The sequence below is a fragment of the Crocodylus siamensis genome, chromosome 3 (genome assembly GCF_052110815.1).
Source record: "Crocodylus siamensis isolate JL-2025a chromosome 3, ASM5211081v1, whole genome shotgun sequence".
NCBI lineage: Eukaryota > Metazoa > Chordata > Crocodylia > Crocodylidae > Crocodylus > Crocodylus siamensis.
Genome location: NC_143397.1, coordinates 160,625,989 through 160,770,167, shown reverse-complemented (window position 1 = coordinate 160,770,167; position 144,179 = coordinate 160,625,989).

The following is a 144,179-nucleotide window of genomic DNA, read 5'->3' as shown; positions in this document are numbered from 1 at the left end:
ATAATGTTTGTGAAAAAGCCTTCTAATGCCTGGAATGTAGTTTGCAATAAAGACAAAGCTAGAAAGAAAGGGGAAGAAAACAGATATCTCATTATGATAAAGGTGTGAGTACAATGGAGATGCAAAACTCTAGAACTCTTGGTTCAGTGATATCGTTTAGTAGACCAACTAAGAAATCAAAAATATATATATCTTTTTCTGCAAGCTTTCAGGCTTACACAACCTTCTCAGACTCAGGGAAAGTTAAATATGGTCAAAAGTCCACATAGGTAGAAAATGTAAACTTCATTTTTGTACAGAGGGAGCTGAAGGTGAAAGTCTGTTCCCCTGGGTCCATGAGAGGGTCCATGAGCTTCCGCTGTGCAAAAATGAAGTTTCTTTTCTATGTATGGGGACTTTTTACGTCTTTAATTTTCCCTGAGCCTGAGGAAGGGTGTGTAGGAAGGGTGTGTGAACCCGAAAGCTTGCAGAAAAGATTTTTTTTTTTTTGGCAATTTCTTATTTGGTCTAATAAAAAGTATAATCTCTGAACCAAGAGTTCTGGAGTTTTGCATTTCTTTTTGTCTCAGACCAACATGGCTACCAAATACATTACTGAGTAAAATGCAAGCACTCAAAAGAAACTCCAATGTTAGCATGTCTACACATTCAATTAGTGCATATGAATATACTCTGCAGCTTATTGCTCTGTTGCTTTTGCTTCTGGGCTCATTGTTTGAACATGTGCCTGGGAGCAAATAACTCCAGAACAATCAGCTCTGGAGTGTATTCATGTGCAACACATGGAGCCCAATTGGAACAGCCCCAGCTGGCCAGGGAGCCTGGGGGTCAGCCTTCCAGCCTGGGGTTACTCTGACTGGGCTCAGTGTGCTGCAGAGGGACTGCCTAGGACATGAGGGTACTTCAGAGCAAAGTTAGCCAGCAGACAGCCCCTGCACTGTAGCACCTTTGTGCCCAAGCAGCCGGGTCAGTATCTACTCATGTGCTGCTTACTGTGTATGAAAAAACTATGCAACAGGATAGTACTTGTATTTATAAGTACTACCATGTAGAAGATGTAGAATTTATTAGTTTTTTGCACCCTGATAGGGGTGCACGTATAGATGCTGAGATGTTTACTGGCGAGCTAATTAGTCATATGTGCCCTGTAATTACGTCTTTAAGAGAAGGCTAGATGTACACCTTGCTAGGGTCGTTTGACCCCAGTACTCTTTCCTGCCATGGCAGGGGGTCAGACTAGATGATTTACTCAGGTCCTTCTGACCCTAGAAACTATGAAACTATGATGGTAGAATGGTCATTGAGTCTGTCTACCCAAGATGCTTTACTACATGCTAGACTAACCTACTGCACAGTAAAGCATCACCATGTAATTGTGCACAGGAGCTACTGTACAACAGATTAGTGTACTGCATCATTTTCTACTACCTGTACATATAGGTCGTACATTTACCATGCAGTAGCTACTGTGCAGTAGCACACAGTTACATAGCTGACTGGAAGCAAATTACTCAACCTGGGCAGCAGGAAGTGGGAGTACTCTCCCCTCCCCCAGGAGCTTCCTGCTGTCAGGTCTGACTCTAATCATGGAGTCAGGCTGGGGACAATGTCCCCTTGCCCTTACAGCAGGCAAGTTCTGGCCCCTGATCTGAGATTGGAGCTCAGGGCTAGAACATTGCTCCCTTCCCTGTGTAACTACCTGCTGATGGGGCTAGCTCTGGTTATGGGCTCTGTGCCCAGGCTCCATGATCAGAGCTGACACCATGATTCGAGGTGGCCCCAGCAGCAGGCAGCTCCTGGGGAGGGGAAAATGTCACAGCCTTGGCTCTCATTTCAGATCTGGAGGCTGGGAGCAGCCTGTTGTGAGGGCAGTAGACAATGTCCTCTCCCTGGCTTTATGGTCCAAATTGGGGTTGGGCAGCAGGCACCTGCCAGGGGCAGGGGTGGGGCTTGGAAGCAGCTGACCGTGAGGCAGGACAAATTTGCTCCTGACAGGCACATGTAGATGTGCACTCAGGGAAAGCTTACTGTGCAGTATTTTACTGTGCAGCTTTCTACACATTAATTGCATGTGTAGATGCTCCCCAGTAAACAACCCAGGTTAAATGTAGCACAGAAAGAGAATGGGCTTGTATTAGGTAAAATTGTAGACATCAGAGTGCATCTCCTGGTTATGCAACATCTGATGATGATGTAAATATGACCCAGGATGCTAGAACAGCGAGGGAAAATATGCTAAAAACAATTGCAACAAGCTTTTAGAATACTTCCTGAACAGCCAGAAGAGACAACATCATTACAGCCAATACATGCACAAACACCATTAAATCTGATTGCATAGCCGCATGTAAAAGTAAAAGCAGCAATGTGCATTTCAGAATGGAAGAAGTTTTTCACTGAAGGATTGAAAAGATCATCATAGATTATATTTCTGTTATTAAACAGGAACATTTGCAATGGCATCAGCTAACTTACTATCTTCAAAAGGTTAGTGCATTGTGGCAAGGCTCAGGCATTTAGGGTGGTTAGGGGGAGGTTAGATCATATTAAAAATGGCCACACATTCTAACTTAGTTCACACAAGTATGGACTTTACACTTAGATCCCTATTTAGATTATAGAATCATAGAACCATAGAAGTAGGGTTGGAAGGCACCTTGTAGATCTTCAAGTCCGACCCCCTGCCTGGGCGGGAGAACAACTGGACTCAAATGAGTCCAGCCAGGTAGGCATCAAGCCTCTTCTTAAAGATCCCCAGGGTAGGAGCCAGCACCACTTCCCTTGGAAGTTGGTTCCAGCTCCTAGCCGCCCTAACCGTGAAGTAGTTCTTGCGGATGTCTAATCTAAACCTACTCTCCAATAATTTGTGTCCATTATTCCTTGTCATGCCACGGGGCGCTAGGGGAAACAGTGTCTCCCACAAACCCTTCTGGTTCCCCCTAGTGAGTTTATAGACGATCACCAGGTCCCCCCTCGGCCTTCTCTTGTGAAGGCTGAATAGGTTTAGGTCATGCAGTCTTTCATTGTCTGCCCTGTTGTCCCCGGATCATGCAGGTGGCCCTCCTCTGGACTCTTTCAATGTTGTCCACATCCCTCCTGAAATGTGGCGCACAGAACTGGATGCAGTACTCCAGCTGTGGCCTAACCAGTGTCGCATAGAGGGGGAGGATCACCTCCCTGGCTCTACTTGAGATGCACCTGTGGATGCACGAGAAGGTCCGGTTAGCACTGCCAACCGTGACCTCGCATTGTCGGCCCATGTTCATCTTGGAGTCAATAATGACTCCAAGATCCCTTTCTGCCTCTGTGCTCTCAAGAAGGGAGTTTCCCATCTTGTGAGTGTGCTGCTGGTTTCTACTGCCTAAGTGCAGCACCCTGCACTCGCCAGTATTGAAATGCATCCTGTTTATGTTAGCCTACTCCTGTAACCTATCTAGATCTTGCTGCAATCTTTCCCTCCCTACTAGCGTGCTCATCTCACCCCACATTTTGGTATCATCAGCAAATTTATACAGGTTGCTTTTCACCCCATCGTCCAAATCACTGATGAAGAAATTGAACAGTGCAGGCCGTAGGACCGAGCCCTGGGGGACTCCGCTGCCCACTTCCTCCCAGGTTGAATATGAGCCGTCCACCACCACCCTCTGAGTATGACCCATCAGCCAATCTGCCATCCATCTGACTGTGTAGGCATCAATGCCACAGTCGCCTAGTTTTTTAATGAGGATGGGGTGGAAGACGGTGTCAAAGGCCTTGCTGAAGTCCAGAAAGACTACGTCCACAGCGACACCTGCATCCATTGCCTTTGTGACCTGATCATAAAAGGCGATCAAGTTGGTCTGACATGACCTGCCCCTAATGAAACCGTGCTGGTTGCCCTTGAGCATCATACCTGAAGCCGGCCCATCACAGATGTTATCCTTGATGATCTTCTCAAAGAGTTTCCCTAGGATTGAGGTAAGACTGATGGGCCTATAGTTTCCTGGGTCCTCTCTCCTCCCTTTTTTGAAGATGGGGACCACGTTGACTGTCTTCCAATCATCTGGCATCTGGCCCGAGCACAATGAGCACTCGTAAAGCCATGCCAAGTGCCCTGCAATAACCCCAGCTAGCTCTCTCAACACCCTGGGGTGGAGAGCATCTGGACCCGCTGACTTGAACACGTCCAGCCCCTTCAGGAGCTCTCTAACCCAGTGCTCCCCAACCTGAGGTCTGGAGATGTTCTCATCGAGTCTGTCTGACATCACAGCGGGGAAGTCCCGGTTCCTGCACAAGGAAACGGAGGTGAAGAATTGGTTAAAGTGTTCTGTTTTCTCCTCTGGCACAACTACCAGATTGGCCAGCATACTTTGCAGGGGCCCCACATTACCCAGTGCCTTCTTCCTCCTCCCTATATATTTGAAAAAGGACTTTTTATTATCCTTGCTCTTGGATGCTAGTCCCAGCTCTATGTCTGCCTTAGCTTTCCTGACAGCCCCACTACAGGCCCAAGCAGAGGAGGTATACTCCTCTCTGGAGATAGCACCCCCATTCCACTGGGTGTACGCCACCTTTTTGGTAAGTAGGCATTCCCAGATTACTCTGAGTGTGAACTGAATCGAAGTTCAAGAAGGTTAGATTGGTCTAAAAATGAGTGACCTTATCTAAGTTAACTACCTCAGAGGTAGTCTAACTTAGATTGAGTCCAACAAGACCAATTGAACTGAACTTTTATATAGTTCCCAGAACAACCACATGGCTGGGAAAACCAACTGGCTGGTCCCAGCCATAAGGCTGTGTTTTGCCTCCCTCACCAGCACTAAGCCACCAGCCCTTTGCCACCCCACCCCCAGACGGATAATCTCTCCCCATGGACCAGCCAACCTCCCCCCGATCCTGGCAAACCCATATCCCACAATCTGTTTTACCAGCATTGGCTGGTACTGGAAGCCAAGGAAGTAAGTTGAGATGGGGAGGAAGGGGGGGTTGGTTTTTTGGGGTAGTTTTTCATCTGGGATTTGGGGGGTTGGTGGGCTAAAAACAACCCCTGGTCTCAAGGGGTGGGAACAGCCTCCCCATCTCACTAGCCCACCTCCCACAGACCACCCTGACTTACTTCAGTCAGGTTTCTGGGACTAATGCATGCTGTTTAAACTGTCCCTGAGAGTGGTTTGCAAGACTGGGGGCAGTCTGGCAGCACTGAGGGAAATCTGGAGGTTTGGCAGGACTAGAGGTTCTCTGATCCTGCCATCACCCCCCCCCCCCCCCGTTTCCCCAACCCCCACTGAACCTTCTCCCCCAACCAAATCCTCCAAACCCCCTGTCGGGGGAAGCAAAATGCAGCCTTATGGCCTGGACCAGCCAATTGGTTTTCCCAGCCACATGGTTGTTCTGGGAACTATATAAAAGTTCAATTAGATTGGTCTTGTTGGACTCAATCTAAGTTAGACTACCTCTAAGATAGTTAACTTAGATAAAGTCAGCCATTTTTAGACCACTCTAACCTTCTTGAACTTTGATTCAGTTCACACTCAGAGTAATCTAAATAGGGATCTATTTGCCCCTAAGATGTCTCTGCTAGTCTCCCATCCCAGCTTACCTTGTTTGGGGTGGCTATTTATAACTCAATCTAACTCCAGCTAACCTCCCTGAATGTCTACACATACTCTATATTTAAGAACTGAATAGCTGGTGTACTATCCCATTAAGAGAGGCACAGAAAATGATTTAAAGATTCTACTTGGCCCTTTTTCCCCTCTGCCTTTTTTGAGTTGAACTGTTAAGAGCAGAAGGCTTGGCTGATAAGCCTGCCAAATAAAAAGCTTGCTTAGTTTACCCTAGCCTGTGTGGATCTTCATTGCTATGAGCAAGCTGAAAAATAATACATTATCTATTTGCCTTTTTATTTTATGCCTGAAGTTTTGTGGGGAAAAAAACAAAACACAGAAGCTGAGTGACGTTAACCAAAATACTGCCTTTCATTGATACCATTTGTGGTAGGCAGCTAGGATCCTGGCAAGAATCATGCCCATTTCAGTTAGCATTTGCATGAAAAGACCTGGAAGAAACCAGGCTTTCTTTGTCAGAAACTTGCCAGGAGGGCTGTTGACAGTCAGGGTCCCTGGGGTCTCCAAGAACCCCATGAGAGCTACGCTTGAAAATTTTCATATAAAATCTCTTCTTGCAAAATGCCCCTGACACAGAAAATGTATTATTTTCATTCCACCCCACTTCCAATATAGAACAATCTTATCTGAAGTGCAGTTTCCCATGGTTCTAAGCAATTAAATTCAATAGAGGAAAGATACCAGACTCCCATTTGTGTTTTTGATGGTGTCCCTCTAATCTCTGACTTGAGCTAATGGGTGACGGTATTCCAAAGAAATATCATACAGAGTCCACAATTTCTCTATGTTCCAGTGCATGAGCAGCCTTGTAGTCAGAAAGTTCCTCCTAAACTCCATCAAGCAGCTTGAATCCACTGCTCCTTGTCCTATCCCCTGTAGCCACAGAGAAAAGCCTATCTTTATTCTCTCTGTAATTGCCCTTCAAATATTTGAAGGGTATTCTCAAATACCCCGTCAGTCTTCTCTTCTTCAGACTAAATAACCCTACCCTTCCAATATATCATAAATCATGCTGCCTGGGCCTCTAATTATTTTTGTTATTTTCCACTGGACTTTCAAATCTGTCCACATCTTTCTTGGAGTGTGTGGCCCAGAACTGGACACAGGATTCCAGGTAAGGCCTTACGAAAGCCTAATAAAAAGGAAATATCACTTCCCTTAATTTGGAAGTGACTGCTAATAATAAAAGGAGTGTGAGTGTTAATTAACAGGACTTGATTAGCTGGTCTCTGTTTACACTGGATTTAATGGGAAATTTACCATCAACCTGAATGGAAGTAGTGCTGGCCCAACACAGAGTACTTAAAAAAATTCATCTTTATGGTTTGTAAAACAGGTTGAAATCTTAGAGTGAAAACTTGTTTAGAAGTGCAAAATCAGTACATTATGATTATTTTAAAGTTGGTTTTGCTTTCTTTGTAAATTTGTTTCCAAGGAAAGTTCATATCCAATTAATAAAAAAGAGTCAGGATTTCTCTGGGAGAAACACACCAGTGATGTTTAATTTAGAAGTCAGAGGTTAATATTTATGGTTTCAATGAATTTCCTTATAGACATTATTCTCTTGCATCCAGAAAGGAAATCTTTTGAACACAAATAGTTTTTCACCTCCCACCACAATTCTTTTAACTTGCCAATAACAGTATATCTACTATGAAAGCCTCTTACTGATGGCACAATAAAAAAATAGAATAAATGTCATGCTGTAATTTCAGTAGTGATCAAAAAGTTAATATTAATGCATAATGTTGAAAACATTTTGATTTCTGAAAAACTGCCTGAAGAATAGGCCAGGAAATATTTATTTCATCTATAATGAGCCTGAGAGGAACCATTTCAAGAAATCTAGGAAGATAGGTGAAGTTCAAAAGAAATTAAATCTAAAGCCTTTGTGATAGTGTACATTAAAGTAAGTAAATAATAAAAATCAACTAAATTTTTGACAAATATGAAACCAATGTGTATTTTTTGAGCCTTTTTCAAGTTCTGGCCTATACCCTATTACCATGACATTCCTAGATACCTTAAAATTCACTTTTCAATTTGCTAACATGTTTTTCAATACAAGACTTTTCAGTTAAAAATAGCAGAGACCTACTGACAGTCTGTTACAGAAATTCGTAGAATCATCATAGAATCATAGAAGTAGGGTCGGAAGGGACCTTGTAGATCTTCAAGTCCAACCCCCTGCCTGGGCAAGAGAAAAACTGGGTTCAAGAGACTCCAGACAGGAAGGCATCAATCCTCTTCTTAAAGACCCCCAGGGTAGGAGCCAGCACCACTTCCCTTGGAAGGTGGTTCCAGATCCTAGCCGCCCTAACTGTGAACTAGTTCTTATGGATGTCTAATCTAAACCTACTCTCCAACTATTTGTGGCTGTTATTCCTTGTTATGCCAGGGGGTGCTAGGGGAAAAAAAAGCTCTCTCCCAAACCCTTCTGGTTCCCCCCTAGTGAGATTATAGACGGTCACCAGGTCCACCCTCAGCCTTCTCTCATGAAGGCTGAACAGGTTCAGGTCCCACAGTCTTTCATTGTAGGGTCTGCCCTGTTGTCCCCTGATTATGTGGGTGGCCCTCCTCTGGATCCTCTCAATGTTGTCCACATCCCTCCTGAAGTGGGGCATGCAGAACTGGACACGGTACTCCAGCAATGGCCTGACCAGTGTTGCATAGAGGGGGAGGATCACCTCCTTGGCCCTACTTGAGATGCACCTGTGGATGTATGACAAGGTCTGGTTAGCCCTGCCAACCATGACCTTGCATTGTTGACCCATGTTCATCTTGGAGTCAGTAATGACTCCAAGATCCCTTTCTGCCTCCGTGCTGCGAAGGGAGCTTCCCATCTGCTGGTTACTACTGCCCAAATGTAGCACCCTGCACTTGTCAGTATTGAAATGTATGCTGTTTTTGTTAGCCCACCCCTATAACCTATCCAGGTCTTCCTGCAGTCTTTCCCTCCCTACTAACATGCTCACCTCACCCCACATTTTGGTATCATCAGCAAATTTAAACAGGCTGCTTTTCACCCCATCGTCCAAATCGCTGATAAAGAAATTGAATAGCGCAGGCCCAAGGACTGAGCCCTGGGGGACTCTGCTGGCCACTTCTCCCCAGGTCAAATATGACCTGTCTACCACCACCCTCTGAGTATGACCCATCAGCCAATCTGCAATCCATCTGACTGTGTAGGCATCAATGCCATAGTCGTCTAGCTTTTTAATGAGGATGGGGTGGAAGACGGTGTCAAAGGCCTTGCTGAAGTCCAGAAAGACTACGTCCACAGTGACACCTGCATCCAATGCCTTTGTGACCTGATCATAAAAGGCAATTAGGTTGGTCTGACATGACCTGCTCCTAACCGTGCTGGTTGCCCTTAAGCATCATCCCTGAAGCCAGCCCATTGCAGATGTGCTCCTTGATAATCTTCTCAAAGATTTTCCCTAGGATTGAGGTAAGACTGATGGGCCTATAGTTGCCTGGATCCTTCCTCCTCCCTTTTTGAAAGATGGGGACCATGTTGACTATCTTCCAATCATCTGGCACCTGGTCCAAGCACCACGGGCATTCGTAAAGCTGTGTCAAGGGCCCTGCAATAACCCCAGCTACCTCCCTCAACACCCTCAGGTGGAGAGCATCTGGACCCACTGATTTGAACATGTCCAGCCCCTCCAGAAGCACTCTAACCCTGTCCTCCCCAACCTAAGGTCTGGAGGCATTCCCCTCAAGTCCATCTTGCATCACAGTGGGGAAGTCCTGGTCCCTGCACAAGAAAACAGAGTTGAAGAATTGGTTAAAGAGGTCTGCTTTCTCCTCTGGCACAACCACCAGATTGCCCAGGGAATCTTGCAGGGGCCCCATGTTTCCCGGTGCTTTCTTCATCTTCCCTATATATTTTATATATTAAAATATTACATCTTTTTTAGTAAATATCTGATTATTAATAATTTACTGGGACCAAACACTCTACTCTAAAAGTTGAATTAAGAGTAAATGAAAAAAAAGACAATGCTTGAATATGCAAATCAGAACATCTTGTTTGAAAACTACTCAACACAGAAGTATAAGAAGGGAGGCCAACAGTATTTACCTACTTTTCTCTCCCATACCCATGTGACAAGATATTTAGCAGAATTTGCAGATTGGTTGGAATCTGACAAGCTGTGCTATGAGCATTTCTGCTATGGTGTTAAACTTGTGACCTCTGGGCTGTCAACTATGCACCTTAGCACCTACATCACCCCAGCCCTGTTTTTTGTTTCTGAATACATATACAAGTTTCTGCAGTGCAGAATATATGCACTGCATGTTACTTATTGTCTGATTATACTTCTTTCAATGGCAATAACTAAGGGCAGACTGCAGGAAAATATCATTAAAATATTGAAAGTAGATTGAATAGTGGAATTACAAGCAAAGTTTCTTGGTAGTAAATACAAGTGCAGAATTAGGAGAAGAAAAATATTGCAGTATAAATCAGTCAGATACAAAAAGGTTTAAATAATTCAAGCAGTGGGACTCAGGTGGCAAATTCAGAGAGTTGGGCACTGTTCAGTTTAGGAGGAAGAACAACTAAACAGAGGAAATTGCTGCTAACTGGAAAGGTGCTGAAGCACACTATCCAGGAAAGAGATTTGGTTTTTTTTTTTTTCATATGAGCTTCTAAAGATTCATCGGAAATGCTATACTTAAATATTTGAACCTAGCCCTACCAAAATGACAACACCTGCATTATTTTGGGTTAATAATATCACTGATAATGCAAATAAAGAGTGTTTAATTCACAGGCTATTTGCAGTACTATTAGGGAGGGGTGAAACGTGGCAGCACCCTGAGCATTAGCTATGATAATGAGCCAGTATTGCCTTCCAAGAGTCTTTGCTATGTCAGGGGCAGTCCTGCACTGCCCCTGCCCAGCCATGGGGGCCAAGCAGGGCAGTGCCTCACTAAACAGTTTATCTGGAGGGCAGGGGAAAGTGGGGAAATCTGAATGATTGATGACACCCTTGGGCATAGGCAACTGGTGAGGAGGCATGGGGAGGCACATGCCCCCCCTGAGATTGGCTCCCAGAAGTGAAACAATTTTTTTGCCGCGTGGGGCCCTAAGCTGCGGCATAAAAGTATAGGAGTGAATATGGAGCTTTTGGCCCACCCCTGGGTCTGCCCCCAGCTATTTGTGGGCTAGGCCCACAAATTGAGCCCTCCCCCCAAACTCAGGAGGCACCAGTCACCCCTGTCCTTGGGAACAGGCATAGACCCTGTCTCCTTTACCTTTTCCCCAGACAGTAGACAATATAGCAATTATTAAATTTAGCTCTTCACCTAACTCATCCCATGGTTCTTCCTAGTCTTCATTATCATTCATTGAGCTGTGCTTCACTCTGTTTATTACATTTTGTGGCTTGGGACTGTGGAGCATTTTTAGATTTTAATGGGAAGTCAAAGCATGCTGATAAGATGGGTTTTCTTACTACTAGGATCTCCTGGGTCAGAATTCACATACAGTGGTAGGGGAATTGATATTTTGATCAGTGGAACAGTTAAAATAATTTATTTGCACCAGTTGTACCTGTTGACAACTGAAAAAGAATAATATATGAAAAAGGGTTTGAATAAATAGTGATCAGCTCTTATTTTTGTCATGTACAATATGGCCATTGTTATTATTATTCAAAATCTGATTAAAAAATCATCAGGCAGAGTCTAATTTGAGGTTGCTGCTCCTAATAGTTCTTCAGTACAGCTGCCATTCTGATGGCATCTTTTTCACTAGCATATAGGATCAAGCATACCATCTCACTATGGAAACCAAAGTATTCCTCAGAAGTCTCACTCAAATCCCATTGCGTCTGCATTTGTCACAATAAATGAGACATATCGGATAACATTAGTCAAATTCTCAGTACCCCAGTCTCCCAAATCACAACTGAAATGAATAAATAAGAATCATATCTCAGCCCAAATGATTCACTGAAGTAATCTGTAAATGTCAGCATTTAGCACATCTTGTTATTTAGACCTGACAGTCTTCCATATTTCACTGCAGAAATGCATATATTTTGTACCTTATAGGTCACACCTGGAATTAACTTTTTACATTTATTCTGGGATTAAATTGCCAAATTTAACTCTTAGCTAATAATAATATTCATATTATCAAGTAGGTTTTAACCAACAGCACTTGCTGACCCTTCTCTTTGAGTGAATAGCCAGATCTGTTTTACCTCATTTACTGAGTTCTATAGACAGGAGAAAGAATAGATTCTCTTTTTCAGTATTTGTTACAGTAGACAGGTACCCAGTCTCCCAATGCATCCTCCTAAGCAAACATCAGGGAGGCTGCTAAAGTAAATTCAGGTGTTGTTCCCTTCAAGATTTACTTTTGTGGAGTGTTTTTGTTGTTATTTTATTGATTGGGTTTTTTGTTGTTGTTGCTTTGGTTATTTATTTGTTTCTTTGTGTTTCCTAAAAATTTGTTTTGGCCTATTTTTGGTAGCTGGAGAGGTGATAGACATTGTCCTCATAGGGCCAGTTTATGTCTTCATCTTCCCAATACAGTTCTTCTTTTGGAGAGTACAGAAACTATGATCCAAATATTAGTATCTTTACCTAAAGCCTGGGATCCCTACTGGTTCTGTGTTCATATTTTACTTCCAATGCACTTTTTATCAGAGCAAAGGCTCTCCTTGCTAGGATTTCCCCTTCCTCATTTCATGCCACTTGATTCCTGTGCTTCATGGCAAAACTGTCTGTATTTCAGAGGAACTTCTTATATTTAGGGCTTGAGTCCTTTGAATTCTGTGCGCTTTAGTTTAGATTCATAGTTATCTGGTGCTTTCAGATCTTTCCAGATATAAAGGAAATTATCAATATATTTTAATTATTAATCACTCAAGTTTTAACTGTCTCAGTTACTTCAAAAATATAGTCTACATCCTAATCTCTCTCTCTTTCTCTCTCTCTCTCTCTCTCTTTGAACTTTAGACTATACTATTGGGAAAGAAATATTTTATTTTCCTAGTTAATATACACAGGCAAGATCATCCCAAAACACTGTAGTTACTTACATACCATGTACAACTCCCTCCCTCCCTCCCAAATTAGCCAATCAAAATTGGCATGTAAACTCTTCCTCTGCTCCATTTAGCCAGAATTCAGTCATACCTCTGGAAAAAAGAATCTTTTTTTTTCCCTCTTAATTTTGTCTTTCCCAACCAAGGCACATGTCTTATTTGGGACCATCTAGTAGGCAAGAAAATGTGGTAACAGTGCTATATTTTGTACAGACAGTAATTTTGAATATTAAAGGACATCTGTAATGCTTACTTTTTTGGTTTTATGTTACCTCTGTTAAAAAAAACAAACTATTGGAGTGTATTCTACCCTGCTCACTCCATGGAAATTCTGTACAAGATATTTATGGACAGAAAGCAGATCTCAAGTTTAATGAAGCCAATGGAAATCCTAACATTTAGTTCAACAAACAGACTTTAGATCTCATCCTAAACACATGTTCTTACAATTTAGAATGTCATGAATATTTTAGAATCGATTTCTTGGGATAAGTGCACTGCAACCTATTCCCATTTCTCTTTCATGATTTTATGGACAAATCGCACTTGTATGCTTTTACTCTAATGCATTTGAGCTTTGGGTTGAGGGAAAACAAAAGTAAAATCTCCACGGAATATCAGTGTGTGCATTCCCTGTAGTATGCTGCATCATCTATAATTCATAAATTAAGCAGACACCTGGACCTGCAAATTTTCCTACCCCTGCATTACCATTATTTAATAATCCCAATATTGAATGGGGTTCAACTCTTCGTTCCTCACCCAGTAGCTAATAAAGATCATTGCCTTCTGCAGTATCAGTATTCTTGACTCAGACTTCCATGCTATTTCTGCTACCTTAGTCTTTTCAGTAAAAGCTGCCAACATCCCTCATTTTCATCAGCCTCCTTGTAAATCCCCTAAGAATCAGCTACAATATTTATATTCTGACATCATTCCCTTCAGACATGGTCAGGAATTTGGCATGGTTCCACACTATGGTCACATCTTGTCTATGGATAGATATTACATGTAGAAAGAGAAAGTCATGCAGAACAAATCTGTTTTTCTTCTGTTGTGGGAATGGTATCTATTAAATGTATCAAGCGAATATATCTTTGTACATCTTGATATAAATACATCTTTGTATCACATACTTCTTCGTTTAAATATTACAGATAGATACATTAATAAATATTTGTATATTAGCTTACCCATTTGTAACATTTGTATAAAATTCCCTTTTTGTGAATGGGCGTAGAGCTATATTCATTAATATTAAAATGCCTTGAATGAAAGAAGAGAAAAAAATAAAATGTCTTATTAATATTTCTTCTACTATGATCTCTTGAAGATATTTTTTGCGTCTTAAAAAATTAAATAACTTAGGTAGAAACAAGGTCTCTACTTATGGAATATCCTTAATAGATCTACAGTCATCATTTTAGTCAATGGTTCACAAACTGTGGTCTACAAACCATTTTTGTCTCATCTTGCCGTTTTAAGTCATTGGCAGCTGGACTGCAGAACACACCTCCTCCACCTTCTTTCAATTAAAAGATCAATTCTTAGAGTAGTTGGTGGTCTACAAGAAATGGCCAGCTGTTAGGTGAAAAAAGTTCTGGGAATCACTGGTAATAATTATTGGGATTTTTTAAGTGGCATTGTGTGTCTAATAGGAATTACATCACACTTAAGTATGTTCCATTTTAAAATAGAATTATATCAGATAACACACATAAGTAGTGGGTTTTCTTCAGTGACTATTTAACACAAAATACTAGAGCAAGATGGGAAAATGTACACTTAATATTTCAGGAAAAATATTCCCTTAATTGTAAGGTATTTTACATGGTTTCTTCAAAAAGAATAAAAGAAAAGTTGCTGCAAAAAAACAGCTGCAGACTTAAAATAGCAAAAAATAGGTAAATGATGATTGAGAATTTCAGATTGCTTCCAAGCATTGCTCTATGTAACTGAACTCATTTGGTCAAGAAGAGAGGGTGGTCAATCAGGAGCAGAGTATTTGTGCATTGTCCTGCACTTCATTTGTGAAACATACCTTCTCTAGGGAAAGGATGTCCCCATCTCTCTCTCTCTCCCTCTTTTTAACAAAGTCCATGTTACTTAGTGGGCATGTCTACAAATAATGCTACACTGCCTTAGCAACACACTACAATGACATAGTGTTGGCAGGCACAAACCATGATGCCACAGCAATGTCACTGTAGCAATGCACTCCCTCATTATAGTGCATTGCTATGGTGATGTAGCGGCTAAAAATAACTGCATCCATGGCATGGTGCAGTATGCCCTGTTACTGCACCTTCATTAATACTTCAAATGGAAGTACTAAGTGATGTTGCCATAACAATGGCTCTGTAGGAACACACATAGATGGCCCAGTGAAATCCCCATTGCCATTGCATGGCAAATTTAATTATCAGGCTCTATGACCCATAGGTTTGTTCAAAGCCCTTTTCCCCTTCCTCAATGAATACACTTTCTTATCAACATGTGGTGATATTTCTTGTTATACAACTAGAGTATGGGTAGCTACTGGGAAACAATAAAGAAGAAAGAGGAAGAGGGAATTCATTAGTACTGAATAGTCTGTAGACCATTATGACACACGGGTTCAAGGAAACCTGTGATCAGCTTTGAAGCAGATAAAATAGTATGTCATCAGCCTAACATGGTGACTGATAAGGTTCTTGGCACTGCCAGTTGCATGTGAAAGCATGAAATAAAAAGACACTAAAATAATGCCATTTTACAGCTGAAATGTTTCAAATCTGAAAGAAGAGAGAGGAAGAGAAAGAGTTTGCGTTGGGTTTGATTCATTTTGAAAGGAGATTTAGGCCTGCTCTCATCTTAGTCAAACAAATTCATGTGTCTCTATTTAGTTAAGGCCACCAGGGAATGCTGACCCAGCATGCCTTGTACATCATTCAAAGAAAATACTAAAAAGTCTAAGTAGTAAATATGTATACATTATAGGACACTGAAATTAATGAGGTGAAGTTGAAACTTTCAGATCCAAGCATCTTAATGTTTATTCATACCTTTTATGCTATCATTAATGCACCATAGTACAATCAGACAGGCTCTAAGCTTCAAAGATAAAACTCATGAAGAAAGATAAGAAAGTTGGATTTATTCTCACTGGAAATGTAGAAACTTCACAGTGTCCTAATTAAAGCTTTTAAGATTTCAAAGATGATGAATAGCACACTGATCCAAGTAAAGTTTTATAGCTACACAGAACATTGTGATCTAAAAATGAAGTAATTGGAAGCACGGAGAGTTTTGAGCAAAACTTTTTCTCTGCTGAAATAGTCTTGTGGGCAGGAGTTGCTTACAAGACCTACTGAAGAAAATATTTGTTTTTAAAAAATTCTTCAACAAGTGTGCAAAAGAATTTTCAGATGACACACGGTGGTTACAAAATCAAAGCTTTCTGGATACTATTATGAAATGTTTAGGAAATGTCTAGGCTAAGGCTTGTACAAAAGTTTCAAGAGATTATAAATTCTTCGGGGTCCATATTAAAATGCCCGTGTATTCATATTCAATAATTAATAATAAATAGACATATTTTCCAGAAGCTGATAGTTGGCTAATGCCAATAGTTTTAACCCAGCGAACTGAACCAAGTACGACTTTGAACTGGGATGTACAAACATAGAATATTGTGTGGAGCCATGGAAATGATTTTGGTATCTCATAAAATAGCCTAATAGGTGTTCATTTTCTAGTAGAGAGAGTTCAACATTAATTTTAAATTGAAATTGCTTTTCCAGCAATAGGAATACTACAGAATCCTTCACCTATGTAACCTTGACAAATACTTCAATAGCAAAACTAGTGGATCAATTAAATGTAAGTGCTACACTGAAACTGTCCTTCGAGGGAGTAGAATCCCATTGAAGAGCCATTTCTCCAATACAATGAAAATGGAAAATTGATTTACAGTCTAAATGTGTCAGCTTTTATAAATAGAGTTATAACTAGACTCCATAGAATGTCAGATAAAGGAAGAGAGGGTTGAATGAGGGAACAGATAACACTCCGTTTTAAATGAAGCATAATTGTTCAATCAATAGCTTGCTTTAAAGATTTAGGTAAGATTTCATTATGCATCGATCAACCAGATATCACATTGTGCAGAGAGCAAGCAATGAATTGCAAGTATACGGTAAAAAAAACACAGGTTATACTGTTTGTACAAAGAAGAGTTAAAAGGATTAAAAGCCACTAAAGGATACTGCAGCAGATCAAGCTAATGAAGGCATTTACAAAATGCCTGAATAATCTCTCTCTCTCTCTTCTCCCTCCACCGCCTGCCTCCCCCACCCCCTGCCCAAACACACATTCCTCGCCTTTGCTTCCCTCCATTGATATTAGCAAAGATGATAGCAAAAACAAAACCATACTGAAGGTTCCTTCTGATTTCTGGTGGTATTGTAAGCCTGAACATTTCCAAACGTATACATGAAGGGCAGCTGTTAATATGGCACACAAAATAAGGAACAAATCAGTCTGCTTTAAAAGAGATTATATAAATAGAAATTTCCCTGAAGTTTCATGTCCCAAGTGTTGACATAGCCATTTTGTAACCCATTTAAGGATCTCTCCTCCTCCTTTTTAAAAGATTCAGTAATCTAATAAGAGAGCAGACACAAAGTTGACCTATGTATAGTGAACTAAGAAATGCAAATCTATAATAGGCATAGCAAATATTTGTTGAGCAATCCATAGGACAATGTAAAAAACAAAGACTTCTCACTAGGACTGTAGGAAAGATTGGACCAGATCCTATTTCACAAATCAGGCATAAATGGTGTGTCTAAGTGTGACCCTATTCTACCCTGCCCACGTCCCTTTAAAAAAAGCTAACGCAAAAAAGGGTTTGGTGCTTCTTGCCACTTTTGTCACAAAGATGGCCAAGTATAAAGATGTATTACAAAAACAGACATGTTAACAATTTTCAGGGACTCAAGCAAAGAAGAGTAGAATTAGACTTAAATGCCAAAGTGCCAATTAAATGCTGAGATAGAGTAGGATCTGCTTCTTTGTGGCCAAGGGAAAAAATCTAAATTCATTAAATTGCATTATTTCCACATATATCTTTCCCACTTCTAGTACAAAGTATTTGGGCATGGGCCTGCTACTGGTATAGTAGCCACGAGTATCAGTAAGAGATGTGCAAATGGGCTCAACACCCCTTACAGACTTGACAGAGCATTGAAAAACAAGGAAACACACCATGTTTTACAATTCTTGAGGAATTGAGCCTTAAAAGACACAATCATCACAGGGCATATCTAGATGTGCTACTTATCCAATTGAACAAACTCCAGTGTATCTTGCACTGGAGATTACTGGTCTTGGGCATGTAGCAAAACCCCCAGTTTCTTTTTTTAAATATATTTATTGCATTCCCTCCCCTTTCCCAACCATTTCTGACTTTTTCCCTCCCTCTCTATTCCCTGTAGATAAGTATGAGTGAGTTCAAACTTAGAATAAGCTTTAAACATTTTTATTTTGGTAGCAAGTTTTTGGTTTTTGATATCCAGTTTTATATTGTATAATTATTAGGTTTGTATTAATTTTTAATGTTGTATAATTTTTGTATTGATTTTTATTGTTTCATATGGATATTGTATGGTTTAGGCCTGTGTTTGTAAGTGAACCAAAGTCATGTCAAGTTTCCATTTTATATGTCAAGCCTCCATCTTCTGTCCTCTGCTTGGGCATCCCATGTTGCAACAATATGATTCACTGTACCCCTCCCATGTAAATTGGTTCCCAGATGAATGAGAGTGATTGGTTATGATTGACATACAATGGTAGCAGGCCTCTACTGAATGGCCTATAAGGACTGGGTCATCACCTCACATTGATTCATCCAGGAACCATGGACCTCACCCAGGAACAGAGACAAGACCAGCATTTGAAAAACAGAAGACCCTGCAGAGCCAGGAACACTCACCATTACAGACACCTGAAACTGCACATCCCTGCATGGAGCACACATGCTCAATATGCCAGGGGCTGACCCTTGCCTGGGCCTGCCTCCTGTCACTAGGGTCACACAAGGTCTGCCCCTATAAAAAGGGGCAGTGAAGACAGACCCAGTGGGACACCTTCTCCATCTGGACCAGCAGCAAGCCACACCACCTATCCACTCAGAGGCCCTGCTGGCGACCTCACCTCTGGACAACATCTACTGGACCTTTCCAGCCTGGATAGGTTGATATTACCTGCACACCTCCTCTTACAATTTGGACTCTCTCTCTCTCTCTCTCTCTCTCTCCTCCTGGACTTCAGCGGGCTTCAGTCCCATGCACCAAGCCGCTCTAATCCCTGTTGCCATTGTGTGTGTGTGTATGTTTGTGTGTGCGTGCGTGCGTGCGCGCACGCACGCAAGGGAACCAATAAGATATTGTGTCACCATCTCCCCTGTTCAGTAAAACCACTGTCATTTGCAACCACGAGTTGGGTCATGTCTTACTAAATCCCAGTCCCTTTCTTATCTTAAATTCCAGCCTCATTCTCTCTCTCTCTCTCAGCTCCAGCCCCCGCCCCCGCTAGTTTTCTGATCTCCTCCCAATTCCATCTTCTCTTTTCTGCCACCTCTCAGCCTCTCCTTGCTTTCCTGCTGTCCCTGCTACTTTTCCTGTGATTTTTCTGCTGCCTGTCTCTCTGTTTTCAGGCTCCCCACACCCTGCACCTTCTGTAATCTCCACCCCCCCCCCCCCCGCAGCTTCCCAGCTCCTATTAGCTGTCCTGCAGTTCTCTCCAGCTTCCAGCACCTACTGCCGCTCTCTGTCACTTCTCTAGCTGCCCCGGAGCCATCCGCTGGCTCCCCACACCCAGAGCCCCTCTTTAACACCCACACTTTGCCTTAGTCCCATTTTCCCTCCTCTCCCCATCTACCTTTTCAGCTCCCCCATAGCTCTGGTTCCAGTCTCAGACTCTGTGCCAGCATGCTTTCCTGTTCTGCAGGCTCTGGGTGTTGTCTTTTAATCAATTAAGATCAATTAACCTAAAGTTACCCCCAAGCCTCAGTTCTTCAGCCCAGGCCCCTGTGGTCTACTGGTTCTAATCCTGGTCCTGGTAACTTTAACCCACTACACTTCTACTTTCTTACCTTAACCTTTCCCCAGGTATCCCAAGTACACCAAGCACATACATACATACATACACATCACAACACCCAATGTAGGAAATCACCTGTGTGTATGTGTAGGTGGGTGGTATGTGTATAAATTAGTGAATACACACACACATATATATTTTTATATATATATATACATACACACACACACACACACATATAGATATCATTATGTGTGCGTGTGGTATATAAATTAGTAATCCACATCTGTGTATTGGATACACAGGTGTTGGTAACTGGTAACTGATTCTTTCTAAATTTGATGTGTGTAATGTGCGAACCTAGACTAATTCTTTTGAATGTGCGGTTATCTGAGGTGCTAGTGTGTGTGTGTGTATGTATATACATGCCCTCCTGTCTAGCAGTGCAATATTGAGATCCTGAGAGTTGGCCTGACCCCACAGGGCAACAGGCACACTATGTACTGCTCTTGGTGGGGCTGGAGGAGTCAGCATGCCAGCCCAAGGCTGCTCTGACCCACCTGAACATGCTGTGGAGAGGATGGCTGGGGCACGAGGATGCTCTAATGTGGGACAAACTGGCAGGTAGCCCCCACACTGAAGCCCCCTTGTGTCTAGTCAGCCCTGCCAGTGCCTACACATCCATTGCAGTGCATTAAATAACTCCATCGAAGGATAGTACTGGTGTTTATGAGTACTAAGCTACAGCAGCATGTATTAGTTTCCTGTGGCCTAATAGGGCTGCATGTGTAGCCTGTGAGACTTGACTGCAGAGCTAATTAGGCAGCTCCACAGTAAACATTTCATGTGGATGCATCCACAGTAACTGCTCCTCCTCATGGAGAGGATGACTCTGTGAAAGACAAGAAGAATTTATCCAGAGCACAGATGACTGGTAGGAGAGGCATGGGGGACACATCCCCCCTCCCAAAATTGACCCCCCACTGCTCAGGATGGGGCAGTTTTTTTGCTGTGTGGTCCAGCTGTACAATTGCTCAGGGATGCAGGGGGGGCAGTCAGGAAGGCCAAGGCGGAGATGGAACTGAGACTAGGTTCCCAGATCAAGGACAAAAATAAGTCCTTTTTTAAATACACAGGGGGCAAAAAGAAGCTTCCAGGTAATGTGGGGTCCCTGCAGGACATGCTAGGAAATTTGGTCATCACACCAGATGACAAAGCCAACATATTTAACGATTTCTTTGCCTCCGTTTTCCTGAGCAAGGACTGGAACAGCCACCCCCTCTCCTCCGGTCCCCCTTAAACCCCAGGGCAGTCCAAGGCTAAGTGAAGAACTAGTTAGGGAACTTCTGGAGGGACTGGATGTATTCAAATCAGCTGGTCTGGATGATCTCCACCCTAGAATACTGACAGAATTGGCTGAGGTCATTGGGGGACCCTTGGCACAGCTATACAAGCACTCGTGGTGCTCTGGTGTGGTGTCAGAGGACTGGTAGAGGGCCAATGTGGTTCCCATCTTTAAGAAGGGGAGGAAGAAGGACATGGGAAACTATAGGTCAGTTAGTCTTACCTCAATCCTGGGCATGCTTTCTAAAAAAATTATTCTGGCGCATGTCCATGAGGGATAAGCAGGGGAGATTATGCTTGGGGTCAATCAACATGGGTTCATTAGCGGGAAGTCCTGTCAGACCAAACTGGTGGCCTTCTATGATCAGATCACGAAATCCTTAGATGCACGGGTAGCGTTGGACATAGTCTTTCTGGACTTTTGGAAGGCCTTTGACACTGTCTCTCACCCCGTTCTCATTAAGAAACTGGGGTGTCTACACCCACACAGTCAAATGGGTCGCCAACTGGCTGGAGGGCTGGTGGTGGATGGGTCATTTTTGACTTGGAGGGATGTGGGCAGTGGGGTTCCACAGGGCTTGGTCCTCAGGCCCGCACTGTTCAACATCTTTATCAGTGAATTGAACAAGGGGGTAAATAGCACCCTGTTCAAATTTGCTGGTGACACTAAGATGTGGGGGGATGTGGGCATGCTAGAAGGGAGGAATAGGCTGCAATTGGACCTAGATAGGTTACAGGGGTGGACGGATGAGAATAGGATGGGATTCAACACTGACAAGTGCAAGGTGATGCACTTGGGGAGGAAGAAGTAGCACCATAGCTACAGGTTGGGGAACTCCCTTCTCATCAATGCAGAGGCAGAAAAGGATCTTGGAGTCATCATTGATGCCAAGATGAACATGGGTCGGCAGTGTGAGGATGCAGTCAGGGAGACCAACCGCACCTTGTCATGCATCCACAGATGCATCTCAAGCAGGTCCAAGGAGGTGATCCTCCCCCTCTATGCAGCACTGGCCAGGTCGCAGCTGGAGTACTACATCCAGTTCAGGGCGCCGCACTTCAAGAGGTATGTGGACAACATGGAGAGGGTCCAGACGAGGGCCACTCACATGATCATGAGGCAGCAGGGCAGACCCTATGAGGAGAGGCTATGGGAGAAGGCTGAGGGGAGATCTAGTGGCCTGTTACAAACTAGTCAGGGGGGACCAGCAGGCATTGGGGGGAGTCCCTGTTCCCCCTAGCACTGCCAGGAGTAATGAGGAATAATGGTCACAAGATGGCAGAGGGTAGATTTAAGCTAGATATCAGGAGGTGCTACTTCACGGTCAGGGTGGCTAGGATCTGGAACCAACTTCCAAGAGAAGTGGTGCTGGCTCCTACCCTGGGGGTTTTTAAGAGGAGGCTAGATGTACACCTTGCTGGGGTAGTTTGACCCCAGTACTCTTTCCTGCCATGGCACAGGGTGTGACTCGATCTGCTCAGGTCCCTTCCAACCCTAGAAACTATGTGTTGACTCATATGATTACTATGCCACTGTAGCATGCTGTACGGTGATGTTGTGCATTGCTACGTCAATGTAGACTGATATGTAGATGCACCCTATATGTTATTCAAGACTGGGATTAGAATAGTTGACTTGTGAGATTTTGGTCCAAGGCACTTGAAATCTCAGAATTGCTGATTTTACCATTTCCAGTAAAAATCTTGTCACATATCAACATCATTGACTGTGAACCAGGCAGCTATTCTGACTTGGCAGAAAACCCATGGCCCAAATTCAATTTGGCTTTATATCTAATCACCATTTTTCTGGTCCATCTGTGAATTAGTACTCATCTGATTTTACTTTCAACAAATCAATTGGCATAATGCTTCTTGAAGTCAATGATGCAGGATTAGAATGCTTTAGCCAAATCCTTCATTGTTTAATAATGTGTCCTACTTTATTTTTTAATTTTTTTTATTATTTAACAGATGTAGCTGTTGTATTTCAGATGTTTAAATTATTCTTGAAAGTAGATAGTTTTTCAAAAGCCAAATCATAAATAATATGTTGAGATTCTGCTATGACTTCTAACCAAGAATTTCTAACTAATTAAAGCTCCGCATACTCTTGTGAAAGAAAGTATCATCCATACTTCACAGATGGGGACTTCAGCAAGGAGAAGTTAAGCAACTTGCCCAAAATCATACAATTTGTCTCTAGCAGAACAAGGAGTAGAACCCAAGTGTGAAATCCAGACATCCCCCCTCAAGAAGTCACAATTCAAACCAACTTTAATAAAGCCAGGATTTCTCACTTAATCATTGGACTTCAAGTGCTATTATTAAGTGGCATTCAAATATTTTCTCACATCTTAGAAGTATGTATACATACAACACTTTCAGCATTAACTAATAGCATGTATGATGCACTTGTTTAAAAATGAGACTTTTTTTTTTGTCCGTTTATATTTATGGTAGACATGTTCAAATAAGAACTTCTGTAGCATGAAACTATCCACAGAAATGTGCAACAATATTGAAAAAAATAAATATAAGTGAAATTATAGAAATATTTACCATCTGTAACAATTGCATCTACTGGAATGTATACAAATAAGACCATCAAGATCTATTTATGACCATCCCCAGAAAAGAACATTAAAATGGAAAAGGGTTTCCTGGGGAAACTAAAAGTCTACTGATTAAATTATAGTGATAGGCTTACAGAATGCCAATCACAGATCTAACTGGAGTTTCATTTGCCAGTTAAAATGCACTGAAAAGCATTTCTCTTATTAATATATTGGCATTTTATTTTAAAAGTTGTCAAATATGCAATAAAATTCATTAAAAGTACAATATAACTTAAACTCTAGTGGAGTTGTGCTGTCACTAAAGACTGATAAATACAATTTTGTTACAAAATAAAAAAAATCATTATAATATAATAACATATTATAATGATGTGATTATTATCATAGTATTAATAGTAATAATAATAGTTTGTTTTACAGTAACCTACGGATCCCTTAAAAAACTTCAAAATTTCATTGTGCTAGGCACCATACGCAAGAGTTAAAGACAGTCTCTGTCAAACTTTGTAATCTAACTAAACAAGGTAAACTGGTTTTAGGGGTAAGAGACACAGAACATTTCCAACATTACACAGAAACTCACTAGCTCGATCAGAAATAGAACCAAAGTGTCTAGAAATAAAACAAGGTCTCTTGAGTCCCTATACTGTGCATTCACTTATTCATTTGGCAATACTTCTTCCAAAAAATTATACTATTATGTGTCCTTATTCACAGAGCTGAAATTGTTCCTAATTTTTCATGAAGCTAGTTCTAGTAGGTCAGATAAGATGATCTAAAGCTTTCCTCTGCCCTCAAAATCCACAAATGATATTTCATAGCTGGCAGAGCCTGACAGTTACACAAAGAGAATCTTTTCACCTAGCATGGATGAGCCCATTCAGGATGTGAAAATAAATCTGAATGGAGGCAGATTTCATAGAGTCCCAATAACGACGATGCCTCCCACATGATCTCAGAGAACTAGAAGTTCCAAATAAAGAGACTTAAATGGCTGGGAGAACTAGAGACCCCAAAGAAGATGAAGCCACCTTTTCAGAAAGGCATTTGAAGGGGGAAAAAACCCAGCACTGAGTTTAGGCAAGAGATGAGGAATTGCTATTGCCCTAGAGAAAGGGCTCAGATCCTCAGAGAGGACATAAGGAGAGTGAGAACCATCTGTTGCCAGTGGATTGAGCAGGGAGAAGAGGTAAAGCAAGAGAATGAGAGTTAACACTTCCTCTGTAAAAGAAGAGAGAGAAAGGATGAATAAATTAGGCCAAAATATAAATTCAGTGTCAAATGCAGGGGTTCTTGAAGCATACAGTAGACTGCAAGTATGCCTAAATAGCAAGTACTCATACAACATTATCTGACCTAGCAGTTTTTTAATTCTTTACTGCACAGGGGCACAGCTATAAACAGGGCCCTTCTTCCCAGTCTAGCTTATATTCAAGGTTAAAACACTCTTCTGGGTGACAGGAGATGTCATTTTGAAAACCCACAAGCCAAGGAAGGCCTAGAAACCAGGTGTTATGCTTTCTGGGCAAGTACTCTAACCAGGAAACCAGTATATAATAAGATAAGCACCACGAGCAGCTGTCTTTTAGCCAGCTGTATTTTGTTTGGAATCTGATCATGTCAGCATGTTAAGCATGTTTTGGAGCATGCTACCACATTAGGACCTTTTGAGTACTTAGAAAGAAATTCTTAGTTTCTGGATCTCTACCAGGTTAGGTTTATGCTGCTCAGACTGGAGCAGATTTGTAGGGGTCTAGACAGGGACAGAACTAGGGGGGTGCAGTGGCATAGTTATACTTCCCATCACTGCTGAGTGCTCCAATCTCAGCTACTGATGGCATGCACAGTGAGATCATCTCTCTGCTGCCACCACACTCTCCTTTTTAGCATCCTAGGTATACACCAGGTATTTAGAAGGCCAAAGAGAGAGCCTAGGGGAGTTTAGGAAACTCCAGGGTTCAAACCATTATAATACCTTACCCAACTCCGACGTTTAGCAGCAGTTGAGCAAGGTTTTTTGGAATGTTGGATTTAGGCATCACAGTTCCACCTAAGCCCTGCTTGACTGAAGCTAGTTGAAGCTGTTCCATTTTGTGTGCGGAAGTTCATATCCAGTGTGTGTGTGTGTGTGTGTGTGTGTGTGTGTGTGTGTGTGTGTGTGAGAGTGAGAGAGAGAGAGAGAGAGAGAGAGAGAGAGAGAGAGAGAGAGAGAGAGAAAGAACCTAGTTGTTCAGAAGTGATAAGGTATGAAGAGGGGTTTTGGTTGTAGCCGAGTTGGTCTAAGGATATAGGCAGACAAGGTTCTTTGGGTAAATCTGATATCTTTTATTTTATTACTTGGTCTGTTACTTTGTCTGCCAAGGTATGAACATGCTGAGGAATAGGTATTTAAGTACTCAGGGAATGCAATGTTTTGAATGTAGACACCTAGGGCATTTATACACTTGCTTTGGGAGGGGGCAGGGGGCATTTAATTAGTGTGGTTCCAAGAGCCATTCTAATTAAAGCACCCAGAGCATTACATATATCAGCATCCCTACACTGAAACATGCCAGTGGGGGCACTTTAATAAAAGCTCACAAATTAGTTTTAGCTAACGCACCCCTGTCACTATTTTTCAGCGTGGGGATGCTGACTGATACATGTGATGCTGGAGTAATTACCATAGTCCAGCAGACTCTATTAATTTAGTCTGCTCTGATGCACTGTAATTACAACACATCGGCGCAGCCTTTGTGCATGTGTATAGGCACCCCTAGGGACTCCCAAGTTTAGACAGCAGCTAATGTAGTTGGCATAATCAGTTAAAAAAGAGCTGTCTAACTTCATTATTAGTTGGAGGCATCACATACTACCAACTTGCAACCCACTCACCACACAGGCTACATGCAGCTTTAGAGATCCCCTAGAATTTCCCCTACCATGTGGGCTTGTTGACCTGTGGGGTCAGGCCAACTCTCAGGATCTCAATATAGTGCTGTTAGACAGGAGGGTGTGATACAATTGCACACATAGAAACACACAAATCAGTTAGGTGCATACACACGCACACACTACCAACTCAGGCACATGAACATCTAAACCAGCCTGGGCACATGCATACCTATCACCAATTCAAGCACATACACTATATACCCCCCAAAGTTAGACAAAAATCAGTTGTCCATACCTGCACACTCAGTACACATACATAGATCACTAATGCATATATCATGAACACAATAATATATATATGTATATACACACACACACACACATGCACACACTCACCAGTTCACACACACACAACCCACCTACACATATACACAGGTAAGGTCCTAACTTGGATGGTACAATGTGTATGTGTGTGCTTGGGGTACCTGGGATACTTGGGGGAAGGCTAAGGTGAGAGAGAGTTAAAGCATAGGGAATAAATTTGCCAGAACCAGGATTAGAACCAGTGGACTAGAGAGAAGCTAGCTGAAGAACTGAGGCTTGGGTTTACAGTAGTTTGGGACTGGAAACTAAGGGAGACAGCTGAGATATTGGGCGGGGGGGAAGATAAGAGGTGGCAAGGAGGAGACAGCCAAGAAAGAAAGAGAGGAAGAAACCTGGGAGCTTGGGGCTGGAAACTGAGGCTGGCAGCTCAGAGACTGGGGAGGGGGGCAGATAAGTGGTAGCAAGGAAGAAATAGTCAGGAAACAGACAAAAACCCAACTCAAGGTTTTAAAATAACAGGTTTATTAAACAGACAACACACTATACCACCCCATGAAGTTATTGATTCCCCCCCCCCACCTCAAGCACTCACAATGGCAGCACAAGAAAGAGACCCAGTGGAAAGGTTGGAGTCCAGGTAGGGAAATGAAGCACAGTCCAAGTCCTTGGTTGAAGAGGGGGTGGGGGTGATAGCTACCTATCCAGGCTGGAAAGGGGTCTTTGTCCAGCAGGTGTTGATCAGAGGGGGGTCACCAGCAGATAGGTGGTGTGGCATGGTGTTGGTCCAGATGGAGAGGGCATCCCAAGGAGTCAGTCTTCACTACCCCTTTTTATGGGGCAGACGACCTCTGATCTTCTAGGGGGGGGGCATTGTCCAGGCAAGGTCAGTTCTGTTCCAGAGGGCTCCAGGTGTTCTTCCTGAGCATATGCAGCTTGGCACAATGGTGGGTTGCCTCATCTTTTGTGTCTTGAATGCTGAGGGTGGCTCCAATGGCTGAGTCATTGTTCCAGGTATTGGTGTTGATGGTTTGGTCATTCAGAGGGAGCTATTTTTAAACCTACTGCCATTGTTTCTCAAGCATCCTCACTCATCCCCATTCATTCAGGAACCAAGTTACGTAGGAAGGGTAGGCATGAGTCTTAGGGTACAAAACTGGGCATAGGGATAAGATGGAGGCTTGACATTACAAGACGGAAACTTGACATGACTTTTGCAAATATAGGCCTAAAACTTTGCATGACTTTTACACATACAGGCCTAAAACAGTAATCATACAATATAAAAGCAGTAAAAAAGCAATACAAACATAATAATTATCACTTATAAAACAGTGGATATCTATATCAAAATAGCAGGGCACTTTTTTGCAGAAGGGAGAGACATAAAACTTACTACCTAAAATAAAATGTTAAAGCTTATCCTACATCTTAGCTTACTTATACTTATCTATAGGGAACAGAGAGGGTGAGAGAGTCAGAAATGGTTGGGGGAGGGGAGGGAATGCATTTTAAAAGAAAAAAAAAGAAGAAAAACTGGAGGGTTTTCTACAGGCTGAACCAGCAGCATGTGGACTCCTACCACTCAGGCTACGCAGGTAGTCTATGCAGTGAGAGACACAGGCAAAGGGGCCTGCAGGCCATATGTTAATAACTACTGGGATGTATGCAACCCTGCTGGGTGCCAGTTAGTCAGCTCTCAGATAAAGATTGAAATTTTGGATTTAGGCACGTATGTCCTGTTGTAGGTCAGGTCCCATGTCTGTGTTTGTTCCATGGTTAGGAATACTTCTTATTTAGGGAATTTTTGCATCCTTTCCCTGACTTGTGCTCTTAAAGTCGGAACCAAAGTCAACTGAAGACAATTGAAGCTTTTGCCTACTGAGGTCTCTGGCTCATGCCATGCAAAATAGAATGTAGCCATTGCTCAAGGAGTTGTATCTTACTCTTCATTTTTGTTGGGAGGATGCAATCACAAGAAAAATAATGTAAGATGTTCATTTGTCATGATGCCAGCTGTATATTCCACATGCAATAATATCATCTAGCTTACAAAGAACTTCTGAGAACTTGTTAACAAAAACAAAGATCCTTTCTTAATTAGGATATAGCAAGATTATGTGAAAATAAGTGACAGCATTTTAACAATGGAGAAAAAGGATGTTTTTGTTTTTGACGTTATATATTACTAGAATAAACATCTGGGTCTCTAATTTACTGTAATGAGTAATTAACAACTGAAACATAAAGCTTCTAATATATAAAAAAAATTGTTTGTGTATAAGAAGTACTTGTCTTCCAAATTAGATTAATCATCTTTTAATGGTGCTTCTCCCATAATTCTGATGATTATGATGAAATGCACTGTATTACTGCTGAGCAGAGATCAGTTTAACATTTGTGTGTTTAATAACACTTTGGGTGTTCATTTCAGTTTGTGATGATGTTCCAGAAACATTTGCATCTTAATTCCAAATGAACTGGGTTCTATTTGCATAGTTAATTTCTCAGCATTCCTTTTCAGTTTAAAAGATTAATGTATTTTTCAAACTTATCTAATTATGGCAAGGGGAAAAAAAGAAAAAAAAATAGCACTCATAAAAGAAGGTCTTTGCAGCAATAAATCTTTAATGAATGGCCTCATTCTGTAAAATTATATGGAAAAGTGGGCAACTTTTATATATATTACATACATACAAACACACATATTGCATTTTGTATGTATATAATTTCTTTTAAAACAAAATATTATTGTATTTTAATATTTTACCATATTCTGGAAAAAAGTGTTTACTTTTTAACCAAATATATCTAACTACATCTAGATTTATAGATATATTTGGTTACAGAATAAACATAATATAGACAGATAGATCTAGTTACAGATATATTTGATTTCAGAGTAAACATAATTTTTTCCCAGGATTTAGTAAAATACTAAAATACAATCATATTCTGTTTGAAAAGAAACAATATCCATATAGCAACTACAGTATCATAATTTTCTAAGCACTCTGCTTTACTATTTAAAGTGGTAAGGGCAGATTAGTTGAATTACTGTTATTTCAAAAAACAGTTGCCTGGACTAATGTTTTTATAGTAATTCTTTGTTGTTTAGAATAATAATCTAAAATCTCAACACATGAATGTGTGATGAAATAAAAGGTGAAATTTTGGTTAGCCCTAATACAGGGAGGGCAATTATTTTGGATGGGGGGCCAGTTACTGAGTTTTGCAAGCTGTTGAGGGCCTCATGGGTAGTCCCACTCCTTGACAGGTACCCCACCCCCTGGTTGCCATCTTGGGACCAGAAGTCCTGCCCCCTAACCCCTGATCTTTGCCACCAGAAGTCACTCCCCTTGCCCCCAGAAGTACTCCTTTCAGCAAGGGGTTTTGCCATCTCAGAACCAGAAAAATACCAAATTATATTCTAAAAATCAAACATCTATAAAATTTATTCATTTGATTTCAGAAAATCTTTTTGTCCTGATATACATGTGTTTATGTAGTGTACATAGAGGTGACCACACAATAGCTTAAAATGAAGTCTTATTCCTGTAAACTGTGGGGGTGTGGGAGGAATGAGGTGTTGGTATAGGTTGTGAGGGGCTATGGGTATGTAGAGGAGGGTGTGGGTGTGTGTTGGGGTTTGTGGGGGATACGTGTGGGGTGTGAGGTGAGAGAGCATGTGGGTGTGTATGGATTCATAGATTCATTCATAGATTGTTAGGGGCAGGAAGGGACCTCACAGATCATCTGGTTGAGCCCCCGCTCCCCTGCTCCACACACACACATCCCTCTCCTGGCCCCGGGGTACCAGCATACCCCTGCTCCCATGGTCCAGTGATGCAACTGGGGGCCACATGATGCTGGAGCAGTCAGCCATGTGCAGGGAAAGCTGACACAGGCAGACACTTCCAGGTGGGAGGAGTTTGGGGTGGGATTTTGCTGTCTCCTACTGGTTTCCCCTGGGTCCTACTGCCCCTGTCTCCTGTTATCTTTGACAGGGAGCCCAGAGCAGATAAATATTAATTTTCTAAATTTGTAGGTGCCCTGCAGACAGGATAGAATGGCCTGGTGGGCTGGATGCAGCCCGTGGGATGTATTTTGCCTGCCCCTGCCCTAATAAATCCCTCCTGAATAAATTTAAAAAACAAATATATACCAAAAACATTGGGAGCATCTACACATGTATTAAGGGACTTTTTCAAATGCACAGTAAATTTTGTACTTTCAATGTGATGTACTAATGAAATGTGCATTATACTGCTTTAATGTGCAGAAATAAATATGCAGAGTTTTTAAGTGATGCTTAATCTGCAGTAATTCATTTTATTGCACATTAGTGTAATTGCATGGTTCTTAATGTATTTTTATGCACAGCAGAATAGGCTACTGCACATTAAAGTACACATGTAGACACACCCAGTGTAGGCTTCCTTAAGAAACTACAAAATAAATGAAATTTATTTTCATCATTTGATGACTTCACTACTTCTTGTTATGACTTATTTACTTAATGATTAAGTAATTCTGAATATAATCAATCTCAGGAAACCATACAGAAAAACATGTAGATTTTATAAGAAATTGCAGCTTGTTACCAGCTGTTATATATTTTAGAGCAGTTTTCTAATCTAGAAGACAATTTTACTAGCATAGGGAAAACTGTTAATTTTCAAGATTTTTACTACAGAGAGATGCTATATTTTGTTATGGCCTTGAGAATAAGTTAATATTCTGTCTTCAGTGGGAGTGTTTCTTCAATATGAGCTCATTAAATGTAAGTGATTATGCCAGTACAAAATGAGGCCTGTACACTATTTACCCAACTATGGGTTGATAGCATAATTTGATGTCCATTGTTGCCCAAGACAGTTTTAAGAAAAAAAATGAATTGCTTAAAGAATATAAATTTTAGTAAAGCTAAGAATTTAAATTAAATTAGTCAGACTAGGTCTGAAATTAAGCAGTGGCATCTGAAGCAAAAATACCTGGTGAAAACTCATGAAAAAGTCCTAAAATACTGAGATTACATGAGATAACATAATTGAATTGGGAGTCTTTGAGAAACACATAATACCATTGACTATAAAAGGGCTTGAATTAAGGTATAATTGCAAGTTTTACTGACTGTAAAGATTTTTATTTATTATTCAAATTAATTTATACCATTAGTACAAATATTACAGGCCAAATACTAAAATAATGTGAATAAAATAGTATACAATTCTGAGATTGGGGTCTTCAGTTTGAAATGCATTGTAGTTGTCTGGTGGAGTCCACTCTTTTTCCTACCTACTTAACTGTGGTTTGTTAAGATAAGATACTGGGCTTTTATTATTTTGTCGTAATCAGATATAAAATTAACTTATCTCAAAAAGATTTTCTGAGAGGTCATTAAGCATCAGTATTGTTGTTCCTAACTCTATCAAGGCCTTGAACATAAAAAAATATATATGTCTTATATCAGGTGGACTAAAGCTCCTGTTTTGGATCTGGTATCAGAATCATGAGTGTAGGGGACAAGTAGGGCAAGTGCAGTAAGAGTTAAAATAGGAACTGTTACATCACAACACATCATTTTGTGTTAATCAGCCTTTTAGCTGACTCACTTTGGACTGCATAGGGAAAGTGAGGAAGTGGGGGGGAGACTTCAGAGATAAAAGTGTGAGCTACAGATTCAAGACACCATAGTTGGGACTCAAAAAACACATCCCTTCTACTACCAGTGGGTTACAGGATCAGTCTTTGTCTATTTCCGAGGCTGACAGTGGCCATTAACAGGGAAAGAGAGGTGAAAAATAAAATCATTATGGATATTATGGAACAAGATGTCAGTTGAGAAGTTTTCTTTTTTTCCTAGCCTCTAATAATGTAAGTAGCACATTGACAAGGGAAGAGGAAAGAGGAGGAACAAATAAATCAGAGAATTCTTGTGAATAAATCCCCATTATTTTAAAATGTGGTGCCTATGCCCTCCTCTCCAAATCTTCATGGTTTCTTCCCACTGAATGACTGCAACAAGGTTCTAATTCCTGTGCAGAGCCCTTAATCCCTCCTGATTCTGGCTACACAGCCCCCAGGCAGAATAAACCAGTCCAACCACAAACTCAAAAGTAGTTAATAGTAGATGAGCATGTGTCTGATGGGAAGGAAAGGAAGCAGGCAGGGAGTTATCACATTTTTCCTAGAGGAAAGGTTCTAAACCCTTCTGACTGTCCATCCTGCTCCTGCATTCAAGTCTCCACAATTTCCAGGGCCTACAGCATAGCCTGTATGCAACTACATGCATTTCTTTTTGTAAACTTTAGAGGTGTTGTATTGTATTGATGGATGATCACTTGTTCTTGTTTCAGGAGGAAGGGTAAAAAGGAAAATGTAATTCATATACTCTAACCCATTCATTATTATGGCACCTCTATTGCGTTCCTGCTTATGGCCCTTGTCTGCAAGTAAAAGAATACTCATCATGTAAGAGAATAAACACTCTCTCCTGGTATGCAAGTCATTATGAGAAGAAGTGTACCAGCACAGATCCACACCCAGGGCAGCCACATGCTGCCTGGGGTAACATACTGACCACAGCACCACAATCAGGTGTTGTGCTGTGAGTGGCTGTTTTTGTTCCCCCTCCTTCCCTTCCCCTGCATAAGGGTGTACCTGGGACTGCTGTCCTTGTTACCCTGCTTCACTTACACTACTTATTATGTGTCTCTGATCATCATCACTGACCTGCTCTAGATCCTTTTTGTTTCTACTGGGCATTTCTAATTTCCAATAAAGACACCCAATTGGTATTACCACTCCACACCGCTGTGAGCAGGAGTCAGTTCACATACTAAGGGTGCCTATACGTGAGCATGAATGCACCAATGCACTGTAATTCCAGCATGTCAGAGCAGGCTCAATTAATTGAGTCTGCTGAAGCAACCCCATGCTTGAAAATGCTAGGCACTTTATTTAAAGCTCATTCAACGAGCTTTAGATAAAATGCCCCCATCACCATTTTGAAGCATGGGGATGCTGATACATGAGATGTATCTCAGAGCTGCTCTAATTAAAGTGCCACCCCCCACACACTCCTGAAGTTCATGTATAAATGCCCTAAGATAGCTTGTACTCTATGTACTGCTAAGCAGTAGAGGCAGCCCACACAGCTTCCCCTTTAGAAACAAGTGGAGTGGCAGCTCTAGTCTTTTCCATACAATAATTGCAGCATCTGTTACTTTCTGCACTATTCCATCTTTACAGTTGGTTGTTTTTCACCTTTCAAGAAAAAGGTGAAGGTCAGTTGCCTAATGGGAGAAGAAGCAACAGGCTTGGAGGAAGAAGGAAAAGGCCTTAAAGGCCCTCATGAAGATTGCTCACATAATAACACGGAAAATATTAATAGAGGTTTTGGGTATTTGATAAAAGCTGGTGAAGAAGGATAACCACTCCTTTTTAACCCAAGCAATTTAGCCAAAATGCTGGTTCCTGCAGGTTGTCTCTGTGAATAAGAGAAATTGACACTAAAGTCAGGTATACTTGTTATAAACAGTTCTCCTTATTTACAAAGAAAGTATCAAAACCTGTTTTTCTGAATATGACAGGTCCTATCACCTGTATGGATAATGAAGTTATTTGGGAAAGGGAGCTCCAAGCCCTTTGATATTTAAGTTTTGGCTGAAAAATTTTCTATAGTACCATATTAGTTGTATTTCTGTGTCTGGCATTCCTTTCCTGATTTCTATGTTTGACTTGTTTATTAAACAAAAAAAAACAGTAACCAAAAAAACCCCCACTTCTGCTAACATATGTTCTTATTTTTAGCACATGGTTTTACTTCTCTGACTACCTAGTTCCATGGTTGAAACCCTTATGCTTTCTTCTAATGATTGTCAAAATTATTTCAAACCCATAATGATCTCATAGACTTCTTCAAGCATTCTTTAACTAGATCATCTTGTCAGTATTTGAAACCTCAAGTATTCCAACTCATGATGTAAGTCCACCATAACCCTAAAATAAAAATAAAAATGAATTACTCCATTCCTCTCCCCCTGTCCCCTCCTCCTCCTCCTTCCCCACACACAGGCACACATTTCCATTCCAACATTGTTGGGTACTTGGGCTCTACTTGTCCTAGTTTCTGTCTGCAAATAAGTGCTGGAAGGTGGGTTTTTTTTAATTAAAAATCATTTGAACTATGTCACTTATTCTTAAAGACAAAATACCACTAACTATCACAAAGTTTTCAATAAAAATCATAAGAATTAATTACAATGTCATGCCATGATCTATTATGGTCTATCAACTTTCACAACAGAAAACCTGCTAACTCCTGCGAACTTCATGACTATTCCATATTGTGTTCATCTCCTGTCATTGCCCAGTGTTTTGCTTGATAATTATTTACTTAAGCACTTTTGTTTGTACAATAAAGGTTTTTGCCTTGTCTGGCCTCACTGGGAATAGCTGAGGTCGAAAACCAGGTGAGTAGTGAACGAAGCTAAAATCGAAGCAGTAGGGATTATCCGGATCAGTGGTCGATGATCGGTGCCAAAGGTGAGTCGCAAGCCAACAGATCGGCATAGTAAAACAGCAACAGAGAACAATACAAAATGCCAAGCGGGGGAGGAGACCAACAGGTCTGAAAGACAGTCCCTGGAAGACCAGCCTCTGTCTCCAGCTAAACGGGTCTCTCCCCCCGAAGGAGGGACTCGCTAACCTTTTATGTGAATTTAGTGGTCAATCAGAACGCTTTTCTCAAAGAATTTTCTAGTCAGATTACCTCATGCTTTTAGCTGTCACTGAGCATGCGTCTGTGGGGAAAGTAGGTCAGCGATGACTGACAGGCCTGCAGGTCACCCGGGGGCAAGGGCTGGGTGAGCCTTGGAACTTCCCCCTCACAGAGTTTAAACCGCGCACGTCAGTTCCAGGTCTTCTGTGTTGGCAGCATACACTTAAGAGTTTTCCATGACACTAACATATTCTCCAAATGTAAAGAACTAGCTCTGGCAGGTTGTTAGAACCGACACACACTTACATTTCCTGCAGTAGTAGCTGCATGCCCCAGAACAAGAACCTGTTGCAGACAAGAGCTATGGTAGCCATGCATCATCCTGTATTGGAGGCAATTTCAAGCTCAAGGTCTTTGTGATCTTTGCCTTACAGCAAGAATGCAGATTATTGGCAGAATTAGAGATAAACAGGCTCAGGTTGAACTGTGAAACCATTCAGTTAAAAAAGTGCTAACTAAGGAGTGACTTTCATGTTAAAATTAGAGGAGATAATCCTGCTCAAGACAGATAAGGACCCAACTCCTTATCAGCTACATTACTGGGAGAGAGCTGTGTGGCTGAAAGGATTAAGTGAACAGCTTCATTTTAACAGCCTAAGCCTGCTAAGTATACCTTAACATAAGGGCTCTCTCTAGGGATCCTGCCCTGATAATTGAGGGCACAGCATCATTTAAGTGGTGAACTTTTGCAGGTTATGTCACATCTGTCAGGCATCAGCAGCTTAAAATCCAGGCAGAACAGCTATCACAGTACAGATACCCATGAAGACTGCATTTCATCACATTCTACTCTCAACCTTTAGGTGGCATTCTGGAAACAAATTATTTTAAAAAACAAAGGCTAAAAGCAGGGAAAGCCTATCATAAACCAAAGTAATTATTATGAATATTCTCATCCTCCAATGGTACAACTGGGTGTAAATTATGCAGAGCCTTGAAATACTGAAGAAAGCTCATGCTTGCTACAACCCAAACAATTAATGGTTTAGGATCCTCTTCCTGATAGATATCCAGATATCCCAGCAATATGTCAGTGGCAGAAAGTCAAACAAATCAAAGTGCATTTGACATAGGGGTTCAGACTAGTGGTCTTCCTTTGCCCTGGGAAGTAATAAGAGTAAATTATTCTTAATTTTTTAACAAGAAATTGTTTTTGTTGAAATGGAGAAAAATGTGGGATTCCATGATTCCTGCCTAAAAATCTCACCATGCACACATTCAAACTTGGGGTGCTTATAGACGTGCTCTGGGACACAGTGGGGAGGGTTGCTTTAATTAGATTAGCTCTGAGAGCCACTCTAATTAAAGCTCCTGGAGTGTCACATGTATGAGTGTCCCCATGCTGAAAAGTGGCAGTGGGGGTGCTTTAACAAAAGCTCATAAAATGAGCTTTAGTTAAAATGCCCTCACCACCATTTTTCAGCATGGGAACACTCATACATGTGATGTTGGAGTCTGCTGGAGCATGTTAATTACCACTCTCCAATGGACTAGATTGAGTCTGCTCCAACACATTGTAATTACAATGCATCAGACCAGCCTTTCTTCACATGTGTAGATGCCCTTGGGTTTTTAATATCAGCCAAAGGAAAACATTTTTGTGGGAGTCCCTTGTCAAAACGTTGGCTGCAGAATTACTACAGCAACCTCAAAATCTGCTTGCAGTAATCCAAATAAACCAGACTCTCTAATTATACGATATTTTATGGACAAGTGTGTGTGAAATATCAAGAATGATATTACCTGTTAATACTGAGGAAAATAAAAAATAGATTTAGCTTAGTATTTGGGGGTGTAGCAGGCTGCATGCCTTAGGGGCTGCAGACAGCTGCAAGCAGCAAAGGTGATTAGAGGCCTGCCTGGAAGAGCTATGCCAGCTAAGGAGTATAATTAGCTGGCACAAAAGCAGAAAGAGAGACAACAAAACAGAGGATGTGTCTACACAAGATGCTAAATATGCATTAGACTAATTCTACTGTGCATTAGCGCACAGTAGAATTAGTCTAATACACATTAAGTATCACAAAAAAGTGTTCATCTGTGCTAATGTGCAGTAGCACTGATTACAGCTCATTAAGTATGGTGCATTATAATGAATGTGTAGATTTGCTCCGAGTAAGTGGGAGAGGTACCAGGCTAGCAATGGCAACACTGGACCAGGGTACTCTCCCAAGGCCTGGAAAAAGGAGCCAGAAAACTGATACTAGAGAAAGAAAGGGAAGACTATGGCATTGAGAGAGTAACATGAAGCCAGTCACCCTCTTGAGGTCTGGGAAAAGGCCCCAGGCTGCTAGGACCTTGTGGACTATGCTTATGCTTATTTATCAGATTGGTGATTTATGTTTGTGGTATTTCTTATGTGGTCAGGAAAATAAAAAAAAGTATGTGGAGCTGACCCCAACCTGCTACAGGGGCATTTTAGTGTATAAGTCTAAAAAAGAAGAAATCAGGGCAGCTAAAGAGTATCTGGTTGTTGAAATGATTCTTGAAGGCACCGATGCAGAAATGTTTCTTACAGATTTATTCTTGGGCATGAATCCAGATGATTCCATATGCTTAGTATTTCCCATATGTATAGTCTCATTAAGCCACTAACGAGGTTATGGTAATGAGACCACTTTAACAAAGCCTTCCCTAGCCATTTTTTTCCCCTTCTCCAATCTTCTCCCCTCTCCATGCTTTTGGAATATTTGTGAATGACAAACATGATTGAATTGAAGAGCTATTGGGAATTAAAACAATTGCTTGCAATTTTAAAATATAGTTGGCTACCTCTAAAAAGCAAGCACAAAAGCATCAAAATAGCACTTTTATGCCATCTTATTTGGAGGTTTTTTGTTATAGTAGCAAAATTAAATTAACCTCTGCTTCCATCCTTGACTCTCCAACTATTTCTCTTCAGACTTTATACCTTCTGAAGGTGGAATTCCAAATGTTCTCCCACCTTCCTCCCATTACCTTGTCTACAGTGCCCTACGAATCCAAGTTTGGTATGTGATATTGTGAGGCAGCCCATCACTGGCAGTACATATAACAATTAGACAGAATTTTAAAACCAAGCTGTGTGCGTGCATTATTTGTACACTAAAATCAAGGAATTTAAGGGGGAGGAGCATTTTAATACAATACAGAGTCCATTCTTATGTCTATCTTACCTAAAGACTTATGATCTCCTGATAACCCTCAGGAGGTTAGTTCATTAGTCATTGTAGCAGGTGCCTACGACTCAAATTCCCATGAGCAACTTCTTCCTGTTTTGAATATTTTTGGGTTTTTTTAAATTATTGTATAGGTCTTTGATATGAAAACCAAAGACTAGAATGAGAAAGAATCATCAGAGCCAATGTCAGTGTCATTGTCATTTAATAACCCATATGATGACAGGTTTCATTTCTTGACCCACTCTCAGATTTATTGCTTATTTGGTTTCTCCTTACAGCTTTATATTAAATTAAAACAATACATTCAAACAATAAGAAGCTACAATAATCAGGTCAAGAAAACACAAAAAATATGTCAGTGGTTCCAGTTTTGCCGCATTGCTCATTTATCATAGATTCATAGATTCATAGATGCTAGGGTCGGAAGGGACCTCAATAGATCATCGAGTCCGACCCCCTGCATAAGCAGGAAAGAGTGCTGGGCCTACATTACCCCAGCTAGATACACATCCAACCTTCTCTTGAATACCCCCAGGGTAGGGGAGAGCACCACCTCCCTTGGGAGCCCGTTCCAGACCTTGGCCACTCGAACTGTGAAGAAGTTCCTCCTAATATCCAATCTAAATCTGCTCTCCTCTAGCTTGTGGCCATTATTTCTTGTAACCCCCGGGGGCGCCTTGGTGAATAAATACTCACCAATTCCCTTCTGTGCCCCCCTGACGAACTTATAGGCAGCCACCAGGTCGCCTCTCAACCTTCTCTTGCGGAGGCTGAAAAGGTCCAGTTTCTCTAATCTCTCCTCGTAGGGCTTGGCCTGCAGTTGAATAACTAAAATTTTCCAAGGTATAAACAGCTTGTTGAAAGGTTCTGTTGTAAATTTTATGGTACAAGAAAATACTGGGTTCAGTAAACATCCACTTAAGTTGCTTCCATTGTCAGATCTTGGGCAAAGATACAAAGGTTCAGACTACTGCAAAGGCAGCAGGAATCATGGGTATGCGTCTTCTTATCTCCAAACTGATAAATCTATAAAAAAAAATTAAATATGTCTAACTATCTCTGTTATGGTTCATATGCAACTAAAAATAATTGTATTGTTATTGTACTGAAGTACTGCATTTGAGAAATTGTATAATATTGTAACATTGTTAAGGGTAGAATTGATCTATGGTTGCCCAACCTCTTCTTTTAAGTACTATTATTTTTCTACAAAAAAAAAAGTGCTCTGATATTCTTTATAAGTATTGTATTTTGACCTGGTTATTGGACTTTGCTTATTGTATAAATACATATATTAGTTTAGTTCAACAGAGAGTTGTAGAGAAAAGCAGAAGCAGCAGCAGAAGATTAAGAGTTCTGTAATTTTGAGCCAATCTTGCAGAACTAGCAAAAGACTGAACAAAACATAATGGAGAAAACATAGAATAAGAACAAGCCTTTACACAATTAAGTAGTGGCTAGTGGTATATCTTGTAAAGTAAATGGAAAGACATTAATTTGAAATTGATTATCTTCTACCAAAATTAAATTTAGAATATTAAACAATTTTCAAAACATCTGTGCTTTATAAATAGCTCCTCCTCAAGTATTTGTGTGGCTATTTTTTTTACTGAATTTAATGGAAGAACAAATAAGTATGTGTTTTCCATCTATAGGCTTGAGTAAAAGCCCTGAGTCAATCTGTCCTTGATTTCATGCATTTTGGCCCAGTGAGGCCAATCTTGCAATTTTGTCATATCAATATTTCTTCATGTGATTTATACTGATAAATCATGGAAAGGTTTCAGTGGGATTATCTGCATCAATAAGACTTGCATGATCTGTTCTATCAAGGAGTCACTTTATGGGATACTAAATATAACCATATCTAACTGAAAGAACAGATTAATGTGACTTTTTATTTGACTAAGGGTGAGGACATAATTTATTTCCCACTGAAGTAAATACAAACCTACCACATAACATTAATGGCAAAGGCCACTGGATAGTAAATCATATACTGAATGCAAGGTTCTTTATAGTAAAAGTTGACAATTGCAAATCAGGCCTTTTATTTATTTACTAATATGTAACTTGGATGTGGGCAGAAATTGCAGTTAGATGTGTACATCACATTCACCTTCAAGAATAATTAGAGGCTACTTTAAAAACAAAAGTTATTCAAATAAAGATGTGTGCCCCCAAAAGTCATTAATTTCCATAGGAATTAGGTACATATGTAGTTTAAAGATCTAGCATTGAGGCTAAATGTAGACAGTCAAAAACCCTGAAGATGAATTGATTCAATCTTTGCAGGTTAGTCTAAGCTGTGTAGATCAAATTGATAAATAAGTGAACAGACATTCACTTTTAATTCCAGAAATGAAGCCATATGCCTGCAGTGGCTCATGCCAAAAGCTGGGGGATGCTAGAGCTTGCCTTCCTGTTTGGCTGAAGCAAACTGCTTGGGCCAAGACTGCCCACCCTGCTAGGCAGGGAGTTGTGAGGGTGGAGCAAAGCATCCTAAGATGCTGGGGAACTGTGAGTTAACTTGAATCTGGAGGGAATCTGGGACAGTTCAATAAACTGATTTAACCTAAATCACTTAGGTCTATTACTACATCCATCCAGCTTTATCTTAAACTGTTTTTGACCAATTTGAAAGCAGTTTATGTGAACCAAACTTCTGTTGTGTTACAGACTTGATCCAGATTCTGATCACTTATACCAGTTAATATGTAATTTCTTTCCTTAGCCTACGTTATTTAGGAGTACAAATTCAATTGAAATTTTATTAGGTGCCATAAAAAACCCCAGCCTACCTGTTTGAAGTTTGGGTCCTAAGAGGGTGGTTTGCAAAGGTGTATTTGGAAGATAGGTATCCGAGACCAAATTTTTAAGGGGTGGTTGGTGACTAGGGGCCTATGACAGTCCTACTTGGCAACTCTCTGCACCTTTAGTTGCCTTAATATTAAAGACAATTGAAGAATTAGAAGACCCCAACATTGTTTGGGAGTGTTTTTTTTATTTTTTTTAATTGGCACAGTTTCTGTTATGGAGATGAACTTTACTATTATACCCGCATTTTGTTTAACAGTGTGCTACTACATGATACAGGTACAGGCATACCTCGGAGATATTGTGGGTTCGGTTCCAGACCACCGCAATAAAGCGAATATCACAATAAAGCAAGTCACACAAATTTTTTGGTTTCCCAGTGCATATAAAAGTTATGTTTACACTATACTGTAGTCTATTAAGTGTGCAATAGCATTATGTCTAAAAAAACAATGTACATACCTTAATTAAAAAATACTTCATTGCTAAAAAAATGCTGTTGGAAAAATGGCGCCGATGGAAAAATGGCGTCGATAGACTTGCTTGACGCAGGGTTGCCACAAACCTTCAATTTGTAAAAAACGCAATATCTGCGAAGCGCAATAAAGCGAAGCGCAATAAAACGAGGTATGCCTGTATGTCATTTCCCCCCCTTTTATTCCTAAGATTTTTTTTTTTTAATATTAGTAGTCTCCACTTGAGACATTTATGACAAATTTAATTGAGCAAGTTACTACAGTTCATTATTGGAACTGGGTCATGAATGTGAGAGAACGCTTTCACTTATTTGTGAAGAAGATTATGTATTGATATATCTTTTACAGTATAATAAGAATGCAAGAAAGAGTGGATTAGACAGTCCTGATTAACTTCCCTCAGAACAGATTTAGTAATGTGAATCATTAACATAACTTGAAAAATCTCAGTTCTAGAAGTCCTTAAAATGCAAATACACAGCATCCACAATGTAACTATCACATTTTGTTTTAATAATTAAACTGACATTTGTATCAAGTACTGTATACTTCTTTTCTAGATTCTTCGCCATGTTACAGGACACATCTGAGTAATTTACATAGATATGGGCTGCTCTGCAAGGCATTCTATCTTGTGCAATTGTCTTAAAATTGTGCCTTTCCCTGGAAATAAATTCATTTCATTTTTCAGGGTCAGTGTTCTGGGGTGACTCTAATTTTCCTGTAAGCTTTCTATTTTTCCACCAGGTGGAGCTCTTTCACTGTGTTACAAATCATTGAACTACAGAAATATATTTCACTCTCAGGACTACTTTCCCATGTCAGTAAGTTTGAAGCCAGAACAATGGGTGGAATGCACAATGTCTCTATTAAAATGGAGAAAAATAAATGTTTCCTAAAAGACAGCTCAGATAAACCACACCGCAGCAACACCAACCACGAAGTTCTGAACTGTAGATTTAGGTCTTCTGCACAGATTATCCGAATAATATTAATCAGGACTCACAGTAGAGATGCTATCTTTTATTAGACCAGCAAGATTTTTGCTAAAAAAATTGCAAGCTTTTGGGCACAAGCACCCTTCATCAGGCATTGGAGAAAAGATTGTAAAAGTTTTCTTGGGTAGCTCCTCCTGGATCAGCTACAAAGTGAAGCTTGGTTCCCTCCCCCACGCCGCAACAGCAAATGTCTATTGAGTTGTGGGGGGAGAGAGGTCACTAACTCATGGTGCTTTCTGAGAAGTGCTATTGAGTTACAGTGGGGAGCTATATGTCTATCTGCACCTTAAAGTTTTGGAGAGTAAGTAGGGGCTGGGAACTGTGTATCCTGGGGTACTGAAGGAATGAAAATAAAGCATTTTATCTCCCCGGACCATTCAGACAATACCTTGGAATGTCTTGGATAAATCATTTCCAAGATAAAGCTGTTTTTGAGTGGTTTATCTGTAAAACATTTAGAGGGAACTTTTGGAGGTTTAATACCCCTTAACTAATGACTGTTCTTGTTTTAAATACCTTTATGGTGTTTTTAAGGTAACTTTTGCCAGTGCCTTTGGTGGTCAGATCCAGTCTTATAAGTCCTCCCACTTCTTGAAATGAACACATGTCATTAATCTAACTTACTTAAACTCGGAATTCAATAGCTAGATATTAGATCATTGTTACAATTTGCTATCCAATGTTATTTTCACATTGTATGTTTGCATGTTTACAGTATATTATCTGTTTTAGCAGAGTGAATTCATGTCGTTAACAGGCTCCAATGTCTTCACATCTACCCACTGCCTGCTTAGGCAGGGCAGGGTTGGAACACATCAAATTGCATCCTACACCCTGTACAAGAAGAATAAGTCTCTTTATATCAGGGTTAGGTTCAGGATCAGAATTAAACAATTATAAGATCACTTTCAACAAGAGGTTTCTTTAAGCTAACTATAAGCCTTGGGTACCAGTCTCACATAATTACCAGTAGAACACACATCAGTATGTGGAACAGACATCCTAATGAAGAGATGCTCCACTTCCAGTAGATGTTGATATTGGTATATTTACCACATATTGTCTGTTTGGGCAAAGTGAACTGCAACTACCAGGAAGAAACTCTTGCCACAATGTCTCCATGCCTACCCAGAGCCTGGCTACCTTCTTTCCCTTACATAGCAGTGTTGGACAACAATTTCAAGCTGCATACAAGTATGAGCGGAGCAGCTGAGGGGGCAGCAGCAGCTGATCCCCCTAAGGTAAGTGGGGCTGAGGGACTGAGGGGCCGGCGCAGCTGAGCCGGATCCGGAGGGGAAGCCCCCCGGGTCCCTCTTAGCCGAGCCGGTAGGGAGCCGCGCTCCTGAGCCGCGCAAACAGGCGCGGTCTGTAAGAGCGCGCCGGCGTTTGCGGCGGCGTTCGCACCGGCAGGTGAGCAGGCGGGGCCCAGAGGCTGACCCCTGCTCTGCTAGTAAGGGCAGTAACTCCTGCGATGGTGTCGACACGGAGTTCTGCCAGGGCCCCTGCCCGGGGGGCGCAGCCTTCCCAGGGCTTGTCCGAGGCCTCCACCCAGACGGAGCCCTCGGGGGGGCTGCCGTCCTCCAACCCCCTGGCCTGCGGGAACTGCCCGGCAAGGTCTGGGGGGGCAGGGACTGGGGACTCCTTCACCTGTCCTGTAGGTATCCGCCTTAGGACCCTGGAGGAACGGGTGTGGGGGCTCCTGGAGGAGGTTAGCAGGCTGAGGGGAATCCGTGAGGCAGAGGAGGAAATTGATAGGTATTTTCTTTCTCTGCAGGGTGGTACGACCGAGGAGAGGGCAGCCCTGGATGAGCCCTCCACTGCTGAGTGGCAGACGGTCTCCCGTGCCAGGGCTATTAACCATGTTGCAGCACCAGTTCCTCCTGTCCATCTGGAGAACAGGTATGAGGCCCTGGCAGCCATGGAGGAGGAGGGAGCAGTGGAAGATACCACGGAGGAGACTCTGCGCACACAATGTCCTGTGTGGGAGGCGGGAGTCAAGAGGCCTAAGAGGAGGAAGCGTCGCGTCATCGTGATTGGTGACTCCATCCTGAGAGGTACGGAGGGCCCCATCTGTCGCCAGGATCCCTCAGCACGTGAGGTCTACTGCCTGCCCGGAGCAAAGATTCAGGACGTGAAGGGGATGCTCCAGTCCATCATTCAGCCTACCGATTATTACCCCATGGTCCTTGTCCATGTGGGTACTAACGATGCGGCCAGGAGAGCCCCTGATCGCCTGATGGAGGACTACCATGCTCTGGGAGGCGTGCTGAGGGAGATGGGCGCACAGGCGGTCTTCTCTTCCATCCTGCCAGTGAGCGGTCGAGGCAGACGCCACGAGATGTGCATAGCGGAGACCAACTGGAGGCTACAGGATGGTGCTTCGAGGCGGGCTTTGCCTTCCTCAGCCATGACCGGCACATCGTGACGAGAGACATGCTGGGATGGGATGGGCTCCACCTTTCCCCTAAAGGTAAGCGTGTGTTCTCTTCCAGGTTGGTGAACCTCCTTCGGCTGGCTTTAAACTAGGCTCATCGGGGGAGGGGGAAGATGAGGGCGGAGGAGACGATGGACTACCAGGCCCAGCAACAGCCAGCGAGCCCAGACCAACGGTCAAAAGGGAGAAGCAGGTAAGTGATGGGGGACAGGGCATTGCTGAGACTAGGGGGTCAGTGGGCACAACTGTTGGAGGCCTCAAATGCCTCTACACGAATGCTCGAAGTATGGGGAAGAAGCAGGAGGAACTCGCCCTCCTCCTAGCTGTCACCAGCCCTGACATAGTGGGGATCACAGAAACGTGGTGGGACTCATCGCATGACTGGGCGGTGAGTGTCAAGGGCTATAGGCTATACAGGAGGGACAGGATAGGAAGGAAAGGTGGAGGAGTAGCACTCTACATCAAGGAGGAATATACTTCCTCGTCAATTAGCAAAAGGGTAGAGGGGGGGCACTCTGAGGTGCTCTGGGTTAGAGTAAAAGGCAGTCCAGGGGATAGAGACTTAACGGTGGGAGTCTACTATAGACCTCCCAACCAGGGAGAAGAGCTCGACCAGGAATTCTTAGGTCAGCTCACAGAGGTAGTGAGGGCTAAGGATGTGGTCATCATGGGGGACCTGAACTTCCCGGACATCTGCTGGGAAGAGCAGTCAGCTAAGTCTGATCGCTCACGTCGGTTCTTAGCCAGAGTGCAGGACCTCCATCTAACCCAGGAGGTGCACAGCTCCACCAGGGGAGACGCCTTGTTGGACCTGGTGCTATCCACGGGTGATGACCTGGTGAGGGGGCTGCGGGTGATAGGCCACCTGGGAGACAGTGATCATCGCTTGCTGGAATTCACCATCCAGCATAAGGTGGCAAAGGGCTGCAGCAAGGCAACAGCCCTAGACTTTAGGAGGGCTGACTTCAACAAGCTAAGGAGGATCGTTGGGGAAGCGCTGAGGACCCAGAGGGGAAAGGAGCCAGATGTCGAAGGTGAGTGGTTGCTCCTTAAGGAGACGATCCTCCATGCCCAAAGGGAGGTAATCCCAACAAGGCTCAAAGGGAGCAGGAGGGCACATAAACCCCCATGGCTTACTAGGAGGGATGGGGTCATCACCAAGAAGGACTATGTTACAGTCGCCCGAGGATGTAGGGGGGCAGTCAGGAAGGACAAGGCAGAGATGGAGATAGGACTAGCTTCCCGGATTAAGGACAATAAGAAGCCCTTCTTCAAATACATAGGGGGTAAAAAGAGGGTCCCGGGTAATGTGGGGCCCCTGCAGGACACGATGGGCAACTTAATCGTCATGCCAGATGACAAAGCTAACATATTTAACGATTTCTTTGCCTCTGTCTTCCTAAGTAGGGACCAGTTCAGCCACCTCCCTGCTGGGCCCCCCTTGGGCCCCGGGAGAGACACGCCTGGGCCAGGGGTTAGCGAGGAGTTAGTTAGGGTACTTCTGGAGAGGCTGGACGTGTTCAAGTCCGCTTTTCCGGACGATCTTCACCCTAGGGTTCTACAGGAACTGGCCGAGGTCATTGCGGGACCCCTGGCGCGGCTCTATGAGCACTCGTGGTGCTCTGGTGAGGTGCCGGAGGACTGGAAGAGGGCCAATGTAGTCCCTATCTTCAAAAAGGGAAAAAAAGAGGACCCGGCAAAATTACAGGCCAGTTAGTCTTACCTCAGTCCCAGGTAAGCTCTTTGAGAAAATCATCCTGGCACACATCCAGGAGGGCCTTGCGGGGGAATGCATGCTCAGGGGCAACCAACATGGGTTCATCAGTGGCAGGTCTTGTCAGACCAACCTGGTGGCCTTTTACGATCAGGTCACCAAATCATTAGACGCAGGGGTTGCTGTGGATGTAGTCTTTCTGGACTTCCGGAAGGCTTTCGACACCGTCTCTCACCCTGTCCTCATCAAAAAGCTGGGAGACTGTGGTGTCGATGCCCACACGGTCAAATGGGTCGCCAACTGGTTAGAGGGCCGCACCCAGAGGGTGGTAGTGGATGGGTTCTTCTTGACCTGGAAGGACGTGGGCAGTGGGGTTCCGCAGGGCTCGGTCCTCGGGCCCGCACTGTTCAACATCTTCATCAGTGACTTGGATGAGGGGGTAGAAAGCACCCTGTTCAAGTTTGCTGATGACACTAAGATGTGGGGGGATGTGGGTGCACTAGAAGGGTGCAATAGGCTAGAAGCTGACCTTGACAGGTTGCAACGGTGGGCGGATGAGAATAGGATGGGGTTTAACACTGATAAGTGCAAGGTGTTGCACATGGGGAGGAAGAACCGGCACCACACTTACAGGTTGGGGAACTCCCCTCTTGCCAGCACGGAGACGGAAAAGGATCTTGGAGTCGTCATTGACTCCACGATGAACATGGGCCGGCAGTGTGGGGAGGCAGTCAAGAAGGCCAACCGTACCCTGTCATGCATCCACAGATGCATCTCGAGCAAGTCCAGGGAGGTGATCCTCCCCCTCTATGCGGCACTGGTCAGGCCGCAGCTGGAGTACTGCGTCCAGTTCTGGGCGCCACACTTCAAGAGGGACGTGGACGATATGGAAAGAGTTCAGAGGAGGGCCACTCGTATGATCAGGGGTCAGCAGGGCAAGCCTTATGAGGAGAGGCTACGGGACCTGAACCTGTTTAGCCTCCACAAGAGAAGGTTAAGGGGGGACCTTGTGGCCTGCTACAAACTGGTCAGGGGGGATCAGCAGGGATTGGAGGAGTCCCTGTTCCCCCGTGCGCTGCCAGGAGTGACCAGGAATAACGGTCACAAGCTGGCGGAGGGTAGGTTTAGATTAGATATTAGGAGGCGCTACTTCACAGTCAGGGCTGCTAGGGCCTGGAACCGGCTTCCAGGGGAAGTGGTGCAGGCTCCTAGCCTGGGGATTTTTAAAAGGAAGTTAGATGAGCACCTTGCCGGGGTCATCTGAGCCCGGTGCTCTTTCCTGCCAAGGCAGGGGGTCGGACTAGATGATCTTCCTAGGTCCCTTCCGACTCTAGCTACTATGAAACTGTGAAACTATGAAACTATGATCTTCTACAAAAACTTGTAGTTTTTTTTCAAACTCTGCTTACCCCATCTCCCCCGTATAGTCTTGTCCACCTGCCACTCATGCAGGGATCTCATCATTCCCTCTTGCATAAGAACCTCTGTCTTACTCTTGTCTCTTTCTGTTGAAGCCACTACCTTAGTTGTGTCAGTTGGCATCTCATAAATATCCAGCTATCAACTCAAGTGACTAAACCAGATCTCTGAATTCCCCAGTGGTAACGGCACCACATTTGTGGCCTGTGCAAAGCGGCTAGAATTCGCTTTGAATTTGGATTCAGCCAGTTATGGGACAATGATTTGATTTGGTGATTCAAATCACTGCCCTGAATTGATTTAGCCAAATCTCTGAATCACACAGGCCCATACCCCACCCGCTCTCCCAGCCCCAGCAATGGCTGCCTCGCTCACCCCAGCTCCTGGCATTTTGAAAAAAAAAGCCCCGACTCACCGGGTGCTGCCAAGCAGGGGGCGATCCCCCCTCTGCATGAGCCCCCTGACTCCCCTGCTGTCCCAGCCCACCCATGGCTGTCCCACCCACCCCTAGCTCGTGGCCCTTTAATAAAAAAAAATCCAGACTCACTGGTTCCTGTCCAGTGGGGTGTAATTCCTGCTGCCCTCCACTGCTCTGTGCTGTGTTGGGCACTCTGCATGAGCCTCCTGAAGCCCTGAGGCTGCTGCAGGAGCTGGTGAGCCTGGGTTTTGGGGTTGTTTTATTTTTTTCTTAAAAGGCCAGAGCTGGAGCAGGCAAGGCAGCTGGGGGGGGAGGTGCTTGGAGAGTGGAGGGGTCAGGGGGCTTATGGCAGAGCCCCCCCATGCAACATGTGGCAGTGGGGGTCACCCCCTTCACCAGGCAACACCTGGTGAGTGGGGGCTTTTTTTAAAGGGCTGGAAACTGGGGCTGGGTGGGGCAGACATGGGGGGGCTGGGGGAGCGGGCAGGGGTCAAGGGGGCTGGAGGATCAGGCAGGCTATGGGGCCTGGCAGGGGTGTTCCCATGGTCCCCTCTCCCATCCTCCAGCCCCCCCCCCACTTACCAACTCCAAGTCAGCTTCAGCTCCCTGCTGCAGCAGGTGGGGACTGCACACATCATCAAAGTTCTCTGAATCTTTTCCAAATAGATTTGGAGAGGTTCAAAGTGATTGAGACCTTTTTATTGGTCCCCTGATTTGATTCAGATTTGGCGATTCGGCCACCAAATTGGGCCAAATCACCTCCGAATCAAATCAGCACCCAAAGCTTCACATAGCCCTACAAATTTGCATTGCCCACTTATAAAGTATTAAATAAACACCTTTGCAATTCCTCTCTTGCTCTCTCTGATGCTTGAGTGAAGATGCTCCCAAAATTCACAAATCTACCTCATTATCTTCCTTCAAAACTCTCCTTGATGTACACAGGAAACTTGGCAAAATTAGCCTAGTGGTATTCTGAGATGGTTGCATATCACAGTTGCCAATACTGCTTACTTGTTTCCTTGCACGCCTCTATCCATCTGTATCATCTGTTGTCTCTCATTTTGTATTTAGATTATGATCTGTTTGTAACAATGACCTATTTTTGTTCTGTGATTTTACCAGGCCTAGGAAAATGGGGTTCTTATCCATAACTAGAATTTCTAGAAGTCATGGTGAATCATTATTATTATTAGTATGCTGTACAGCAGAGTTCTTGACAGCATGAGGGCAGTGGTAAACAAGAGGGATAAAGATGAAATACATGTTGTGAAGAACTCCATATGTTTTTGTCCATAATTGTAGTTATGGACAATGGGTTCCTTCTATTTCAGGAAAGAATAATGTGATTCCATATTTCATGAAAATACCAAAACAGCTGAAATGAGTCATAAGAACTCCCACACTCATTTCTCTCATTATTTACTTTGCAAAATTTAAGGTGAAAAAATGACAGTGATATCTTGCCGTGCTCTGAAAATAGCCATATTCTGCGCTCTGAGCACATTCAAGGAAGTAAAATTGGTCTGCACAAGGTGGCTGCATACGTTAAGATGTGGGGCAGCTGTCAGCTCACAGGTATACCAGTACGCTTCAGTATTTCATGAAATACTTTTGGGATGAGTTTCTACCACCTTTACTGTACTGAGTAACACTTTACTACAAAAGAAATTCCTTGTAAATGCTACCTTCATCTGCAGGTAGCACAAGAGTAATTATGCCAGAATCAGGAATCTACTCATTTATTTTTTAAAGGATAGTACAGTGAAAAGCTTGTATTTTTTTCCAGGAGTAAAAATACCAAAATAAAATAAGTATTTGTAGTGGTTGGTTTTACTGTATTTTCTCTGTTTCCATGAAAAATCAAATCATTTAAGCTTTTTAGTCTAGTCTCTAAATTTAAAAATCAAACTGGAATACTTATTTTCTAAAATATATTTCTATTTTTTTCTAAATGAACATTAAACCCCCCTTTTTTTCTATATTGATGAATTAAGCATGAAATCCATCAATTAGCATGTTCCAGAAATGCTTCTCTTCTACTATATGATTCTTACAAAGAAATGTGCCAAGAAAATTAATGAAACAGACAGAATGCAATGTTTAAGTAATGTCTTATTCTCCTGAAGACATACCCTCTTCATTTTCACAACTGCAATCATTAATGTGCATCTCCAGCAATATCAAGATGCCATGAGTTACAGTGATAGATACACTACTAGAAGACATGTGAAGGGTTAAATTTTTCCAATTTTTTTCTACTAGACTTATTGTGAGGAGCAATTGCCTTTCAAACCCACTAGGAAAAGTAGCTTCCATTTTAAGTGAAGATTCTAGGTATTTCAGAATCATTTGAAATACAGAAAAATAGCTAACTATAAATATGTATCACAATAGTTCTCACTTTTGTTCTCGCTTTTTTTCTTATCCTTTTAGGATGCACAGTGATTTAATCATGCACTATTCTCAGTTACCAATGCTAACAAACCTCACCCTTCAAACAAAATGCAAGATGCACAAAAGGGACTTCTGGAGTTACAACACTTAATTCTCTGCTGGAACCTACAACATCCAGGGTAGACACCAAGATTCCCTATAATAAGAATTAAGTACCTAAGAAAAGGTTTCACAAAACCCCTATTTCAAAAAGGTGCAAGAGATATTTAAGTCCAATTATTAGAGCTCTATTCAGGAAACAGAAGACTTAGCTTCAATTGCCTTCTCTGCCTGAAGACAGTTAAGTCTTTTTTAATGTAAATACTCTTTTGCTTTGCATAGAACAATTAAATATGCATTGGGTTAGAAAAAAATAGAGTGTGATTTATAGCCTAATCACTTTACACAAAGAAATGGTGATGATGATGATGATGCCTCCAATCTCAGTCTCTACCATCCAACAGCTCAGTAGTTAGAGAAAATATTAAGCTGAAGTAAAACTGGACACAATTTCTTTTTCTGCCTAAGGAGATTTTAACTCTGCCCTTCTATCTCCTAAGAACAGGTGAATAGAGTGGCAGTTAGGCATCTGTGTTGCACCTAAGTACCTTGATGGATCTAGGCCAGAGCCTGTATCAAGTAGTCCCGTGTTCTAATTGTTACTCTTGTGATCTGAAGGATCAATTGACAGGCAAGCCTAAGATCAAAGAAGCAAAAAAATGGATGACTTAGCCTGGACATTACCAGTAAGATGCAAAGGATACAACATTCACTGATTTCTGACTGCTTTCTGTTGCATTTTATCAGTTTGTTATTGAAAGTCTTCATCCTTAAACAAGCTATTCTGGGTGCGTTTACACAAGATGCTTTATTATGCAGGAGACTAATCTACTGCACAGTAAAGTTTCACTATTTAACCTTCTGTGCAGCCTATTGTGTAGTAAAATAAGCTAATGAACAGTTGAAAATATAGGTTATTAGATTAACAGTGTGTTAGCTATACAGTGCAGTAGTACACATGTAGATGCTGGCCAGGAGCAATCTGCTCCCAGTCAGCAGGGGGCCCAGTGCTGCTTGGCTAAGCCCCATGTGGCAGAAGCTGTGTTGGTTGCAGGGACAGCTGCCACATGGGGACTGGGGCTGTCCTGATCTCCACATGGCCAAGAGAGCTGTCCTGACAACCAGGATTGACGTATCCCAACACCAGGTGGGGATAGGAAGGATCCCAATCCCACATGGCTGGGAGAGGTGTCACTCTCTGATGGGGATCCCCAGGTGGGGATTCGGACCTTCCAAATCCTGAAGTACCTGCCAGGAAGCATCCCTGCTGGCCAGGGACACCACTTCTGGGTCTCACCTCTTCATGTGGTTGGGATGCAGCAGTCCTGGCTTCTGGGACAACTCTGCCCCCCTATGTGGGAATTGAGATCAGCACCCTGCCCCTTGCTGCCCTGTGTTAGCACCTGGGGAGGGGGCTGAAGTGGGGAGGGGGAGGGAGGTAGTGCAGAAACATCCTTGGTATCATCTGCTCCAGTTGGGAGCAAATTTGCTCCCAAGTCGGGGAACATGTCGATCCCTTCCACATGGAACAATTTACTGCTCCTTTTTACATAGACAGTAACCTAACTGTCCATTAATACCACATGTACAAATGTCCTATATGTACAGAGACTCAGTTTCAATAGATTATATGTAGGTGAAGAGTTTTGCAGTTGCAGAGCAGCTAATAGGATCAGGACCTAAGTTTGATTTGATACAATATCCTAGCCATGATATATCCTGCGAATGTTATATTCCTTGCAAGTAACTCATCCATTTTCTTCTTTAATAAAATATGTCTCTCTCAGGATTAATCTGTTTAGCAAGCATCTATTAAAACTCTGTGAGAGTAGAAATCAAACCAAACAGGCAATGACTGATAACTTTGCTTATTAGTTTCAGAACAGTTCACTATTGCACCCCAAGTTGGCTATATGCTGCTCAGCAGGTCTTTAATTGTTTTTGTTGAGTCTATACAGACAACATCAATGGACACTGTAGTGAATGACCTTTCATTTGGTCCTTGCCTCTGGAAATCATATATGCTTGAAAAATTTCAGAATTATTAGCTGACAAGTTCTGTTCTCGCAGAAATGAAAAGCAGAAGGGAAAAAATCAATACTTCTATAAAAAAGAATTTATTCCTCCCTATATTAAAAGTCAGACAGTTTATTATGCCCATGTCCTGTCAGACAAATCATAATTAGGCATAATTAGACATTTTAATTGAGTTCAGTAAAAGGAAAAAAAAAAGGAGGAAAAAATGCCCTAAAACACCTTCAGCTCAGGATCACAGGAGAGAATGCAAACTTGGGACAGGTTAGGGAAATACCATACTGAGTCAGTTTGGTGATATATACCATTGGAAATACAAGTACTGTATCTTTTCACAGCCTTTGACACCATTCTTCACTAGGTGCTTATGACATATAATATAATATCCGTCAGAAATAGATAGAGGAGTACTCATAGAACACTCTTTCCTTTAGAGAGTCATGAAGAGCACTTTGCTGCTTTTCACACAGACTCATATTACGTGGTTAATATTGTTTTTTCCTCTGTAAAATCTACACAAAACAGCTTTGGGAGCCTGTGGAAACCCACAGACTCACAACTTTTATAAAGATAGATATTCTGGGAATGTGAAACTGAGGAGACCTAAAGAAAATATCACGTAATAGAGAGTTTTCAGCAGGTACAATGAAACATCTAGAGAAAGAACAATTTGACCAAATCTAAATTTGACTGTGTCAAATCCAAAGTACAGAATATACTGCTTTGATACAAACTTAGTAAAGGAATTTTGCTTGTAAGCAAAATGTTTTTCAGTACATAAACTGACAGAAGAAAACCATATATGTTCTTAATGTTTCTGCTTCTTTCCAAATTTTTTAGCACTCAGGTATCAAAGTGGTAGTCATAGTCTAAACATACTAAGATAAATAGGTAGAAAAAATGTGATTTGATGCAATTTAAGATTCTTTTATCTTTGGCAAAAGACAATGGTGTTTTTTAAAATCCCTTTTCTATTATTCAGAAAATATTGATTTCCACTGAACCCTGCCCAATGAGTTGCTATTATGTGATTTAAAGTTCCCAGTCTGGGAAACACTTCTTCTCTTCCCCCATCCCCACAAAGCCTTGATCCCACTGCAGTTGGCATCCCCACTACAGCTGCCAGGTGTAGGGCTTAAAGTCTTTGGTAGGAAAAGACCTTTCACTTCTGGGGCAGCCCCAGGTCCAGTTGGAGAACTGGGGGCTACCCAGCAGACCCAAGTTAACAATCAACTGAACATCAGCACTAGCTGTGGGGCAGCTCCCACCCAGTTGGAGTGCAAGGACTGCCTCAAAACCAGGGCTGACAGTATTCCTGGCGTTGAGTTTGGAGGCCAGGGCTACCCAAAACGGATTCCAACAGCTAGCCGATTGTCAGGTATCAGCCCTGGAAAGCACTGTTGCCTTGAAATGCCATATGTTCAATTTAAGGCACTATACAAACCAGCCATAAAAATGTTCTACATCATAAATGGAACCAGATTTTTATGTCTGGTTTGCCATTTTGTGGTGCCTTAATTGCATGCATGTTAAGCACTCTTGCCATTTATGGTGTGATTAACACATTAATCATGGCATAAATGTAATATGTAGTGGGCCCCTAAAGGAACATTATCCATACTACCTGATTTTTTCCATCTTCATATTGACAAATTACCCATATAAGAAATGGCTATACTGAGTACATTTTTATTAAATCTCATGAGCAAAAGCAAAATGTTCTAGTTATTGCACGGGATCATCACTAAGACATCAGTTTTATAGGCGGTGTTGGACCACAGTGATTAGTACATGCAATGATCAGTAGAAATACTGCTCTCATACAAGCTGTGCTGATACACAGAACAAAGTAGGCCCTCAATTCAAATGAAGGCAACCAAAAGAAACATGTTTTGTAGGAAATATTTTCCTGCCACCTCACTCTCTCAACATCCTGTTTAATTGCTGATAATTATTTTAGGTTTTCAAAATATCTCCAAGTTGGCGGACTCCAAGGTTCCCAAACTCATCAGCCACGTGATTTGTCTAGCTCCCAACCTGGTATATTATTGAGGCTTTGTGAAGTTTGAGAAACCAAACATATTTCTAAAATTCAAGCCAATATTCCATTTTAAGTTTTTTTTCAATACAAGATTATGAAATGCTCATGGGTGGGGAATTTCAAAGTTTCTATTTTGGTCTAATTCCAGAGTAATTTATTTGTATCATTTCAGATTTTACTGCTGAAGGGAAATTCCAAATTTTGTCCAGCTTTACTTAATTCCTTATTCTAGAAGTTGCCCCAGGCAAATGGCAGATCAGGTGAATCTGAGAATTTCTACTTCCTCCCAGAGGAGCAATCTTTTCTTTTCTATAATCTAGTGCAAATTAGTGTTCTCATGCATTACCTGTATTGTGCTAAATAGCGTACTTAGAAAAAGGTTCTTTTCCTCTCCCTTGACTACTACTAAAAAGAGAAGGGGAGAGACAGCAATACAAAGGCTACTTTTCCTTTGTCCATTGTATAAAGCTGAATGCAAGTAGCCTTCACTGGACTTTAAAAAGGGAAATATTTTATGTCCCTCCATTTCCCTGCACAGGATGTAAGATTAGTTCCCTGACATCATTATTTATCATGCAGAACTCTTTTTATCTTGCCTATAAAATTGAGAACTAGAGCACTTTGACAAAAAGGACAGACTGGAAGGCAAAATATCATGTAAATGAATATAATTAAACTATTGTTTCTAAGATGTGTACATAGGAATTCACAACAAAATTACAAAAACAGGGCTTCCTAAAACCCGGGGAAAAAATGATCCATCCTGATAGCGATGAATTCTTGTGCATTTATACATGTACTACATGAGTGGGAGGGGGTTGTTTTAATTAGAGTGGCTCTGAGAGTGGGGTGCTTTATCTAAAGCTTATCTAATGAGCTTTAGATAAGCACGCCTGCCAGCATTTTGAAGTATGGAGATGCTGATATGTGACTTGCTGGAGGCTGCTGGAACACAGTAATTACCACACCCCAGCACACTCAATTAATTGAGTCTGCTCAGACGCGCAGTAATTACAGCACTTTGAAGCAGCTTCTGCTCATGTATAAGCTCCCCTTATTTCTACATCATGACTCATTACTGCAACAGTGACTGTATAGTAGTTGAAGGTATTTCTTCTTTGATATAGAATTACTTTCTGTAGCATTTATAAAATTTTCTATACCCAATTATCAGTGGGAGAACAGCATGCGATGTGTAGGATGGAGGTAAATTAGGACCTTTCATACATAGAATGAAGGCCACATTTTTAAAGGTATTTAGGTGCCGAATTCCATTGGAAATGGCAGTAGAAAATACTTAAGAATACTTGACAGAAATGCGGGGGGGGGGGGGGGAAATCTACTTGGTATTGTCTTCAGCCATTTTTGAATTGGAGATTTACATTGTTAGATGTTCTTTTTGGAGGCTAAGTTTTAAAGTAGAAAGAATAAAAATTGAATTTACCACAGTAATGAACTTAAAGGCAAAACCCCCCAACAAACAAACAAACTTTGGAAGACCTTGATGTCTCCTCTGAGGGCCTGTTACACTGCCTTCTTGTTACTGTTAGAGTTCCATCCTGAAATGCATCCCTCCCACTGACTCCTTATAGGACAAGTCCTCAAAATAAGATGATGTAGCCACCTTACAGCTGTTCTGAGTGCAGAAACTAAGTGTTGTGCTGGGCACACACAAAACTTCTCTCCAAGGCAGCTACCATGTCTCATTTCTGGCAGTGGATGCTTTTGGAACAGGAGTGAATGAACAGATCCATGCTCACTGACAAGGCACAGAGGCTGTGTAGACATGCTCTGAGAGCTCATTCATTATTAATCACTGGGCTGTGGATCAGCCTTCATATCACTATTAATAAATGTTCATTCAACTTGACTATGAGAAAAGGCTTATTTTATAAGACTTGTTTTGGTGGAAGGATGGAGCCTGAGAGAGGAGGGCCTATTCCGTGAAATTTCATTAGCTTCAAAGCAAGCCATGAACGGGATATGTAATTAACGGTTTGTTTCCATTATTTCAAGGCTTTTTGTGATTTTTTTCCATTTGAATGGCAAAAAAGGAACCACCCATCCAGCTAATTGGAAAACATCCCATTCTTTGTGATGAATTATTGTCAGAAATGCGACTGCTCAGGGAAGTTTAACATTTTGCTTAGCTTAATACAGATATGTGTTTGAAACACTGCTGTATCTCCCTATAGTTTTCACCTTTCCTCACTTTTATTTTCTCCTTAGATATAAAGTAAACTTACAGAGGTGTGTTATTGTTCACCTAGTGTCTACACTTAACACACTCAGTCTCCTCTGCTCCCAGTTTCTTTTGACTGCCTCCACATGATCTCTAGCTAACTGAGATTTTTGGACACAGACATGAAGCTACAGCACTTGACTCAAGACAGAACTACACAAACAAGAGGTGCCCATCACTGTGGTTTCCAACTGCAGACTCTATAGCCCTTGTTGACATTGGGTAACACTTACTTATGTAGTAAATAACATTTAAGGTTTAGGTTTGTCCCCGCTTTTAGAAAGAGGCCAAAAAACACTCATTCCTCTATTGAATTATCTCCCTACTAGATTTTTCACTTACAACGAATGGTTTAGGTTAGAAAGGCACAATGCAAATGCTTAGTTTTACATCACCAAATTAAAAATTCACAGAATTACAAATTAATTCATCAATCAACCTTGTCAATTAACCATCAAGTAATTTAACATCTATGATACAGGCCATTAGTAATACTGGCCCACCTCAGGGACTTTGTAAGTGTAATGAAAGCCAGTCAGCTTATTCCAATAACTATTAACAAGTGAAATAAGAATGAATTTGCATACACACAGTGATTCATAATATGAGTTGGTGTCATTGGTTTTTTTCCAACTCATCATTCAAGCTACAGAATATATTTAAATGTATTCGCAATGCTTAGCCATTGTAAGTTTAGACTGGAGAGTCCATAAAGGTAAAATGATTAGTGTCAGGGGAAAAAAAAGATGCATAATCCTGTCCATAATAGCTGTGATTCAGCGTAGTTCAATTTAGATTCAAAAGTGATAAAAATCTCCATTTTGCAACATAGAATTGTGTAGCATTTCCTTAGTGACAGATGAGGTTACATTTACAATTAACAAGACTGTGGTTTCTACCATTTAATATCAGCACAAAAGACCAATAATTAGCTGGAGGTTTTTCATGCTCATCCATTACTAAAGAATAGGTCTCTTCCCCAGAATCTTAGAAAAATGTTAGTGAATGAAATGTATTAAAATGTTTGAGAATTATGAATATTCAGCCTTCACAATGTCAAAAGGGGCAAAAAAAAATAGTAGTGGGAAGAAATATCCAATCAAATAATGTTATGATGCCAACATTTTAACAAGGCTGTCTGTTTAAATTTTACTCCTTTGCTTGGATAAACTCAAGTTTATAAGTATTTGCAGAAAGGATACATAAAAGGCATAAGGAATCTTTTGCTTCCCCTCACTAAAACAAAAAAGCTCTCTCAGAACAATGAGTAAGGCAAGCTTTGATTATACAGCCTTTTGTTAAAAAAAGCTTATTTTATGAAAACTCTAGTAAACAAATTAATATTTTGAGATGCTGTTCAGCTCTTATCAACTGAGTTGGTTCTGACATTGTAGGAATGTGTTGTACTTCCCTCCCCAATGAAATATTTGTGTCCCATTTTGTGCAATCTGCTCAGTCATAGGGTTGATCAATTGAAAGAGCCCCAAACTGCACATGGGGGACCCCTAAAGTGGGAAAGATGCAAAAAAGAAAAAGAAAAAAAACCACAAGAAAAATTGTTATTTGCAGCAGGATCCATGGCACAGCCGGAGTGAATGAGGGATCTCGCATGAGTTGTAAGACACATCTTTATTCAGCTGAAGCCGGCTGGTGATATCGACAATCATTGGTGGAAATGAAAAGGACCACGGATGAAGGCTGGGGGAAAGAGAGGAAGAGAGGGTCAGTGAAGACTCTCAGCATTGAGGATGGCAGATGGGCACAGAAGGAGAGAGAGCCAGCAGAGGCTCCCTGCACCGGCAAAGGCTGGTGTACCCAGGGAGCGAGAGAGCCAGAGGAGGCTCTCTACACCAACGGAGAGTGGTGTGAGCACCCAAAGAGGAAGCCCAACAGGGATGTAGCAGGCTTGACAGCAGGCTGCAACATGAACAATGGCCAAATAGACCCAAAAGGACTGTGGGACGCTGGAAGCAGAATGCCTTGGATGACATTGGGGGAGAACGATTCTGCAAACCATATTCAATCGTGTGAGAAGAGTGATGGCTCAGGAAGAGAAGCTATGGCCATCCTTGGCCAGATGATGGGTCATCTCCCCTAGAAGTCCCAGGTACTGAGAACAGGGTACTGTCTAGCAGGGATAAGGATGGAGAGATTTATAACAAGAGTGATGAGGAGGTACCTCCATGCCCTAGCAGGAGGGCTCAGGTAGGAAATGAGACAGATCCTCCCCAACTCATGATTTTGGTTTCATTCCTTTTTCTTTACCCCCTTTTGGAGAGGTTGTATGATGGGAGCAGTGATTCCAGGGGACTAAGACTCCTAGCTAGGAAGGAAGTCCCTGTTTGATGGAATAGTATGCAGAGTAAAGGCACTGACAAAGCAGCTCCCTTCTGCCCTTTCATTTTTCCTTTGGTTGTTGTTAATTTTCAGGTCCCAGACCTGAGGCATCTTAGGACAAGGGTAAGACTAGCACAGGCCAGATAACAGATCAACTACCCCAGGAAAGTGCTTGGGATACAACAGCCTCCAGAGGACATCAGGACTAAGAACACAACAGCATCAGGGAAGCAACCAATAGAATCCCGTGACCTGGCTAAGGTTGGCATGAGGCTGGGGTGTAGGGGAGGTGGAGCCCCACAGATGAACCCCTGGTGGTTTGTCCCTTCACTGAAATTACATTCAAAGTCATGGCAGGCGAATCTGGGGGTGGCCACCTACGTAATAAGCATCTGCCTCTTGGTTTACAAGAAACCTTGGGACATCCGGTGCCATCCGTCCGGGCCAAGACCACATGCAACCAGCTGTTGGAGGCCAGGTGGTCACATGCTCATTAGAAAGAAAACAAATAAATACTTTTTGGATCTTTACTGAGCCCCAGAGATGAGTGACTCACAGATTGACCAGTTATGCAATATATAGAAAAATGTCACAACAAGATCCAACCTTTAATTCTGTTTGGTGAGATTAGAAGGATATCCTTGAAGCCTCAAAAGGATGGAATCTTATTGCTCTTTATGGGCCTAAATAGCCTTTCTGGCATTTATGCACACTTGTTATTACCTTCTGTTACCTACTTACTGTGAATGCAAAATGTATATGCAGATACTGAGAATGGTCAGAAGGCTATGGACTGAATGGACAGATACATAGCTACATGTGGGGTACATCTACATGTGTAATTGATGTGATGAAATAAACTCTGGAGCTGTTTCCTGGAATCAAGTGCTCCCAGACACAGCATCTACACATGTGCATGGGACAGCAGCAATTTGAACCATGGTGGAGGAAGCCCCCAGCTGGATGGGTTGACCAGGTACAGTGTATGACCAATTGCATCTTCACATGTGTTTCAGTGCAGTAAAGTACTCTTCTGTAAGACAGTACTGTCCCCAAAAGTACTATTCTATGGCAGAGTTAATTAGTTTACTGTGTCCTAATACCAGCACACATGTAGACTGTGATGCTTTACTACAGAGCTTATTAGTTTACTCTGCAGTAAAGTGCATGTGTAGATACACACATAGACAGCTATCATGCATATATAAAAATAAAAATAAATAAATAAATAAATAAATGACTACTCAGTTTTAAGACGCCAAAAAAGAAAAACAACCCTCCCACCTTTGGCCCCAGGTTACAGAATGTGCTCAAGAAGTTGGTTCTAGGCCCCTCTCACCAAGAGGGCTCCTCTCACGTAGAACAGATTTGAAACTGAATCTCTCTAACTTCCCAGTACCTACCCCCTTCCCATTGCTTCTTTTGAAGCTGATCCCCTGGGCAGCCAGGCAAAGAAATATGCTAATCATTACCCCTCCTTAGGTTAATCATTTTCTTCCTATCCAACCTGAGTGGGAGAGTATTAATGCAATAAGCATTAGTATAAAAATGACTGGTATTAAATGTTAATGACATCACACAAAACCCCACATGAAAAGCCTTTGAAGAAAATAATAATAGAGATGCTAATAGATTCCAGCTGCTGGATTAAGCAAGAAAATTACATTTAGGGGATTATAAAAGGATGCATATTTTCAAAATCAGTACCTATAAAACAACAATACAGCTATAATAGCAAAGTGAGCATGATAGAAACCCACCCTCACCCTGCTCCTAAGTCACCATATGGTCCTGTGGTTCATTCCATCACGGGTTCACCATGAAGCAGCAGCAGAGGTTGCTGGACCATCAGGAAGGGCAGGGTGCTATATGTTCTCTGAGGGAAGGGAGGAGGGGAAAGACATGTATTCCTAGTAGGTATTAAGACTGCATGGGGTTTTCAGTGTGCAGTACAGTGACTGCTTCTGCTGTGAGGCTCTCAGCACCTTCCTGCAGCCAGGGGTACAAGTCAGGACTGGGGAGAAGGGCTGGCCCTAAGACTGTCAGGAGACAGTGTCTGCCCCATGTTCAGCTGGAACAGTAGAGTGAGGTCCAAGTTCCAGGGCATCTCTCTACTGTCATGGTTAAAAAGGATGTCAGACTTAGTGGGTGGAACTGGGAGTGAGGATTGGCAGGATTGCAGGGATGAACCCAAGACCCAAAGTGATAGGCAAGGATTGAAACGCAGCATCCAAAACCAAACTGGAAGACTCACCAGGGATCCAAGGTCAAGGAGCAAGCAGAGGACAAAACAAAGTCCAAACAATGAATCAGAAGGTTAACTAGGAATCAGGGAGCCAGAGGAGTTACTGGGACAGGAGCCACACAAGGACTGGAAACCAGTAAGTTGTGCAGCAAGACTCAGGTGCTGGAGGGTTTCCTTAAGAGCAGATCCCCCCACCTCAAAAAAAAGTCAGAGGGAAGCAGCTAGGCTCAGCTGGCACAAAGGTTAGTTTCTTAGACTCAGCTACTCTGGAAAAGATCTGTAGTATTGCTGTCTAATTAACAGGATCTTTATTTTGTTTAAAAGAAACCCTGTATCAAGCAATAAACAATGCTTTGTCCTCTTTAGCTCTAAAGTTTCAGTTATCAGTGTTGTCAGGGACTCGAACCCCAACTTCCCAGGTCCGTTGTCTGACTGCAAGAGACAGGCAACACCAGCAAGGTCTTATCTCAAAGCTCTTTATTGAAGCATGCATACAATAACAAAGAGCAGCCCATCTCCTCCAAGAACCAGCCCCCCTTGATAATAAGTAAGCAAGTTTATATAGACAGTTTCGCGTCACAGATTCTACACTTAATTGACTCAACGTCTATGGTTAGTTAAAAACTTCTAGTGTGCATGACACCATACGCGCGTAGGTGGGAATTTCCTATTGTAAAAGAAAGCAAGATATCAGGTACTGTGAGAAAACTTCTAATAGTTCAAACTGGCTTTTGGCTACATACTTGTTTTGATATGCTAAATCAGGGAGGAGGATTGTATCTTTGATTGTTTCAGCTGTGTCTTTGAAGCACTGAGTCTGCTCTGTAAATTCATCTATGGTCTTGTTAATTTCTACAGCTACACAATAATAGGCTTTGAGCAGTTCTTACGCATAAGCATCTTCCTTTCATCAAATATGCAACTTTCTTTTCAGCACTGTTACTTATGCTAGTGGGTTCAAGGTAGGTTCAGTTTGTACTATTCCTATTTATCAACTCACATTCCAAATGTCATCCTATATATAGAGAGTTCATGATTATCCTGTTTATGGCCTCTCAGCAGTATTTTTCTTTGTCGGCTTTTGCGCCTGCTCTCAAACATTATATATCTTTATATATCATTATAGTAACTGGCTGGTAACCACAGGGCAGCTGTGACACTCCCTGATGACTTTGTGGCTTCTGCTCAGCTCTGACCCTAATGTTGATCTCCCTAAATTGCTCACTCATCACATCTTATTCTTATTATTAAAGCTTGATTAAGGGAGACTGTCCACAGGCCTTAGTGAGCCTTAATCCCAACAATTGTCCCCACTGGGTCTCTCCTGGACCCCACTAGTCTTGATTCAGCCCTCAGGCCTGATAAGTCAACAGGTGCCCTACAGAGGCATAGTCAGGCCAAGAGGGACCTAAGGGCAAATTGTGAGGCTTTGTTCCTGTCCTACACCACACCCCAAGCCTCACAGGTGTTAGCTTAAGGATGTTAGCTTTACATACTGAGCCCCCCTTAGGCCCTCACACTCCCTGGTGCCTTACTCAACCTTTCAGGCCCTCAGTCCCATGCACATCCCCTTTCTCAGGGCTCTCAACCCCCTGGTCTCACACTCAGATACCCTGTCTTTGGACTTTCTCAGGTCTCGTTCTCTCTCACCCTCACTTGTGTCCCTGGATCCCTACTCCCTAGGCCCTTGCACTCCTCACTGGGCCCTACTCTCCTACACCCCTGTTAGACTGCTGGCTCCCTACATATACCTTGCCTGCCTTTGCAGGGCTCCCAGCTAAATTGCTACTACAACTTAATAACAAGCAGTTATAAGCAGATGATATAAGTCGCAGGCAGGCACTCAGGTCTTCCCTAGGATTACCATATAGCAGGGCCACCTGCCCACATGACTAAGCTCCTCTCTGCTCCAGGTACCTTCCTTTGTTCCCTACATTGCAGGGTGGCTTTCTTCCAGTATCCAGGAGCTCTGCTGCTAGAAGCACCTCACTTCATGGCTCCCAAGCCTGGACTGTCTGGCCAGCTCAGGTTTAGGGCTTATATAGCTCCAGCCCAGCCTGCTGCTGGTCAGATGAGTCCTTAATTACCCTCCTTGGCCATCTGTATGGACCTCTGAGGCTGCTTGCTCCCTAAAATGAGTAGGCACATCCCAATTCCCTGCTACATATATTTACATTCACACACACTAAGATAAAATGTTTTGGACACTGTGCTTTTGCTTTGGTCAGTGGTATAAATTGGCTAATTGATTCTATACCACAGTGAAATTGATTTTTGTAGGGAGCTATGCATAATGTCTGTAGAATACATGCTGTGTTTTGATAATAATGACCCTAGATTAAGTGCAGAAGGCAGTCCAATACCCAAAAGCATGCAAACACCGTGATGCTTTTATCTCCAGGCAATGTCACATTAGTGGCAATGTGCTCAGCAGGAAGTGAAGGCTCATAGTACGCATTGCTTATAAATTTTTTGCAAATTAGAGCATACTGAAACATTCATTGGAGGCCCTGCTAGTAAATAGCAGTGAGACTTTCACAGAATTATAGGAAACTAAGCATTAAAGCTGGGGACTAAAGCAAATTGTTTTTTATTAAATACTTCTGACTTCTGCAGTGTTGTGTTTTTTAGAGTCCAATCAAGTATCCATTGGCTTATATAGGAAACTTTGCAGCAAACTTCAACATGCACTGGATCAGGCTAATAGGGAACAAACATACATTGCCCTTGTGCTACCATAAACATTTTTATGATAGTATAAAGTTGCAAGCAAACAATCCCTGCCCCCTGCCTCATTCCACAAAAGTTTGTGCAATCAGACCAAGCCACAGTTTGCAATGTCTTAGAGGGGAGGTCATCTGGTTATTGCATATCCTGAAATTCCCTGTCAGGGATTTTCAGAGAGCACAGTTTACTCTGCCACACCCTAACCAAGGCTCAAATCTGCAGGCAGGGACCCCTTGTGATTGTAAAATAAATGGTTCAAACAGATAATGGACACATCCGGTGTATCCAGATGAATGTGCATGTACATTTCCCTGGGGGACAAATAGCAGTGGCACATATTTGTGCCATTGCTATGTTGAGGAGTTCGTGACCCCTTGCAGAGCTGCTCCCAAAGACACAGTGTCGCTGTCAGTCTCAAAATTTATTCAGCATGCTGGGCACCCTGAGCAAGCTCAGAGGCCCTGAATAAAACTGTTAGAGGTGACTTATAGTTTACAGACAAGATGCACGCGCAGGTGGGAATTTTCCACTGTGAAAGAAAACAAGATATCAGGTCAGTGTGAGAAACTCTTAATTGTTTCAAACTGGTTTTTGGCTACATGCTTGTTTTTTGAAATGCTAACTAATAGGGAGGGGGTTACATCCTTGATTGTTTCAGACATCAAGGCGACTAAGAGTTAGTCATTCTGGAGTCTTATCAAGCTCCTTGAAGTGTTGAGTCTGGTTTGTAGTTAATTTCTACGCTATTATCTATGGTCTTGTTAGTTAATTTCTACAGCTAGTTGTCCCCAGGGAATGCCCCTGCACACACAATCTGGCATGAGGCAAGTTATCTCAGGTGGGGTAGGGGAGGCTGGGACCAGCACCTGAGCTGGGCCCAACAGCATTACCTGGTGTTCTGGGGGGCTCCTGGGGCTATAGTGGTGGTGATCTGGGCACATGGAGCCTAGCTGGAAGCTGGCCAGGCTCTGGTTTTGAGCAGCTTATATGCTGCTGCCACATGTGCCATGCTGCTTTTGTTTATACCACTTTTTTGTTTTTTGACACTGGGATTTCCCAGTATCTAAATTTGGCTCTGCTCTACAAATATGCAGTGTGGAGAACAAAATCACATATGCAGGGTGCATTTGGAGCATCTCAGAAGCCTTCGAGGTCTCACAAAGTGCACCTGCACACTCATTTGGATGCACCCAAAGGGTATAAATAGATGTCATTTTTTTGCACCATTAACTGTGCCAGGATGTCCCAGCACAGCTGATTCAAATGATCAACAGAAACAGGGCTCCATCAGGGTTCCCTTGTTGGGATGTGCACCTTACAGGGAATTTCTGGGATGCATAGTTCACAGATCAGGACACAGTACTGAGGACCATTGTCCCAAGACCACTCAGGGGAACTATGGGGATGCCGTTCCATTGTGCTGTAATTACAGCACATTGGAGCAGACTCAATTAATTGAGTCTGCTGGAGTGTGCTAGTTAGTGCTCTCCAGCAGCCTCTCTGTCTCATGTATCTGCATCCCCATGCTTCAAAATGATGGTGGGGGCACTTTAACTAAAACTTATTTGATGACCTTTAGTTAAAGTGTCCCCACCGGAGGCTAGTTGTACACACGGAAGCTAGATCTACACTTTGCTGGGGTCATTTGACCCCAGTACTCTTTCCTGCCATGGGAGGGGGTCGGACTTAATGATCTGCTCAGGTCCCTTCCGACCCTAGAAACTATTTTGAAGCAGAGAAATGCTGATACATGAGATGCTGAGGGTGGTTTAATTAGAGCAACTCTCAGAGCTGCTCTAATTAACTCCACCCCCCAACCACCACACAGCATGTGTAAAGACTCCTTTGGAGTCCTGGGAATGGCAGAGGCCCAATCTTATGGGACAGTGGCCCTGGAGAAATCTGTTCCTTTTGATCAATCTGATCAGTTGTACTGGGACACATTCTGGCACAGCTGAGACTGCAACAAAAACAATGCCTGTTTCAAACATCCTGGTGTCAAAAAACTGCCAATAAGAAAAGTGGCATGCACTGCCAGAAACTGTAGCCTGGCTGGCCAGAGCCACACTCTGGCTGTCAGACAGGCTCCAACCAGTTGGATTGCCACCTCTGCTGCCCCAGAAGGCCTCCCAGGACCCTAGGTAAGGCTTCTGGACCCTGCCCAGTTGCTGACCTCTGCTTCCCCTACCCCACCTGGCACAATTTACCCTGCACCAACCTCATGTGCAGCAGCAAAAAGCAGAGGTGTAAATTTGTGCTGCTGCTAATTTGGCCACAGTAACTGCATGTCCTTGCATGTCAGGGCTTGCTCTCAGTGTCCATTATCCTTTTGAATCATCTGTTTTACAAGCATGGAAAATAAATGATGGTGAAACTCCAAACCAAGTTTAGTGCATTGTGCACTCATACCAATAGGGCTCAGAAAGAGTTTAATTCAAATTTCACACAAGTCATAACTAAACAAGACCAGATCAGCTTTAGTTTATCAACACCAATATAAAGAATAAAAATCCAGATTTTCATCAAATAAGCAGATGAATACATATGAGGAAACTGCAGTGTTTTATGATAACAAGAAGAAATTATTCTTTTGGATGAACTGAATGCTGCTAATTATTTGCTCTGGTTTAGTGATAATGAACCTTTGTAGTTTAGATTAACACAAAGAATATACCATCTATTGTATGTTAGCTCAACATTACCTATCTGTCTGAAATTTGATTTACTCTTTGACAAGGTTATTTGAATCTTTGTTCCATGACTCCAAAATAGGGAAGACATGGTGGAATGTGTATTTGTTTGTTTTATTAACAGCAATTTTAATTTAAAAACCAGATAAGTTTGAGAAACACTGATATACATGTTTGTCATGCGGTGGGCTTATTAACTCTCTAGAAGAAAACTCAGGATCTATTCCTCCATTGTGGTCTAATATGCTTCTCTAATTATGCAGATTCCAATAAAGGCAGAGATGTGTTGTATTAAATCTTGACACAGGATCTGATCTTAAAACTCTATAGAAAGTTTTACTTTAAGGATAAAGTCATATAAAAGGCTTTTGATAATACCATGAAAAGAGGAAGGGAAAAATTATAATATAGTTTACAAATGAATGGTGTAACTGAATAGTGAATCCCAACAGAGATAGATATCATATGTCGGGCACCAGTCTTCCAAAGAAGCATGCCGGTAGCAGCCTGCTAGATCAAGGAGTCTGGGAACAGTCTGCAGGCTTGCAGGAACTACAGCCCAGACCTAGGGTACCTGTAGATGTGCAGGAATACTCCTCCAACATACTTTAATTACAATGCTTCAGAGTGGTCTCAATTAATCGAGTCTGCTGAAGTGTGCTAATTAGTGCACTCCAGCAGCCTCTACATGTTATGTATTCAGTGTCCCCATGCTTCAAAATGGTGGTAGGGGGTGCTTTAGTTAAAGTTAATCAAATGAACTTTAGTTAAGAACCCCCTGCCACCATTTTGAAATCCAGGATGCTGTATACATGAGATGCTGTAGGCACTTTAATGTGAGCAGCTCTTGGAGCCACTCTAAAGTGCCTCCTTTCCCTTCCCCTTGTTGGTGTCACAGGGCATAACCTTAGGTAACTCAGAGGGATGGAAGACCACGAGTGTTGATGAAGCCCCTCTGCTCTAGGCCCAGGCGAGCCAGGGCCCCCTGCCCCGAGAACATTTGTAACCCTTTCTTTGAACTTTTGTAACCTCCTGTAATACTGGAAAACAGGATGAGTAGCAGGCAGGCTGAAACTCCCTAAAACTATTATCTGTGGAATGCAAGGGCACCGCTCAGAGAGAGAAGGGAGGAGGAAAAGCAGGGGGCAGCTAGTGGAAAACTACTGTAGAAAATGACCAGGATATAAATATACACTGTTGCAGGGCTAGGCGCATGGGATTTGAGACCATACAGTCTCCCTGCGCCTTTTACTTGAGCTCAAATAAACTCTGTCTACTTCTCCAGTGTGTTTATTGGCACAACACACACCAGGCAATGAACCCAATTGTTGCCTCGCTCGGGCACCTTGTGCCTGCAACACCCTCTCCCCCCCAGCATGTTTAAAGATAGTGATTACAAACTGTCTATGAGCAGAGGGCCAGCTGAGGGAGATAATTAGCTGGCCACAGGAAGTTAAAGGTTCCCAGGGAAAGAAGCTTGGGTATGGAGAGCTAGGTAAGGCTGGAGAGAGAGCAGGAAACCTGGAGTTGAGAAATGAAAGCTGAAGGCAAGAGCAGAGAGCTGCCAGAGCAGTTCATGGTGGAACCTGAGGATCACAGCAGGAGTACCTCTGTCTCAGAGGCCTGTACATGCAGCAGAGAGATTGTGGGTGAGTCCTTCCTGTTGCCAAAGGGACTGGAGGGACAAGAGAGAGAGAATGGGCAAACAGCATCAAAACCATGCCTGAGGACTCTTTTTGGGTCTGGGAGAAGATCTCCGTGCTGTTAAAGTCTTTTATTTATGGACTGAATTTGGTTATGTTGACTCGTGTCAGGAAGAAGTTTGCCCTGGAGCAATAAAGACAGTGGCAAAAGACTGTTCACTCAAACTTTTTCAGTGTTTGTTTACAATTCCCCAACCTGCTAAAAAGCTCCGTTGTGGTTAATAAGATTTTTGCCATTGATTTCAAAGAACTCCAAATAATTCTAGTAACTAATTGGAACACATCTCTGTTTATAAAAGTTAAACACATACATGAGTCTTTGTGGGTGTAACGGGTTTTACTTCTGTAACCCGGGTGGTGGCCTAATAGTTGCCACCCCTACCCAATATCAGGCATGGTGTGGTGAGAGTGGGGCAGGGCTTCCTGTTAGCACCAATTTACTTTTCAGCCAGCCTCTGCTACCTACAGAGCAGCCCATGGTCCCAAGAAAGTTTAACACTTAACTGATTTAACTATTTACACTTTATTTACAAAAGAAGAATAATAGGAAAGGTTATTTACAAGTGACGTTCAATGGCATAAGCAGAATCACAAAACAAACCAGAATGCATTAGTCAACCCTTGACTCAAGAACCACTGGTAGGGTAACTGGTAGTTTTCAGCCACTAATGAGATGCTACCACAAGGAAGCAAGGCGCTCACTCCCAGCAGCTCCCACAGGCTTCCCAGTAAGTGATAGATTGCAACAGGTTAAGCTTGTCTGGTCTGCAGCAATCAAATTGTATCAAACCCCAACCCCACAAAGAGGCTGAAGGGTGACCCTCCGTGGAACCAGAAAGGCAAGCAACAAGCAACAGAGTAGGGTCCTGCAGCAATCAGCATGACCTGAGCACAAAGCTCAGGGACTCCATCCAATGACAATCAGCTGCAGAATAAGGGACAGGACACTGCCCCTCTGGGGCAGTCAGTGGCAGAGGGTCAGCAGCACAGGCAGCTCCCAGGGGTCGTTGCTCTAAACCCCTGCTCCAGATGACTGGTTGGGTACACCTTACAGCTTGTCAATCCCGCTCGGAGCACCGGCCTGTGCCCCAAGCTCCTGGGGATTCTCATCCTGGAGCTCTGCCACTCCTCAGGATCCCAGTGCCTTGCCTGCTGCTGTCCTGTTCCCCAGGGAAGGTGAGGGGTTTCTTCAACTCACCGGCCCAGCTCCCTGCTCTGAATAAGAATGCCACCTGAGCTCCTGGCCACTGCCTCTTCTCCGCAGTGGAGTGGGGGGCCGACTACCACCCCTAGCCTCTGGGATACCCAGCATGTCCCACACAGTGTGATGGGGCCTTGGGGCACCAGCTGTCTGCCCCAAGCCCTGGCCATGGCTCCCTCTCTGCTGCAGGGCTGGAGCCATGGCTGACTGCTGCTGCCTTCTTCTCCCAGGGCCTTCAAGGCTCTTCAGAGGGGTCTCTCTGCTCCCTCTGCTGGGTCAGCTCACCCCAGCTCTCCTTAGGCCTTCTGCATTGTTCACTAGAGTCACTGTCAGCAGCTCTCACATGCCAGTTTGGCTGCTACTTTTATCCCCTCTGGCGGTCCCTCCCTGGCTTGCAAACTGGCCAACCAGGGCTCAGAGTGGTGAGCCCACAACCCCGGCCATTCCCCTTCCATGCAAATGAGGGGATTGAAAACCTTTTCTTTTGACTGGCTTCTCCTTTTCCACAGGCAGGGCAGGGTTCCCCTGCTTCACCCCTGGGGTCGCTCAGAGTTCACCAGCACTGTTTCTCACCCAGGGTAAGTATCTCAAGCCAATCTGGTGAGCACACACCAGCAATTTGTTACATCTCCAACTACTAACAATAATAAGATTACAGAATGCAGAGTAGAGGATTTACAGTAATTTGCCTTTGTATACTTTTTGTGATCTTACAAAATTAAATTGGAGGTTACTGATAAAGATTCAGCAAGAAAATATTTCTATAGCTTCAGAGACTGACAAGTTCTCTCTGAGGTGGCTTCATTAATAATACTAAGATTGTTTGCTGTCAATGACATTCCAGATTTCTGTACTTGTGCAACTAGTTTTTGCATGTGGAAGCACATTCAACTTCAGTTTCAAAGTAAAGATGGATGTTGCATCTAAAGAACAATGATTTCTCTCACAATTTTTTCTTATCTGAAATTGACCTTTGATTGACTGAGATAAAACTGTATCTGCATCATGAAATTTCTCGCTTGAATCAGAATCAAAAGATACAATAGAACATTGTTATCCTAAATTTAGATGAAGAAAGTAGTTGAAAATGGATTTAAAAAAAATATATATATTATTTTGAACTTCTGAACAAGTTAGGCACTGATTCATATGTATTGCATTAAATGCACTCAGAAATATGACAAATCTCAAATTTTACTAGAGGCTGAACACCCTTTGCCATTTGTATTTCTTGAAAAGCAAAAGAAAATAAGGATTGTTGCAGAAGGCTGTGTCTGCTAGAACAGAAGTGGGTGCTCCGATCCATCTCACCAACCAGAGAACTGTCTTTACCCAGTAAGGATGCAGCAGCAGAGAAACAGATATCTTTGAAAGAATCACCAAAATATCTTGCCATATTACAATACAAAATAAAAACCCTACTGATGTCATACCCTTGGTTTTCACCACCATCCCACACTTCAATCTAGAAGAAAGATCATCAAATAATTATGACTTACATTTGGAAAGTATTAGACTTTGAGAGAAAATTCTCAGCCACCTCCACCCCAACTCGTAGCTTTCAAATAATCAACTAACCTTGCTGAACTCTTCAAAAGAAAACTCCCCAGTGATCAACAGATATCAAATGTGACATAACCCTGCCTTAAAAATAAATGCAAAGCCTTTCAATTCATCTCCACATCTGAAACAATAGCTCACAATGAAGCCAACAAAATTCATAGGTACTATAGATTTCTATCCCTGAATGTGATATACCCCATTCAGAGCACCAAATATACTCATGGAAACTATGGAGGTGAAACTAGACAAAAAGTTTGGCCCCAAATAAACAAACATAGGAAAAGCATAAAGGACAGAGACACAGAAAGTGGGTAAGAGAACACTTTTCATGGTATAGCCACTCAAGGTACATTCAGGCATCACATTTAGATCAACCTAACTAGGGTTAGGTTGATCTCAATGCCAATTTGTGCAGATGTGCAGATGTTCAGGAAGGTTAAATCTGGCTAAAAATGGCTGGCTTCATTTAAATTAAATTCACCTGAGGAAGTGAATTGAGTTGGATTAAGAATGGGTTAGTCTGATCTAACAAATGTCTACACATATTTAGAATTCAGTCCCAGGGCTGCACTCTTCCTACCTTTATTCCTACCAGGCTGTTTTTAGCTTCCTAATCCCCACACCCCAAGACAGACCACTTCCTCCAGAAAACCCACCAATGCCCCCCCACTACAGAATGTGCCAACCACCCCAATCCAACCAACCCAACTCAGACCTGCCAACACTGCCTGCAGAACTGTTAGCCACCCCCTCATTCTCTTCCCCATCCCAAGTTACATAACTCAGATTCCTGACACAAAGTTGCAGACAAACTCTCCTATTCTACTATTACACATCTTAAAGTAAGTTCCATGATCATAGGATTGGTACAGCAAACATCTACAGGTACCTTTACTTTTTGACTTCACAATCTGCATGCCCAAGGGATATTTTCAAAACAACTTTTGAAGATAGGCGTAGGAGCAAAAATGTGTAAGTTTACTGAACGCAAAAAATAGGGACTAAAAACATTGACTTTATGGCTTAGTAAATTCTCTGCATTCCCTAAGTGAACATGACTGTCCTCCTTCTTGAATACTCTTGCTTATACAAGGATATAGTTCCTACTGCATGTCTCTTGTCTTCTTGTATATCCTAATAATATATTTTTATTCTTTTTACAATCTCACTCAATTCCTTTATGCAGAATGTTTTTATATATTTATAGAGGCTTGCATAGGTTATAGTTCTAGCTCTTATCAGACTGACCTGTGTCTGCTTCTTTTTCAGACCTGAGGAATAGTGCCTTTTGCCTGAAAACTAAGAGATATCACCCAAAAAATCCTTGCCTCACACATATTCCCTGGACCACCCAAGCTTTAATATAACTTCAATAATAATCCAGCTATAAAGAGATAAAAGTAGGAAACTGAAAATCACAGAATTATATTTCAGTCTTTTATCACCATATAAGAAAATTATAGTTACTACTTTCTATATAGTTACAAAGGATATTTCATCATATTAATTAATGTATATAATAAGATGAACAAGAAAAATAGTAAGGCCAATTATTTTATTTAAATGAAACTCCACTGTGGAAAGGTAATAATAATATCTGATGCCACTCAAAAAAATAATTAGAGGATGCATAATGTCAGCAGGTAACTATTCAAATCAAGCTTTCTAATAAAGTCAAAATACCATTTTAGTGTACTTTATTATAAATGCATTTATTACAACGCCTGCATTAGCATAAATGATATAACGGTCCAATCGTCCTGAAAAACAAACATATGCATAATATAAAATTATTCTCTACAACCCTCACACAGTTATGTACTTTTTGCCTTCATAGCTTAGATTATCCTTTATTGATTAGATCATCATTAATAGTTTTGCCCATTGGTAGAAAAAACAATTACCTTCTGAAAATTCAGCATATTCAGTTGAACACCAGATACATCCAGATTTTGATTTCCACAATATACCTATTATGAGAGTGTCACAGTGCACTCAGGTGCCCTGCACCTGAGAGCAGAGACTGCTCTGGGGAGACCCCTAGTGGCAGAAAGGGGGAGGCTCAGCTGCCAGTCACCAGGGCTGCATAGGTGCTGGTTGCCAGGGCAACTGGTAAAACCAGCTGACCAGGAAGGGGCAGGGTGTATCCCTTCTTAAGCCCAGGTAGGAGGCCAGGAGGGCAGTCCCTCTCCAGCTGTGGGAGTAGGGACTCAGCTTGGGCAGACAGAGGGGAGGACTCTGGCCATGAGAGCATCCCCTGGTCACTGCTGAGGTTGGTGGAGATCTTCTTTCCCCACTCCCTCGCTCTCTAGTAGGGAGTATATTTTTGTTTGACTGCATGGTCTAATTTTTATGTTGTAGCCCAGGGGCCTTATGTTTTATATTTACTGTTTTGACCAGAGGACCGGACGAGGCTATTAGGGGTGGAGGAGGCCTCATAGGAGCTCCACGGTAGCGTGGGGCCTCCTGGCGCCAGAGAGGGCACAGCATTGTTAGGGGGTGCACTGGCCCCAGCCTGGGAGCCCTGGAGCGAGAGGGGGCAGTAGGGAGCCCCAGAGCGAGAGGGGGCAGTGAGAAGCCTCGGAGCTAGGGGGGTCGGCGAGAAGCCCCAGAGCTAGGGGGCAGCGAGGAGCCCCAGAGCAAGAGAGAGAGGAGGCCCCAGGAGTAAAGAGGAGGGCCAGAAAACAAGGCCCAGGTCAAACCACATCAACTCCATCTGCGAGGCTTTGGCTGCAGTGTAGGGGAGGAAAAGGAGCTGCAGGTAGTGCCCCCTGTCACTGGGGTGTGGAAAAATGGGCAGCCTCCCGCTGATTACAACCATCTTCTAATCAAATAAGATCAAGGCATGGCAGGCAAGTAAGCAGGCAGTTGGCCCATTACAGGAGGGCGGAGCCACTCCCAGAAAGGCTCCAATATTGATACTCCTGTCACAGAGGTATAAAGAATATTCAACCATAATAATGGGGAAAATGGGGAAAAAATAGCTGATACTATATAAGTATATTATATTTAATAATGTAAAACGTATAAAGATGTGATAGAAAAAATATTTACATAGTTATTTTAATCTAATATTACTGTGACTTTTTAGATCCCTAAAAGTCATTATAAATAATCTCTACCCCCTTTTTCAAAATCTTAAACTAAGACAAGTCTAATTTAAATATTTTAGAAAAATGTAAATGAATGATTTACACATGCCCTCCTTAACATATTTAAGGCTGTCAGATGTATCAGGGAAGCCATGTCTTAGTGGCCAATATATTATGTTATATTTGGTGGGAACGGCAAGTTGATTCCAAGTGTGTGAGATCAGATGCAATTTAATATCAGTAAAAGGGTTTGGTTGGGATGTCAGGCAGCAATGCCCATGTGTTTTCATTGCTAATCCCTGTGAATTTTAGTGGTATGTTTAATGTCACTACCAAAGGACAGTCAAATACTGAGCAACAGATCTTCCAAGGAGTGGTGATGACCACAATAATCTATACTGGAAGCTGGCAGAGTAAATACAGAAAGATAAAAGCACTTGTGGGCAGCAGAGTGCAGAAGCTGAGGAAGAGAGGCTGAGTAGGGCAGGCCAAGCACACTAGGGCTTGATGAATACCATGAATCAACTTTGGAAGAGCCGAGGAATAGCAAATCAGCACCTAAAGTTCTGAGAGTGATGTAGGTTTTGAGCTGGCCTAAAGTATGGGGAGGAAGATAAGAAATGATACTAGACAGGTGAGCTAAGGGGGTTGAATATCTTAAACTGTCAATATCAGATACTGACACATCAAAAGAAGCCGCTAATGGAAGAAGTGACCTGAAAGCTTGGGAAGATACAGGACAGAGACACAAAGGGAAGCGTCTTGTCCTTCTTCCTGCCTTTCACACTATTAGCTAGAAATTAGAAAAAAACAGTGTATTTACTCGAACCGAAGACAATGTTTTTTGCTCCCTCAACAGACGGGAAAACAAGCCTTATCTTGGATTTGAGTACCAGTATTTAGACTCTTCCCCAGCAGGCACAAGTGGGAGGGAAAATGGGGGAAAAGGCAGCAGTGGTGCAGGCAAATTGTAGGGATTAAGCACCCTGCCCACCTTGTGATTGGGGACAAACTTAACTCTGTCCAATAATAAGACCTCTACATAAAAAAATGTTTAAAAAATCTTACCATTTTACCTGACCCTCTGTAGTACATCTGATATCACTGGACATTTGACTTCCATTCTCCTATGAAGAATGAAATGCATCGGTCCTGTTTCTCTCCATTTCCAACAAGTCAGCTGGGACAAGCCACTGTTGGATTTTTAAGGAATTTGGTATGGGAATTTCTAGTTGTCTTGGAAAAAAGAAGACAGCTTCTGGAATATGTCATTGACCCTTTTGCAGTTGAAAGACAGCTATTGACTTTCCAATTATCTCTTCTGCCTTCTAAGTGGAAGTTCTTTATATCACTGCTTAACAAAATTGTGATACAGTAGCAGAGCCTTACACTAATAGCCATTAATCCAATAATATTTAATGTCTTGAAAGGATTACAATACATTGGAGGAACAGAATTAAGAGAGGATTTTCTCACTTAATTATTTCAGAAGAGGAATCTTCCTAATGGTTCTGCCTCATGTGAATGAGTTATTTAAAATTCAACCAACATTTATCATTATCTTATAATTATTTTTCAAAATGCCGTCCTTTGTTCCTGCCTTTTATCCCCAAATTAAATCTTTTTTTCCCCCCCTGGCAGATAATATACTTTAAATCAGTGAATTTCTTGGGGGTTCAGGGAAAGGGGAGAAGTTCTCACCAGTCTGCTGCATTATAAGAAACAAATTAATATATGTAGAAGGAGAAGAAGGAAGAAGAAGAGGAGGAGGAGGAGGAGAATGGGCCCTTTTTCTTGCTGACTGAAGCACATAAAAATAATACACAAGGACAAATTAATGAAGTGGACACTATAACAAATAAGAAAATAAATATACCACATAGAAATATGGATGGAACTCATCCCCTAATATACTTATTTCCACTGAATCTGTAAGATAGCAATCTTTTTTTTTTTTTTTTTTTTTGCTAGATGAGACTCTAGAGACTTCATTATCATTTTCTATTTAATGTTCCTGTTGGATTATGTTAATGTGGGTGTATAAGTATATATACATGAAATACATAATGTGCTGATTTTTCATAAACTGGATATAATTGTTCTGTAATTGATAGTCTTCAAAATAAAAGATAGGTATTCAATTATTATTCATTATTGCTTTATTAAATATAAGGGCATGAGCAGACATAACCACAGCAGTGTAATTGATAATTACTCTTGAAAGAATCAGAGGCAAATTGTAGCTGGTTTAAATTTTGGTGCTGTTGGTTCCCTAGTCATAGAATCATAGAAAATTAGAGTTGGAAGGGACCTCAGGCAGTCATCAACTCCAAACCCCTGCTCAAAGTAGAACCATCCCCACCAGTAGAACAGCCAAGGCTTTGTCTATCTGGGTCTTGAAATCTTCCAAGGTTGAAGATTCAACAACCTCTCCATGTAGCCTGTTCCAGTGCTTTACTACCCTCCTAGTGAGAGAGATTTTCCTAATATCTAACCTGAACTTCCCTTGCTGCAACTTAAAACTATTGTTCCTTGTAATGTAAGCTGCCACTGCTGACAAAGGTTGAACTCTGTCCTCTCTGGAACTATCCCTTCACGTAGTGGATGGCTGATATTAAATTCCTTCCCAGTCTTCTCTTTTCCAGCCTTTTCTCACAAATCATGAGCCCCAGCCTCCTAACCATTTTTGTTGCCCTCCGCCAGACTCTCTCTCATTTGTCCACATCTTTTCTGTAGTGGGGGGCACAAACCTGAACACAGTACTCCAGCTGTGGCCTTACTCATGCCAAATAGAGGGGAATAATCACTTCCTTTGATGTGCTGGCAAAGCTCCTACTAATGCAATCAGTATGCTGTTAATTTTCTCACATCAAGGGTTGGCTTATATTCACTTTATTATCCACTGTAACCCCTAGGTCCTTTTCTGCAGAACTGCTGCTTAACCAGTTGGTCCCCAGCCTGTACTGGTGCATGGGATTATTTTGTCCTAAGTGCAGGATTTGCACTTGTCCTCACTGAACTTCATGCCATTTCTTTTGGTCCAATCCTCCAATTTGTCTAGGTCTCCCTGAATCCAAGCCCTACCCTCCACTATATCTACTACTCCCCCACATCTTGATGTCATCTCTAACCTTACTAAGAGTATACTTCATCCCATCCTTAAATATGTCTAGGTGTCTCTAAATCCTGATGAAGATATTGAACAAAACCAACCCCAGAATTAAACCTGGGGAGCACTCCACTTGATACTGGTTGCCAATTAGACATCAATCCATTGATTACTACTCCTCAAGCTTGATGATCCAGCCGGCTTTCTATCCACCTTAAACAGTCCATTAATTCAACCCACACTTCCTTAGCTCCCTTGCAAGAATATTCATAGATTCTAGGGTCAGAAGGGACCTCAGTGGGCCATCTAGCCTTACCCACATCCCTGGCAGGCAAGAAAAGGGTAACCAAACCTGGGATCATGTGATCCCAGCCAGGTGCCTGTCCAGTCTCCTCTTGAAGACCCCCAAGGATAGGGCAAGCACCAGCTCCCTTGAAAGTCCATTTCAGATCATGGCAACCCTGACTGTGAAGAACTTTTTTTCTTATGTCCAGTCTAAACCTACTCTCCAATAGCTTATGGCCATTGTTCCTTGTTGTTCCAGGGGATGCTCTGGTAAACAGATCATTGCATACTTCATGTTGCTCTCCCCTTATGAATTTGTACGCTGCCACAAGGTCTCCTCTCAGCCTTCTCTTGGAGAGGCTGAAGAGGTTAAGGTCCCTTAAGCCTTTCCTCATAGGGCTTTCCCTGCAGGCCTCCAATCAGATGAGTAGCTCTTCTTTGGACCCTCTCCAGGTTGTCTGCATCCCGCTTGAACTGAGGGATCCACAACTGGACTCAGTACTCCAGCTGCGGGCTAACTAATGCCACGTAGAGAGAGAGAGAGAGAATCACCTCCCTGGACCTGTTTTTGAAGCACCTACAGATGCATGATGAAAAGAGATTGGCTCTGCTGACTACTTCATCACATTGATGACTCATGTTCGTCCTTGAGTCAACAGTGACTCCAAGATCTCTTTCTGCCTCAGTGGTGCTCAGAAGATTGCTCCCCCAGCCTCTAGGTATGATGGCAGTTTTTTCTCCCTAGATGTAGGCACCTTGCACTTGTCCTTATTGAATTACATTCTGTTGCTCTCTGCCTACTTTCCCAACCTGACGAGGTCAGCCTGGATCTGGTTCCTCCTCTCCAGGTTGTTAGCTTCACCCCATATTTTTGTGTCATCCATTAATTTGGACAGGGTACTTCCCACCCCTTTGTCCAGATCACTGATGAAGATGTTGAACAGCACCGGCCCCAGAACTGAGCCCTGAGGGACTCCACTGCACGCATCTTTCCAGGTTGACACTGACCCACCCACCACCACCCTCTGAGTATGACCCTGAGACAGCTTGCTACTTATTCTACTGTAAAATCATCCAAGGCAAATCTCCTCAGTTTATTAATAAGGATGGTATGGGATACTGTGTCAACGACCTTCTTGAAGTCCAGATAGATAAAATCCACCTTGACATCTGCATGTAAACATTTGGTGGCCTTGTAATAAAAAGAAACCAGGTTAGTTAGGCAGGACCTTCCTGCTATAAACCCCTGTTGGTTACCCCTCTGCATCACATTAGGCAGAGGGCTCCTACAGATGTGTTCCCTGATAATTTTTTCTAGGATTTTCCCTGGCATAGACATAAAGCTGACCAGTCTGTAGTTCCCTGGATCCTCCTTCCTCCCCTTCTTAAAGATTGGGATGACATTGGCCCTCTTCTAATTGTCCGGGACCTGTGGAATATTGTGGGAGACCAAATCAAAAGCCTTGCTAAAGTCAAAGTATATCACATCCACTGCTCTCCCCACATCCACAGAACAAGTCATCTCGTCATAGAAGACAATCAGGTTGGTCAGGCGTGACTTGCCTTTGGTGAATCCATGCTGAATGTTCCTGATCTTTTCCTTTTCCTCCAAGTGCTTAGAAGTGCATTCCTTGAAGTGGATTGCTTTTCTAAACTGTCCCTAAACTGTTTCTTCACTATTGTCAGATGCCCACCATTCTCCTAAACTGTGCTGCCAGGTGCCATGGCCTGGGAGCTGACCTTGCCTCTGAAGACAGAGGTAAACAAGGCATTGAGTACTTCAGCATTTTCGCTATCATCTGTCACTACGTTACCTCCCCCTTTCAGTAAAGGACCCACACCTTCCCTGATCTTCCACTTGTTGCTGACCTACTTGTAGAAACCTTTCTTTTTACCCTTAACATCATTTGCTAGCTGTAACTTTGAATGCACTTTGGGCTTCCTGATTTCATCTTGTCATACCTGAGTAATACTCTTATACTCCTTCCTAGTCATTTGTCCAAGTTTCCATTTCTTGTAAGCTTTGTTTTTGTGTTTTAGCTCACTGAAGAGTTACCTACTAAACTAAGCTGGTCTTCTACTATGCTTGCTACTCTTCCTGTGCATCAGGATGGTTCATTTATTTAAAGTACAGCCAGCTCTCTTGGAATCCCTTTCCCATCAAACTGGCCTCCCAGGGGATCCTGTTCATCCATTTCCTGAGTGAATCAAAGTCTGCCTTTATGAAATCTAGGTTCCTTATTCTGCTCTCCCCTTCCTTCCTTTCCTCAGGATCCTGAACTCAATCATCTTGTGGCCACTGCTGCCCAAGTTACCATCCATTTGTACATTCTCCACCAGTTTTCTGTTTGTGAGTAGTAGGTAAAGAAAAGCATGGCCCCTAATTGGCCTTTCCAACACTTGCACCAGGAAGTTGTCCCCAACATTCTTTAAAAACTTGGATCACATGTGCATTACTGTATCGCCCTTGCAGCAGATGTCAGCATGACTAAAGTTCCCCATAAGATCCAGGGCCTGTTATGTGGAAACTTCCTTTAGGTATTTGAAGAAAGCCTTATCTACTTCATCCTCCTCATCTGGTGTTTTATAGGAGACATCCACTATGACATCACCCTTATTGCTCTCCCACTGACCCTAACCAAGAGACTTTCAACAGTCCTATGATCAGTTTTGTACTGGAGCTCTAGTAATAGTAGTCTTAGATAACCATTTGCTCAGAGTAAACATGGTATTTAAGGCTTTCCTAAATCCTATCAGAGAAGCATCAGTACTCCTGTCTGATTGATCCTACACCTCCTGATTCTTATACAATTTACATTAGTAAGTATAAACTGAGGTGGATTAACATACAGGTCTGTGGGGCCTGGTCCCAGAGGCCTTTTCTAATAGACTGAGGCACAGGCAGAAGCAGACAGGAGGGAGGGAGCCACCACCACCACCACCTCTTTAGGCAGGAGAAGCCCCACTTCTCCATGGGTGGAGGCGGAGGCGGGTGAAGAAGGGTGCCACCACCACATCAAGCAGGGAGGCTGGGGATGCCCCGCTGCTCCATGGGGAGGAGATGGAGGTTTGCAGGGAAGAGGGAGCCACCACTGCCACCTCAATCATGGAGGTGAGAAGCCCTTCTACTCTAGGGGAGGAGATGGAGGTGGCCGGGGGGGTGGGAGCCACCACACCAGAGGCTACAGGAGGAGGTGGCAGCAGTGGAGGCACTGTTTACATGGCCGGCCCCAAAGGATGAGTGGGGGAGGGGCATGCAAACACTCCCTGAAACACTCCGTCATTCATGACAGGCAATTGGTTAGTTTTCTAAGAAAAATTTTTCCTAAGAAGTCCCTAAAATGGGCACTTTTGACAATCTCAGACTCTATGTGAATTTTAATGGATGGCCTTTAGGTCTTTTTTGAGAGTGATCTGAGGGAAGAAAACAATTTCAGGATTCCCTTTAAGAGATTCTTCACAACCATTGGATCCAATGCTTAAATGCTCTTAAATAGCATCTTTTAAACACAGATTAAGATTTTGGGTTTTATGCTCATTTACCATAATTTCATTACCTTTGCAGAGAGGTATACAGGAATTGTGGTATGAAACCTTTTATCATTTTACAGAAGACACAATTAATGTTTAACATATGTGGAATTAACAAGTCTCTGCCTTCTCAAATACCTTGGTTATAACATTATTTGTAAAATCACAGTGCAAGTCTGAGATATCTGAAATACCACTGTAAATGACTGACAATATTGGTGTTTCATTTGTTGTCACTATGGGTTTTTTCCAAGATGGACAGATGGAAGATAAAGTAGTATTTGAGAAGATATTTCCTTATGATCTAATTGAATGAATGACATACTGGGTTTTAATACATTTCAAGATTTGCTGCATATATAAAAAAAGTGGACCTATCCTTGTAAGAGTGAAGAACCTTTAAAGAAATTAACCTAATTTCTAACATGTTGTTTTCTTCTATTATTTTTGGTAGTTCCTGAACATACAAGGGGGACCCACATGTCTCAGATACAAACCCATAAATTATTTTTTTTTCATGACAAATGTGTGGCAACTCAAGCTGTGTTCTTCTTCTGGAATAGTGTGGAAGAACTCCAGGATCTCAAATCCACAGTGAAGGAGTCCAAGTGTTTTGGTTATCTTGTCATTGATTGTATAATTTTACCTTTTTGGTCTTTGTTCCTTTCAGAGCAATGCATATTATAATATTATTCCCCAAAGTCTTGGCTTTGCAATGAAAGTATATTTATATATGGCACAAAAACAATAATCTATTAAGGCATTAGACAAGTTTAATATTTGAGTATTAATATTGTAGTACTGCAATATATCCAGCCTTTCACTGAGTCACTTGTTTTTATGTGGCTTCAGCCATGGCATCACAATTGGCTGACAAACATATTTAACTCAACAAGAAAATAGATATGTTTTATCAAATTGGAATGGACAAGAATTAGGTGGAAGCATCTTTTTTGATCTATTCTGCTTTATAGCTAAAACATGTCAAAGACAACATTAATGCTGCTAGATTCTAACTCCCACAGCATCCTTGGAATTAGTATTCACAACCATCTGTCAAAGAGGATAACATTCTTCATTCACTGAGCAAATCTGATATCCTTTCTAAAACGATTAGCTCATAGAGAGTATGGTAACATTTTGCAACATTTTACCATAGCTTCCTCTTTCAGTTAAAACACATTCTATAATTAACAAGCATTTTTCAAACAAATCTATATTTTAAATCCCAAATACACTTTCTTCCTTTTCATACATATTTTTTCTTAGAACTTGTGGTGGAAGAAATACATGGAATCATACGTGTTGTGGTGGTGGTGGCCATTTTATTGCCAAAAGTGTAAGGCATCTTTTACCAGCAAAAATTATGTTCATTTCATTAAAAAGAAAACAGCATGAATACCAAGTACAATACAAAACATTGACAAGGGACTAAGTAGAGGCATTCAAGAAGTCTGAGGCAAAAGTGCTTTAACTTTTGAGCTTTACTTTAAGCACTCAAGTTTAGATCAGGAGCAAGCACAACACACATTAGACCATGGGGGGGCGGGGGCATGGCGGGCAGCTTACAGCCTTCCTACACACCCTAAGTCCAGCAGGTGGGGGTGGGGGACTCTTGCACACTTTGCAGAGTGCCTGGTGGGCTCCCTGAGCTGTCAAAGACTCCCAAATGGAGCCAAATGGCACTGTTGATTGGTTGGCAGGGACATTGCAACCACTCCCCAGGGCCTGATGCAGCAGCAATTCATCATGGCATGCACCCTTATAACCAAGAGACATCAGCCAGCAGTCCTATCCATTATGCATGCCCATCAATTACTCCCTATGCTCCACCAAGTGTGTGTGTGTATGCGTATGTCAGAACCTTGGGCTCTTTGTGTTTTTGTGTGTATATGCTCCAGATACCTGGGTTTTGTGTGTGTGTGTGGGGAGGGGGGGCACCTTGGTTTGGTGTATGTGTGTGGGGGTGTGCATGTGCCCTGGGTGCCAATATTCCACCCTCTCTCCCCCACCAATGTTGGTGCCACCCCAGCCCTGCACAGCAGCAAGCTGTCTAGGCTTGTGAAGCCCCGGCCAAGAAGCAGCTCACATGCATAGACGGGGAGCCCTCCCTGGATGAGTAGGGCCAGAGGGCTTCAAGACCCCCCGCCCTGGCACCATCCCTAGGCTCCTCTGGCCCTGTGTTACTGGCACTACTGCCCACAACCCAGGCTGCTCAGGCATTGTTCCCCCTTCCCCTCTCTCTCATTTTAATCAAATGTTGGGGTGGAAGGTGGAGTGCCTCACATGAAACTGCTGCCCCTCTGTTCAATTAAATGTTGCAGCTGCCAAAATTCTCATATACGTAATAAAGAAAAACTGGAAGCTTACCCATTCCAGAACATGGATCCAAGCCCAGGTGGCTTTCTATCTTTGCAGAAGTTGAACCACTCCCTTGCAGTAGGTCCTGGTCCCACAGAGGCCTGTCATAGTAGGCTGGTGGGCCAGCCCCTTGCTCTATTCAGTGCATCCCACACCTTTCTGGGACTGGCTTGGAACCTCTTTGTGGACCTGTTCCTATGCTGGTGAACACCAGTGGCTGGGAATAATGAATTGGCCCTGTGTAGCAGGACACTAAGGTGCCTGCTAATCTCAGAGCAGAGGAACAGGTGTGTGTTGCTAGGGCAATTGCTAAGGAGTCAGCTGACAGCAAGGGACAGGGCCTGGCACATATAAACCCCAGGGTGAGGCCAGGAGGGCAGTGCTCCACTGGCAGCCAAGGGAGAAGGAGCTGTGCTGGAGCAAGCAGAGTGGACAAGCCTGACAGCATAAGTAGCTCCTGTGTGCTGTTATGGGCGGAGAATTCCCTGGTAGGGATTGAAAGAGATTTTATATTATAGCCCAGAGGCTTGAGTTTTCTGTTTGTGGTTTCATAAGACTGGAGGACCAGGTGAGGCTATTAGGGGTTGGAGAAGGCATCACAGGGGATCCCCTGTGACGTGGGGACCCTGGTGCCAGGAAGGGCGCAGCATTTTGGGGTGCACTGGCCCAGCCTCAGAGTGAAGGGGGCAGCGAGAAGCCCCAGAGTGAAGGGGGCAGCAGAGCGCCAGGAAGGCATGGAATGAGGCAGGGCAGTGAAAAGCCCAGGGAAGACAAGGGAAGGGCCAAGTTCCAATGAGGCCTAGATCAAACCAGGTCAGTATCATCTGCAATGCTTGGGTTGTGGTGTAGGGGAGGAAAAGGAGCCGCAAATAGCATCCCCTGGCACCGGGGCAAATAAAATGGGCAGCCTCCTGCTAATTAACATCCATTTATTAATCAAGATCAAGGTGTGGCAGGTGAGTAGGCAGGCGGTTGCTGCATAACAGCAGGGCGGAGTCACCAATAGAAAGAATCCCGTAGAGGTATTCCTGTCACACCCTGGAAGGTGGGCTGAGTCAATGCTGGCCCTGGCAGTGGGTCTTAGCAACCTGGCCCCCTGGCCCTTCCCCCAATACTGATCCCCAGAGCAGATCCCACCAAACACCTTCCTTAGTCCTTGGACCTTGGCTTCCACATGGCAGATCTCCTGTTGTGGCCCTCCCACATCCTACTCTCCCAATCAATGCACAGTGTGGAGTGTTTCCCCACAACTGCAATCCAGGGCCCCCACAAGTATTACTCTCAGGGATATCACTCCAGGGAGGATTCCCTAGATTGGGACTTTCCATACTGGGTGGAGGGTGGGTGGCATCCTGCCTCACCACTCTTGCCAGGAAGGGCAATGGTCTCCCTGTGGGAGGTGGTGCTGATACCACACAGGGGTGTCATAGTTGGATCCCAAGCATTCTTTGACCCTGTGTAGAAACTACTTGTCCTTATGCTGTGACTTTCTCAGCTGTTTAGTTACATGTGTGGCCTCCCTCAGACAGTGAGTGTCCATCTGTAGATCTTGTTTTTAGACCTTCATAGCATGCTCCTGCGCCTAGGTGGCTCATTCAAGTGCCACAGCAGCATGGGTGCAAGCAGTCACCAGTCTGTCCATTCCAACCCCCCACACTGCAGGTACCATGTGGTCCTCATTTCACCAACACTGTCTATACATGTCCCTGGATGAATACCTTGGATCCAGCATCTTGGGATCCATGACCAAACCTCACATACACAAATTGTTTGCAGACAAAGGAGACATCAAGGGTCCTATGGTAAGTCTCCTGTCTGGACCCTTTCCCTCACCCAATGATGGAAGCCACAGAGCTGCTCACAACCTGGCACTGACCATGCAATGAAATGCCTGGATCCCAGATGGGAAAATCCCACCCCCCTGCTCTGGGAGTTGGGAGGGCAGGGAATCCAAGCATCTGCACCTGGAGGGATGAGTCTTCTCTGGGATAAGAGGGAGGTAGGGAGTGGAGGGTGGGTTTGCTAGGTAGAATTCCTATTTCCCACTGCATCTTAGCTGCAACAGTGCTCATAAGTAGGTGCTCTGCTGAACAGTTGCTGGAGGCATGCCACTGAAACCCAGAGTTGTGACTCTCCTAATAGCTTGGCTGTGGAGAGCAAAAAACACCTTTCAGTGTCTTTCATGCTATGTTTGGATGTGGGTTTGCATTAGGTGCATCCACATAAACATGCTTTTCCTTTAGAAGTTTTACCTATTTCAAATGGATGGACTTCTATTTACATAAAAGAAAATATTGCAGCTAAAACAAAATTTTGGTCCAAACTAAGCAAGCCTAAAGAAAACAGCTGTTTTATTCTTTTGATCCAAACAACAATTTCTTTTCCATTGACACAACAAAGAATTTGGAAGACCTTATACTATGTACTCTAAGAATGGTTTAACATCACTTCCACATGCACCTGTCTGTGTAAACACTTGCAGAAGGCTCTTCCGGAACATCCTTTTTTTAATGTTTAGAGTCCTTCCTGTATTTTAGACCAAATTTGTTCACAGCCATTTTATGTCCAGTTGTTCTTGTATCACTGATACTGTCTTAGACAGATATATAAACTGCCATCACCTCACTCACCCCAAAAATACACACTGGAGTAAGAAACAATGATGTTTGATTACCTGGATGTTTCCTCTGTTTAGTTTGAACATTAAGACAGCTAATTCACATCTGAGCTTGGCTAAATGCTGAGGAGGATGCTCCAGTGTCTCTTGGAAGATACACAGACCATTCATGAGCCCGTGTTTCCAACCCTTCCCCAGCCTTCTGAGCCCTTATTCCCTCCAGCCAGCTATGAGCCACTGTATGGTATTAACACTCAGGGTGCAGATTTCACCTACCTCATCTGGGCATTTGTAAAGTAGATTTGGGTATCATCTGCATGCTAAATGTACACTTATTCTGCAGTTAGTGTGCTCCAATGCCTCTTTTCTTTTCTACTTTATCTAAAAAAGAGAGAGAGAGATTGAATTTCATTGATAGCTGGTTGACATCTTGGTATTAATTTATAGCTGATATTTTAGAGGCAGAGAACCAGTAAATTGGAAGTTATGGTTCCCATAGCAGCCACTACTTAGCCACATTGCTAACATACAAAACAGCCTGATTCTGAAATCATCCTCTAGGGATAATGCAGTGACTACAATAAAGGTTTTGAACACAGAGGGTTTGGTACTGTGGCTACAGAGGCATTTCAGCTAACAGCATTTGATGACTGCCACATGTAGAGCAGATTTATGGTTGTTGTTAAAATTGTAAGTGTGAAAATCTGGGGGGTTTTGTCTGTGGTAAATATCAATCAAAGCATTACCTTAATGGCAGATTTCAGCTTGCTAAAACAGTGATGAGCCTAGCAGCAAGGAAACTGAGAATTATCAAAACATTTGTCCATGCCTGAAGCCACAAATGTATTACCAATCGATTTCTAATACATAAAAATAAACTGATTTAAAATGAAACTGGGGCAAAGGGATAGAGTATTACTTACTCCACATTTGAGCCCTTAAAAATGATTATATTCGGTATTTTTTCCCAAAAAGGTTAAAAGCTCATGCATTTTAAATATGGATATATTATCTAGTGAGTTAAAGCCAAGAGAAAGAGAAAATATGACCTCTGTAATGAGATGAACTACTTACAGGCAGATTCTTTTTCTATGAAGCCATAAAAGATGATGTTTTATCATTGTTCATCAAAATTCAATACTAAGAAATTGTCACTGAAGTGGAATTGAGATATAAATTCAAAAAGTATATTGCATGATATTTAATGAAAACTGTAGGTGCTTATGAAACCTGCCCATGCAAACAATTACTAAAATATGTCAGAAAAAAATGATTTATCATAGCATATGAGATTAGACATCACTGGTTATGCTATACTCTATTATTAGATTCAAACACCATTAATGGTAAGTGCTTAAGAGTATAATTTATGACATCTGGATATTCCACTAATGTGGACCTGTAGCAATCTGGGATGCATAATATCAACCAGAAAATTTTCATCACACAGATTTAAAGTACTTTAGAAAGATCAGATTAATTTAAATTACTAACCCATATTATTAAAGGTGTATATCTGTATATATATATGCACACGCATACATACACACATGCTGTCCTTAGGCTTAAGAAGATTACATCTCATATATAAGTCATACAAATCAAGTGTAATAATGTGGGTCACATATTGGAACATTATAGTTTTGTTGTTGTTGCTGAATTTCTGCATTGGCTACAATGTGGGGTTCTGTCCAAAACAACAAACTGGTATCTTATTACAGCTCTGTGTTCTTTCTAGAAACACTTGCTGGGATAGAAATCATTGATTAAAAAATGCAGACAACTGGAAGGCTTCCTGTTTCACACGTAGGTACCCTTCACCTAGGCACCCAAAACTTGTACTGGGAATTAGGTACCAAAATCTGCAGATGGGAATTTAGTGGGATTATCAAGAATTTTTAATACCTATCTTGATAGGAAGTAGATACCCAGATATGTACAAAAATCATGTCTTAATATACCATGAAATAAATATTAGTCCTGTCTGAATATGGAACTATTCTATTCAGATTTGAATACAGCTGATTCAGCTACCAGAGATTCAATTTGGAGATCTGAATCATTTTTCCAATTCGATTAGGCTGAATCGCTCCAGAAGATTCAGAGCCAGTTCAGAGATTCAGCCATAGAATATAATGGGGAATCAATGAAATATCTATAATGTTGTTGTCTTTTGGCTGATTCAGATGAAACTCGGAGGGATGGTAGAATCTGCTGAGAGCATGACAAATACCAAGTTTCAAGGTGATAGGTGCAGGGGTTTCTGGAAAATTGCACCTCATATTCCTGAAAGCAAAACTCATGTCATATGTATGTGTTAAGCCACAGTGGGGTGAAAGCTGCAAGGGTGGTAACTCTTGCTTAGGCCACAAAGCTGCCCAGGGTTCAAGGAGATAGGTGCAGGGGTTTGGGGAAAACTTTACCTCAAGCTGTAGTCAAGCAAAACTTGTGACATGGGCGACACTGTGTGTGTTAAGGCGCAGTTGGGTGAAAGCTGCAGGCTTGCTAGCCCTACTGAGGCCACAAAGTCTGCCAGCTTTCAAAGAGATAGGTGCAGGGGCTTCTGGGTTCTGGGACCCCGCATCTCTAGCTGCTGACAGGCAAAACTTGTGTCATGGGTGCTTGTGCAACTGTCTCTGTCTTCCAGCAGAAGCAGTTCCCAGATCTTTATTGATTCTTTCCTCTCCTTCCTCTGTGGTTTTGTAGGCGTTAATCTTTGCTCATTAACTCATTATCTAGTAGCTAGCTACTGTGTACTGAGCTGGTCCCTGAGTAAATCATGATTGATTGTTAACACAGTAGCTTAGCAGCCAGGCCTGCAGTAGTTCCCCCCCGCCCCCGTGCCCCAAGCGAGAAACAGTTGCACAAGCACGTCATGAGTTTTGCCTGTCAGCAGCTAGAGGTCCAGGGCCCCAGAACCCAGAAGCCCCTGCAACTATCTCCTTGACAGCTGGCAGGCTATGTGGCCTCACCAGGGGCTACCATCCCTCCCCCCTCCTCCAGCCTCCCCTACCCCCTACTTACCAGAACAGAGCCCAGGTCCAGCTTCCTGCAGCTGGCACACTGCCTGCCCCACACCGCCAGGCAGCATGCTTCAACATCGGGGCAAGGCCCAGCCATAGAAATGCTCTGGTTGGCTACCAGGGCATCTCTGTGAAGGACCAAGCCTCTGGTTGCCTCAGGGCATGGCCCGGGACTGTACCCTACCCTGCTTTTTTCCCCATGGTTTGTTTTGACTCCTGGATATGGGGTCTAATTTTGCTCCCACACTGCAAATTTGCAGTATGGGAAACATTTTTGCATTCCTGCATGTTCCTCTTGCAGGGTCTCAAAGGGCTTTGCGACGCTGCAAGATGGACATGCATGCTCTTGTGGATGCGCCCCTAAAATGCCTTCTAAACCTAATTTTCGGTACTGAGGGTTTTTTTTTTCTCTACTCATTTCTATTTATGCTCTTCGCATAGTGCTCTGGCTCTGAAACAAACAGAAGATAGAGCGGACATTAATGACCATACACACCAACTTTCATAGAATGTAGTGCCCCTTAAAATAATTTTCTTTGATATTGTAAAGAAGCTTTCTTGTAAACAATGAACGCAGAAGTCAAGATCTCTGTGACTCCCTTTACTCTGACTGAAGTACAAAAGTATTTAAAGAAAATCAATCCTGTCCTCAGTGATCCAGTTTAAAACAAATCCGAGAATACAACCATTTTAAAAAAGGCGAACCCAGGATATTCATAAATGCCAATATTTATAGAAGAGATCTAACAAAGAATTATGTGCATCAAGAACTTGTGTAGCATTATGCCAGCTACACAGTTGCTCCAATAAAGATATGACCCTGAGAAATCCTTGCCTCTTGCAATACAAATGGACTCAGAGGTTGACCATTTATTGTACATTCCAACAAGTTTCTTTGAATTATCTATTGAATGATCTATTGAAGATGTAATCTGCCCCTGAAAGTACTATCCTGAGTATTAGTATTCAAGGAGTGATTTGTTAGCTGAATCTTATGGTAAGTCCCCAGAAATTTATGTCAGCGAAGAAAATTGGAGGTTCTTAAATAAACTGAAGCCTCTGGCATGGCCTTTTGAATGTTGTAGAAACAGTGAGGAGTCCAGTGCACACTACAGTACATAAATCATGAAGATCAGTAGCTTGTCAACAGGCATGTGTACATTTTGACCAGAAAGTGGTAAACAAATCCATAATGTTTTAAATGGTACAGGAAAAGCTGTGTTGTCTGGCATCCCTCGGGAATGGGGGATGCCAGATAACAAAATATGCCGGTTAATTGAGTGGTCCCAGCTGCTGCTTCTCCCACTGCTTCTGGGGCATCCCTTTGTCCCTCCCATGGCATTGCCACCCCTCCTGCCACATTGCCACCCCTCCTGCAGGCCCTGCGGGCCCTGCTGGACAGGGAGGTGGGCCCCACCTAACCCCGCACAGCATGTTATGCCTCCAGGTCATGGGGGCCCGGCAACAAAGGCTGCTTTGCCAGAAGTGCCACGGTGGGCACTTCCGATTTCACTTTACCTTACAAGCTGGCATGCCAGTTAACAGAGCATGTCAGCTTGTAAAGTGCTGGTTATCAAAGAGTTTACTGTACTTTATATCTGTAGTCTGGTCAAAACATGGTTTTGGTACTGATATAACTATATTGATTAGGAGTGCATATAACCAACATAATTCTAATGATATAAGTTTCAGCATACATGAAAAGATGATGTTCATGTAGCACATTTTTCATTCTGAACTACAACAACAATTCAGGTATAGAAATAGCAGAAGTATGAACTTTTCCAATAGAACTCACCTATATTAGAAAACATTCATTTACTAAAGAAAAAACATTGTCTTTGATGAGATGAAAACTTTTGTTTTGATGTTTCCATTTCCATTTTTAAATTACCTCTAATTTAACTTTTAAAATATAAAGTAGTATAAAATGAAAAAACTGAAATAAAAGGCTTTGCTTTTGTCAGAGTAAACCATTTTAATTGGCCCTAAGAATTTTGATTCAAAATGAATCTTCAAACTTTTCATTTTATTCCATTCTATAACAGAAGAAAGTTTGCAATTGTGAAACAATTGAGTTTCTGTATAGCTCTAACACTTCCACACTTACATAACTGTCTGATGGCTACAAGGGTTATAATCAGGAATCCTGGTTTTCTCTATTTAAAAATCCAAAATTCTCTGATTAAACCTGTCCCCCACAACTACACACACACACCCCCCTATACATATATCTGTACAATAAAACATTGTGTTCAACTGATATATATATATATCATTAGGATTATATATATATATCAACTGAACACAATGTTTTATTAATAGATTTAAAATTTTAAAGCAATTTGGAAGCCTACCAGTCCCTCAATCATTATAATAAAATACATTCTGAATACCTACATATTTTGGCATTTTGATTTTTCTATCATCAGAGGGGTTTCCTGTCCCTATTTCAGTGAATGTTTTTGAAAAAAAAGGTGAGGAATACTAAAGAAACAATAGCACCCTGCTTCCAGAATATTTTATAGATTATTGGTCAGGATGTTTCTCATAAGAGACATGGGTCAAACCACCTCAGGGAAAAAGGTCTCTCACATCCTGAGTACTGTAGACTTCAATTCTTGGTTGAAAAAAGGGATAGCTTGGTTAATTTTGTGACGATATATACTTTTATTTTCTTACAAGTGAGCAGTTCAAAATGTTTTTTATGTCAAATAGAAGAATTTATACCGAAATGAATCTTTCTTCTGCAGTTTTTCATTTTTCTAGAAAAAACCTGGAAAAAAGTCCATTGCCAACTGAATTATTTTTCAGTTTGGACACTGGCTAGAAAAACAAATCATTTATACAGCTCTAACATAAGGCTGGAGAGCCAAACTTGCAATTTTGGGAGGTGAGCTCCAATGATTTAGGGGAAAAGGTGTTAAAACATGAAGTGCCAATTCAAATTGTTCTGATATCTGTATTTATATAGCTAAATAAAAGAATGGTATCAGTGTATGGTCACTTGCTGATAATTTGTTATACAGAAAACTGAAAAATAAAAGTGCCTCTACTGTTAGACATTGATTTCATAATTATCAGGGATTTGCTCAAATATCAAGAGATGGCTAAGGGAAACAAACAAAAAATCACAATTACCAGGGATTTGCCGAAATATCAAGAGATAGATAAGGGAAAACACACCAAAAATCAGTACGATTTAGGATCCAGGGTACTAGCAATTCTTCAGGAAAACAATGCTGTGCAACAAGGGTAAAAAATGGTTACAACAGTTGCAATGTTACATGAAATTGTCACTGTAGACAAATATATGCTACAGAGAAATAGGTAACACCTTAAAATCCCAGAAGGAACAGATCTAAGGGGTACTGAGAAGTACGGCAGTTTGTTCTAAAAGGTGTCAGACAGATGATATTAGCAACAGGCTGAGAAAATGGAGCAACCTGAAAAAGTGGGTTTGTCCCACCTAATATTTAATACCAGTATTCTAGGAAAAGGCTGCTAAACCCAAAGTCCATGGATCACATCTAGCCCTTGGCACAATATTATCCAACCTGCAGGGATGTCAACAGGTCTGGAAATTTGGCAGCAGGGGAATGGCATCACCACTCCCCTGCTGCCAAATTTCCAGACTGGTGGGGAGCCCTGGGCCCTGCAGGCTGGATTGGATATCCAATCCCAGTTTGCAGCACCAAGGTGGGGGGGAGGCAGGGGGTGGTGATGCTAGGCCCCAAGTTTCAATCTCAGGATGTGAAGGCAGGAGGGAGTGGTGCCCATCCCCTGAGGCTCAATCCTGGTGCATGGGGGTGGGAAGGGGTAGTACCATGCTTCTCAGGCCAGTCCTGGCATACAGGGTGGAAAGGAGGCAGTGTTGGGCTCCAGGGCCTGGTCCTGCTGTGCAGGGCTTGATCCAGCCCATGGACCAGCCCTGCACCACTTCTCTGGGCCACGGGGCCAAAAGATTCAGCACCACTGTTGAGAACACAAAAAAGGAGAAGATGGTGGGAAAATAGAACACAGAAGGAGATAATATATTTTCTGGACCAGTGAAATCCTAGAACCTGATGAAAATGGTTATGATGGTGATTAAATATTAATTTTATTTTGGTTTGGAGGGAATATATATTAGCGAAGACCTATGTTTTCTTTAGCGCCTGAGCTTTCAGACATTCCTAGTGTGGGCTTCATGGAACTGGTTGCTCTGTATGCCGTGACAGCTGAGCTTCTGGAAGCAATTTCGGCATCAAGTTGTTTACTGAACAACAAATGTCTTAAATGCCAATGACAAAGAGTTTTAAAAGTTCCTAGTGATTTATGATACACCCCAGGTTTTGAATGTCCAAGCTGTTTACTTTTAAGGAGTTGATATTCAGAGTGTGTCTCACCATGGGACAATCTTGGAGAAGTTATAGTAATATTAGCCCAGGTAGATGGTCATGCTCATTTATATTATTCCTGGTAGCTAAACTAACATTCTGCTGTTTAGACAAGCACAATCTCAGATTAAATAGAGGCACCCTGTACCACTAATAACATTCTAAAAATCTTATTCATTGCTTTTTCTAAAATGATCTGGTTAGCATTGTGGAATTGTTGGCATATAGCATGGAAGGGAATCTACAATCATTGTTCAGCACTAGGTGGTGTGGAAGAGCTAGTAAGTGAGAAAGTATAATATCTGTAAAGTTCTACCATTATATTAATTTATCTATCTACACATACACACATATACATCATTTTGCTGTGACTCCTGCTGTAAAGAATCCTGCTTTTCATAATAATGAATTTAATGAACTGATTTGACATAGTTTTGATATATTTAAAAATGTATGGATGGGCTGTTCTAAGTTTAAATTCCTTCTGAAGTTCCCGCTCTCTTCCCTGGGATGATCAATTTATTTCCATAATGCAAAATGGACATTTTCAGATATTTCAGATATTCTTCTTAGAGCAGTGCTTCTGCAGTATGACCTTGTAAAATCTTAAATATTTGGGACCCTCTCCAAGTGAATGTGGCAAATGTTCCCAAATGTTGATTTGCTTTTGTAAATCATGAAGGTTAAAAAAAAAAAGAAAAACATGTATTATTATTATTATTTTATCATGATGGCAGTACTTCCAAGCCTTGGCATACATACCAACCATTTCCGTCCTAAGTGCAAAGTAAAAAAAAATATAAGATGTAAAATTTGTTTTTCAGTAGCCTGCAAATCTTATATCTGTAAATTCATTCTCTGACATAAAAAGTTAATCAGACATGTTGTGGAGAGCAAGTGCTGTCACTAAATCAAAAGCAATAGGCTGCTTTAAAAAAACAAAGTAAGGTTTTAAAGACATTCTATAAAGTTTTATAAATCTAGCTTATGTATCATCCTTATTTTCAATGGAATTACTCTGGAAATAAATAAATCACCACCATTAAAGTTAGTGTACATCATACAACATTTTCATGAAGTCGACTTTTTGGCTTTTATTTTTATTTTTTATTTTACTTCTGAGAGCACTTAAATTAATGAGGGGTTTTGGTTGGTCTATGGACATAGGTAGGCACGGTTCTTTGAGTAGATGTGATATCTTTAAAAGATTTTTTTAAAGATATCAGATCTACCCAAAGAACCTTGCCTGCATAAATTTATGAGAGTCACTTACTTTCAAAAGGTTCACAAGTAGATGATTGTTTATAAGTTCAGGATCTTTAATAAATCTGTCCTTTCCTGTTATCTAGAAATTATTAACAGACTTGTAAGATTGTCATACCTACTACTTCTAAGACATTTTTGTTTTTCTTCCCAGCAAAACATCTATGAACAACTACCAGAAAAACTGGTCATTTGTATTCAGGTTACTTAACATGGAACCAGATTCCCAGCTGATGTTGCCCTATTGATTTCAGGAACAACTGAAGCTGTACCATGTTATGAGAATCTTGCCTCAGAGGTCCAAAGCACATGGAAATCAGGTAGGAATTAGAAAAAAAGAAGGCAATTAAAGACTGGTTTTAAATTCACGTGCAAGTTCAGGAAGACTCAAAAAGTTTTAGGTCAAGGATCAAACTGTCTGACTATCTGTTTGTTTATATCTATTCATCTGTCTGTCAGTTGATGGATCAATATATATATAGGTATATACACATATACACACAGTTTATATACATACATATACACACACACATCTTATGAAAGCTGGTCACCTATATTTATTTTTTGTCTCATAATAATGATAATATAATAATGAGACAGATATGAGACATAATAATGTTTCTCTCTCTCCTCTAACTCAGTCCTTAACCAGTCCTTGGTGCAGCTGAGGACTGGATGATGTGACAGACTGGGACAGACAATGAATGTGTACTACATTTTTTATTTAAATGAGCTCATTTTATCACACTTGCAAGACCTCAAGTTTCGCTGGCTAACATGTACAGTGGGGAAAGTAGGAGTTAAGAGAGACTTAGGGTCAAACCAGCCTTACCAACATACATATGTGAACTTGCAACAACAAAGAATTGAATAGTTGGACTTTGTAAACATTTTTGAAGGTGAAGTCCAGGAAGCATCAAAGGAAGTAGGGAGATAAGCTTCAAACTAGTTTATGTAGCAGATTTAAAATTTGGGAGCCCCTGAGAGAAGGGAGAGAGAACCACTGAGCTAGCTTTCTGGTGCTCTGAGGCATTGAGAACTAGATTGGGAACAACTGCTTGAGCCTTTGGACTGCAGTTGCCCAGTAAATGGCTTTATTAAACAGGAACTGTTTGATTTGCTGCATGTGAAATCTCTCTCACAGGAACTGGGGTAGGGCCACAGTTAACCAAGGAGAATCAGAGTTCAAAAGGCAGAGTCAAGTTGATATGATGGTTAAAAGTCCCTTTCACCACCTCCACTTGGAAGGAAGGCTTTATTTCAGATTCAGGTCTGACCATTGCTATCCCATCCATGCTCTTGTAATATTGATACTAGACTATTAGAATGCCCTCTATGTAGAACTACCATTGAATGCCTTTGGAAGCTGCAGCAGGGGCAGAACGCAGCATCCTGCCTGTAGCAGGGCACTGAGGTGCCTGCTACTTGTGGAGTAGTAATGAAGAGGCACAGGAGCAGGTTGCCATGGCAACCGGTAGGAGTCAGCTGACCAGAAGGGGCAGGGCTTGGCTCCTATATAACTCCCAGGCTGGGGCCAGGCAGGCATGTCCCTACCAGCAGCCATGGGAGAAAAAGCTCTTCCAGAGCCAACAGAGGGGAGAGGCCAAAATGTAGGTACAGCTCTGAAACTGGGTGAAGGATAGAGCCCTCCTGATGCAGTGGGAATAATGTTATAGCTGAGCAGTGTGAATTTATGTTACAGCCCAGGGGATTGTGTTTTGTTTTTGTTGTATAAGATAGTGGTGGTTTGGGAGAGGCTATTAGGGGATGGGGGAGGCCTCATAGGGGATCCACGGTAGCGTGGGGATCCCAGCACCACAGAGGGTGCAGCATTTTGGGGTGCACTGACCCCAATCCCAGGCAAAGGGGGCGGTGAGAGAAGCTGCAAGCAAAGGGGGTACAAACCCCAGCACCAGCAAGGTGTGATCTTAAAAGCTGGGGAGCTCTGGTGCACCTGTGGTGCAGCTTTATTTTGGTTTTTGAGGGTTTTTTGTTTTTTTTTTTGTGGCCTGGGCCTTAAGACAATGTAAAAGGCTACAGCCTCAGAGTCAAACCCTGTTTAGTGGGTTTAGACGGGGAGGCTTTGCTAGAGAAAACCAGGGGTCACTCCCACATAGGGGAAAGGCTCCCCCCCCACCATTACTGTGCAGTCCCAGACATGCACAGGCCATTACTACTGAGCAGTAGCATTGGCATCAGGGTGCATGGCACCAATGCTATATGACCATAGATAATGAGCTACGATACCATTGCATCTCATGTAGACACATCTCCTCATACAGAGATTCAAAATTAGTAGAACAAGTAAATAAGACTAAATAAAATTGACAGGTAGCTAACAAAAGAGATAGGAATAAACACAAAACATACTAAAGCAGAAAAAAGTGTGCCAAACCAAAAGAAAATGAGTTTCTAAAACAATTTTATTTAACTATGCATGCTTAGCTCATTTGATTTATTTATAGCTTCTTAATTCTTTCCATCTCCTAATAAAACACTTGTTAATATTCAGGTGTATAACCTACACTTTTTGTGGTAATTGGCTAATCAATCAAAGAATTCTCATTTATTCCACACACAAAAGTGATCTATGGAGGTCATTTTAATGTTCTGCAAATACATTTAAGCAAACCCAAGAGGGTAGTTAAGTAAAAAATGATGCAAACATTTAGTTTCTATGGCCACATATAGTTTTTATATTTTGCCATTAAATACTGCATGTTGATTTTCTTGAGCCTTATTATTATGCAATAGATAACTGTTACATATACTGGCATGTGGTTTTTACATACGGGAAGGCTGAAATTAATGTCTGAAACCCTAATTTGCCTCTTAGTTACAACTACTTAACTCTGCTATCTAAGTTAACTCATTTGTACTGAGAAGCTGTAAAACAGTTTCTGTGCTTAAATATTGGTCATGCATACTGATGCTTACCCATAATTAATGGTTAGCATTAGAATGAATAAGCAAAACTTAGTATTAAGAATATCTTTGGAAAGTACTTTTGCTCCAGAAATATTCATTATTTACCTGTTTTTATAGTGGATAATTGTCAGCATTTTCAACTTTCAAATCAACCTGAGAGGTACGGAGGGCCCCATCTGTCACCAGGACCCCTCGGCATGCGAGGTCTACTGCCTACCTGGAGCGAGGATTCAGGATGTGAAAGGGATGCTCCAAACCGTAATCCAGCCCACTGATTATTACCTCATGGTCTTAGTCCATGTGGGCACTAATGATGTGGCCAGGAGAAACCCTGATCACCTGATGGAGGACTACCACGCTCTGGGGTGCGTGCTGAAGGAGATGGGCGCACAGGTGGTTTTTTCTTCTATCCTGCCAGTGAGTGGACGTGGCAGAAGGCATGAAATGTGCATCACAGAGACCAACTGGCAGCTACAAGAATGGTGTTACGAGGTGGGCTTTGGCTTCCTCAGCCATGACCGGCACATCACGATGAGAGACATGCTTGGATGGGATGGACTTCACCTTTCCCCTAAAGGTAAGCATGTGTTCTCTTCTAGGTTGGTGGAGCTCCTCCAGCGGGCTTTAAATGAGGCTTGTTGGGGGAAGAGGAAGATGAGGGTGAAGGAAACATCAGACTGCCAGACCAAACAGCACCCACAACTACAGCCCAGCCCAGCCCAACAAACAAAATGAATAAACAGGTAAACAATAGGGGCCAAGACAATGCTGGGACTAGGGGGTCAGTATGCACATCCACAGGAGGCCTCAAATTCCTCTACACAAACACTCATAGTATGGGAAACAAGTGGGAAGGAACTCACCCTCCTGCTAGTTGACACCAGCCCAGACATAGTGGGGATCACTGAAACGTGGTGGGACTCAATGCATGACTGGGCGGGGAATGTCAAGGGCTGTACAGGAGGGATAGGATAAGAAGAAGTGGGGGCGTGACACTATATTAAGGAGGAATATACATCCTCGTCAATTAGGAAGGAGTCAGAGGAGGGGCACTCTGAAGTGCTTTGGGTTGTTGTACAAGGCAGTCAAGGGGAAAGAGACTTAACAGTGGGGGTCTACTACTCTTCTCCAACCAGGGAGAAGAGCTTGATCGGGAATTATTAGGTCAGCTCACAGAGGTAGTGAAGTCTAAGGATGTGGTAGTCAGGGGGGACCTGAACTTCCCAGACATCCGCTGGGAAGAGCAGTCAGCCAGGTCTGAACGCTCACGTAGGTTCTTAGACAGAGTGCAGGACCTCCATCTAACCCAGGATGTGCACAGCCCACTAGGGGAGACTAGTGGGTGATGACCTGGTGAGGGGGCTGCGAGTGCTCGACCACCTGGGTGACAGTGATCATCGCCTGCTGGAATTCACCATCCAGCACAAGGTGGCAATGGCCTCCAGTAAGGCAGCAGCCCTAGATTTCAGGAGGGCAAACTTCAATGAGCTAAGGAGGATAGTTGGGGAAGCGCTGAGGTCCCAGAGGGGAGGGGATCCAGGTGTCCAAGGAGAGTGGTCGCTCCTTAAGGAGACGATCCTCCAAGCCCAAAGGAAGGTAATCCCAATGAGGATCAAAGGGAGCAGGAGGGCACACAAGCCTCCATGGCTCACCAAAAGCATCCAGGAATATCTCCTTGCTAAGAGGGAGGCGTACACCCAATGGAAAGAAGGGGTCATCACCAGGGATGACTATACTGCAGTCCCTTGGGGATGTACGGGGGCAGTCAGGAAGGCCAAGGCAGAGATGGAATTAGGACTAGCTTCCCAGATTAAGGACAATAAGAAATCCTTCTTTAAATACATAGGGGGTAAAAAGAAGATCCCGGGTAATGTGGGCCCCCTGCATGACGCGTTGGGAAATTTGGTCGTCGCACCAGATGACAAAGCTAACATGTTTAATGATTTCTTTGCATCCGTCTTCCTAAGTAGGGACCAGAACATTTTCCACCTCCCTGCTGGGCCTACCTTGGGCCCTGGGGGAGGCACACCTCGGCCATGGGTTAGTGAGGACCTAGTTAGGGAGCTTCTGGAGGGACTGGACATATTCAAGTCAGCCAGTCCGGATCATCTCCACCCTAGAGTTCTAAAGGAATTGGCCGAGGTCATTGTAGGACCCCTGGCACAGCTTTATGAGCACTCATGGTGCTCTGGTGTGTTGCCAGAGGACTGGAAGAGGGCCAATGTGGTTCCCATCTTCAAAAAAGGGAAGAAGGAGGACCCAGGAAACTATAGGCCAGTTAGTCGTACCTCGATTCTAGACAAGCTTTTTGAGAAAATTATTCTGGCACACATCCATGAAGGGCTAGCAAGGGACTGCATACTTAGGGGCAACCAACACAGGCTCATCAGTGGCAGGTCCTGTCAGACCAACGTGGTGGCCTTTTACGATCAGATCACCAGATCATTAGATGCAGGCGTAGCAGTAGACATAGTCTTCCTGGACTTCCAGAAGGCTTTTGACACTGTCTCTCACCCTGTTCTCATTAAGAAACTGGGGGACTGTGGTGTCGACACCCACACAGTCAAATGGGTCGCCAGCTGGCTAGAGGACTGCACCCAGAGGTTGGTAGTGGATGGGTCCTTCTCAACCTGGAAGGATGTGGGCAGTGGGGTTCCGCACGGCTCGGTCCTTGGGCCCACAGTGTTCAACATCTTCATCAGTGACTTGGACGAGGGGGTAAAAAACACCCTGTTCAAATTTGCTGATGACATTAAGATGTTGGGGGATGTGGGCACACTAGAAAGAAGCAACAGGCTACAATCGGACCTAGACAGGTTACAAGGGTGGGTGGATGAGAACAGGATGGGATTCAACACTGACAAGTGCAAGGTGATGCACCTCGGGAGGAACAACCGGCACCATACCTACAGGTTGGGGAACTCCCTTCTTGTCAGCACAGAGGCGGAAAAGGATCTTGGAGTCATCATTGACTCCAAAATGAACACAGGCCAGCAGTGTGGGGAGGCAGTCAGGAAGGCCAGCTGTACCTTGTCATGCATCCACAGATCCATCTCGAGCAGGTCCAAAGAGGTGATCCTCCCCCTCTATGCGGCATTGGTCAATCTGCAGCTGGAGTACTGCATCCAGTTCTGGGTGCCACACTTCAAGAGGGATGTCAACAGCATGGAGAGGGTCCAGAGGAGGGCCACTCGCATGATCAGGGGACAGCAGGGCAGGCCCTATGAGGAGAGGCTATGGGACCTGAACCTGTTCAGCCTCCAAAAGAGAAGGCTGAGGGGGGATCTACTGGCCTGTTATCAACCAGTCAGGGGGGACCAGCAGGCATTGGGGGAGTCCCTCTTTCCCAGAGCACTGCCAGGAGTGACTAGGAATAATGGTCACAAGCTGGCAAAGGGTAGGTTTAGGCTAGATATCAGGAGGCGCTACTTCACAGTCAGGGTGGCTAGGATCTGGAACCAATTTCCAAAAGAAGTGGTGCAGGCTCCTACCCTGGGGGGTTTTAAGAGGAGGTTAAATGAACACCTTGCTGGGGTCGTTTGACCCCAGTACTCTTTCCTGACATGGCAGGGGGTCAGACTAGATGATCTACTCAGGTCCCTTCCGACCCTAGAAACTATGAAACTATGAAACCTACTGGATGCATCTACACATGTACTTTATTGTGGAGTAGTCTAATTAGCTCCACTGCAAAGTAACACCATCTACAAGTGCGCTAGAATTAGGGCACAGTAGATGAATTCACTCTACTGCAGGATAGTGCTGTCAAGGACAGTAGTATTTTATGGCAGGGTATTTTTCTATGCCAAAATACATGTGTAGATGGTGACTGCTCTGCTTCTGCTCAAATTACAAGGCACCTGCTCTGCTTCTGCTCAAATTACTGCTGTCTAGGGCTCATGTGTAGATTCTACACCTGGATGCAGTCGATTCTAGCTTGAACTCCTCTAGACTTTACTGTGTCGCATTAATTGCATGTGTAGCTGTATACCCCTCTCCCCCCTGGAATTTAATTTTTGTCCCTCCTACTGTAGAGAGATACAGGTAAGCTTAGCTGGGATATATTTATTCAGTCAAAGCCTTATATTCTCTCTCAGTTTTTATTCATTGCTTAATTTGAAAACCTTTTCCAGAACCCAGTGGAAATTTTATTAAAAACTAGAACTAAGCAAATACAGGGGGGAGGGGAGGGAAAGAGTATTATTACTAGTTACTAGACTCCCTGAGCCAGAGATTTTGGAAGAAGATATAACAAGACAGAGGAGGATTTTAGTGATAATTATATAACATCCTCCCTAAAAAGAGGCTTAGGGCATTTTGCAATAACTATCAGACAAGTTATAAAAACATATGAAAGTATGCAAAAAGGGGGAAAATACCCTCACAAATAATGCTACCAAATTTGACCTAACCTGATCTGGCCTCCCCAGAAAAAATATGTCTTGCAGCACTTTTAAAAGCTGACCAAGTTTGGGCTTGTAACAGGGAGACTAATGCTCCCTTTATTTTAAAGGAAAAAAATTGCAGCAGATAAGAGTTCAACCAGCTGAATAAAGGGTAGCTGTACAAGAGTAGATGTCAGGGAAGCCCTGTTATCTGAGCAGAGGACTTGCCATTAAGTAAAAGGAGAACAGGCAAGGGAACATTGTACAGTGACCTGGCTGCAGAGAGGCAGGTAATAATTAGATGCCATAGTCTAGGAGTGCCTAATGCAGGTGAGCCTCTGCTGCAGTAAAGCAGTAGAGCATAGCCTAGCCAGGCAACAAGGAAGCAGCTACAGCTGTACTTCTCAGATTCCATGGGAACTAGCTGGTGGGTTCTGATGAATCAGACCTGCAGGCTGTGGGGAGATGCACCTGACCTGCAGGGGCAGGACTTAGGAGGTATAAAAAAAGCCCAAGGCTTGAAATCAAAAGACAGTCTGTCATTGCAGTCTTCTAGGGAAGTTTTCTCCTGAAGAAGACAGTCAGAGAAACTGTCTCGGAGTTGCTTGCCCAGAAAACTATAAGCTACCAGGAATGGAGCCCAGTATTTAAAAGACCAGAGCCAAAAGACCTACCAAGGACTGGTGCAATGAAGGCTACAAGTAAGAGGTTACAGGATTACAGGAGAAGATTAGATATACAAACAGAAGGAGTAGGACTTATGGTGTGGCCAGTGTGCTTATGTTTGCATCGGAATTGTTATTGGTGAGCATAGCCCAGGACAGGTGAGAAACAGGGTCTAGGACATACAGCCCCAAGTATGGCAAAGATTAATAGAGCCAGGAAGCCCATAGCCCAGAAGGGAAAGAGATGAATTAGAAACATAGGAACCTGAGTTCCAGGAGGAGCATAAAGGGACAAAAACATGAGCCCCAAGAAGGGCAAAGAAGATACAGTCCAAGGTTGACTCAGTAGAAATTGGGCTGAGCACTTGCTGAGAAGTGACTGGTAACACCTTTGAGGCATAGATGTGGCTCATGGATGCCACAGAATAAGCCCTTATGGTAATTTATTATGCTGGAGCAGAGATGGGCCAGAAGGGCCCACCTAGCATCTGTGGGTAAGCTTGAGACATGGAACCCAGGAGGGACTCACTGGGTAAGAGCATGGATGAGGACTTACTCCAGGATTTTAGAGCAGCCTCCCTTTCCATCAGTTTAACTAATTATAACAAGGCATGGAAGGTAAGAGGAAATTAAGGAGACCCAGAGAGGTGGAATTGGTGCAAAAGCTGTATGGCCACTCCTGGCACCCGGTCCTGCTAAAGGACCATGAGGTGGAGTTCCAGAGTGACTACCATGGCTACCAAAAATAACCTTTGAACTGTTCCATGCCTCTTTGGCACTCCAGGGACTTCCTGATTTCCCTCCTTCCCCCCCGCCCCCATCCCAGTCCCAAAACCACTGGTAGCAACTCCAACACAAACATAAGCACATCGGCTATAAGTCCTACTCCTTCTGATTGCATATCTAACCTTCCCTTGTAATCCTGTAACCTTTTACTTGTAGCCTTAACTGCAGGCAGCCCTCAATGTGTCTCTTTGCTCTGGTCTTTTAAGTACTGGGCTGCATCCCTGGTAGCTTAGCACAAAGGTGGTATTATCAGGAAGTTGTTCTTTGCTGGCTTTGGGAATCATGATGGAAGATAAAGGAGGAGAGAGGAGTCTTAGGCATGTAGGGTTCAGAGCATTTAGGGTCTTACAGGTCAACGTCAACATCAATACCTTGAATTGTAACTGTAAAGTGGGAACACTGAAGCAATGGAGTAATGTGTTCCTAGTGACCCACTTTCCTCAGAAGAATGGGCTGATGCTAAACAGAAAGAAGCATCTCACATACCCAAGGTGCTGCCCCCTACCTCCCCCCCGCCCACACAATGGTAGTCCCACATAGACTACCATTGAACACCTTTTGGAAGCTGCAGCTGGGGCAAAATGCAGCATCCTGCCTTCTGATGGGTACGGATTGCCAGAAGCACATTGCTGCCATGCTCCAGAGTCTGCGCTAGCTTCCAATAATCTTCCTGGTACAATTCCAGGTACTTATCCTGACCTATAAAACCCTAAAAAGCCTGGAACCTACATATCTAAAGAACAACGTTCTCCCATATGTTTCATTGCTATCCCTAAGTTTATGGCAGAAGTAAAGAAATTTTGATGGCTAATCTGAGAGGCAGTCAAAGATATAGAAATGATTTGGGAAATGTCACCAGCCCTATATATAAAAGGAAAATGGAGTCAACAGGAAAAATGGCATATGAAAGAGCAGTAAGACACCCAAAAAAGAGCTCTGGAGCACCAAATTAACTGTATAGAAGTTGTGGCTCATGAACTTTTAACACTAATGCAGTGGTATAGTAATGTTAAGCAACAATAATAAAAACACACATCATTTCACTAAATTAATTAGGGGTGTTACCTTGTGCCCTTGGCTGGATCCAGGCTGTGGGACATTTTGCTGGCTGAGTCAAGCCTGGGGCACCCAGCAGCAGCAGCTCCAATCTGGGCCACAGTGGTGGTAGCTTCAGCCTAGAACATGCAGGGACACAGAGCATAGGGGAGTGACAACTCTGGCAAAAGGCAATAGCAGGGCTAGTACCTAAGGAGGTAGGGCAAGCATGTGGATCAAGTACAGTGGTGGTGTTCATGGGCCAAAGGCTGTATCAGCCATGGGTCACCCTCCTGATGTTAATCACCATAACCACCAGAGCCCAAGAGCCCTGGATTCTACAGCACACCACCTCCCCCCGACTGTCAGTTACCTAATAATTTTCTAGTGAACCAGATAAAGCAGATCCACAGGCTGTATGTTGGTCACCTCTGACTTAACCAAAACATCCTCCATCTTAGAATAACATTATTTTATCTTAACTTGTAAAAATAACCACTTACATGGAGATTGGAAGTGCACATGGTTTGTTCATCATTTAGATCAGCAGATTTTAGGAGGCAATATTGAAAAAGTCCCATTTGCCATTTTGCATCAATTCAAGTACTTCTTATATGACCCACTCTGAAAGCTCATTATTTTTCTCCATTAGAAACTGTACAGGCAGTCCTCAGATTTATGACAATTTGGTTCCTGAAAACCATGTCTTAAGTAAAAACTTCATAACTTGGAACAAATTTTCCCATAGGAACAAGGTTATAAATGTGTGATTGGTTCCTTTACAACACTCAACACAACTGCATGCAGATGGCAAGTTTCTTGTGGTGAAAGGGGAGGGGGGGTAGGAAGGGGCGTGGTGGGGCAGATCAATAGCTCTGCAGCGAAGGAGGGATTGGGACAACCTCTGTCCAGCTGGGGTGGGGGGTGTGGAACGAAGGCAGTTGGGTGCCGCTCATTGGGAGTTACTCATCTGGTGGCTCTTAGTGCTGCTCTTGTCACATGTCCCAGAGGGCATGGGAGCATGGGAGAGGTCATGTGCCCTAATATCTGTATGGGGTGGGTGAGCCTGGGGCTGCACCATGCTGCACTCCAGGTAGGTGGCTGGGGGTATAGGGGTGCTATGGCAATGTTTTGGGTGGCTGCAGTGCCCACATAGACCCCGCTCCACCGCCCACCCTGCCCCGATCTGGGGACACACATCCCTCCCCCCATGCCTCCTGCTACTCACTCATCCAGGGCAGGGCAGGGGGGTTTGGGACAAAGGGTGCAGCTTGTCTGGGGGGTGCAGGGAAGGGACGGCAGCTCCAGCTGCTGTGTGACACTTGTCCGGAGGCAGCACAATGGCTCTGTCCCACACCCACCCTGCTCTGGCTGGGTGAGTGGTGGCAGGACACAGCCCCTGCTCCCGCCTGAAGTGCAGCCCAGTGCAGCCCTGGCCCCACCTGCCCCATGCAGATCCGGGGGCATATGCCTCACCCTGCCCTCTCAGATGAACATCAGGAACAGCAGTGGGACCTGCCAGATGAGCAGCTCCTGGACCAGCAAGAGCACTAGCTACAGCTTCTGTCCCAGCCCCAGCTTCAATCCCCACTTCACTGCAGAGGCCTTGATCCACCCCATCCCCCTCACGTGCCTTCCTTTTTCCCTTGCCTTCCAGACTTACCAGCTGGATATGGCTGTATCATGTGTCATAAAGTTGAAACCTGCGTTGGAACTGTGAAACATGGTGTCAGTTTATAAAGGTTGTAAATGCTGTTCATCATAAATCAAAATGCTGTAAGTCAAGGACTGCCTGTACAAGGGCATTCAGCAATTAAAATAGATGAACCAGTACTGCAGAATATTCAGATATATAAATCTGACTTCTTATCTCTTATTGCAACACCATTAAAAACAACCCCTCCACTAAACGAAGGAGATCAAACAGAAATATAAAATGCTGACCTGAAAATGTCTCAGTCCCTTTTGTTCTACCCAGAAAGAAGAACATTTAATTAAATCCATAAAATGGTTCAGGTTAACAGAGAAAAAAGTTAACCAAAGTTTCTAGAAGTAGATTAGATTACACAAACGTGCAGTGATCAACTCTGGTTAATAGTAATTGTATAATTATTATAACCAATTTAGAAATCACATAAATGCACTCTTATACACAGGTAGCTATTTTACTGTATAATTACTGAAATAAGTATGGATAGATTTAGATTAATAGTATTTCTATAAAATGCAATTATAATTAATAATACAATAACAGCCTGCATATATGTTACTAAATAATTACTATAGAATATAATTCATATACTAATATATAAATTATATGGAATATAATTGTAAATAGGTGTTCCAGAGGGGAGAGGGTAATCTCCACCAGCCCCAAGCCCCAGAAACAGAACCCCCACAGGGAAAACTTACCTCTGATCAGGCAGCCAGAGCAGGAACTGAGACTGCGGCCGCGTGAGCCGGCCTTACACAGGCTAATTAATCAGCTGTTTCCTGGGTGGGGAACAGCTAGACCAATCATGATGGCCGTACCAGCCACCATGGGCAAATTTCAAAGCCCTGCCAGAACCTGGACAGAGAGGAGCTGGAGAGAGAGAGAGCTGGTAGGCAGCATGCCAGAGGTGCTGAGGCTCCTGCATGGGTGAGGAGCGCACAGCCAGCACAGCACCAGCAGGCAGAACAAGAGAAACACTTCAGCCCCCTGTAGGAGGCAGAGCAGGGGAAGCACTTCAGCTCTCTGTGGAAGGCAGGGCAGGAGAAGCCTTTAAGATCCCTGGAGGAGGCAGAACAGGGGAAGAATTTGAGCCCTTGTAGAAGGCTAGGGGAAAGGAGGCAGCTCCACTTCCCTATCCTGCCCAGGAGTATTATTACTTTTCAAAAAAAAAAAAAAAGAAGAAAAATCAAAGAGAGAGAAAGCATGTAAGGATGAAACGCCCCACTCGGAGGCATTGCAGTAGGCACAACATCGTGCCTAACAGCCTCGAGAGAGGGCAGGTTATGCATCAAGGTCGGAGGGATACATACTAACTGAGCCCACTCAGACGTGAGACTCTTCTGGAAACAAGCTGTGGGCAAGCCTGCAAGGCTGAAACCACCATTGTACAGACATCCATCTGGTTGACGAGTGGATGGGTTGTAGGGGAGGCAGAGTCCCATGGAACATCTCGCCAAATTGTGAGTACTGCCGTTTCCCAGGAAGCCCTCCCAGAAGGATCTCCATTGAATCCACTCTCTTGATAGCATAACATCAAGTTGTGGCAGGTGAGTTGAGGGGACGGGCTACACAGCTGGAAGGCAGTGCAACACACAAGGCCCCAGTTATCACAATAGGGTATATCATTTCATAGTTATATGAAATATGTAAAGTATGTAATATATTACATAATATTGTAACATATGTGTTGGGTCCCAGGGTCCCCACGGATCGAACAGACGCCACCGGCCAGTTGCCTAGTGTGTCATCACCTATAATTGGGGTACCCCACACATACGTTTCGCCTGCTACGACTTTGATCTTAACTGGGTTGGTTCAGATGTCTGACGCGTGTAATCCAATTATGAGACTCACCGGCATCTCGTGAGATCCTGGGTTTCTGAGGGCTCCGCCACCCCTACACCCTTGCCTGTTCCACCGGGTGGTGGCCAACTGGTTGGTCCAGCCACGTATCCTCACGTCCACTCAGCTAATCCATGAACAAAAATGAAAATCAAAACAAGCACTACGACCAAGACGGTTCCCTTGATCTGTGCCGCTGCTCCGGCCGTCTGCAGTCACCTTCCAATCCAAACTTGCCCTCCAAGGGGTCAAGCCCCCTTACTGGCTCTCGGAGAGCCCCCTTGTGGGGCTTGACAAGATCCCCTTTCAACAGTTGTAGTCCACAAGTGAAGTCCGCCCCTATTACAGGGCCTACGGTACCCAAAGTCAATAGTGCCCTTCTACTAGGGCTTTTACGGCACCCCCCTCCTGCCAGGCTCCACTGGCTCCTGGCGGATAAACAAACAGTCCTAGCCCCTGCAGGGGCCACCAGACTGGGTTCAAAAACCCCGCTGGGGCTTTGTTCTCTGCCAGAGGCTCCTACCAGCACTCAGCGTTGCTTTCAGCCGCCCTTGCAGCGTACACTGGCATGCTTCACCTCCTCCTCGTGCTCTTTCTGGTCCTGCATTGCTTCCACTTTTGGGTCCCGGCCTCTCCTTTATACTGGCAGGGGAAATACTGGCCCCTCCCTTCCCAGCACACCAGGGTAAGGGAACTCTTTGCCGGGCTCCTTGGGGCTGCGGACCTGGGGCCACTGTCCCTCCACTTAGCCCAGGAGCCTTGGAGCCTGCTGGCTCCTCTTCTCTCTCACAATATGTATGATAGAGTAGAAGTATATACCTATAACTGGGTAGTCAGGGGTCAACTTTGATATAAGTCTTCAAAATACAAATACAGAAGCTGTAGACTTAAACACTATTATAAATAAAAGTTATTTTGGAATACTTGTGACAAATATCATCACGAAGTCTTGTAAAGAGATCTTTTTTCTACTGATAAAACGTCTGTAGAACTTTCTAATTCTAAAAGTGAAGCTGACTTTTAAAGTTTCACATCTGCTTGGATCATAGTAATTAATCAACGTCAAAGGATAAAAGTTTAGGGCCAAATTTATCTTTGTCTTACTTCACTGGTGGTAATGGAAGCTGATGTCAGGAATACAGTTTCTTTCTACAAGTCCTTTAAAATAAGACCCATAGAATGACGTGCTTGATGTTGTCCCAATGACAAGTGGAACAAGACTGAAGTTTTCTTCTTCTTTTTGTTTCTTTTTTGTTTTTATTTTTTATGACAGTACTCAATCTTGTCAGTACAAAGAGAGAGGCTCGTTTTTTCAGACAGTCATGATGGGTTTTGTTTCTTCTGTTTAGGGTCCTTGTTCTGCAAAGACTTACAGATATTTAACTTTAACTTTATGCCCAAGTACTTTGCTATTCCTTATCTCATGCTTAAGTGAAACTTAGTTGCCCATAAAATACATCACTGCTCAAGTTTCTATTTGAAGAATAGTTTTAAGAGTAATTCGGTAACTTACTTATACACATTTGTGGATTCCTTTTAGGTCTCTTACTTCAATAATTGTTTATTCATATGAATTAAGGAAGGCTATTGCATCAATACAGATACATTACAAACATAGATAAAACAATTTTAATAAAGTAATAAAACAAAGTGTCCAAGTCCACAGTCTGTGTAACCAAAGATTTCTTGCAGTTTATTCATCACAAAGATAAATGTGTGTGTAATTCAAGTGGTGGTAGTGTGGATGATGCGTATTTTGCCTAACAAGTAAATGAATTATCTCAACAATAAAAGTAAATTCCAAAGCTAGTGGACTGTCTTGATTCGTGGCACAGAGGTTTATTAGGAAACTAAATGCACATGTTTCTTTTGTTAATTTTAAATGATGTGCTCTTTTATAAGAACTAGAATCTCCAAAAACACTATCAGAAACATTGCATTATGTTTTCCCTTACTAAGGTTTACAAGACGTAGAATATGTCTGGGCCCACTGCTCCTCAAGTTATGAAGCTATGTCCCAATCTGCATTCTTTCTTTTGTGCACTCAGTCTTTATCAAGTCTCTATGGTTGGGAAGACAATTTTGGAAACATGATGCAAATGGGATGGATGCAGCATGAAAAAGTAGCTAAAAAAGTAACCATTTCAGTTATTTCAGTGGAATGTTAACAAGGAGACCCTACTGCTCTGGGGACTCAATTAATACCACCATAAAAGATGACTCTTTGTATCTGTGGCAAAAAAAGGACTACAAAAGTTAACTCCTCTGTGCTTGATTAAGGAAAAAGGCCCACCTGCTGCCACCTCTGCCTCCCCAAAGAGAACAAAGAGTCCCAACTGTCATAACCACTGCAAATGGGCCATTCTATTATGATATGCTCCGAGCCCTGAATTACCTTAAATATAATACTAACCCTTGTCTTTAATGTGTAGCCCTGTGTCCTACAATTCAAAAGACTTAGTGGACTCATACTTAGTAGACTGTAGATTGTAGCACAGTGCACCTTGCAATAAAGCTATGTTTAAATAGGTTATTCTGCCCATTATATAAAAAAAAGCACACAATTTCTTTGTGACGTGCAGAAATGATGCCATTTAGCAGTTCACATGCATTCCATGTAGAAGTCTTGACTGAAGCAAGTCTGAATGACATTTTCCTCTCCTTGTTCTATGAAAAATTGTGTGTGTGTTTATGTACTATATACAGATAAATGTGCTTGTGAGTACACACACCCATATATATGGATATACCTGCACAGCTGTACCTATACATCTATGACCAAATGCTAAGCTACATATTAAGGCCTCCTGTACTCCTTTAAGTTCCAATTTTGATTTATTTTCTACACATAAGTGCATGTATTTACATAAAGTTTTGTATTTACAGGAGAGAACCCCCCAGGAAAGAGAACTCTCATTTGGTATAGTAAATCAAAGAAATGAGTTCCTGTCAATTTTGTTTTCTGGACTGGGGAGTGGGGAGCTTTTGAAAGGGAGTGGGGGGTGGTTATTTGTTTATTTGTTGTTAAGTCTGGTGTAATTTTATGATACAGATTTGCATGCTACTCATCAATTAATGTGCAGCAAAATATGGCAGATCCAATTCATGGAGAAAATAGTAGCCCAAGTATTTGCATAACCCAGTACTAAATGACTGAACAATAACCAGCATTGTTGCTCAGTAGCATCCTGGCATGGTTGCCTACTGACACTTTCTGTGGTTTGTGCCTGGTGACGCTACTGTGCAGTAGTAATGAGTTACTGTGCAATAAGCATCTTGTGTAGATGTGGGCAGTAAGTCAAAACTTGCCAAATACACTACCAGGCAGGCCTCGGGTTCCTTGACAACGACCAGCATTTTTGCACAGGGGGCATGCTCAGGTGGGATGGGCTTCACCTCTCCCCTAAAGGCAAGCATCTTCTCTTCCAGACTGACTGAGTGTGCTTTAAACTTGCTTCGCTGAGGGATGGAGCCACAGGGGGTCAAGAGGACACTTCCCAGCCAAGACAGGTGACAAGCACAAGAAGTACCCAGGCAGCTGACAAGGGTCCAGTCCAGATAGTCCTGGGGTCGGGGGGACATGCATGCACCCATAGGAGGCCTTAAATACCTCTACACTAATGCTCATAGTATGGGAAACGAGCATGAGGAACTTGCCCTCCTGCTAACTAACACAAACCCAGACACAGTGGGGCTCACTGAAATGTGGTGGAATTCAACCCATGGTTAGGTGGTAAACATCAAGGGCTACAGACTGTTCAGCCAGCATAGAAGGGCAGCGTAATACACGTCCTCAATAAACAGCATGGCGTCAGAGGAGGGGCAAACTGGGTTAGAATGCAAGGGGGTTGGGGAGAAAGGGACTTAACAGTGGGTGTCTACTATCAACCACCCAACCAGGGAGAAGAGCTGGACCAGGAATTCTCTGGTCAGCTTGTGGAGGCAGTTAGGTAAAGGGACATGGTCATCATGGGTGACCTAAACTACCCAGACATCTGCTGGAAGGAGCAGTCAGCCAGGTCTGACCGCTCATGTAGGTTCCTAGCAAAGATACAGGACCTCCACCTAACCCAGGAGGTGCATAGTCCCACCAGAGGAAATGCCCTGCTGGACCTGGTCCTGGCCACAGACGATGACCTGGTGAGGAGACTGCAGGTTCTTGACCACCTGGGTGATAACGATCATTGCCTACTGGAATTCACCATCCAGTGCAGGGTGTCAAAGGCCTGCAGCAAGGCAGTAGCCCTTGACTTCAGGAGGGGTGATTTAAATAAGTTAATGAGATTAGCTGGGGAGGCACTAAGGTTCCAGAGGAGAGGGGAGTTGGGAGTCCAAGACAAGTGGTCGTTCCTTAAGGAGACAATCCTCCAAGCCCAAATGGTGACAGTCACAATGCGAGTCAAAAGGGGCAATAGTGCTCAAAAGCCTCCATGGCTCACCGAAGGCATTTAGGAATGTCTGAAAGCTAAAAAGGAGGCATACACCTGATGGAAGGGAGGAGCCATCACCAAGGAGGATTATACCTCCATTGCTCAAGACTGTAGGGCGGCTGTTAGGAAGGCAAAGGCAGAGACAGAATTAGGACTAGCGACCAGGATCAAAGATCACAAGTCCTTTTTTAAATATAAAGGGAGTAAATACAAGGGAGTAAAAAGAAAGCACTGGGTAACATGGTGCCCCTGAAGGATATGCTTGGCAATCTGGTGGTTGCACCACATGGTAAAGCTGACCTCTTTAACAAATTCTTTGCCTCCATTTTTCTGAGACGGGAATGGGACATCCCCCCACTGGGATTCCAGACAGACTCAGGAGAGGCACAGCCAAGCATTGGGTAATTGAGGACCTAGTTAGAGAACTTCTGGTGGGGCTGGATGTGTTCATGTCAACAGGTCCAGATGATCTCCACCCCAGGGTGCTGAGGGAATTGGCAGAGGTCATTGTGAGACCCCTGGCACGGCTTTATGAGTGCTCATGGTGCTCTGGCCAGGTGCCGGAGGCCTGGAAAAGGGCCAATGTGGTCCCCATTTTCAAAAAAGGGAGGAAGGAAGATGCAGGTAACTATAGACCCATTAGTCTTACCTTGGTCCTAGGGAAGCTGTTTGAGAAATTTATCCAGGAGCACATCTGTGAGGGGCCAGCAGGGGAGATTATGCTTAGGAGTAACCAACACGGGTTCATTAGGGCAGATCCTGTCAGACCAACCTGGTTGCCTTCTATGACCAGGTCACAAAATCCTTAGATGCAGGTGTAGCAGTGTACATAATCTTTCTGGAGTTTAGGAAGGCCTTTGACACTGTCTCTCCCCCCATTCTCATTAAAAAATTAGACTACTATGGCGTTGATGCCTACATAGTCAGATGGGTCACAAATTTGGCTGGAGAGCCGCACCCAGAGTGGTGATGGATGGGTCTTTTTCGACTTGGAGGGATGTGGGCCATAGGGTCCCCCAGGGCTCAGTCCTTGGGCCTACACTGTTTAACATCTTCATCAGTGACTTGGACAGGGATGTGAAAAGCACCTTGTTCAAATTCATGGAGGACACTAAGATGTGGGGAGAGGTGGGTATGCTAGAAAGGAGGGAAAGGCTACAACTATATCTGGGCAAGTTACAGGGCTGGGTGAATGAGAATAGGATGGGATTCAATACTGACAAGTGCAGGGTACTGCACCTAGGGAGAAAGAACCAGCAGCATACCTATAGGCTGGGGAACTCCCTTCTTATCAGCACAGAGGCAGGAAAAGGATCTTGGAGTCATTGGTGGCCCATGTTCATCTTGGAATCAATGTGAAGATGCAGTCAGTAAGGCTAACCACAGCTTGTCATGCATCCACAGATGCATCACAAGCAGGTCCAAGGAGGTGATCCTCCCCTTCTATGTGACACTGGTCAGGCTGCAGTTGGAATACTGCATCCTGTTCTGGGCGCTGCACTTCAGGAGGGATGTGGCCAGCATCGAGAGGGTCCAGAGGAGGGCCACTCACATGGTCGGGGACAGCAGGACAGGCCCTATGAGTAGAGGCTATGGGACCTGAACCTGTTCAGCCTCTTGAAGAGAAGGCTGAGAGGCCATCTATAAACTTACCAGGGGGAACCTGCGGGAAATGGGTGAGACCCTGTTCTCCCAAGCACTACCAGCAGTAACTAGGAATAACAGTGACAAGTTGACTGAGAGCAGGTTTAGGCTAGACATCAGAAGGCACTACTTCACTGTCAGGGCAGCTAGGATCTGGAGCCAACTTCCAAGGGAAGTGGTGCTCACTCCTACCCTGGGGGTCTTCCAAAGGAGGCTAGATAATCACCTAGCTGGGGTCATTTGACCCCAGCATTGTTTCCTGCCCATGGCAGGGGGTCTGACTTGATGGTCTGCTCAGATTCCTTCTGACCCTACCAACTATGAAACTGCTTCATCTGCTATTGGCATGGGGTTAATTAAGTCTCTGTGGGCAAGACTTTGGGTATCCATGTTAAGAGTAAGTGAGAAACAACTTTATTTTTCAGCTTCTTTTCAGCCCAAAGCAGATAAAAGGAGGGAGGGAGGGAGAGAGAGAGAGAGAGAGAGAGAGAGAGAGAATGTGAAAAAGAACTCAAGTACTATCTCAGAATGACCCACAGTTCATTTTATCTGAATCAGCTGGAAAACAGTCCTTCCCACAAACCATTGTGTGTTTGCTTCATACAGAACTGGATATGAGAAAGCCTAGGGTCTCCAATTTTAGCCATTTCACATAATGGGGATGCCCTAGACGTTCCAAATCCTTGAAATCCATTTCCAGGCTTCCTATTGTGGAATTGAAAGCTGACTCCAGGTTACTGGCAAAACCTGGACTGTTTTGTTAGAAAAGTTCTAATGAGTTCTGCAAGTGGATTAACAAATTCTAAACTCTGTACTACTACAGTTTCCTCTATTGAGGAATAATTCACCACCATAATGAACATATTTCAGCTAAGGGCTTCTTTCTTGGAGCCATCTTCTTTTATCATCCTCACTGGCATCTTTTCATAGACAAAACTCAGTACTTCCCCAATGATTTTAGTGAGAACTACATGAATACTGGATAACAGCATTTTTTTTTGTCCCACTTAATTGCAAGGGATCCTACATAATGCATGTTTTAGCAAGGTGTTTCAATTATGTAATTATGTCTACAAGCCTCATTTCAGGCTGATATTTTCTCCAAGGTGGGGATCTGTTTATAATAATTTACTACTATTTCATGGTTTCAGTTTGGATGAGTATGTCAATGCCATGTGCTCCAGTGAGATGTGCCCAACACTGATGCTACCTTTGTATTATATAAATCCATCTAATCCAGTTTCAGGTATTGTTATGTTCCTATTGCTGTATGTGACAGTGGTAAGACTTTTTACTCTGAAGCCAATTAATCTGCCTCTTCTTTGCTGTCTGGCCTTTTGGTTTCCTTTGAACATACATTATTTATCTTTGTCACACTGTTAGAGATGTTTACAGATTACCAGTGATTACCCACAGAAACTCAGTCTCTGCTCTGCTTTCATATTTCTCTCAATTCTAACCCATTCTTTATTTGTCTGATAATCATCACACTGCTTCATATATCTTGATGTTTTTATTTGGCTTCTAGCTCCCTAACACATGCTATTTCCATACCTCACAAGTCTCTTTAGATCTACTCAGTAAGTTCCTTAGAACAATAGAAAAATAATCTAAAACAGAGTCAATGCATTGATTTTGAAATTATTCCTTCCTCTCAAAGCAAATATTTTGTGGTCTGCAAACCCAAAGCATGGATTATTTCAGCTGCTCTTCTACAGAAAATAAATAAGTAAATAAATAAACACAATATCACAAAAAGATAATACAGTATACCTGCATTAAAGGGGGTTGATATTCTTATGCATGGATCACAGATTACCTTCATTTTGCAGGGAAAAGGGTAACTATATTATTTACTGAAATCCAAGTTGACTTTAAATTTAAGATGACCCCCGCAACACACACTAATTATATTCAATTTGTTATAATTGTCCATATTTATAAATAATGGATGGTCATCTTAAAAATTCATCCCCCCACTGGCTGGGCTATGTCAGGGCTGGAGGGACCACTGCTGGAGCAGGAGGCAAGAAAAGAGAGAATAGCAGGTAGGAGGGAAACAGACTGCACACAGGAATGGAAGGGCAAGGCTACATGCTTACCTTCCTCATCCCACTGTCTCTTTTCTGCACCTCCTGGCTTTGTGGCCTCCTCCCCCACAAAATGAGCTATTCCAGCCCAGTGCAGACAGCAGCTCAGCTCTGGCTTCAGCCCTCAACCAAGGGCTCCCATGCTGATGAGGGGTGGGGGGAATGTCCTGGATTCAAATAAATATATGGTATAAGAAAACATTGTCTTCACTGTTTCTTCTGTATAAACCCCAGAACCTGTAAAAGCCATAGCCGCTACAACTCTGCTGCTGTATACAAGGATGCCCAAAGTTAAGAACACCACAAAGAGGAGCCACTGAAAATTCACAAATCGGCTGTTGTTCATCCAGTAAGAAGAAATTGCCATTTTGAAAATGGCTTTTGCATTGAAGCAGGAATTTCATTCATTCAGCTTCGAGTAGAGGGATGCTTTTAAAACAGAACCATAATTCTAAATTGAAGTTAAGAATCACAGGATGCAACTACACATGCATTTAGGCTCGCTTAAACTAAAGTTAGTCCCAAATCAGTCCACGTGTACATTGTTACTGTGCAGTAAGGCATCTACATGCATGTTACAGCAGAGTAAATAATTGGGCGTAAATTTGATACCTGCATGATGCAGGTATCAAATTTATGCTCAAGTCAGCATAAGTCACCATATTTACTGTGCAATATGGGCATGCCTGTGTAGACATCTGCTTGTACTGTATAGTAATTTTGGTTACTGCACAGTAAATGCACACTTGTAGATGCACCCACAGAAACTCTTTGAGGGCTATAGACCTTTGTGTGTGCAGCCTTATGACCTATGAGTATAACAAATTCATGAAAATGATGGTCTAGCTTATATTTTAGAGAGATGAATCCCTCTCAATAGTACTATTCTATAAGATTCATCAGACAGATCATGTAACTCCTAAATAGAGTTGAAAAAAATCTCAGGAAGTAGAAATAATAACATGTTTAAGGAAAGGTCTGCAAAAATATAAGGTTTGGCCTCAAATGTCCAATCTTAATGGGAAAAGAAAAAACAAAAAATGCAAGATCCTGGAAAGTATACCTGTGACTTATCTGGGTGGTGTAACTCAATAAGGCCTTGGATATCTCAAATATACATTTATTTTAGCTAATGAACCACTCACTTGAACCATCTTTACATTCATTTTGTGCATTCCATTTGATACACTGGGTTGCAATTGAATGTCACCAATAAAAAGTAGACCTTAGACCAACCTTTTTGTAAGTGGTTAGGATTCAGTCACAGGTCTCCAATATCCAATTGTGTCTTATGATCATATATTAAGCTTCAAAAACCTACAGAAAAGTAACATACAGAGTTTTTTTACTGACTCAACCTGGCAGCTACAGCAGGTGTGACTCTTTATCTCCAACTAAGAGATATAGAAAGATGTACAGTAATACCAATCCTGTTTTGACTTAATTAGAGACAAACTCCAGGTAAGGGTTAGATGTCTGGAAACTGCTTGTGTGTGGTAGGCTTGGGGCATATGTGAATCTAGAATTGTAACAAGGGGAGTGTGGGAGCAGTGACCCTTGCTGTAAGGGTAGCCACGCCATCCACTCCCAGCTCCTCTCTCCTTACTGGGTGAACAGATTGTGCCATGTGAGTAGCAGACAGGCATTTTAATTCCCCAAATCTTATAAGAATCTTACCCCACTATTGGCACTTGCTCCCTTCTCCTCCCCTCCCTCCTTCACCTTCCCTTAGTTCCCATGCACCTTTTCCCTTGCCCTCTCTTCTTACACCTCTGGGCACAGAAAGGGGTTGTGAATGTCTGCCACTGTCCTGGCTTCGTCTTTTCTGATCCAGATGGGGCTGCAGGGCTGAAGGGAACTGGGCTTAGTAAGGGAGAGTGGTAGAGGTGGGTGAGTTCCCCAGTTCTGCATCTAGTCTTGTGCTGGTGGGGAACACTGGGGGTACTGCACAGAGGCAAGGAACCCAGTACTGTTACGACTGCTGCTGTCCCCAGTTTAGCTCAGCTCACAGAGCAGCCTTGCTGGAGTGGGGTAGCTCTGGAGCTGCACCCATGCCCAGGTTACTCAGGGACACTGGCTGCAGTGGGCAGAGAAGGAGGGGGGTGTGGGACAGGGGGTGTGTCACTGAGCATGGAGAGGAAGGGAGAAGGTGCAGAGAACAGGGTGAGGATTCTGACCTGCTCTGGGGACTTAAAGTCCCTGGCTGCTGCTCCTGCAGCATGGCCTGAAAGTGGGAAGCACCCTGCCACTGCACTCCCTTTGAAGTCTGTCATCATTCCTCCAACAATGATATGGAGTGTATGTAAGAACTGATACCAAGTAGTGGTTTAACTATGAAGCACCCTGTAACAGGGGGCCTGCTAGGGGCCAATCTCAGTGTGGCCCACCCACCTGTTCTTGAGCTAACTGCCCTACTTCTCACCCACCACACCTTGATCATAATTAATTAATAAAGGTGTTAATTAAGTGGGAGGCTGCCCATTTTCTGCCCCGATGCCAGGGGGCACTATCTGCAGCTCCATTCCTCCCCTATACTGCAGCCCAAGCCTCACAGATGGCATCTAGGAGTTCCTGTCATCACCAGCCCCCCACTGGGCCCCAGAATCCTTCTGACTGAACCCTACCCTAGAGTCCTCTCATCAGGCAGCCTCATCCACCTTCATACAGGCTATGTAGCTCCCTGAAGCCATTTTCCCCTCTTGGGTGTGTTCCCCCCAGGACCTTTGGCTGCCAGCCCTGGTCCACCTCCAAGCCAGTTGGAACCCCTGGCCCTTGGCTCTCGGGGATGCCTTGCGGTGGGCCCCTGGCCCTTTTGACCAGTCTGGTCCTGACCCCAGCATGGGCCAGTTGAGGGTACTCTGTCAATCAGTATCAAGTCTTTAGCCCCTCATTCTCTCTAAAGGTCCACCCCCTGGGCCCTACACTTAACCCCTAGCCCCCAGTGGTGGAGGCTAGGGGTTAAGGTGCCCCAACCCACCTTTCACTGGGGTGATCACTGGCCTGGCATTTCTGGGGGGCTCCCACACCACTGAGAGCCTCACCAGGCCGCTCAGTCCAGGTAGGGTGCACTTTGAGGTTATGCCCAGGACCAGGAGCCTCCTTACCTCCAGATAAAACTCAGCAGCCCTCAGGCCAGACAATGTTGTTGCCTGGCCCCTTGTGGCTGAACTAGCCTGTTTATATGGGCAGCCCTGAACCTAAAATGGCTACCCTCATTAGGCACTTGGCAGCTGCCAGCTCCAGAGCCTTAAAGTGGCAGGCACACACAGTGTCCTGCCACACACCCTAATAATTCACCACTAGAAATATACTTTCTAAGCTAAATGGCTTAGAATTTGCTGTCTACAAGTTCACATGGAATTAAAATATAATATACATACATACAAGCACTCATGCACTTGATCTTATAGAAGCTGATAAAATAAGGCAAGTTTGTAAGGATTCTAATCAGCAAATCATTGGATGAAAAAGAAAAAAGAGGTAATACTTAGCTGTAATATGTCAAGAATTCACAAAAATCAAGATGGAAAAATGTTAAAGTTTTCTAAAAACACAGTAATGACAGTCTAAGGTAGACCATCTATACAGGAGACACTAGTTATTTAGAAAAGAAAATCATTTGAAAAAAGGAAAAGGAGAAGATACCACATTCTGCAACTTCAAATAAGTGGCCACAGTTCATTTGAAAAAATGTCTTAAGAAAATATGATTTTGGAAGAAGGAAAGTTAAATCATACTTTTGAAATGCATGTTTTTATATGACTAATATCCAGAAGAAAAAAAAAAAGACCCCTAATTACTGTATGCTGAATGAGATTTAGAACATAATAAGCATGTCTACATGTGAAATTAATGTGCCTGAATGAACTTCAACATAGTTCATGCTGGGGTTCATTGCTCCTGGGCACAGCATTTACATGTGCATCTGGAACCACAGCACATTGTGCCTTGGTGGCACAGCCCTTGCTGGCAGGAGGTCCGGGGGCGGCGGTCAGCCTGCCAGCCTGGAGCTCCCCCCATCCAGTTCAATGTGCTGTGGAAGTACAGATGTTGGTACAGGGCAGGGCTAGCCAGCAGACAGCCCCCACCCTGTAGTGCCCTCATACCCCAGCCAGCCCTAGTCACTATCTACACATGTGTTGTGGCTCACTAAACTCTGCCATAGAATAGTCCTTTTGCCTGGCAGTACTGTCCTATGGCAGAGTTAATTAATTTACTCTGGCCTAATAGGGGTGCACATGTAGATGGCGATGTTTTACTGTGGAGCTGATTGGTCAACTCAGCAGTAAAGCACATGTGTAAATGCCCTCACTATGTAGAAAAGAACATTTTTCAGTCAGATGTAATCAGCAGTGTTTAAAGAGCAAACTTTTCATAGAGGAAGAAGGTGCATTGTGTATCATGCATCTAGTTGTTAAATGTAAAGCTATCAACGTGAAAGGAGGGAAGAAAAAACAAAAACAAAACAAAACAAAAAACTCAACCCTTCTCCAAAGGGCACATATGGCTTTTCTGAGTAGTAAATAGCTGTAAAAAATAAAATAAACAGACATGTAAGAAATGACATTATTCCATTTCTTAACTATAATTTAATGTCCATTAAAATACCTCCAGCTAGTAGATCGTATCACTTTATATACTGATGACTGTGCCATGTATTGCATGTCCATTAGCTTATTGATTTCCTAACCAACATTTTCAGGCTCATTCTTGTTGGCTCTGGATTTAGAACCTGGAGGCTTTGTTTCAGGGGACCCACCCCACCCCACCCCACCCTCAGACCAACCGCAACCTTTCCATTCGATAATAGGTGAATTTATTGATGCACAGTGACAACAGAAAAGAAGCAATACAAGCAATTTTATTTATCTACCAAATCCCAGGACTGTCATGAGAGTCAAAGTACATCTGGCCAGGATGCAGGCTTCACCCTGAGGCTCCCTCTCTTAGGTGTCAGCATGTCAGCAGCCTAGAGATAGGATGTCACTTCCATTGAGGTTAATGAGGTGTGTTGTTCATATACCCTCTGTCTATGGTAGCCTCGGGGACACTTTTTAGGGATAAGGATCCCTCTCAGGGAGGAGGAAACCTTTGTTACTCTCAAGTCTCTGCTTTTGTATTTTCCATCCCTTCTGATGACTCTTCATCTGTGACTATCTTTGGTTAGTTCCTCTGTGTGGCCACAGGTTTACATAGCTTTCCGGGTCTTCTAATTTGGTCTGTTTCCCCAAAACTGGGACTCAGGCCCTCTGCTCTGGGGCCTTGTTAGCTGGTGTCACTTTATCTCATGTTATGGGCAGTATGGTACATACTCCCTTAGTCTTCCAGACTCTATTTGTATCCTTTGGCCTTGCTGTGTTAGACAGCCTGTCTGCTTTCAGGGCTGTGAGAAACTCTGCGTGTGAGACCCCAGCTTCTTACAAAGTCAGTCAACCCATGCCACCCATCTTGAGCCCTTTCTAATACCTACCTACCTACAAGCCAGTTCCCAAAAACTGCTGAATTTCACCAATTAAAAACAGTTTAATACCCAGTCCTTTGTCTCAGTAGTGCTTGTATTTGGAATTATTATTCTTACCTAGATACCTCATGTACCTTTCTTCCTGATAAGAAGCTACTTCTTCCGTCTAATATTATATTTGTGATTTGCCTTTTCAGTCACATAGACAGAAAGAAAAGTGTTTCTTTGTTTGTGTTTGATAATTCTCTAAACACTTGTTCAAAAGCTTTTGCAATAGGAAAACAAAGATATAAAATACTCAGGTGGGATCCCATTTCTGCTTGTCAAATACTTCCTACCCTCCCCTGGAGGAGCATATATGAACTTCCTGATTAACAAAAGTCACAGGTACTATATTTTAGAAGAATGCATTTCTAGCTTTGATGACACTGAACTACACTCTTTTGTCTCATTTCTAAGATACCACAATGTTGATTCATTGTTTTTCTTTGTGAACTGTTGGTGATTTATTTAGCATCAAGACCACTATTTCTAGAACATGGAAAGGTTTTCCTCAGCTTTAGGTTTTTTTTAATCTATTTTTATTCCTGTGAAATATAAATAGGAAAAAACGTTATAAAGAGTTCTCTTAATTGCATTACTATATATCACAGACACACAAAGACAGACAGACACACACCGACATAGACACTGAATCAGACACACACAGTGCATACCAAATTTTCAAATCCCTTTCCTAAGTGCTGCCTGGAGCAATTGCTACTATTATATGATGATGAAACTTTCTGGCTGCAGAAACAAAGATTAACTTCTGTTTCCAAAGGTGAGACTCTAGACTGCAGGGAGCAGCAACTCCAGGCTGTTGTTTTAGAATATGAACATCTAAAATTGAAACAGTTATAATAAGCATTTTTTCCACCCTAGGTAGTGGCAGTAGCTGGGATAGCAGCAGCAGACAACCTTATTCCTTATCTAGGTTGGTGCCTAGGGCTAGTGTCCAACTCACTCACCTTCTATTATGTTACTCTTAAATCACTGGGGCATCACACTTGCCTTTAGATGATCTGTTTCTTTAACATGTAAACTGTCTCATTTGCAAACTTTGCTGGTCAAGGTGGTCTTTCATTTTAACCTGTTGCTGTATAAAAATGAAGAGGGCCAGATAATCTGGGTGGCCTGGGTCTTCCCACCCGCGGATGCAGAATATGGGTAAAATTACACTGGTTTCAGTGGAAATAACACAACTATAATAACAACATTCAGCTGGAAAATTAAATAGTCATTACATTCTGACATTTTAAAATTTCGTTTCATTCTAAATCCAAACAAAAAAGGCAAAATTGCCTGTGAAATGAAAATAATAAACATTTTTTAAAAAAATCTACTCAAGACTGTCTAAATATTTATTGACAACAGAAAAAATGATGATATTAAAGCATAATATAAAGATAGAAAAACTGAATTAAGTTAATGTGTCACTATAAACATTTAAATGAGACCTTTAAACGTTACTGAAATATATTCCAGTATTAAAGAATGAAATGGAAAAGTCAAAACCAGCACAGAACATGTTTAAACTTTCCTGTATTGAAATTGTTACTGAAAGCTAAATGTCCCTCCAAAATATTTTGATTTCAATGAAAATTCATTTTACAACATAAAACTATTATAATAACAACAACAACAAACTAGCTGCAATAGCCAGACTCTTCTTTAAAGTGAGAGAATTTAAAATATTTTAGCTTGTAGCACAAATTGCCCCCCCAAAATGTATCATCACTCTGTCTTGGGTGCAATAGAGCATAACCATTTAAGTGGCATAATGGTTCTTTGACAGAAATGCAATAATTATAATAATCCCAAACTATATTATGCTGTCCTGAGAGCTGTCTGCCTAGAGGCATGCTATTAAACAATATTTATACTTTCTCTTTATATAGATAACATTTTTAGTTATGGTTCTTTAGTTGTGCCTTGCTCTTCCTAGATATTTCTCAAATATAGCTGCTACACCAGGACATACAAATTGCCATAACTTGAGTGGTTTTCTCTCCTTTTTTAAAAAAAGGAAGAGTGAACAATGCCAGAACTCCTCCCGCCCAAATATTTGCTCTTAAAGTACCATTATAGTAATAGCTAGTAGAAAATTAAGGTTGCAAGGGACCTCAGGAGGTGACCTAATCTGAACCCATGTTCAAAGCAGGGCCATCCTCAACTATATCATCCCACCCAAGGCTGTGTCTACCAAGATCTTAAAAAGCTCCTAAGGATGGAGATTCCACCAGCTCTCTGAGTAGCATGTTCCAGTGCTTTGTAAGTTATGTGCCCCAGGCCCCTTATCATTTTTGTTGACTACTGCTGAACTCTCCCCAATATATTCACGTCTGTTCTGTAGTGGGGGGGCTCAAAACTGAACGCAGTACTCCAGATATTGCCTCACCAGTGCCGAATAGTGGGGAAGTATCACTTCCCTTGATCTTCTGGCAATGCTTCTACTAATGCAACCCAGTATCTTGTTAGCCTTCCTGACATCAAGGGCACAATGTTGTCTTATATTCAAATTATTGTCCATTGTAAATCCCAGGAACTTTTCTGCAGAGCAGCTGTTTATCCAGTCAGTCCACCAGTGTATGGTGTTCTTCTGATTTAAGTGCAGGACTTTCCACTCTCCTTATTGAACTATATGAGATTTTTTCTGGTCCAATCTTCCAATTTGCCTAGGTCTCTCTGAATCTTAGACCTACCCTCCATGGCTTGGTGTCATCTGCAAACCTGCTGAGGTTGCACTCCATCCCATGTTCCAGGTCATTGATGAAAATATTGAACAAAAAACCAGTCCCAGGACTAACCCCTAGGGCAGTCCACTTGATACCAGCTGCCAACTAGACATCAAGCCATTGATTACTACCCTTGGTGTCCATTGAACCAGCCATCTATCTTAAAGCATAATTACTTAACTGGCTTGCAGGAATGTTGTGGGAGACCATATCAAAAGCCTTGCTAAAGTCAAGGTACATCATGTCCAGTGCTCTTCCCACATCCCCAGAGCCAGTGATCTCATCATAGGAGGCAATCAGACATGACTTGACATCAGTGAATCCATGCTGATTGGTCCTAAATCACCTTCTCTTCCATCTTAGAAATGGATTCCTTGAGGAACTGCTCCATGATTTTTTCAGTGACTGAGGAGAAGCTGATCAGTCTGTTCCCCAGATCTTTCTCCTTCCTTTTCTTAAAGATGGGCACTAGATTTTTCCTTCTCCAGTTATCTGGAACCTCTCCCAATCACCACAAGGATTCAAAAATCATGGCCAGAAGCACTGCAATCAAATTGGCCAACAACCTCAACACCCTCCGATGCATTGCATCCAGCCCCATGGGCTTATATATAACCCACTTCTTAAAATAGTTCCTACCCTTTTCTTTTGCTACTGTTAGCTGCTTACCTTCTCCCCAAAGTGAGCTGCCAGGTTCAGTAGTCTGGTAGCCAACCTTGCCTGTGCAGACAAAATTAAAAAGCATCAAGTACTTCAGCCTTTTCAGCTTTATATGTCACTCACTATCTTGCTCCTCCCATTTACTAAGGGACCCACACTTTCTTTGATCTTCCTCTTGTTATTGTTGTACTTGCAGAAACCCTTCACGTCCCTTGCTAGCTGCAACTCCAGTTGTGATTTTGTCCTCCTGAGTTCATCCCTGCATGCCTGAGCAATATTCTTATACTCCTCCCTTGTGTGTCAGTCTCCACTTCTTGTAAGCTTCACTTCTGTGTTTTAGCTCACTGAAGTATTCCCTGCTAAGCTGGTCTTCTGCCATATGTGTTTGTCTTCATGCATATGAGGATGGCTTATTTCTGGGCCCCCAGTAAGGTTTATTTAAAATACAACCAGCTCTCCTGGCTTCCAAGGGGATACTGCTTGCTGGTTCCCTGAGCAAGTCAAAGTTTGCTAGCTGTTTGTAGAAATCTCATCCACCACATTATCCTGCTCTGGATGGCTGTAGAAGACACCCACCATGATATCATATTTGTCACCTTCCCCTCTGACACTAATCCAGAAATGTTCAACAGACCTATCTCCAATTTCATACTGGAGCTCTAAACAATCATACAGCTTTTTTAGGTAAAGCACAACTCTGCCTCCTCTTTTCCCATGCCTGTCCTTCCTGAACAGTTTATACCCATCCCTGACAGTGCTCCAGTCATGCGAGCTATCCCATCAAGTCTCTCTTATTTCAATCACATCATAGTTCTGTGTGCAAGGACTCCCAATTCTCCCTTCTTGTGTGCCCAGGGTCTTTGTATTCATGTAGACACATGGCGGAACTAGCCAATTGCCCTACTTTCTGAGGAAGAATCAGACGGTTTCCCCTCTTGCGCTCTCCTGTTTGTGCTTCCCAGTCACCTGGTTCCCCATTTACCTTAGGGCTTTGGTCTCTGCCCCCTAGTGAACTTAGTTTAAAGCCCTCCTCACTAGGTTAGCAAGCCTGTCTGCAAAGATGCTCTTCCCTCTCCATCACGTGGCTCCCATTTCTTCCTAGCAATCCTTTTTCTTTGAACAATGTTGTGTGGTTGAAGAATCCAAAGCCCTGCTGCCGACACTGGGAAGCTGGGAATTGATCTGCAGGATGCATCTGCTCCTGACTGGGCCTTTACCTTTGACTGTAAGGATTGAAAAGACTACCACTTGAGCCCTGCCCCTTCACTCTGGCACCGAGAGCCATGTAGTCACTTTTGCTTTGCTCGGGGTCTTCCCTGCCAATACCATTAGTTCCCACATGGATTACTAGCTGTGGTGGTAGTCAGAAGGCTGGGTGAGTCTTGTTAATACTTCTGTGACATCTTGGATCTATGCTCTGGGCAAGCAGCAGACTTCCTGAGACAACAGGTCAGGCCAGCAGATGGATGCCTCTGTCCCCCACAGAAGGGAATTCCCAACAACCACCACCTGTCACTTCTTCTTGGTGCCAGTGGTCTCAATCTTCTCAGCCTTGCAGAGGCCTGGTGTGGCCTTTCCCACCAATGGAACATGCTCCTCTCCCCCTGTTCCTAGGGATCCATATCTGTTCTTCAGAAAAACCACTGCAGGTGGAGATGAAGACTTCTGCTTCCTGCCAGAGATCACAAGCTTCCAGCTTCCACCTTCCTGGGACCCTACCTCCTTTTCCTTCCTTACTAGCACGGCCTCTGGCAGTCCATCCTCCACAGATCTTGAGGTATCCTCCAGCATCAAACTAATGAAGTACTCATGGCAGAGTATGCTTTGGAGCCTTTGCACCTTTTCCTGTAGCTCTTTTGCCTGCTCCCTGAAGGACATCATCAGGAGGCACCACTCACATCACAGGCACTCTCCCAACTGTCTGTCACTGGAAGGAACATGTAGACCACAGTTTCCACAGTGTCAAACCAGGACCTTCATGGTGAATAGGCTTGCCTGGAGAGACACTTCACAGCTGCAAGCAGAGGAAGACATGGCAGTGGAAATGGCTCTGGCACTGCAATGTTCTCCAGCCATTTCTCCAAGTCACTTAATACACTGCCTCTCTATTCTGTCCTTTTTCCCATATAGACCTTCCCTAGCAAACTTCCCTCTAAGCTGGCCTGTTTGATGCTCCTTTGTCCTGAGAGGTTCCCTTTTCCCTGCTTCTTCCCACCAAGTTTACAGTGAAGAAAGGTAAAAGTGTCTCCAGGCAAAGCTCTCTAGCAAAATCCCCCTTGCTTAGTACACTGGTTAAGCAAGGGGTAAGTATAGGTCTAACTACTGAGGTCTAGCTAGTTATACTATATATATGTAGGTTAGCTACTCTTAATTAAAGAAAGAGTTTACCTTATAGGAACTCCTTCAAAAAGCAGGGAAACAAACTAAACTGCTTTCAAACTTTCCTGTTTGCTGCTCCTATTCACTCACTCCCTTGGGGAGTCTTCTTTATACCCAGCTGGGCCTGGCTCCACTTCCTTGATAAGGCTTTTCTCAGACACAGGCAGAATCACCTGGCAGTCACTCAGCTAGCAGCACTCCCAGCTGCTCACAGCACGTGCCCAAAACACACCCAGCCCACTCGGCAACTCAAACACACAGATAGCCCCAGCTCTGTGCAACTCCTCTTCTTTTTCCCCCCAGTACAGAAATGATGATGCCACTTTGAGGTAGTGAGATACATTTTTTTAAAGATTGAGATGAAGGATCAAAGACAGAGTGAGATACACAAGGCCTGCAACAGATCAAGAAAATGGTACCAGTTTCCTAAACTTAAGCCAGTATCTGCCCATTCATTCTCTGTTTCATTCTACCCGTTGTTACACGATAGCAAATTCTATGGAATTGGGGGTTCCAAGCTTTTAGGTAAACCGCTTATCATAGCTTTATTTTCTTTTGTGCAGTTCAAGGCTCCAAGGACTCTTGATATAATCAAATCAATGAAAAAAATACAAGAATAAATCCTAGCACCCCTCAATTTTCACATTTGAAAATAATAATAAACCACTAGTTAGCAATTAATTTAAGCCACTCCCTCATTATGTACCTTGAGGTTTTAAATTACTGTATGAAATCTAGATTTCTGTGTATAAACAAAAATTTAAAGTTAACCATTCCCTTTTACAGCAAACTGGTTGTGCAAAGTTTAGTGCCTCTAAGAAAAAAAAATTCTGCAGGCATTAGAAATAAATATAAAAATATATCTTGTACTACCAATTTCACTGCTCCCCACTATTGAATCTGGAGAAGCAAAACTGATCAGAGTGATGTTCTCAGGGTTGCCAACTGTCCATAAATTTATAGGCAGACTATAAAAAAAAAACAAAAAAACTAAACACACCTGTCTATAAAGTCGGTAAGACTATGCCACAATCTCCAGAATCCTGAGCCAGCTATCTCCTTCGCTAGTTCGGTAACATGCTCATTATTTCTTTACTTTTACTTTCTCTATTGGATATGTGTGCCTTCCTTTATGATTACCTATATACAGGTGAATGGGCATGTCTACACATGCTATTAAGGCAAAACAATAAACTCCGGTGCTTATCACGCTGGAGTTCATTGCTCCCACATGACACATTTACATGTCTGCCAGGGACCACAGCACATTGAATCAGGTTGGAGCAGCCCTGGCTGGCAGGAGGCTTCGGGGGTCAGCCTGCCACCTGGGGCTGCTGTGACCTGGCTCAATGTGTTTGAGAGGAGCTGGCTGGAGCATGGGAGTTCACCAGTGTGGAGCTAAGTGGCAGGCAGCCCCTGTGTTGAAGCAGCTTCATGCCCCAGGCCAACCACAGGAGATGTTTACTTTAGGGTTAATTTGTCTACTCCACAGAAAATGTCACCTGTAGACACACCCAGTGAACAGCAAAGATATTATATACCTGATGCAGAGTACTATCCCTGAAGTCCCAGTAAAAGTTCTTTAGTTCCACATTTGGTAAGAGTTTTACTGCAAGTAAGGGAAAAGATTTTGATCAAATTATATGGTATGCAGATAAATGATGTAAAAGACACAAAGAACAGAGAAAACAGGTGGCAGTCATAATTTTAAAAGACTTCTAGCACATCTAACACTTCTAACGTCATATCCTGACTACAAACAGCTAGCCTGTGGCAGTCCATTTGAAGAAAAAAAAAAAGAGATGCAACACTTGTAATCTAATGTATTAAAAATATGTTACAAATGCTAAACAGATCTGAAACTTGTAAACTGGCTGAGACTTATCCTTGGGAAACTCACCACATTACTGAATTTTATTCTGTTTATAACAAATCTAAAAATACCTTCTTCCAACTGTAAGAGTCTCTAACAAAAACCAAAAATACTGTTGTAGTATATTAATGATAGGTAGCCTGGGAGGAAAGATTGGTCTTTCCACATACTTCAAAGATGTTGACCTTTGGACTATTTTGGAGTAAAATGAGTGGTTCCATATAGACAACATATGGATTATTGTTTATACTGATTGGCTCTGGATCCAGTGTAAGGTATTTAAAAGTGTAAGAGTTTAAAATACATCTTTTTCTTGAGGTACTCTTAGCTACACAGGAGGCTGAAATCAGGGTATGACCTGGATGATTTAAACAAATTAACCATAAAGAAAAGAGTAACAACTTTAAGATAACATTCATACATAAGTTTATTTAGGGCTTTTTGTTTTCATGGGGTTTTTTAAAGGATTTATTCCAGGGTAGCACTACATTGAAAAAAAATAAGGGTGCTTAGATAGAAAATTATGAATTCCAAACTTTCCTTTTTAATAATTAATATTAATCTGAATTTCTAGTTGTTTTAAAACTCTTTTATATATGTTTTAATGCATGTATTTAGATGAGTACCTAATGTGTGTTCTGAATTTTCACTTAAAAAAACTGCCCCCCTGTCACAGGATCAGGGAGATGACCTGTGACTGATAGGAAATTAAGGAGCTGCCAATCACCAGAGGCAGCTCAGGTGCGGGTTGCTGCAGCAACCAGATAGGTCAGGTGACCGGAAGGGGGCAGGGCCGGGCCCTTTATAACAGCTCAGGCCTGGGCCCAGTAGCAGTACCCTTCTGACTGCTGCAAAAGCAGGAGCTCTGTGGCTGAGCTGAGTTGGTGGTTGTGGCCTTGCCTTGCTGACTGGCTGCGATGATGCTAGGGATGAGAACACCCTGAAGAGAGGTAGGGTTGGGAGCCCTAGAGGGGCTTGGAGTTTGCATTATGAGCAGGGAGGCTCTGTGCTGTTTATGTTGTAGCCAGGTGGCTCAGGTTTCAGTTATAGTTAACCGGAGGACCGGGTGAGGCTGTAGGGGTGTGAGGAGGCCTCAGGGGGGTTCCCCAATAGCTTGGGGGTTCTTGGTGCCCAGCAGGAGCACAGTGCCAGTGGTGTGGTGTGTGGGGTTTTGGACCCCAGCCTGTAAGGGTGGTGTTTTTGTCCAGTGGGACAAAGGACCCAGAGAAGGGTCAAGGGGCCACCGGAGCCCCAAGCGTGAGGAGCGTGGGATAGGCCCAGAAGGAGGGCAACGGCTGCGGAGACCGTGGCAGAAACCCAAGAGGGGCAAGAGGCACTAGAGGCATGGCAGAGGCCTGGAGAGGGGTGGGGAAGCCCAGGGGTGGGTGATAGGCCCCAGCATGGGGCGATGGGCTGAGGTGTGGCATGGTTACAGGCAAGGCCGCAGAAGGGGCTGAGTGCAATGGCCATGAGAGACCCCAGGAGTGAGAAGGGGCGCCGAGGAGCCCTGAGAACACACAAAGGGCTGGGACCTAGTATCGTGGCCCTAGTGAGAGTATTCCAGCACCATCAGTGAGGCTTGGGCTGCGGTACAGGGGAGGTACAGGAGCTGCAGACAGCGCCCCCTGCCATCGGGGCATGTACAAATGGGCAGCTTCCCGCTAAGTTTCATCATTCATTACTTATAAACAAGATCAAGTCGTGGCAGGTGAGAATAGGCGGGTGGCAGACCCATTGCAGGAGTCCGGTGTTGCACGCGCGGAGAGACTCCAAAAATCAGATTCCTGTCACCTCCCCACCCCCCAAAGACTTCTAATTATATCTTGGTTCATGTTATATGACTCTATAATATTATTTTGACCCAGTTGAGAGCATGACAGTAGGTGATATTTATCTGCCATATCCAGAAATAAGCATCAGAATGGGAAATAGCTTGATACAGAAACAACATTAGTCATATATATATGCCAGAATTGTGAAGATCTACATTCTTCAGTACAAAATAAATCTCTGAACAGGTAGCATGGACATCATGACCACCTTTGTGAGTCTGTCTTGTTCAAAGAGAAACAGTTTTAAATCATCCAGAAGTAAGCATGCTAGTTTGATTCATGGTCTGAAATAAAAACAGAAGTTTGGTGGAACAGAAAGTGGGACCCCTTTCACTGATAAATTTATATACCCAAGGTAGCATTTAAGGTAGCATATGAGAGTCCATTCATCATAAAAGCAAAATCAAATCCATACAGCACCACCTTTAAACAATGCAGTTTTTACCATTCACTACTCAAGTTAAAATAATTTATTAAGTAAAACATATGTTTTTGATAAATAAAGGTGCTATATTGGCAAAACATAGTCCAAATCCTAGCCTAATATGCTCACAAGATTTGATAATCCACTTTTATCTTCATGGCAAAGAGCTTTCCCATACCACAAGACAGAAATATAGTGTCTCCTTAAGGAAGGAAAAAATATATATGAAGGGCTAGATTGATCAAGGGATCATCTGTGAAGCATAGATTCTCACTTCTTGTTCACTTGCCCAATTCATTTCAGGTCAGCCATAATAAAATATTATCATTTCATGGCTGTTGATTTATCTGGAATGAGTAAATCTCAGCCCATTAAAGATTATAATATTATAATAGCTCTGCAGGTCATTACAGTCAGTAAAGTTGGTGGAAACTATGTCAACTGACAATCTTACATATTAAAAAAACCAAAATTTGATATTATTTTTATGATTTTTCTTCTTCCCCTCCTCCCCAAGTATAGTTGTGGTTCTTACCAGAAATACATGGATAATCATGAAGACTGTTCTAGCACCTAGAAATGCCTGTTGTGTCAAGATTTGTGACACATGAAAGGGAATTCTTGTGTCGCTCCTTGTGTCCTATGGCAAGCATCTTTCATGAAAAATACGATTTTTTTTTCCCCTGGTAGATAGATATTTTTCTATGATCAACAAAATAAAACTGTTAGTGTGATCCAATAGAGCCACAACCCACTACCAGTTTCCACAAATCCCATTGTCTATAGATATTTGAAATTACAACTGTGGTCTTACTAGAGTTTCCTCAGCATGTTCCTGGAATGTATTTTGTCTGGCCCAGCACAATATTGCTTTTGGCATTAGGAAACTGTTTTAAATTTTGAAATAGATTTTACAAAATGCCTTGCATAAATTGGGCAGCATACATAATAATTCTAGGCTAACTATAATCTTAGGTCTACCATAAGAAAAATCTGCTTCTGTTCCATGCCATCGTGGTTGTAATCCCCAGCTATTCTCCAAGGGTAAATTAGTATTTCAATTTTGTCCATTCTTTCAATAATATTTCTAAGTTCGTACTGTGTTAACCCCTCCTGGCAAACTAGAATTCAATTTCTTACCTGTTTTTTATTCATATCTGTGACACTTCACTTACTACTTATTTTTCCTAGCTCAGTCTTGAGTTTTTAAATCCCAGTATTGATTTTAAATGAATTCTGCTATATAATACACATTCTCACACCTGTCTTGAGGTTTGCACAGAAATCCAATGCACTTCTCTCAATTTGCAGACAGCTTTCTGTCTGCCTTTCTCATGGCATCCTGTTTATTTTTTCTTGATTATTTTCTTGATTTCTCTCTTTTTCTGGAATTACATGTAGCTGTGCTTGTGGGTCTGTTTGAACTTCTGTATATTCTGGTAAGTCAGAAATATAAATATAATATTAAGAATCAGTTGAATCAATCTGCCCCCTCAATCCCATCACTAAATTTCTATGGTCAGTCTTATATAAACTACATGAAATGTATCTGCTTTTCCTTTGAAGGAAGTTGGTGACAAAATAAAAACTTTCCTCTAAGGCCAGGTACAAACATTATACTTTTACTGGTCTAAGTGGTCAAAAACTGATCTATACAAATAACAGAACAGAAGTTTGGTGCACAAAGACTGGTTTAAAATACCAGATGGTCTAAGTTAAAACTGGATCAAACTCAAACTTAATCATTTTAGGTTAGACCACTGCATCAAACTTTTGTACCAGATTCCCCTATCATTCATGTTAGGTCACTATCTTCTGGCATTTCAGAATCTTCTGTCACCTCCTGCTAGTCCCATCTGGCAGGAAGGCACGTTAACATGAACCCTCTGCTTGGCTGCTCTTGCTGAGCACCCACCAGACCCTTCTATCAAGCTCTCACAAGGTGGAGTAAGCACAGACATTTTCCAGCAAATACCCTATTCACAGCCCCAGCTCCAGCACTTGCCCAGCTGTTATGCATAGGCAGCCAACACAGGGGGCAAGGGAGGCATCTTTTTCCCTGCATGAACCTCCCCCCACCATGATGTACACACAGATGTAGTGAAGAGACCTGTGCAAATGCTCACTGCAGGGGAATGGGCAGGGGGGAGAGGGAGAGGAAATGGGGCTGGGACCAGGACCTCAACCAGGCAAGGATCAAGAGGAAATAGAGCTGAGCTGGGCCTGGGATTGGGGTTGGGTACTGCTGCACCTGTGTGGCCACCCCTTCCCCCACACCTGAGGTCATTGCCTGGTGCCAGTGCCAATGAACCCACCACCCCTGAGACTGGCAGTGGCCCAGCTGCCTCCCCAGATCAGCCCTGGTTGCAGTCCTGCACTACCTGGGGAGGGCCCAGAGCGGGGTCAGAGCAGAGCCAGCCTCAGCTGTGCCTCTGGGCTGGAGGGAATGGAGCACCCAGAACTCCCATGCACACCCAACCAGTCCCTGCACAGCCAGGGCTGGGCAGGGCAGGGCTGGGCATTGCTGGGTGGGTCACAGGATGGAGCTGCAGCTCATCTGGGGGGCATGGGAAGGGGGTGGAAGCTCCCACTGCTGCAACCATCATAGAAGGCTTGGTGGAGCACATGCCCCTGATCTGCACAGGATGGGCAGCTGCTATGGACTGTGGCTGGGGCAGTGCTGGGCTTTTCCCAGTGAAGGAGCCATGGTACACTGGGGGTGGGCGGCAGTGGTGCTGGGTGGGGGTCAGGTGGGCTAAGGTAAATCTTGAGGTGGATGCAGCAGCCCACCCGACCTGTAGCCTTCCTTCCAGTGCTGTCACTGCTCACCCCCAGCATAGCATAGTCCCCCCCACCAACCAGGAAGAGTCTGGTGCAGCTCTGACCCTGGCCCATAGTGGCATCCCACCTTGCCCTGTGCAAACTGGGGGTATGCACCCTCCATGCCTCCCAGAGAACATGTAGCAGCAGGAGCTATGCCCCCTGGCTCAGTCCTGCACCACCCCTACCCCACCTCTGCTGTAGCTATGGCCAGACTTCCTTATAGCCTTACCACTGCCCCACGTTTGGTGGGGTAAGCCTAGTTAGCCCCCCACCTTCTTCCACTTATGCATGGAGCCCAGTTGGGCTACCAAGCACAGACAAGCATTGTCTGTCAGATACAGGCATCTGTCAGCTGCAGGCAGGCAGCATGGGGTCAGAAATGCATGCCCATGCCTAGCAGTCCAGTTGGGCTCCATGATGCTGTGCTTGCTCATGGAGGTTCTCCTAGTCTCAGTATCAGATCTGTGTGTACATCAGGGGGTGCTTTGTGATGGGGCTCATACAGGGACAGAGATGCCTTCCTTCCCCTCCTACCCCTACATTGCCTGTCTGCAGCTGCCAGATGATTGTGGCTCACATGACACAGCAGGGGAAAGGGGGTAAGCTCACCCATGCCCAGAAGCCAGTCAGGGGTGGCTTGGGTGTTCAGTTGTGCTCAGCAGTCTCCAGCAGCTTTAGAAGCCTGCAGGGCACACTATGAAGTTTGCAGGAGTGCCCCCAACCTGATGGCCTCAGCCAGTGCAGGCAGCATGTGTGCCCACTCCCCCACCAAGAGATGAACATTTCCATTGACACTCCAAAATTATCAATGTCCCGGGATGCACCATAAGGACGAATACTTACGGGCAGCTCAGAGCGCAGCACACGAGGGGTAGAAGGCAGAGCCCACACGGCTCGTCAGCTGCCTGTTTATCCAGCTGTGGCTGGCCGGTGACATCAGCACTGAACGCTGACCGGCGAAGATAAAAATGGTGGCGCACGCTGCTGAGAATCAGGGAGCAGAGCCGCGGCTAATGCCGATAGCAGAGGCGTCCCTCGAGCATGCCTGATGAATGACCCTGGACACTGAGGTCCAATAAGTCGTGGTAGATGAGCACGGGGTTGAAGACTTGGGTGGAAAACACCAGCTCAGGTGGAGACACGAACCCGTGAGGCACTTAACACCAATTACTCGAGCGAGAGCTGCACGAGAGTGACTGGTCGAGGCCTGGTGGCTACAATCAATTATTTAAACAACTTTGTGTATTCATGTTTGTGGAATGTGACTTCAATCCTACAAAAAGAAATCTATTACAAATTATAATCAACTGAGGTAATCGTGTGAAAATGCTCCAGAGCAACACTGCACATACAAATAAATCAATTATTTTATAAAGTAGAAACAGAGCATATCTTATGGCCTTAGATACTTGTGACTTAGAAATTAGGAGTGAATCTGAAAAAGATGATCACACATCAGATTTTGGGACAGTTTAGATCCAGATCTGACTTCCATGGCTGAAAATCTTTTTCTTACCATGTTTTTCACATTGACCAGTTTCTATAGCATTTTTATAACATAAAGCCACCATATTTTATTTGTTTTTTTAAATTAAAAATGATTATTTCTATGTCAAGATGAAGGCTATAGGTATACTGCATCTCTATTATTATCTTTCTCACTGTGCTTTTAGTCCAACCTTCTTTCTCCCTTACATATTGTTTCTTCTAGGCAAAATAAGAACTTAATGTGAGTTCATACTTTCACATTGAGGGTGTTGCTATATGTTTCCCTTAGGTTATACTAAAAATCTTAATATGGGAGTGTTCACATATTAAAGCATGAAAACTAGTGAATTAGGCTTAATGCATGACTACTCAAAGCTCATTCTAACGGCTGTGTACACATATTCAAATAATCTGGGACAATTCTTCTAGGTTTGTTCTCCTGATAGATAAATTTACCCAGATCTACATATATAGCCATTCAAATGTTGAGGGCCTGAAGAGTGGAGAGCTTGCAGTGCTGACACTGTGTAGCCAGGAGGAAGAGCTCTGTGAACACACAATATACTTTGTAGTTTCTCATAGTCTTTCTGGCAACATATGGTAGCAGTGCATACGGAAGCCTTGATTGGCTGACCCAGATTGACCATTGTCATCTTTGTTCTACTCCATGCTGGAGCACCAAAGTCCAGTGAATGACATACTGTCTGGTGGGGAAGAGGGGAGGTGCTAGAGAATTTTGTTTTCTTCTGAGAAGCCTTATATACACAGACCTTCACTGCCCCAGGAGAAACTCTCTGCAAAGTGATTTAACCCTGGTTATTCCACAGTTATTTTTCTTCTCAAGTGCCTATTTTTATTTTAAGATAAAAAGCCTGAACATCTGTACACTCATGATTTCTCCTGGACTAACAGTAACTCCCAGAAGAAACTGAATGTCTATTCAAGGCTATTAACACCACTTAGCATTCCACAACACTTACTGTAACCTAAGGGTAAGGTGTCTGCAAAGGCTTATGCGGAAGACAGAGTGTTTAGAATAGCAAGTAAGTGTAAGTATGAACATCAAGAGTTATAATGGAAGAATATGATTTTTTTTTTTTTTGAAAAATCAGTTTTCCAGAGGCAAAGAGAGTTCTTTTTGTCCCAGATGAGCTGATGGCAGCAGGTTACTAAATTGTATTTTCTTGTAAAAGAATTGCGCTTTGGGCAGCTTATAAAACTGCTGGTGTCTTGTTAACAACTCCCAAAGGAACATTAGCAGCATTTTTAGTAACAGTATTATCCCTCACACTGGATGTATGAACAAGTTTACAAGCAAAAAGTTATTTGAGGGTCATTAGGATTTTTTAATTAAATAGTTAATACGTTTTAATGTAATTGATTTAGAATGAAGAAAAAGGGATATTCAAATAACCTAAAGAAATAGTGTACAGTTTCAGGTAAGAAAAATAAGGAGAGGTATTGAATTATAAACAGAAGGTAGGGTGTGTATGCTTTTATAAACACATTTTAACTATATTAATTGCAGTAGGTAAATAAAGAACCTACTTTAGGTAAATAAAGAACATGGCAGAGATCTGTGACAGGTGTGTTCAAATAATATTGCATGAAACAAAACTAAAAGCCAACAACAGATGTAGGGCAGGGTGGAGGGTGGTGTGAAAAACTCATTATGGCTTTTCATTCCACTTTCAGGATGGATAATCACTCCATCAGTCAAGTGTTAGACTATTTCTTTCATTGCCGTTCACTGCAAACTGTTTTAAAACAGAATAGAATTAGAATGAGTAGAATTAGAAAAATTGAAAATTATTATAGCAAGCAAAAAATCTGAACAGTGCTAATACCATGTGTAATGGCAGGGACCTCTTTTCCAAAAATGATTGTATTTGGGTTTAATGGGTACCTGTACATGATCATGGAGATAATAAAGTATGTTGGGGCAGATTCAATAGTATATAGTGTTATGCTTTTTCTAGTCAGAGATATTGCCCTCATTTGGGGCCTTTCTGGGTCTTTGGGGGGGTTTTTTAGGACAAAGAATTAACTCAGGCAATTGTTTGCCATTCCCTCCTCCCCTCTCCCCTCCCCCAATGTACACAAGTGTGCTGTTTTGAACAGAATAGGAATCATCAGGAAGCAATTCCTTGTTAAGAAGTCCAGCACTGCCTTTCTAGTGAGTAATGTGCCAAAAGTGGTTCTGTCTTTTGGCTTCCTTCCAGGACATGTTATTACCACTGCTATTTTCACTCTGTTGGCTTTCTCTTGCCTCTCTGGATCTCCCACAGTCAATCAAATATTCATCTTTTGTGTTTGTAATTGATCCCCAAATACCTCCACCTACATGGCTGAGTTTGTGGTTGTTCTTTCTAATTCAATGCTTTACTTTAAATGACAGCATCCATTTTTTCAACTATTACTCCTCAGTGGGACATTTCATTGCTCCTTCCATTTACTGCCTTTCAGCATAAAATACAGGTGAAAGATAATGAGAGGAAATGCAAATGTAAAGTGATTGTGCAAGTAGAATTAATATTGCTAGTTTTCCCCTTTTTTGGTAGGGGTGGAGGAAGAAATATTGTTGCATTTCTGTTATGAGAGTTCAGAAATCTGTGTTTCTATGCTTAGTGTAGCTATTTCCCCCCATTCATTAGTAATATTGTTTGCAACCTTGCTTCTGTTCATAAGAAGAACTAACAGTTTGTGTTCAGGGTGCAAAATAAAGGATGCAGACAGAAATGCAGCTCCCCGCTGTAACTGAGAGCACTTTGCAGGAACTGCAATGGCCCCTCTTCCCTGTGAGGCTGAAAAACTGAAGCGGGGAAAGGGAGCAGAGGGAGCTCATTTTAGGGGCTCTCCAGCAGGTGTTTCTTGAAAGTAGAGTGGGTGAATTAGAGCCAACCCCACCCATTCACCCACCCCACCCTCCAGGAGAGGCTAAAAAGCCCTCAGACTGAATTCCCTTTGCTCCCTTTCTGAAAACAGCTACAGACTGGCAGGCAAGCAGAGGCAAGTTACAGAAGATGCTCTGTTTTGAAACATTATCACTTGACCTTTCATGTAGTAAGGGTTCAGATTTTAACCTGACTGACAATTGCTGAAACAGTCTGCAGCTGTGTACTTGTGTTTGGTCATGTTTTTCTGGCTTGACTGCTTTCTGTAGCCAGATTGGGCAAAAATTGTCACTTCTGTTTGTGCCCAAACCAACACTCCTCAGGTTTGCTAAACTTCCTTTAAAGTTAATTATCCAACCTAAAATTCCCTAGTGTTTATGGGGACTTGTCGTTATCCTTAGCACATAATTGTTAAAGAAGATGAGAGAGAAAATCACATGAGTTCTGAAATATGGGGGGAAATAGGAGGGAAGATGACATAGTGAATTTAGGCTAAGTACATTTAAAAAGCTTGAGGTGGAATCAATCTAAGCTACATGGTTTTCTGTAAGCAGTGTAGGTTTCATTAGTTGTGAACACCACACATTTGTACCTTGGTGGTTGGGGGGAGGGGGCATGTATACTGCCTGCAGTGGCTTTGTGAGAGGCCAGGAGGGGCCCGGATGAGCCCAGAGAAGGAAGGCGTTGCAGTAAGGAAAACTTATGGAGGACTCTGAGCTTACAGAAAGAGAAGGAGAGGCATTGACCTATGGAGGGGCCTGAGAAGATAGACCCACAGAGAGGAGATGGCTGACAGCTGAAGGACAGACCCTGAGAACATGGACTGGTCTATGCTGGGGCCAGAGCTCAGGAGAGGCCAAAGGGTGAGAAAGCCCACCATGAGAGATGGCCAGAGCTCACAGAGCCCGGAGTCTTGACTGGCCTGGAGGCAGGGCTAGGGCATAGGAGAGGTGCAAATGTGCTTGTGGAGCCACAGCTGAGAGGGAGATGTCAGGGAGCATGCAGCCCAGGATGATGATGGTTGGTAGGGGTCTGAGAGTGAGCTGAGGGCCAGAGATAGAGGACTTAGAGGAAAATCAGAGCTAGGTACCAGGGATCCCAGTGCTTAGCAGCCCAGGAGGGGTGTTGGGTATCTAGCGGGAGCCCACAGAGGGGCAAGGAAGACCAGGAAGGTTTGGAAACTGATCCTAGGTAAGGCATAAAATTGCACCCTACTGGAGGTAGGGTGGGGCTACCTGTGTTGGGGCAACCTGCATGAAATGCCACACATGGGTCACTCTAGGGAAAGGCAAGGACCAGAAAGCCTCAGCTCCTACTGCCTTGTGAGTGACCCCATGGAGGGGGAAGGCTAGGGGAGAACAACTCAACATAAAAGCAGTTGGCCAGGGAAGGCCAGGGCCACAGCAGTTCATAGCTCAGGGAGAACCCAGGGAAGACTGAGACTGTGTGCGTCCAGAGGCCCAGTGATTGGCCAGGAAAGTGTGGGTCCAGAGGCCCAGCAAGAGGGGCCTGAGCTGCTTAGAGAGGCCCAGCAAATATGATGGGACCAGAGGTGTCAAGTGGCCAGTGAGGGGCTGGAGAATAGACTACAGGGCCAGATGACTCCAAGGGCCTGGAGAGTGACTGGGAAATAAAGAAATAACAGGGTTCAGGACAATGGACCAAGAAGGATGCCGACAGCCTGGAGAGGGGCCTAGTAGCCCAGTGACTGGTTAGGCAAGGCTGAAGTTTCTGAGGGCCTAGAGATGGGCAGAAAAGACTGAGGGGTCTGGCAGTCTGAGGGGGGATGAGAGAGAGACTGAGGGGTTTGGCAGCCATGTAAAGGCAGATGGGCAGCCTCCCTAATTATTAATTTACCATCACGGTATGGCAAGTGAGATGGGAAGGTGGAGTGGGGCATAGTTGCAGAGCCTTCAGGGGAATGTCATGGGCACTCCTGGCACCTGACCCTGTGACAATGACCATGATCAAAATACCAAGAAAACTGAAAGCTTCATCAATCTTTCTGTCTAATAATTCATTCCTCCCCACACCCAACAAAAGCTGCCACCATTTTTATGCATCTTTCAGACTTCCTAAATGTCAAGAAATTCACATGACTATGGACAAAAAATAAAGCAAATTCAAAGCCACAAAACTCTTACACTGAATGACCAGCCCTCAATTCTTTCATGTTTACATTTTAAGGGCTGCAGGTCAGGAACCTCTGCTGATATTAAGATCAGCCATAAGCCATAAAGAAAAAGCCATCATTCCATGTAAGATTCTGAATACTGTGATGGCCTGTAAGCTCTATGGTAGATGCATAGCCATACAATATAGGACAATGAGCAGTTATTTTATATTCCATATAAAAATAAAACAGATTATATAGGAAAGAAAAAAAATTAAAGGAAAATAAAAAGGAGGAAAGAAGGAAAGGAGGCTTGCAATAACTTTTCCTACAAACAAAATAGCTTTCTGATAAGGTAATGTTTACAAAGTCTAACTGTGTTAATATATTATAGAAAAAGAAAAAATGTGTTTAACCTATTTTATGTAAATAAATATTTTGTAATTATATACACCCAAATATTTATATATTTTTTATTTTTATAAATCATGTTTATTTTTCATTTTTCATTTTAGAACAAAATAGAGGCTACATTAACGGAGTGAATATTTTAATATCTTCAAACTAATGAGAGAAGAAATAATTCTTCAAAGCCCTCAAATAATGGAAACCAACATGAGACGGAAAGGTTCCCACATCATAAGGCTTGTGGGCCAGGGGGAAAAGATGTTTCATATATTTATCTTTAAAAGCCAGAGCAGTTACATTTCTGGAAAAATGAAAAGATAAAGGAAGTTATTTAGCTTTTGTGTCCCAAATCCAAGATCAGACATTAAGATTTGCAAATAGTATGGGTGCATTATAAACATTACATTTATTCCTCCAAAAATCAATTCTTGCAATAATTGAGCTCATATGATTTTTCTGTTCATTCTGATCTAACCAAAAGAGTTCTCTTATGCTATTTTTCTGTGACCTCTAAATGGTGAGCTTGATCTCTCTGATAGCAATAAGCTGATCCACTCTCACACATTCATTCTTCAGTTACCTAGGCAACCAGTTGATCAGAGGATGTCATCATGTCTGCCCACCTTTTTGCTATTGCATATTTAAAGATTTTTCCCCCTTAAGAGCCTATACAGTTTGCATACGTTTCCTATATTAACGAGAAGCGTACTGCCACCTTTTCCAGTTACTACATAGTGAGTGCGTCTACATGTGCATTTGATGTGGCACCAGTTTACTCATGAGCAAATTATTCATGAGTAAACGGTGCCAGGCAAGCATCTACACATACAGGGAAGCTGCTAATCTTCTCCCACTTCCAGGGGCCCTGCAATAGGCTCCTGCCACCAGAAGGGGGAGGTCTAGGCTCTGGCTGGAGCTGCCAGCCCTCTTCAAAAGCCAGTCCCACTCACTGGTCTCTGACCAGCCACTTCCCTGGCCAGGAGCAGCATGCCTGGTACATGGCAGTGCTCTCTTTACCATATGTGCCTTCCTGGGCTATGGCTGCTCTAGCCCCTGTCAGTGATGGCAGTGATGACCAGCTCTTGCACTCCTGCTGACCACCATACTGGCCCTTCAGGCCCACCACACTGACTGCTGCCTGGCCCACAGCCATCTTCCTCCCAGCTCTCCCATATTCAGTGAACACCTGCCCACCTGCTGTGCTCTATACCAGGGCCACCACTGCACACTTGCCGTTTCCACCCTGTTTGCTTGTCTGCACCCTGGCAGGGGTGCTGATGACTGCCTCCAGCATACCACTACTGGGGTCACCATATCTCTCCTGGGCCTCCAGTCCCACTGCCTCTGGGCCCACTGGGCCAGCAAGGCCTGGTGGCGGCACATCATCCAGATGATGAGCAGTGGCTGGAGGCCTTTTGCATGACCTGGGACACATTCTGGGATCTTCTGGAGCAGCTCTGGCCCCAGCTGGAATTGTAGGACACTGGCAT